Source organism: Alosa pseudoharengus, unplaced genomic scaffold (genome assembly GCF_046254945.1).
Source record: "Alosa pseudoharengus isolate Yale_2024_CS ecotype anadromous, Long Island Sound unplaced genomic scaffold, YU_APseudo_1.1 YU_APseudo_1.1_scf_12, whole genome shotgun sequence".
NCBI classification, from domain to species: domain Eukaryota; kingdom Metazoa; phylum Chordata; class Actinopteri; order Clupeiformes; family Clupeidae; genus Alosa; species Alosa pseudoharengus.
Window position 1 is genome coordinate 8,676,311 of NW_027468587.1, and position 141,907 is coordinate 8,818,217.

The following is a 141,907-nucleotide window of genomic DNA, read 5'->3' on the forward strand; positions in this document are numbered from 1 at the left end:
TTACTGAAATTTGTCCTGAATATGTCCTGCACGGCTTTGTAGCGCATCTCATAGTGGAGCCAGGCTCCACTGGCCAACCCCTAACGTAGAGAGGTGCTCTTGCTAGACGCTTCTGGAGCCATAGGGAAAGAACATTAACAATGAGATCTCCTTATCTTTACTATTTCTCACAGATATAACTGAGCTCAATTTAACATAAATATTCAGAGCCATTCCCAGATAGGAAAATTCAAAATGCAATATTTTCTTTTCTCATACAGACATAATTGAGCTAATTTTCTCATTTTTCTACCGTTTCTTAATTAATTCCTGAGATAGAGCCATCCCTCTCAGCAGAAGTTTAAAAAGATCTCAAAATACTATTTTTTCCTTCACAAGCTCTGTTGCTCCTTTCTAATAAAGGGGCTAGGAGAAACAGATCAGAATTGTCTTTCCATAAGAGCTGGTTTGTTTCTATGAAACAAAGAAAATACATTTGTAAAGATACAAAATTTTCCTCTGGGTGCTTCCTCCCCCAAAAGGTAATTTGACTTAATACTCTCATTGGAGATGACAGGCCAGTGTTATAATAGTTATCTTAAAACTAGGCCTACCACAAAAGCTGCTGCCTGAAGATGATTAGGCCTATTGTTTATTTTCCTCATATAGAAAATGTTATAATTTCTATAATTATATAGAAATAAATAATTATATAAAACTATAAATCCAGTTTTTTTCTTTCTCTTCAACTAGATTGTAATATTTCCTACTCCACACCACCAGAGAGCACACATTATTTTCCAGGATACACGTTGCTCTTGCGTCTTGGTGGCGGCAGAGACATTGTGGTTGGCTCTGCAGGGAAGGACTGCGCTTCTGACTAGACCGCGTATGTTTTACAGTTGCATGTTTTTATAGTACTAAGTGCGTGCACGGAAAAACAAATTATCATGAGCAGTAACCTCACGTGCATCCAGCAGCAAGCTCACCTCTCCCGTTGTCATTGTATGCGGCAATGAGTGCGTAACGCGCCTACAGGATAGAAGGTAGCTACCCACCCAGCTAACAGTTACAGCATAGTTGACACCAAAGCAGAGCACTGTATTGTTTTGTCTTCGTGCTGCGTACGTTTTTAAATGTTCAGTGTTGCCTGTCCATTTTTCTCATACCATCATACCTCAACGGCGTCCAGCAAATGTGTCTCGCCAGTTTAGCCTAGCAAACTAGAGCTAATAGCCTGATTTCAGTGTTAAATTATTGTCTTCGTTTTGCTTCAATGATTCTCCCAACTTGGCTATAATTCTCGCACTGGAGTTAGACAGCCAAAAGTCAGTAACATTTAGGGATTTACATTGCAGTTCACGTTCAGCTGAAATTGCCCCCCCCCCCCATGTACAGTGGCCAGGCCTAGGTCTTGGTCTTGTACAGGGATGATTTTCGGGGGTGGGCTACTGTAGCCTACACCTGTGATAATCAGAAAACAGAATGTGCCACATGGTCATTGTTTAGGCTACTATTGAATTGTTTATGTTAGCCTACTGGTTGAATAACAGTTGGTCTAATCACTTGATGAATTATGTTAAGAAAATAATAACTTGTCTGTAAGGCTATTCTTTCACACAAGTTTATGTCACAGACCACTTGGAGGTGCAAACATCGAGTTTTGGTTAGTTAGGGGTGCAAAATTAGGGGTACAACATTTTCAAAGTTGGAAACTTTCCATGGGAATTAACGGGAATAACTGTTATGTTTTAATATGGCAAGTTAGTCTATAACAGGGAACTGAAATATAATCGATAAAAACCCATCTTGCAGCATAATATTAGTTAAAGCAACCTGATTTAATGCAAATTCAGTTGAATTTCTACCCTGCACATCATACGTCAATCACATGCACACAGCAATCATAGGCTAGGCCTACTAGACATAAAGGAAACCTATGGTGCGTTCATGCGTATGGAAAAAACATTTTCCCCCAGTGAAAACGTCATTTATAGGGCAGCCGTGGCCTACTGGTTAGCGCTTCGGACTTGTAACCGGCAGAGGCGGACAGAGTACACAGCTTCATTACTTATAATACCCCTGGCTGAATTTTACTCAAGTACAAGTAAAAGTACAACAGTCAGATGTCTACTTAAGTATAAGTACTGAAGTACTTGTTTTTAAAAGTACTTGAGTATCAAGAGTACAAGAGTGCATTTTCTAAATATTGCATTACTACTGCTACAGTGCTTACATTTATGTACAGAAACGTCCTACATGGAGTTATGAAAAATGTTAATGTTAATACCTTGGACTGGAGAATATAAAAGTAAAATCAAGTCATTTCCATCTTTTTACCATGTTGCCAGGGGAGTATTTCAAATACAAATTAGTATTTTGTAATTGAAACACTTGAAGCGAAAACTATCATTAACTTTTTAAGCAAATTGAAATAGTCTGGCGAGGTGGGGCCACGGGTTGGCACATTCCCGGCATCCAGTAACCTGCTGCGTCTTCATCCATTGTTTCGTCCATGGTTTCGTCTCTTATCTAAATCTGACCATGGAGTTGACTTTGGCGGAAAGCTGAAGGTGATTGCTGATAGGCTGTCCCAATCAGTGGTGCCTGCACAATCCAATCACGTTTGAGAGGGAAACAACAAATTGAGGGTTTCCGAGATTTTTATTTTTTCCTTTTTTATTAGAAGAAGTAACGGGTACTCACGGTTATGGATAGAAATTAGTGGCGTAAAGAGTACAATATTTGCCTCTGAAATGTACTTGAGTAAAGTCATGAGTACTTCCCAAAAATGATACTCGAGTAAAGTACAGATCCCTCAAAATTGTACTCAAGTACTGTACTCAAGTAAATGTACTCCGTTACTGTCCGGCTCTGGTAACCGGAGGGTTGCCTGTTCGATCCCCGACCAGTAGGCACGGCTGAAGTGCCCTTGAGCAAGGCACCTAACCCCTCACTGCTCCCCGAGCGCCGCTGTTGTTGCAGGCAGCTCACTGCGCCAGGATTAGTGTGTGCTTCACCTCACCGTGTGTTCACTGTGTGCTGAGTGTGTTTCACGGATTGGGATAAATGCAGAGATCAAATTTCCCTCACGGGATCAAAAGAGTATATATACTTATACTTACTTACTTATACTTGTGAACGTCATCTCATGTGGGAATAACTGGTGGGAAACTGGGGGAAGTTTGCCCAGTTGTGGGCTTGTCATCACTTTTGTCCTCATTCAAATGGGTGTACGTCATTTTGCTTTAAGCTCTAATGGGAAGGCTAATAACTATATGGTCATATTGCTGGTCTGATTTAGCTTGACAACTTTATAAATAATCATAATCTGAGTTTTGATATGTTGTGTCATTATTTTTATAATTATTTTATTTGTTTTACCATTTTCTGGGATTCTGACTACAAAGCGATAGTCAGTCAATGTTCCAACCAATTGGATTTTGTTGTTGAGTGGTGTTGTGTACCTTGGGCAGTTTAGTGGTTTCGGAGTTGCTATCTTAGCACGCTAGTAAACCATAGGCAGAGAATGGGATTCCCACTAGCATGCTAGCTAGCGTCATATGATAGGCCTAAGCTAATCGAAAATACTAACGAACGAATCATATTGCTTATTATGAAACAAAATGTTTATATTTATGTTTGTAAATGAAGCAGTTTGTGTGAATTCCACAAAATTACCAGCTAATTCCCATAAATTTACATTAATTCTCATAATTTCCTTTAATTCAATGGTTTTCAACTTATATTTCCAAAATTCCCATAACTTCCCATGAAAAGTTTCCGGAAATTGTCCGCCCCTTTGCAACCCTAGTTTTGGTTGATTTGACCATCAGTTAACTTCGAAACAGGCACTTGATAGACAATAGCAATATATCATAGGGGTGATTAATGTCAAAAAATCTAGACTGGAGTAACATTTTGCACCTCCAACATGTGTTCTAAAGACGTCAAATTGCCCGTTAAAGTTACCAGAATGATAGTCAAGGAGCCAGAAGGTAACACACATGGATGGCTATGAATTTGGTGCTTTCATTATACAAATAAACATGATAAAATACTTTTATAACCCTTAAGCCAGCTCCTTTGTATGTGATTGCAATGCAGCATTTATTTGCATCTCCAACAGCATGGCATACTTGGTTACTGCCTGGTTACCACCCAAAAGCCCACAAATGCACGTATGTTTGTATGAAAGAATGCTATAGGCCACTTTCGTTACAGTCATTTTGTACCATTACCTGTGAATCCTATTAGCTTGGGTATCACATAATTTTGTAGGGCCAAAATAGGTATGAATTTATATGGGAGTTCTTGTCCACACATTGGGTATTTGTATGTTTTTTTTGTTTTACAGGTGTTCAGCAAAATCAATCTAATCAAAATACAATGACCTCAACTCAAACACGAACCTTCATTAACATTAAATTCTGAGCCCACACATGATATGGTTATGGGATTTGGCAGACACTTTTGTCCAAAGTGACATACAAATATAAAACAATATAATACTTAAATGTAATTAAATAAAAAAATAAAAAAATAAATATAATACTTAAATGTAAACAATATAATACTTAACTGGGAACAATTTAAAAATGTTGGTCAGACTACATTAAGGAGAATAGCAATAATAAACAACAATGTCAATTCAATCAATAGCCTAATGAAAATAAACAATGAAAATGAAGGAAAATAACAACAATAAACAATAATGTCCATTCTATCAAATATAATAACAATAACAATCGCATGGTAAGACAACATTAAAGGGAATATCAATAATATACAACAATGTCAAATTAATCAACAGCCTAATAAAAATAAACAATACTATAATATGATACATCATTGTCAAATAATGAAGCATATTGTTTTACTTGAAACAACAACAAAAAGTAAGGGATAATGTATAGAACACCGGTCATTATTGGGAAAATAAGTCCCGACAGGGCGAACCGGACCCGACACGCCAGCGGAGGGGTCTTGCTTCGCCCTGAAGGGACTTATTTTCCCGAAAATGACCAGCGTTCTATGCATTATCCCACTTATTATACGGCTACTTGCCAAAACGAAAAAATACTCCACAATATGTCTCTTTACATTTATTTGTTACCATTTTGTGTAGCTTTTGCTGAGAAACAAGTTCATACAAACATAGTTCGCAAACCAAACTGTGAACTTGAATCAAACATTCTTTAGAACACAGCTAATTAACCCGTCTGATTTCCCTTTTGAACAAAGTTCCATTGCACAAAGTGACCGGACTACTACTAGTGATATGAAAGACTTAAATCAGAAGCACAAAACCTGTTGCCATTGACAGCGGTAATTATATGTTTGCAGCGGTAATTACGTAAGGGATAATGTGTAGAACGCCGGTCATTATCGGAAAATAAGTCCCGACAGGGCGAACAGGACTCCGACACGCCAGTGAAGCCACTTTTGAATTAAGTTCCATTGCACAAAGTGACCGGACTACTTGCGAAGTGATATGAAAGAATTGACCCAAGGGTGTTTTTCTGCATTAAAACACATCAAATAAGCCATGGAGACATATTTTTCGTTGATCAACCACTACAGAGCTCCCGGTATATACTATAGCCCCAAGTAGCAAACAGTGGATTAGCTAAGGGCCATGAGCGAAACTCTTCCCAAATAGCATTTTTTTAACCAGTAATATAATATTGTTCTAAACAGCATCAAACCTCGTCAGCTTGCTCATATTTTTGAAATAAACTTTGCAGGGATGTGATGTAGGCCTACTGTTTAATACATGGGATCACAAGAGTGCCTCCCAATCAGACGTTTCAGCGATTTCGTTCAGAAATCTCAAAGGCATAATACTGTCGCGATCGAGGTCCCATACTCAAGTTTTTTTTGGTGAATGCAGTAATCTTATTTGCTAGGTGAGGTAGGTGCTTGTCTTTGCCTTGTAACTGGACATTTAACTCAAATGTATCGCTAAGATATATCAAATATATCACTAAGACAGGCCAGCTTTGTCAAGAAATGTTCATTAGTGAACGTGCTTGCAGATTCAAACATGCGCTCTTCCTCCAAGAAGAGGCGACTCGGAGCTCAAACACGCGCGACAGCACTTTACCTCGGTAAAGCCACCTTGCCTCGCTGTGAAACAGTACAGCCTTTTGGTCAGCTACCATCTCTTCGCAAAGTGCGGAGAATAGACGCGCTTTTAAGGGCCGGGTTTTGATTAAATTCACCACTCTCACAACAACGTTCAAAATCTCATGTAGGTCGGGACTAACTAAGCTGCCTTGACACGAGCGCTTCCCTGTGAATAACACAGTGCGTCCATTGCGCATTGGGTGCTACCTGGGCCCAGGCTACAGATAAAAAAATAAATAAAAAAACTCCTGTTTTTCACGTCAGTTCGCGCCCCACATGGCATGTCTCCCACAGTTTGAGAAACGCTGAGTTATAGATAAACGGCCCACCGTTTTAGCCCTTGATTTCACTTTCACTTTTTTTCTGTATTCATTGTACATTCTCATCAGCTGTTAACATTTAGAAGATGAAGACCACCAGTATGTTCAATTAACCAAGGCGCTTTTCACCCTATTGAGCTTTTTAGTACCATGAGCGATTTATGTTTAGCTAGTAAATAAATAATGTCAGAATATGTTTTGGAAAAATCAGGAATTGCAAAATGTCATGTTATTCTTTTAAAACATTCCCATGCTTGGTCATAGTTTTGATACCACAATGTAACAACGTGAAGCAAAATGCCGCTGGTCATTCTTATACTTCCCGGGCTGTTTTAGCAAGCAAGCTAACCGTACACTCTCTAGATGTATGCAATTAACCTGTGGTCATTATGCATGATTGCGCTATGACACTCTAATTCATAGCCTAATAAAACATTCACTAGCTACATGTACATAACGCAATAAAGAGTAAACAGGGTTCCAATTACATGGGAGCCAGTGGGAGCTGAGCTCCCATAGAGAGAAGCTGAGCTCCCATGAAAGCAGTGAAATCATATGTGGGGATTTCTAAAAATGACCAGCACCATTGATTTAATCACAAGTTAGGCTATTTTTCCTTCAATACACTGAATATTTACGTTAAAGATAGATCATTAGCCTAGAAGAAACATGTTTTCCAGAAGAACTATGCATTAGAACACTGCAAGATGCATAGCCTAGCTAACTTGCACGTCACCACCATGGTACAGTTTGGGCAGAGAAACACCACTGTCATTCTATGTATCGATACTAATGAAATTCTAAGTATCGATGCCTTAGATGTACCGCAGAGCGGTTCAAAATATGACCGCCGCCCAGTCCAGCACATTTTTTCCACAAAAATAAATCACGCTGAAAGGCCTATATGATTCTAACTGTCTCACTAAATTGCATTATCCACACTCAAATCTTACTGGTATCTGCTAGACAACAAGTACCAAAACATGATTAGTTCATAGATTTCACATGTAAAATTCATTTTATACAACCCCACCTCCATCTTGCCTGTTCATAATTCTGAGAAATTCTTGAATTGTGTGCATGTGTGCATGTACATGTTTATGTTATGCGTGTGTGTGTGTGTGTGTGTGTGTGTGTGTGTGTGTGTGTGTGTGTGTGTGTGTGTGTGTGTGTGTGTGTGTGTGTGTGTGTGTGTGTGTGTGTGTGTGTGTGTGTGTGTGCGTGCTTGTGTGTATGCCTGCGTATGTGCCTGTGCATGCAAGCGTACATATGTCTACTGTGTGAGTATGTGTCATACGTATGATTACTGTGAATGTATGTGTGTGTGTGTGTGTATCTGTTTGTGCACATGTGTGCACATGAAATGGGTTAACATGACCCCTGGAGGCAAACATACGGAAACAAATGGTCATCCTAGGCCCTACAGTTCTCAAGATATTCACAGAGAACTGTGTCTGCCCTACCCTCCTTTCGGGGGGTCCAGTCCAGCGGGGGGGCTACAGATCAAAACGAAAAATTACGGTTCCATGCTATCCATGTGGGGGTACATGCCCACCAAGTTTTGTGTACCCCGGTTTTTCAGTGTCCCAGGAATCCTTGTTGGTGTACGTCACTAAATGTACACATAAATTATTTTATTGTAAGGCCCCCCATGAACGAAAGTACACAAAACTTGGCATGCATTCGGAGGGTGTCATAATGATCCTACACTTTTAATTTCGTGCAGTTTTGACCTTGTCAGCCAGAGATATTGTGATGAAAACACCTAATTTTTTGCTTTTTAATTTTTAACTAGGTGGCGCTATACATGAAATAAGTGGTAATGGGATGGGTTGACATGCCCCCTTAAGACCAACATACATAAAAAAGGTGGACCTCCTAGGCCCTACGGTTATTGAGATATTCACAGAAAACTGTCTCCGGCCACCTACAGGCCAGTTGGTGTATAGTAACATAAATTAATTTATTGTGTGGCCCCCCATGAACGGAATTCCACGAAACTTGGCGTGCATACAGAGGGTGTCATAATGATCCTACACTTCCAATTTTGTACAGTTTTGACTTTGTTAGGTCACAGATACCTTCAATTACAACACCTCATTTTTACTTTTTTGTGTTTAACTAGGTGGCGCTATACATGAAATGAGTGGTTATGGAATGGGTTGACATGGCCCCTTGAGATCAACATACAAAAAAAAAATGGTCCTCCTAAACCCTACGGTTTTCGAGATATTCACAGAAAACTGTGTCTGCCCTACCCTCCTTTCGGGGGGTCCAGTCCAGCCGGGGGGCTACAGATCAAAACGAAAAACGATGGTTCCATGCTATCCATGTGGGGTTACATGCCCACCAAGTTTCGTGTACCCCCAAGAAAAAAAGAAAAAAATCTGACTAAACCTATATGACCGCCGCTTCGCTGCGCAGCGGTCATAATTAGGTATTGTGCAACTGTGCAATACTAGTAAGTCGCTTTGGATAAAAGTCTCTGCTGAATTAATAAATGTAAGATGATTATGAAATACTTCACAAATGAAAAGACACATTAAGAACATTTTATTTTAGGGGATGGGGTATGCAAGTTGAACATTTTGTGTTTCATATCTGTGTATTTCCTATGTCCTAAATGTATTTTTTTTTCTGTTCTTGTTTTTAGGTGCCCCAAGTATTTTATGGATGTACACTGAACCTTGTTTTTAACATCTGAAAAATGTTTGGACTTGGAGAAACCAGATCTTCGGATGCTCCACCAGTAAAGACATATCAGTGTGTGGCTTGCTCAGTAACATTTCATGGTTTGGCATCCTTGCTAGTGCATCAAGCAAGTCATGCCAGCGAATATTCAAATCCACCACCACCCCCTTCATGCTCCAGCTGTGGAACTGTGTTTGGTAGCAGGGACCTCTTAAAACGGCATGTGTGTGCTTCCATCTTTCCGTCCACGGCCCCAGAATTCTACAAATGTGATTGTGGAGAGAAGTGTACAGATTTCAACACTTTTCAGGTGCATAAAAAATCCCACCAAGGAGGATCAGGCCAGAGTCACTCTGAGACACACCAGTCAGGTGTAAGTCCACAGGGCTTGAAAGAGGAATCCTCTGCAACGGCTGTGACCAGCTATCCTGTCCGACATTCCTTAGCCAGCACTGATATCAGCTTGACATCTAGCTCTTTAAACATGCCACCCAACAGCTGTGATTCTAATGGGAATTCTATAATGAACTTAAAAGAGGACTTGGCCACAGAAAACAGAATTCCCAAACAGAATTCCAATCTATTTGAACAACTAGAGCAAGCGTTAGACCCTGCGAAGCTTGATTTGCCATTGGCCAACATGGAGATGCCGAATAATATTTCCCCAGATGCTGAGGTTGATGAATTGAAGAATTCTGTCACCCACAGTGAGAACACTGAGGTTCTTCAGAATCAAAATCAAGATGTGAAACCAGCCCCCAATAAAGTAGTAATGAAAATATTGGCCAACGCATACATGAACATTAACAAGCCACCTGAGCTTAAACTGGGCTCGGACAAATTAGAGGGATCTTCCAGTGATGTGAGAACACCAGACGGGTCAGATATGACGTCATCCCCCAAGAGACAGTTAAGACCCTCCGTAAGAAGGCCTTTCCACACTTTTCCGCGCATGGTGTATAGTAAGCATTCACCCAAGAAACCAACTGTATCTGTGGCTAGGAGGTATTGTCCTGTGGTTCTTCTTGAGACTCGGCAAAGGTTTGTTGCCAGTGATAAAGACATTGAAGGAAATTACCAGTGTGGTCAATGCAAACGCATTTTCAGTGACGTAGACAAGCTCGTACTGCATCATGCCTTGCACAGAAAAGAAAGGCTGAAATCCTGTCGCCGTTGCAAGCAGCTCTTCATAAGTTCATCTGGTGCTGATAACCACACCTGCTCCAGAGCACCTGTCAAGGACCTCTTCAGCAAGGGGAAGGAATCACCAAGCTTTCCTAAACTGTTCCTTAAAGCTGCTCAACCATCTCGGTTTCACTGTCCTCTGTGCAATCGCAGTTATACACGCTTCTATTCTCTCAAAAAGCATAACTGTCGGTTTATTTCCTCCTTGACAGACTCTGCTCAAGATCCTTTTGGTGCTGTGGAGAATGATTGCCCAGACATGGAAGTTAATGGAAGTGATGTGGACCCACTCAAGTACATGAGTGTTGGTGTTGGCACAGGTGGTCAGCCTCAAGTAAAGAAAGAGATGTTAAATGCAGAGTCTGTCGATGTGGACAAACATCAAACAGAACCAAATAATGAAAATTGTTTTGAGGTTTTGCAAGATCCTTTTGAGGATGGAAATGATTCTGATTCTCCTAAAGAGTCATTCAGTCCACATTCTGCTGAGTCTACAACATCCGAGCCAAAAGAGATAGTCTTAGTAGATGACATTGTGCCTACTGACACAGTTGAGCATGTTGGAACAGAACATCCAGATGATGATGATGATGACGGTATATGCATTGAAGACCAGGGAGAGGAGAGGGAAGCAATCTCTCCAGTGGAGGAGGCTGAAATTGATGTGTTAATTGAGGCAGATGAAGATGATCACAAAAATAATGTGTTACATCAGATGTTGGTTGAAGGCAGTGCAGTTTCAAAAGCACAAAATAAGGACATTCCAAGTGCTCTTTCTAATGCTCATGTGAAGCGTTTCACTTGTGGACGCTGTCACAAGTCATTTACTCGCAACTACGGTCTGACTAAACATTTAAAGATTTGTGCTGTTGGGAGAATAAGGCATAAGACACAAGTCTTTGAATCTAAGAAAGTCTTTGATTGCAGCCAGTGTGGCAAGACATTTAGTCATATGGACAGTTTGAAAACTCACAAGAGAAGTTGTCCGACTGGAATAAGAATGCAGAATGAACCATCAGGGTCGTATAATACAGCCAGCCAAGAGAATGTTTTTGTCCTGCCACCACTACCTGAGAATCCATCCAAAAGGCAAGAGCCTACCGTTGAAAACAGTGACAGAAACTGGGGAATCATGTCACTGCCATCTGTCCTTCCAAGGAGAGTGACTTGTGAGTGTGGATCGGCCTTCACGTGTCCCAGACGTCTTTTTGAGCACTTGCAAATGCATGCCCAGGAGTCTTACATTTGCCCTCACTGTGGAGAAAACCTGCAGTCATGGATGAAGTATGAGGCTCATCTGAGGTCACATGTGCAATACCGACAGCAATCAGCTCCTGAGGAGCAGTCACAGCCGTACAATGCTGCGTCTTTCCGGCAACAGCAGTCTTTAGTCCCAAGTCCACAGCAGCCGTCCACTGCACAGCTAAGCAGCCAGCAGCCATCGACCCCAGCACCTTCTAGCTGCCCTAAATGTTTCAAGACTTTTAAGACACGGCGTTCTTTACTGAGGCACCTGAGGTTGAGTTGCTATGGTGAAGCATCTGCACCCAAGGGGTATGCATGCTCTCGCTGTGGGATGTCCTTCCTTTCGACTTACACACTAGACCTGCACATGCAGAGTAACACATGTACACCTTCCGTCAAACCAATGCGCTGTCCTGTGTGTATACGTTGGTTCACCTCTGTGGAGGGGCTTAAAAGGCATCTTATCACTCATAGCCAAGACAAAGTGTTCAGTTGTCGCTTGTGCCCACAAGGTTTCCAAAAGCCAGAAGATTTGGAAGTTCACAAAAAGATGGCACATGGTGTTGTACAAGAACAGCAGGAGTTGCAAAGTGTTGAATCCAGGGAGGAAATAACCATAACCAGTAACAATAAACTCTTTAAATTCTTCCGCTGCAATATGTGTCCTCGAATGTACCACAGCATGAGGTCTCTGAAAGACCACCGGAAGAAAGTCCATAGCTTACTTGGAGGAGGCAATGTAGCACAAACTAGTGAGACTTTGGGAGTACAAAACAGCCAGATGAATTTCTTCCGCTGTCAGCTTTGCCAGAGAACCTACCATACACTAAAGTCACTGAAAAATCACAGAAGGAGAGTCCACCACATACTTGCAGGAAGTCATGTTCCACAAAGAGCTGATCCTTTAGGAGCTGTGCAAAGCAGCTCATCTAACATCTTTCGATGTCAGATTTGCCATCGTGCCTATCCTACTCAAAAGGCATGGAGAAATCACAGAAGAAGAGTTCATCGCATTCTTGGGGGAGGACCAGAGATGCAAACAGGTGAATCTTTCAGGCTAATGCACAGCCAGGCACCTGCTTTCACCTGTCAAGCCTGCCGAAGAACCTACCCAACTCTGCAATCTCTGAGAGACCACAGAAGGAAGGTTCATCACATGCCGGGAGGGATGCTTGACTCTCAGATAAGTAATGCTGTGGATGCTGCGCACAACAGCCAGCCCATGGTCTTCAGTTGCCATATCTGTGATCGAAGCTACAGCAAGCTGCAGTCATTAAAAGACCACAGACGGAAGGTCCATCGCATACCTGGGGGTCAGATTGATGTCATAAAGGTAGAATAGATCATGTGAGCGTTTGAACTTCTATCCAATCGGCAGTGTGATGACAGCCTGTCCATTGTGTCTGTTTTCACCGCAACTTGCTTGTTTGTCAAATTCTTCTATAAAACTTTGCCAGGTGCACACACTGATCTGACACTTAATAACAAGTCCTATTAATAAGGCCTCAGAAGACCTCAAAACTACTCTGAAATACTAAAGTGTTTCATCCCTGATTATGCTAGAAGTACAAACATCCAGTTCAGTGCAAAGAATACCTACTTTTGATATGTTCTGAGGACTTTTCATTGTTCATGACACAACCCAAAGCACCTGAACAATAACTTTTCACTAATAACCTTTTAAAAATGATTTTACTGAAGGACTGTTCATTAGAATGAGAGTTGTGGAAAGGTTGATGACCTAGAGCAGTAATTCTTAGGGTTCTGTAATCTGTATATTATGTGATTTAAATATTTTTTGGAGAAAAAAAATCTAGAAAGTAGTTCCTTATGTACATTAATGTTCAACTGCAAGCATCTGCTGTTAATGTTTTGCCAGCATTGGTGATTTAACATAATCTACCATTTTGTGTGCCAAGTTTGTTAGTGTAAAATCTTCTGTATCGGTCACATTTAACCAGATATTGTATGTAAATGCAATGTAAACTTTTTGTATTTGTATCATTAATAATTCTGTGGAATTACACCATTTATTAGAAGATTTGTATCTAATCTTGTTCATGTTCAAGACAACACAAAAAAGAGAACAAGCAAAGACTATAAAACACATACTCTTCTCAGATCTAGGTTCCCCTTGCCATATATTGGAAATACATTTTGAATGCAATAGTAATTTCATTTACATTTTTAATCAATGTATTACAGTACACTGTTGTTATGCATTTGAAAAGTGGACTTCACATTGGGGCCAATACAGCATACACAAAATATGTTTCACTAGTCTTTAAATTATGTAATCATCAAAAATCAACCTATGCCTTGTAAGAAAAAATAGAAAATGTTTTCTTTTTGAATTGATACAGCAACGTGGTTTATTCCAGTGTAAAATGGTAGAAAGGTTCACAAAAGTTCACAAAGGTTCAACCTATGCCTGCCCCTCGGTATATTCTCTGGAGTTCTCTCTCCTTCGTCCTGTCTGGGTGAACTACCTCATCCTGTCTGCTTGAGCTACTAAAAGTTACCAACTCAAGTCATTATATGCTAGTCTCAATGCAAATTAATCTGGCTTCTACCCAGATAGCCTTTTGTCCTATGTATATAATTGAGTTAACCTCACACCTTTGGCTAGGATGGTTTTCAATGGCTTACCCCCAAAACCCATTCTGTGATCGTTGGTGTTTCACACCTCACCTGGCGCCATACCGTCTGGCCTGCCATCAGAACATCAGAATTTAGTCTTGGTTGGAGAAAATATATCACACATACAATTCGGCAGGATTAATTTCTTACAGTATGAAATCAGTTTGAGGTCTAAAGTGTGTAGTGTCATTTTAGGTCTCACTTTCGGGTCATATCCGAACTTGTGAATTCCGACATGAATATTATTTTTCTGTCAACCAAAATTAAATATTGTGTGGTAGTTAAAAATAATCTTATAACTTTAAAAAACTTGGGTCTAAATAACAAACAGTGGCATTTAAATAACACTGATGAAGGCTTAATCTAAGAATGACTGTCAATATCTACTGCGTCTGTCTACCTTCAGAGATGGGCAGTATTTGTGATACATGTATTTAAAATAGGTATTTCAAATACAAAATAGTATTTTCTAATTTGTATTTTATTATTGGGTTGAAGAAAATGGCTGCGTATTTTGTATCAAAGTGCTTTATACAGTAGGTGTATATTTTTGTAGTTTAAAAATACTGCCAAATATTTTTGGTAAAACCAATACTTTTGGTGATGTGATGACCTCATAAACATACAAAATTAATGTAGCCTCTCTGAGTTGTGCTGACTTAATTTGCGACATGTGATCAGAATATTGAGATTTAGGAAAAAAATTCCAGGGCGAGATGAGTAACATGTAGGTCAGTGTTTCTAAACTGGTCTGGCCCTCAGTTTCCCATGGTCATTAAGCTGAGACCCATGTTTTAGCGTTCAAGCCAACTGATACAGTGAGCCATGTAGTAAGCAGTGTTGGGGCGTAACAGAATACATGTACCAGCGTTATGTATTCAGGATACAAATTATGAGTAACTGTATTGCATTACAGTTACCATTTAAATAGTTGGTATTTAGAATACAGTTACATTGTTAAAATCAATGGATTACATGACGATACTTCTCTGTTTCACAAATGTATTCATTTTCTAAATAAATTAAGGCAACTCCCTGCATTTCTCAAAACCCCAATATGAAAATGAAAAAATGAAGAGAAGAAGAAAAGCAGCAGCCGGAGCTGGCACACAGGGGCAGGAATGCGTTTCTATCTTGGAAATTCAAACAGCATAGAATTTCCAGCATGGAGAAGGGAGAACAAAATGTGCTGTGCCACCTCTGCTTGCCAGCAACCAACCTCCTTTCAGCATCCAAAGACTCCACCTCCAACCCAGTGGCTATAGCCACAGTGTGCCTGGAACACACAATCTTCGGCCGGCCTGGCACACTTCAAATATTTCCCACCTAATATACTTTCACGCTTACCATTACTTTGTCTGTTCTTCATCATTCATCATCATTCTAACCTGCCAAACCAACCATAATAGCTTATCCTAGTAGCAAGCTATGATAAAATTGTTTCCATGTTTAAATCCAAGCCCCGCCGTCTTGCAGAGTAAGTGCTGGTAACTCCTGTTCCTCACTGATCATGGTTCTTGATATCAAAGCCAAAGGATATTTTCCCAAGCATTAAAAGCTTACTTCGGCCAATTGGTATACAGTCTTTTCTAATCAATAAACAAAGCCTAGTTCACGTGTTGATTTGTAGACCTAATAAAACCCACCTCTAAAATAGGCACTGCATTCTGAGGTTTTCATTCTAACTTAAAGTAGCTTATGGCTTATTTTTTCTGATTAGATAGATAGATACTTTATTCATCCCCAAGGAGCATATAGTACAGACATCACACACAACATGCACTACAGCAGAAAAAGTAATATAAGTATATAAATATAAAAAAACTCCGCACAATAGAGACAGTAGATAAAAAAAATACTAAATAAACTAAATCAAATATCCACATAGTGTGCTTAAGGATGATCAAGCCTGAGGCGCTTGCAGTGACAGGGCAGGGACTGAGCCTGTAATTCTGTATGCATGGTAAGGTGCTCAAGTATAAGTATGTATAAGTATATATACTCTTTTGATCCCGTGAGGGAAATTTGGTCTCTGCATTTATCCCAATCCGTGAATTAGTGAAACACACTCAGCACACAGTGAGGTGAAGCACACACTAATCCCGGCTCAGTGAGCTGCCTGTAACAACAGCGGCGCTCGGGGAGCAGTGAGGAGTTAGGTGCCTTGCCCAAGGGCACTTCAGGCGTGCCTACTGGTCGGGGTTCTAACCGGCCGAAAGTCCGAAGCGCTAACCAGTAGGCCACGGCTGCTCTATAAGAGTGTTATGGTGATGGTGCAAATAAGTAAGTCTAACAGTGCAACAGTGCAAGAATAAAGTCTAGAGACCAGCATAAAATAAATATGGACATATAAGAGAATAATGTAGACAAAGTAATATAAAAAACTATATCAGTGCAAGAATAGGTTGAAGTAATACGGTTACAGCCATTGGTCAAGTATTAAGTACGGCCACAATCCAGGCTGTGGGAGGGAGTGAGGGGTTATGCATATGTGCTAATATAGCATGTAAACAGTGTAGCAGTAAAACAGTAGGCCAGTGGACAGTCAGTACACAAACATGGAGAAGGTGGAGAAGCAGAGAAGTGTATCTCTCCTCTTCCCTTTAGTGAAGCATTGAACAGTTCAGTGGCACTGGGCACAAATGACTTCCTCAGTCTGTCAGTTGTGCATGACAGTGAGCAAAGTCTCCAGCTGATTAAGCTCTTCTGCTTTGTAATAGTGCTGTGGAGTGGATGACATTCATTGTCCAAGATGTTGATCAGTTTGTTCAGAGTCCTTTTATCTGATATTGAAGTGATGCACTACAGTTCGGCTCCCACGACAGAGCCAGCTTTCCTTACTAGCCTGTAGTCGCCCAGCATCCTTCTTCTTTGTGCTTCATCCCCAGCATACCACAGCATAGAAGAGGACGCTGGCAACAACAGACTGGTAAAACATCCTGAGGAGCTTACTGCAGACGTTGAAGGACCACAGCCTCCTCAGGAAGTACAGCCTGCTCTGCCCTTTCTTGTAGAGTGCTTAGTGTTGGCTGAGTCTAGTTTATTGTCCAGGTGTAAACCCAGATACTTGTAGGTGTTTATCACCTACAGGAGATCTACATTTAAGTTTTAAAATGAATTATGGTGCAGCCTCTGAAAGTGAATTATTCTTGCGAGTTGCATATTTTAACATGCGGGTTTTGGTTGTCATTAGGCCTACGCGATCACATTCATTTTGAGAGCACTGATAGGCTATACAGTATAGTGTTTACATTTCCAGGTAATTTGCGTCCCACCTGTCATATCTCTGCGCCCCTCACTTTTACTGGGTTGAGGCCACCTAAAATCTCACAGGCACACCTTAATTATAATTTCTGGCTATACTCCTGCTCCAACCTGAAGAAGCATCTTAAAGTATTTTTTTTTTTTTAGCCAGGGGTAGTCGTCTGCTGTAGTTTTACTGGTCACCTTGCTATTTTATAGTTGTATTAGGTAGCTACCTGATTAGTTGACGTGCGACTTTACATTCTTTGAACAGAAGAACACACCAGAATAGGTCTGTTTAGTAAGCATGATTTGATGGCCACATTCTTACATTTATAAAATGCAATTCAATGTGGAAGTAATCCATGTATTCAGAATAGGTTACTCAGATTAAGTAATGTAACAGAATACAAATTACATTTTTGGGCATGTATTCTGTAATGGAATACGTTTTAAAGTATCCTTCCCAACACTGGTGGTCAGACGTGCAAAGTGCCTCTGCTTGTTTGGAACATGCTGATGTTAGGCAGAATTGCTAAGTACTTAACTCCTGTGTCACCTATCAAAGTAGCCCAGGCTACTCGGCAGGTTTTGTGGCCTGGGAAACAGACCTCTGAAATTCGCCTATACAAAAAGGAACCAAAAGCTTCCATCTTTGCCCATACAAGGAGATTCAGGTGTTAATTGAAGCTAACTACAGGGTTCCTACGCAGTATGGAAAACCTGGAAAATGGAATTTGATTTTAGTAATTTTCAGGTCTGGATAAGTATGGAAAAAAGAAACAAGGGTATGGAGAAATATTTGTGTTTCCAGACTATTGCATTTGCAGTACTAATCACTTCACTCGGGTCATAATGAACCATTCCTACTGTTGTGTAGCTTAACTGTCAGTCCCCATCATCAAGATACAACTATGATACAACTAAGATACACCTAAAAATGACCCAGCTAAAAGGACTTATATTAAGTGTCATTTTTTAATTCACTTCAGTTGTCCATACCTTTGTTTTCACCGAGTTATCCCAAACCAGAAGAGGCCGCAATGTCGAGAATATGGTCAGAAAAATCTACCGAGAAGTTTGGAAATTTGAGTATGGAAAAAGTATGGAATTTTGAAATGGAAAATGTGTAGGAACCCTGTAACTACCTATTACAAGTTGCATTGCAAGTTATAGCTCTGGGCTAGCAAAAATCTATGTTTGGCGTCTTAACGTTCCAAAGATCACAGTACCCACACGAAGGTAGAGGACAAAAGTGTGTACATGTACAGCAAAACGTCTCCTTTTCAGATTTTTTCGTCCTCGCGGAAGTTTAACAGATGCAATATTCAAAATCAAAATGTAATTTCCCCATAGGAAAAATCTTAAGATACCGGATCTTCTTATATGAGCAAAGATGGTAGCTTTTTTGTAGGCGAACTTCAGAGGTCTATGTTCCTGAGTATTGTTGTCAAAGTCCTTTTTGGCAAGTCCCTCCACTCGGCGGCCATATTGCAACGCTTTTTGGGCACTTATCGGACACCTATTTCACAGAAATGCGGGTGTGCAAGGCTTCACGACACCAACCTTGCTCCAGCAGCGAGATCACAACACATGACTGGCACAATGTCTTCACAACACACCACATGATTGGCTCAACGTATTCAGAACACACCACATGATTGGCTCAATGTATTCACATCTCAACGTTTTGCCGCGGAAGGGGTGGGATACGTGTAGACAACTGCCATATTGGAGTTACAAACTAACCCCATGCATTTCTATGGAGGATTTTTTGAGTGCTGTGTCTCATTAGAAAGTCTCTGTTGTTGTTCTGTCACATTCCTTTTGATTATTGGCCAACTTATCATCCAATCGGAACACGTGGTTTCCCTGCGACATTACTCCAAAAATGCCCCTTGGTGTCAATATAACATCATTTAGCGCTTAGGTACAATATCAAGCATTCTGGGTATGCACTGACAATGTCAGAGACTTCATTCACCAAATTAGGCCTTTATGTGTACCCATGAGTTTGAAGTTTAGCCTAGAAATCTAGACGCACCCTAGCGGCGGCAAATTAATTTGCTCAGCCTGTACGTCTAGTATCAAACCATAGGGATTTCTATTGGCTGACGCCGTGGACGTCATCCAATCACAGCACTCTATTTTGTTAGAGAGTCTTAAGGCGGGCTTAACAGGATAACGACAGTCCTGCGACGGTGAACAACAAGGAAGGTGGCTATGGCGAACGAAGAGCGGTTGTTTGAATCGGCGTTGGCGTCAACTTTGGAGGAGTTGGACTTTTTTTTTTTTTTTTTTAAAGTTGAGCAACACAGTGCACTTAAGTCATTCCTTTCAAAGAAGGATGTATTTGCCGTTTTGCCGACCGGATACGGATATGGTCGTAGCGCTGGCCTATTGCATGCCTAGGCAGTTTGAAAGACAATTCTCTGCCCGCCCCTTGGATTAAGCGAGGTGAATGGTTCGATTCCAGACTATACATTTCAATGATATAGGATGGCCCGCCAGGCTATTTGAAGTTGTTAAGTTAAGGTAATAGAACTGCATTGGGTTTGTAATGCATTGTTCATTATTGTTTGTATTTAGTTTTCATTTTTTGGAAAACTACTTTTTATTTTTATTTCAGTTAACTAAATTATTTGTTCACTGCCAGTTTTAGTTTTAGTTAACTATAATAACCCTGGTTTGTACCACTTGACAAGTTCAGTTGTGACTGACATTAAGAAAACTTGTTTTTGTACTTCATTATTCAATCATAATTATAATTATGTATATAGTATATATTAATTTTGTACCAATATTTAAACTCTCCACATATAATGGGCTTGCAATTTAAGGATTAAACAAGGGGAGGTTGTGTTTTTTAGTCATTTTCATAGGATTAAAATGGTATGTGGGGTACTAGGCACTTGAAAATCTATGTGAAACTAGCTCAGTGTATGGGCATTTAGTGTACAAAGGTTTTGCCATAAATAAATTGCCACTTTATACACATGACTAAACTGAGCTATCCCACGTTGGTTTTCATGTTCCTACCTCACATAGCATTTTAGTCCTATAAACATTACCAACAAATGTAATCACACTGTTTTATCCTTAATATCTTCATGTGCATTGTTGCAGAAACCTCAAATAGGCCCTATTGTCTCACCATTAGCCTAATAAACCTTTCTGCACTCTCCCCCCCCCCCCCCCCCCCATATCTAGGGCCTAATTGGCATGCAGTACAATTTTTAACGGTCCAATCCTACCGAGAACATGTGGGTCATTCCGTGTCAAATCACCCAGTGGCTGGCAGGTCACCCTCTCCCAAAAAATCTGAAAAAACTCACAGGTGTTTGTAGACCAAACCTATGCATAAATCTTAAATAGTATATCTGTATCACTAATGGTTCCAAAACTACAGCCCTTTGAAGTTTCAAGTCATTTTAAGCATCGTGGTGAACAATCCTTTTTGTTCAACTTCCCACATTATTGGCTCTTTTGGTATTTCACACACATTAGTGAAACTATGTGAATAGAAGTACATTTTCCTGTTGAATTTAACAATCCAATCAAATCAGGTGTATCTTGTGTAATTCTCCCTCTGCAAAGCTCTGAAAATGGCTATAAATTCATTATGTGAAAAAACATCACCACCTTTGAGGGCTTCTCATTCAAAAAGTATGTGACACAAATTCATCAGATTTTTTTCCCACTCATGTATGGATTATAAGGTCATGTCCATGCATTAACTTTGGTTGTTAACATTATCATATTGTCAGAGCATTTTTATTAAATTGGGCTTGATTTTCAAAAAGCCCGTTTTCATCTTCTCATTTCACCACGTGGACAGTTAACAGGATTTTTTTTAATTTTACCATATATCATTCTGTATGTGAGGATCATCTGCCCAAAATTTGGGCTTGTTGCTGAGTTTCTTCATTGAGATAAGATTTTTTACAAATATTGTCTATAAATCCACTGAATTTGTACTTTATCTGCAGTACCACTTTGCACCACATGTGGTGCTCTTTTAATACAATGGAAGTCAATGGAAGAGTAAGAGAGTCACTTGTTTGCTGCACATATCCAATCTAAACACACAGTTTATGGTTCATATGGTTCAAGTAAAAAGGGGTTTCTAAAATTCAGTGCATTGTCAGATGCATAAAAATCAATACTAACGATTTATCATCTTTTTACAAATGCCTCTTGGATCCACGAGTCCTCAAACCTGTTATGAATACTTGTGATGAAAACACACATGGTCATCTTCATCAAGTGAAATACCTTGATGAACTGAATTTTAGAAACCCATTGTTTCTTGAATATGTTCCTTTATGACATTCATTTTCCAACTTCTTTCCCAGATCACATGGAGACGAAGCACTGATCTCCATCTTGATCCTCTTTGTCTATGTATCACAGAGGACTGCATCCCATTCATATGACGATGGATATAGACTTTGCCTAACCAGTTGGCTAGTAATTATTAAAGTACTCACATAGGCACTGATAGGTTAAAGCTGGTGTAGAAAACTCATTACAAAGATGGTAATTATGCTAAATCCTCTTGCTGCATATATGATGACCAGTCAGTCTTATGTGTGTATAATTTACTTGATCAGTTTATTTTCTCTAGATAAGATTTATGTATGAGTAGTATGTTGTTCATGTTGCAATAATTATTTGGACCAATTCAACTATGAACCATAAACTGTGTTTAGATTGGATATGTGCAGCAAACAAGTGACTCTCTTACTCTTCCATTGACTTCCATTGTATTAAAAGAGCACCACATGTGGTGCAAAGTGGTACTGCAGATCCAGTACAGATTCAGTGGATTTATAGACAATATTTAAAAAAAATCTTATCTCAATGAAGAAACTCAGCAACAAGCCCAAATTTTGGGCAGATGATCCTCACATACAGAATGATATATGGTAAATTAAAAAAAAATCCTGTTAACTGTCCACGTGGTGAAATTAGAAGATGAAAACAGGCTTTTTGAAAATCAGGCCCAATTTTTAAAAAATGCTATGAAAATATGAAAATGATAACAACCAAAGTTAATGCATGGACAGGACCTTATAATACATATATGTGTAGGAAAAAAATCTGATGAATTTGTGTCACATACTTTCTGAATGAGAAGCCCTCAAAAGTGATGATGTCTTTTCACATTCTGAATTTATAGCCATTTTCAGAGCTTTGCAGAGGGGAAAGTACACAAGATATGTCTGATCCGATTGGATTTTTTAATTCAACAGGAAAATGTACTTCTATTCACATAGTTTCACTAATGTGTGTGAAATACCAAGAGAGCCAATAATGCTGGAAGTTGAACAAAAAGGATTGTTCACCACAATGCTTAAAATGACTTGAAGTTTCAAAGGGCTGTAGTTTTGCAACGATTAGTTATCCAGATATACTATTTAAGATCTATGCATGGATTTGGCCTACAAACACCTGTGATTTTTTTCAGATTTTTTCGGAGAGGGTAACCTGCCAAATTGTGCTGAAATTGGGTGATTTCACACGGAATGACCCATGTCTGTCTTCCACCCTGGGAATAATATCATAGGCCTATATTTAAGAACATGGCCTAAGATAAGGCATTTCTGTGTGTGTGTAAAAATTATACAAAATCAAGGGTGGAAACAATTATGAAAACATTGGAATTTAACATAAAAATGCACAGATCTTACTTTTGGGACCTATTAGTAGGGAATGAGCAAAATCTGAGACATGCATGCAGCAACCATCTTCCTGGATTTTGTCTGATTTCTCACGGAATGACCCACCTATAGCTATACTATAACAAAGTTTGAATATACAAAACAATGTCAGGAAACGTACAGGTGGTTGTATAACCAAGTGCACCGCTCTATATGCTCCATATGTGTTTCTTAGCGTGAACATTGAGTGTTTTGCCATTCAGAACGCGCGTGGCACTAGTGAGCTGGGTGTTGCATCTACACAGTTCCCTTTGGAGAAGAAATCTCCCTCTTCAAAATGGCGGGTGTTGTCTAGCGCGGCACGGATTTGTTTTACTGTCTATGGGCACGGATGTGTAGCGTAAGTTATTGTTGTTACATTAAGTATTGGGTAAATGTATGCTTAAGTAGGCCGACCTTATGCTTTGCATTTAAATACTTTTCTCTCTGCTCTGAAATAACTTGTATTATGGCTAGCTATCGCTTTAAGGGAGTGCTAGAAATAGCGACGAGCTGATGTGTAACTTAACTGTTTTGACTAGTTTTGTGACAAGCTGTGTTTTTAGATTAACTTTACAATAATTTGCATATTGACAAATGTAACGTTTGGAAGTACAGGTGTGGGCGGTGGTGGCTATAATATAATCGATGCATCGCTGTTCTCACGTGGAAGGTTATGCATCAATACAAGGAAATAGTCTGAAACTGCTAAACAATATACGTAGCCTAATTAAAATGCATATTAATTTAGACAACTTATTCAAACCCATTTCAATGACATATGCAGTGTAATGGTTAATGAACAGTTGATTTACAGTTAGCCTACAATTGATTTACAGAGAACACACCACACGAAGACCTGTCAAAGGCTACCAAAACACATTGTAAACAACTAGCGTGACTAACGTTACCCTTAATGAAAAGTTAATATGCTGATGATACACAAGGCAACATTTTGAGCAATATTGCCGGGCAGTGTTACTAGTTTTGTGGTTCTGGCACATTCCCATTGATATTGAGTCATATATTTTTTTTCTAGAGAGCTTTAATCATCAGTAGGCAAATGTTCATGATCCAATCAGAACACATGGAACTGGTTATGTGGTTGCCCTGCAACTTTGCTCAAGAAGTTGCCCCATGTACAATCACCTTTACAGATATACTTAGCCTTACATGTAGCAGAATCTTCAGATGATAGCCAGGCAGTAGCCTACATAAGTGGAAGTATAGCCTATAGCAATGTAAAAATAATCCATCAGATACAGGCGCTATTATGCATTAGGGTAATAATATTAAAAGTATTGCATTGTCTTCCATCCTACAAAGTTTGGGCAGGCTAGGACTACTATTATGGTATTAATGCCTAAACATGGCCACTAAGGTACGGAATTTCTGAGTGTAAAAATGATACAAAATCAAAATTTAACAGAAATATTTTACAGGACTTAGGTTTGGGACCTAAATATTAGGTAGACAAGCATTGAGCAACATCTCAGACGGTGCAGCAACCATTTTCCTGGATTCTGTCTTTTTTTGACCCTTAACTGACACTGGCTACACTCTGTTCAAGGATTCAGACATCAGCAGACCAGTGAATATTCACAATATCACTCCTATTTGATTGTTGGAGTATTGTGTGTAGATTGATGAGAAAAAAAATGAATTGAATCCATTTTAAGATGAGTCTGAAACATAACAAAAGTGAAGCGCTGTGAAATGCACTGTAGATTTGCGACAAACTATCAAGCTTGATGTCTTGTGTGTCTCGTTTTTCAGTAACATCAACATGGCTACACTGTGGCACCAATCATACCAGAAGCCACAGATGAGTTTTCCCACCACCTGGAGCATCTCTGAACAGACACAACCCACCATCGTATTTTGCATTGCTTGTGAGCAAAAATTTCCAGACAAAACGTCATTGGAGGACCATGCATGCCCAGTGGTCAGCTTCATTTGCACCTGTGGGAAGGGGTTCACTGATTACTTGGAGATGCTCTTCCATCGAAATAGCCACAGTGACACATCATCTTTCCAGTCAGATCACATCAGCATCATGAAGTACAGAACACAAGATGCACAGCTAGGGGAGATGAAGCTTCGGATGCTTGAAAGCATCGATCAGACGCTGCAGCATGCACAGAAGCCTGATTTGTTAATGCCCTTTACAGCACAGATGAAGCACGCACCACCTGTGATCCCTGCCTTAACTCTCCTTGCCCGTCCCACATTATCTGCACCACCTGTTATGGTCCGAATCCCCCCTCCTGTGTCTTCTTCATACACTTTCTATCCTTCTGTGATTCCTTATAAATCCTACTCTTCAAAAAACATGCCCTCCACAGCCCGTCCAGTGCCAACTGCAGCCCCAAGGGTTCCACAGTCATATGCCACAGTGAACCTTACTCGGCAGTTTCAACCAGTTGTGCGTCTTCAGACCAAGCAGTTGTTCCATGCCGGGGGTCCCTATATGTGTGCAACCTGCAGGGTCATTTTCTGGGCCAAGAAATTGCTGGTGGAACATATTGTTTCTCATTCATTAACACACATTCACGGTTGCTGGCGCTGTGGACTGCTGCTGCTTGGTAACACTCATCTCCCTTCCCGCCACTCATGTGGTGCATATTACGCAAGCAACAGAGACCGATTCACAACCGGCCGCTTTGTTTGTAATGTTGCTTCCAATGACCAAAGACAGTATTCTGTATCGCGGTGTTCACATTGTCCTGCAGCCTTTTTTCAACCGTGGCACTTGCAACGACATATAAAAAGAATGCACATGGGCAAAAATGTGTTTGGTTTCCCCAAGATTGAGACGGATAAAGGAAAAACTGAAACAAAAGCACAGGTAGCTTTGGCACCAGTGACCTATGGACAGGTGATCAAAATGTCACAACAACAGCCTGTAAAAAAAATTACTGAAATGCCAGGATGGAACGGAGCGGTGAACGGAGTGGTGAAGCGCACGGTGGGCCAGCCTGATAGGAAGATCCTACAACAAACGATGGCCAGTGTGCTGATGTCTGTGGAAACGGAGCCACAGGCCCCTTTGGAGAATATCGCACATGTAACGGGGAGAAATGTGGCCGAAAGAGGAGCACTGAAGGTGGCAGAGACTAGGGTAGAAGATTTAAAGCGACAAAGGACAAAGGTGGCAGAAATTGTGCCTGAAGAACAGACTCCGATGAGTTGCGTGATCTGTGGCAAGAATTTCAAAACTATGCGGTTGCTCGGGCAGCACTGGTGCAACAGAAAACTGACATTGTTGAGGCAGGATAAACTGCAGAGTATGCGTCTCAAGTGCACAGGTGGGTACAGAGGTTCGCTTAGTAGGTCATCCCCTTACCCTTTGGTGGGAAGAGACTCTGATGGGATGGTGACGCTCCGGCTACAGACTTCCCATGATGCAGAGACATGTGAACCAGTACTTAGGAATAGTAAAACAGGGCCTGTTGAATTGAGTTGTACTACTTTGTTCAAGTCTGTTGCTGTGCAAACTAAACCAGAATATGATGATGGGAGTTATGATGCAGCAATAAATTCTAGTACAGCTAGTTTCTGCCCCAACCAAAGTTTGACCATTGAGGAACAGATAGATCCAAAAGATTTGCTAAGTGTAATGAATGTCAAAGCATTTGATGGAGTTTCTGATCCATGATGAGGGAAAACACCTCAAAAATGTAACATGCAATATGAATAGTATAAAGTGGGAAAGGGCTGCAAAGTGGGTCATATCCATTGTAGAATATCAGCTATGACAAGATTGCTATGCTCTTTGCCAGACAGTCTGATAGATATACAACAGGATCATCTTTTGGTGAAACTATGTTTTAGAAAATAAAATTGCAATGCACTTAAGATTTTTTTTTATATGTGATGCGATTCTTTTTCAGTTTTTTTATTATAATTATTGTGAACATGAATTGACCCCTCAATTTTTGAATGAAATATTGCTTCAAATTGCAATATTCTGTCTCTAACTAAATAAAGTTATTGAGAGTTTAAGTTGTATGTGTTTCTATTGTCCTTTAGAGCGATGTAGGCACCTTTAGCTAGTTTCTAATAAATTACAAATGAAACTGAAATAAACTTTGGTTTTAAACATATATTTTTTGACCTTTGGTATGCAGGTCTATCTCTTCCATCTTTTACTTAAGTGAAATTATTATGATCTAGGAAGAAACACAAATTCCCTGCTACTTTGCTCTCCTGAGAAATCTACCACTTCACAGTCTATGCATTACATACCAATGACGTAGTAGCAGACATTTTCCGCTCTTGCGCGGATGTGTTTTAGCAAATAAAATGCTACAGAGTTAGCTGGCGGTGAACAGCACTGCTAGCTGGCTAATGGAAAGCATAGTCGAGCATCATGCAAATTTGTAGGTTGATTTGTAACAATAGAAAATATGCAAGCTAGAAAACGTTCGTAGTTGCTCTGTTGTAGCAGAGGTTGTAGTAGATAGTCACTCGTTATGGATGTGCACATCTAACCAGCTGGCTAATTTCATATATTTCTATCTGGCGATTGTTAACGTATGGTAAGAAATAATACTCAATTGAATATAATAAAAGTCACGATTACTGCATGCTTTTCCATAACGGGGCTTTTGTAACGACATTCAAGTGTTATTGCCAATGATAAAGGAGTAGGTTAGCCGTAATGTTAATGGGGTTAAAACAGGAATGCGTAGTTGGTAGCACTGGTGTGGCTAGAGAATTTTGTGCAGAACTTCTTTCATTGTCCCTCGAGATTGTAACTGTTTATGTAACTGGCGACAAGTAAGGTTGTTCGTTGCCTGTTTAGTTTATTGACGTGATTGTATGTCGTTTTCGGACAAAAGCGTCTGCTAAGAAATAAGCAGTAGGCTATGCTAGTTTTGCAACGTTAATGCAAACCTATTCCATCAAAGAGCGTGTTGTCACGTATGGCATGAAATAAACATCTTTCGTTAAAGCTGATTTAGCATCGACGTAAAAAATGGTTGTCTTCAGCTTCAGTGTTTACGTGTAGCCATGCATCATGTATCGAAGTGTCCATGTGTAATGTGTCCTAAAAACAAAAACAAGTGCTTCAAAACCCCCAACGTATATGTTTGAAATTAACACTGCCTCCTCACCTGTGACATTTGTTCGTATATGGTATGCAGACATCTGTCAGAACATGATTTGACATTACAGCATCAATAGTGGAGCTTGCAGTGATTGGCAGGTAGGAGATAATCATCTGGTTAAATTCCCAAGTGATATGGGACAACTTTTTGAGCAATATGTTACTGGGCAGCCTAACCAGTGCCATTTATTCTGATTGGATGATCATGACGATTTGCTCACTGAAGAATTAAGTTATCCAGAAAATATATAGTTGCCCAAAATCAATGGGAACATGTCAGAACCACAATGAGGAACATTGTCCAGCAACATTGCTCAAAAAAGTTGCCCCATGTATCATCAGCTTTAGAATAGTCAGCCTCTAATATTCTTTTTATGTGTGCAAGTAGAGGTGTACCGGAAATAAGTTGTAACATTAGCGAAGGCCAAGTTGTTAGTGATATATAATAATAGTAATTCCACCATCATGTCATTTAAGTAGTTTTATCCTCAGGTGCATGGATAATATGGCCACTATCTTTGTAACACATAGACCTGGGAATTCTTGCAGGACTATAGACTGCTTTCTTCAATTGCAGGTTAGGACAAACCAGCTTTAGGTTACCTGTTAAACATAAACCAGGGTTTGGTTACACATATCAATATAGCTTGTAGCTATATGGCTTTGCCAGTGATGGTAGCCTGGAAGAGCAAATGAGCCTTCAAATTTTGTCCAAAAAATGAATTGAATCCATTTCAAGATGAGTCTGAAATATAACAGTGTGGAAAACTTGAAAGGGTCTGAATACTTTCAGGTTGCACTGTAAATCAGAATAAGGGACACCATTTATTTTGTATTGGCAAAAGCCCTTGGGACATTTAGAGATTATTACTACAACATATTTGAGCTATACTCATTATGATGTTGTTTGTGTGGAAATACCTTAACACTTTTTCTTTGTTGTCTGTAGGCCTGGCTGCTGTCCTACTCCGGCTGTCACATGTGACGAAATCAGAAAGGAAGAAGGGCACAAACAGGTCAAGGATTTTACAATTCTGCCTGATACGGAATTTTACACTGAAATGGCTGAAATGACGGCACCATCCTAATACTGACAATGAAAAAGCAGTCGCAAACAAGGATATGACTTTGGCATGAAATGGACCAGTGGCTTATTTAGTCAGAGATGACTGTTTGATATCATCGCTATTGCCCCAGAAACAAAGGCAGGTGTTGTTGAAATACCCCTAGCTCCTGCCTTACAGCTGATATAAAAGAAACTTCAAGAAAAAAAAAACTTTATTCTCAAGACATTTTTGTGAAAACAGTTGGTTGTTTTTCCTTCCTGGATTGGCCTAAAGATTTAACCTGCCTTGAGGAAAATACAATTTTTGAGAGCAATATGTTTTGCTCCTAATACGATATGTACTCATGCTCACTTAAACACGGAAACCTTTGATGCTAAAGATCTGTGGTTGAGATCTGCTACAAAAGAGACTTGGTTTGTCATGCAAGTGCCTGCTGATGAAGGCTGGTAGTAAGCATTATGTAATATTAACTGAATGATGATGGCCTTGTAAGACTGTGATGGCTATAGATAGAAATCGATACCTGAAAGTGCATAAAGTCTGTTTATAGTTACTTACTTTCTAGTTCTAGTACACAAGTCAACTCTAGAAGCTACCTCCCAATATAGGAGTGTTTATGAAAAGAAAAGAAAAAAATAGCCTTAAGTGTATGATATAACCTATTGAGAAAAACATGACATCTGAGATTACACAGATAGATCCTGAAGTGATAAAAGGTGGTTCAAATATCAATGAAACTGATCAAGTAAATGCAAGTGATTCCAAGGACTGGCAGGAAAAGGGCCGACCTGAAGAATGTGTACTCAAAGTAACACGCAAAGTTGGCAGACCCGCTAAGAACAAGACTGCCTTAGACAAACAGTATTCTAATCAGGACAGCACAAAATCAACACAGACCCTCCCTCTTGATCCACTAAAATCTGAGAAACGTTCAAAAAATCATGGATTAAAAACTGACAGCACTGACTTGAGAAGGTATAGTCGAGCGTGTAAAGACAAGAAGGACGGCAATTCTCTGAATGAGCTGCGCAGGACGAAACGTCAACAAACCAACTCAACAAAGCCTCTGTCTCAGTCAAAGAAGGCTAAGTCGATTCCTTCACATCACAAATCAGCCTACAATCAACCTGTTCACACTCAGCAGGGCATGGGAAGGAAACGGCAAGCTTTAAGCATTAATGTGAAGGAAGGGAGTCCACAGGTTTCCTCAAACGTGCCTGACTCGCCTTCCCTGGATGTTAAGCCTCTGAAAATTGAACCCAATGAGTCACTAGGAAGAGGTAAGCTAAGTAAACTAAGAATATACAGTAATCAAGGACGTAAAGCAGTCAGGCCAATTAACCAGTCAAAATTACAGAGCAAGTTGATTACAAAGCCAGCTAGAATGGAAAAAAACAGAGCTCAACAAAAACTGAATTCACGCCTTAAAACTAGGGCAAGGGGGTCACTACGGACTGAAGTGAGTAAGAATGCTACCTCACCGGGCAATTCAAGGACCTGTAAACCTGGAAAGCCTACACATACCAACATTGCTCTGGATGTGAAGCCTGAGAGAGATGAAACAAATTCCATAGCCTGCACATCTGAGACCATCAAGGAGGAGGTTTCATTTAACACCCTATGTGAGATTAAATGTAAAAAGCCTCGAAAAATAGACAAACGGAGTAAAAGATTTCGAAGGATGAAGGCAGAGGCATTGCTTAACTCAGAGAAAGCCTCTAGTACTGTGGGAAACACAGAAGATGAGAAAAGTGGATCCTTAAGCCCCATGTTGGACGATCAAAATATTGACACGTCTGTGAGCAGTGTTAAAGAGGAAGGCCATCTGACGTCGGAACAAAAAACGACAAATGCATTTACAAAATTACCTTCCCAGCCCACTGGCTCTAAGCGCAAATATCGGAAGAAACGCACATGGTGGAAAGATAAAAGGAGAGGACAATTAAGACCTACAGGGAGACAAGACATGAAAAAACTTCCCAGTGTGGAGACCGTCCATAATATTGAGTCTGTTTCATTACACAGCCAATCTCATGTACATAGTGATAAAACACAGCTGGCTACCAGTTTTGAATATGCTCTCCAGGGCAGTGTTGAACCTCAGGCAGCATCTTGCCCTAAACAAGTGATAGACAGTGAAAATGATGAAAGGGATGCTCCTATAAAATCACATTTGGGAAACAAAAATGACAGAGTCAATGAAGGAAATTCAGATGTAGAGAAATCCGACCCATTGGGACAGAGTGATGGTGAGATGGAATTGGATGGGTCGGAGATAGAAGTTTCTAAAGCGTTGAGTCTGCCCAATCCAGACCTCTCTGCACCACCAGAAATAGACATGACGGATGTTTCATCTCTTGTGACTCCAGTAGTGGTAGACTTTGATGTGCTAGACGAAACAACTGAACAGAGTAATGTGAAGTCTGACGAATACCCTACCCATAACAGCTCCGTAATGACCAGGTCCAATTCTCTTCCTTACAATCAGTCTGGCGGACAACCCACCAGAGGTGGCCGTAGGCGCCGGGGAGGAGGCCCTATGAAATGTGAGTTTTGTGGCCGTGTTTTTATCCACATGTCTGCCTATGTCATCCACGTGCGGATTCATACTGGCGAGAAACCACACGCTTGCAACGTATGCGGCAAGGCGTTCGCTCAGAGGTCCAACCTTAATGCTCACATGAGGGTCCACCAAGGGGTGAGGAGGATCCAATGCTGCGGTGTCCAGTTCGCCAGTTTGACTTCATTCCGCCAGCACCGCAAAACCCATGGGGACGAGGTGAGCAGAGCAGATGAGCACTTGAGCGGTTCTGAAGACTCGCCAGGCAGCCGGGGTACAGGGAACCTCTGCCCTTGTCCCATTTGTGGCAAAAACTTCCGCTATCGCTCCATGCTGAAGACTCATATGCGAGTCCACAGTGGTGAGAAACCCTTTTCTTGCAAAGTTTGCGGCAAGTCTTTTTCTCAAGCCACCACAGTCCGTGTCCACGAGAGGATACATTGGTCAGTCAAGCCTTACGTCTGCCCTAAGTGTGGCCGAGGGTTTTCCCAACTAGGAACTCTCAAGGTCCATGCTTGCAAAGCCCAAGTTGATGCTCCCGTCGCCGCAACTGTAGCTTATCGTTGCCATCTGTGCCACAAATACTTTAACGATAAACATATGTATGAGCTTCATGTGCAGTCCCACACCGACACTCAGCGGTACAGCTGCAAATCTTGTGGCGAGAGATTCAGCCTTCGGTCTGAGCTTGTCACCCATCGTTACTATTGTTCTCAAATTAAGACTACAGACCTTAGACCCCCATCTCCTTACTCTCCCCCATCCAGCCCTTCTCCATCAAGCTACTCTCCCCCACCAAGCCCCTCTCCCCCACAAAGTCCCATGCGTCCGCAATCAGAGCGCCCTCTGAAATTACGCCAACTCACAAACATGCAAACAGCTTCTGTCGGACTGAAAGCAAAAATGCACACAACGCAAGAACAAGACACTAACCACAAAAAACAACTGCCTTTGCTGACATGCCCCGTTAAGCTAATGACCAACATGGTTGATGATGAGTACTTGAATGCGGAAAAGCCGTCGGTCATCACTCCAATCATATCCCAATTGAATAATCTGGACCAGAAGTCAGACCCAAGAAAGTATTTCTGCCCACGCTGTGGTCGAATGTTCAGGCACGTGATGAAACTGCGAGCCCACATGCTCACCCATTCTCAGAGTGAGGGATACACCTGTGGGTGTGGCAAGACGCTGCAAACCTGGAGACAGTTCTGGCAGCACCAGCGTGTACACAGGCAGAAAAAGGGCCGCTTTTTTTGTCCCAAGTGTTCTCAGGGCTTTCGGTTCGCAAGTTCATACCGAGACCACCTGCGAGAACATCCCGAGCTGAATGCGTTTGCATGCTCCCTCTGCCCGCTTGCCTTCTCCAATTCCGATGGCCTGAGGGCTCACCAGCGTGATTGGCACAAAAAGACATTACCCTACATTTGCGACATTTGTGGGAGGGGGTTTAGCAGCCAGAGGATGCTGGACCGACACACCGTTTCACACCAGAGAGTTAACCGGACGTGTTTGAAAGAAAAAGAGGCAGAGGAGGAGCCAGATGTGATGCCTTATCAGTGTGCAAAATGCGACCTTACCTTCAAGACCGTTGATCTGCTTTTCCAGCACCAGCTGTCCCACTCACTTTCTGAGGACATTCTGTCCGGGAGCTCAGGAGAGGCTGGAGGCCAAAATCAAAGGAACAGAGAGGAACAGCACAACACCACCGCCAGCCCTTGCCTAACCACTGACAGTAAGTCACAAACATTTCCCGCTACCACAAATTCTGCAAACCTGCCACAAGTCTCGCCTCCCCTGCATCCTGTGCCTTGGCAAAATAACCAGTCGCCAAGCGCCAGGACTAGTCAGGAATCAAGTTTATCACCCCAGAAACCTCCTCAGCTCTCTTCTCCCCATTCCAGCTCCAGTCCCCCGGCCACAGATGAGCAGCTCGCTAAGCAGACATTCTGTACGTATGGGAAAGCCTCCAGGAGTGCGCAGCATCTGTCGGACACCATCCCTGCCCGAGACCAGGTATTTGTGATGGATAAAGGCAGTGATTCCAGCTGTGCAGAGTGTGGCGCTGTTTTCACTGGAGTTTCAGAGCTGTTTGAGCACTACTTACTACATGCAAGAGGAGAGGTGTAGCGTTTTAGTAGCATTCTTATATAATGTACCTCATTGGGTCCATATTAATTTCATGTGTGTCTTTGGGTGGACAAATATGAAGTTTCAAGAGTCTCCAAGTAGGGATTCATGACATTTTATGTTTACAAATATCATGGGAATTGAAGTTAAGTCTGCTGTTTATACAATGGAAATCCTTTTAGTGGTGCAACCTACTGCTACATTTTGGCAGTTATGATACATGTCCCTATGATGTTGATCTGAGTTTGCATCAGAAGTTACTAAATAAAGTTACCTTTTTCGCTTTGAGTAAATTGAATCAGTATTTCTCAAACCCTTATGAGTTCCACGTCCTTCCTGCTGTATAAGAAATAGAGTTTTATGATTTTAGTAATCCTCTTAAAAGCATGATTTTTTTGTCTGCACTCTTTAACAACCTTTAACATCATACACATGATATTTCTTAGCGTTAAAAACACACTGGAAAAATGCATATATATTTGTAGAAATTCAAAATTTGACTTTGAAGGCGTTGTTCATGGTGACAATTGGTAAAACATTGTCATTTGTGTCAACAAAAGCCACCTTTTACCTGTAACATTTCTCCAATGACCACAAGGTGGCAGTGAGCGTGCAGCGCCAAAAGTTTTTTTTTTTTTTTTTTTTACTTCGCATTAAACGGAGTTCATTTGAGAGAGGTAAACCCAACATGGTGAAGAGAAGATGTCCTGGCTAAACTTTTCGGAGGGAAGCAGTCAAGGAAAAGCAGACCATGTCAAATGAAAACTTGGAGATTTGACATGATTAGCAGGCTACACATAGCTCTGTAAAGAAGTGATTTGAATACCGAATGTAGCCTAAATATGATTTTAAACTACAATCTCAGCAACCAATAATCTAAATATTGCACTGGCAGTTTATTAACAATATTGCACTGGCAGTTTAACAACATTACAATTAAGGCCACACATTTGAGCTCGTTGTGTTTATCTGCAATAAACGAATGAGTAATAGGCTGAATCTATCAAATGCTAAAACTAGTTGGAAACTAATCCCATGAATTATAGTAGCCTATAGACTCACTTTTCAAACATTTAGGCTACCTGCGATTATTGCCTGTTGGACAAGCATATTGCTTAGAAGTTCTCAAGAACACACCACATAATTAAGAGTAAATGTCTTCTGCAGCATAATAAAAACGCGTCCGCTCATGCTTATATCTGCGGGTTGGCTACATCAAATCATTACGGCTGCACAGAGAAAAGGGGCGGGTATTAGGCTACTGTGTTAAATAAAATATGAGTAGAACACGCTGAATACAGTGGTGGGTAGCCTGCCTAAAAACAACTGACATTAATATAAGGGGCGATGCCTCGTTTTATTACCTTGGTTGCATTCGATCTTTGATAATCCATGCTCTTCTCATAGCCTGTTTATTGTCTTAATCGACAGTAACCTTTTCCCTTCTTTTTTAATCACATCGAAAATATCGTTAGCTTGGAACAGGTCTAAATTTCAGTGTTGGAAAAACTAGTCTACAAACCGGTTGATAGCTTATCCACGATATAGCCTACTTTTGTCCTCCTTACCCGGTGTTTTGTCAACTGTAACGCATATTCATATGTGATGTATGTGTAGACTGTGTCTAGCTATGTCGCATTTGATTAGACCTACGGTATGTGAAATGCATGGTTAGGCTGCTACACATTCTCCACGATGAGCATTTTATCTTCCGACCCGATAGGATGGACAGATTTTGCGCGGAAGCAGGGGATTCGGAGTTGGACCGTCTGAGGGTAAATGTTAAGGATGAAGAGGAGGCAAGTATAGCCAAAGATCCTCATTGGTCATCTTTGACGATCATCAAGCAAGAGAATTATGAGGACGTGGGCAGAGGCTCTCATGATGCAGGACCAGGTAGCCTACAATTTGATTTGAAACCTTACAGAATTGATAATGAGCTTCCATTGATTCATAAATGATTTCCGACTATCATGTCTAATTTGTTCTTATGACATTGAGAGATTTTTATGTCAGTTAAATTATACTTGATAACAAGACAGCTGGTATTGCAGATAGTTTTGAGAATGGTTCTAACCATTATTACCATAATTAATCCTATTTTCCCATTACTTGTGCAGATGCTCATATCATTAAAGATAGCCCAGACTGTCCTAGTGGAGTTAGGAGGAAGTGCAAGAGAAAGAGGACACAAGAGCAGGAGGAAGGAGCCAGCGGGCCCAGCACTGTAGTGGACACGGAGGACCCATTCGGAGAATGGAAATGCCCCCTGTGCCTGCACACCTTCAGCTCCTCCTGGCAGCTAACGGGCCACTGCTGCACGGGCATTGACGACAAGGCGGGCAACAGGGAGAAGGGGATGGAATTCTGTTGCCCCGTGTGTGGCGACCGCTTCCTGCACCGCACGGCGTTCATCGTGCACGGGCGGAACCACGTGGGCCAAACCAACTACGCGTGCGGAGAGTGCGGCCACACGCTGAGAACCCTGCAGGAGCTGGCGACTCACCGCCAGCAGCACTCCCGAGCGGTGGTTCGTCGTCGTCGTCGCTGCTGCCAGGAGTTTTGGCGCGGCCGCTGCAAGTGCGCCCTAAAGGCAGCTCATCAAGAGGGTCCAAAGCATGAAAGCCTCAACTCTGAGCGTAAGGGGAAGGACCCCAAACGACTAGGCAGAACTGATGTTACTCTTCCTCCCTCTGCACCTCTTGCAGGTACGTACAGTAAGCATACGCGTAGCCTCTTTCTTCTGTGTTCAATTGCATGCATGGCCTCTGTCTTAGCCTCACACCCTATATCATCCATTGAAAACACTTTTCTCCTGGGATGGGTCAAGCCTGGTTCCTTCTGACCCTGTCCAAGTTTCCTTGAGCTGGACACTGAACCCTAAATGTCTACTGATGTTGGCGCATTGGAGCCTTCGCCATTGGTGTGTGAACTTGAGTGCTCAGAGGAGCAGAAAAGTGCTTTATAATAAATGCAGTCCATTTACCATTCTGGTTTAGGGTATGTATCAGGGTGACCTTCTGACCTCTTGCACCGAATTGATGATGATCTGTCTCCATTTTTTCCAATTGGTTTCGCCCGTTGCAGTACTCAGTTGCAGTAAGGACAGATATAAGAAAACTTTCTTACCCACAGCAATAGCACTGTACAACGACTCTCCTTTGAGTAGAGAGAGACAACTTATTTTTTAATCTTTTGTATCTAATATGGAGGCAATTGTCTTGATTTATGTCTTAGGCAGTTACACCTTGACAGCTACCACATGCTATGTCTTGTGGGTGAAAGTAATTTTTTGTTTATGTATGTGGACTGTATGTGTGCTTGCTGTATGTTCTTAAGGCTGCTGAAACATTACATTTCCCTGTGGGATAATTAAAGTATATCTATCTATCTATCTATCTATCTATCTGCTGCTGTTTAAATTAAAGTATATCTATCTATCTATTTGCCACACAGTTCAGGGTCTCGAGTCCCCCCAGTGCCCGCTGTGCTTTGTGACCTACCGCGACATGAAGACGGCAGAGACACACATGCGCTTGAAGCACCCGGGCCACTACGAGCAGCAAATCAGCGGCGACACTATTTTCGCCTGCAACATCTGCAACGAGACCTTCCCTTCCTCACACCTGCTGTCGGCACACCAGCGTACTCACACTGAATGGGTACAGCAGACCAAAGCAGGTTCTCGGGCTGCCTCGAAGAAGCCGCACAGCATCGCACACCTCACGGCTCATCGCCGTAAAGTAGAAGGTTTGTGCATGCAAGACATATTAGGCTAGTCATTATCATTGATGTGGTCATATTTAAATGTATAATTCTAATTAATTTGCTATATAATTTAGAATGTTGTTATGCAGAATGTTATACACCCCCATTTACAAAATAGGATGCTGTGTAAAATTAAAATAAAAACTGAATAATATGCAAGTCACGTAAACCCATATTTAGTTGCAAAGAGAGCATAGGCAATATATCAAATGTTGAAACTGACAAATTGTACTATTTTATGAAAAGTATATTTATGTAGGACTATAATGTTTTACAGAATGTCTTAAAAATGGCAGCATGAGATGCGTCTCCTGTCACATTATTTTCACCGACCCTCGATCATGGGAGCGTCACATGAAGTCTAATCGACATGAGCATAACCTATCCACTCAGACTGCCACATGGACTCCTGCAGCCCGTTCGACAGAAGCACCGGGTTCAGCTGTCTGACCTAGGGAGAGATACATCCTGGAAAGCTCTCTCACCAAACTCTGTGATTAAGCACACACACCAACTGATAAAGCTAACAACATAGACAGACAATTATTTGTTAATAAACTATTATTCTACAGTTTCCCATTACAGTTTTGAAAGAGCATTGACACTACTGACATTTTTTTAAATACAACACATTGTACTACATTACACACAAGTAGCCTACATTAAAGAAATGTGTTCAATTATATGTATACAGAATACATTGATTTATTCCTATTACTCAAAGTACATTCAATTTACAAATGGGTGCACTTTTGCTCAGCAATTATTGTATTCTTTAATAGATTCACAGAATAAATGGTATGCTGTAGTCAGGTCTTGTTTTTATTCATATTACATGGCCATGGTTTCAGCGATCCAGGAGTTATAGTTGCAAACCCTGGTGTAGACTCCAGGCTTGTCCTTCAGAGCACAACCATAACCCCAGGATACCACCCCCTGCAGCTTGCCATCACACACCACAGGGCCACCAGAATCACCCTGAGAGGGCCAGAAAAGACAATAAAAAGAGTTCAAAGAAGAAGTCTCTGCCTGAACAAGAGGTATTCGGGCCAATCGAATTGTTTGAGCGTGCTTAGTAAGAGGATGGACAGATGGGCAACAGTGCCTAGTCATTCACGTCACTTGAGTGTGCTTGAGTTGATTTTGTTTACAATGAAAAAGCTGTCGTTAGATTAGCGAGATGTTTAGATTTCACTATGGCAAAAAACTGTGATTAACGCATTGTTCTAGAAGATGGATGGTTTTGCCTGTTCTCTCAATAGGATTTACATACTGTATTTCACTGCTTTATTGGCAAGGTCTAGATCAGTGGTTTTCACATTTTTTTCTGTCATTCCTCACTTTGGAGGTTGGGAATTTTCAAGCCCCACCTGACCCTATCAACCTGGCAAAATGGCAGGCCTAACGTTAAAATATTTTTTTTCACGTTTTGGTTTCCTGTTACATTTCCCATCTCGGTATGCTGGATCAGATGTTATTTTAATTCATATGTCGGTCTGTTTATGACTTCTTTGTTTGTGTGTGGCTATTTGTTTTGAATCTATGATCTTCCTTGTCACAAAAAAAATCATTTCCACTTGTTCATCGCGCCCCACCTGTCATGTCTTTATTCCCCACCAGTGGGGCCCGCCCCACACTTTGAGAACCAATGGTCTAGACAGATAAATAGATAGATACTTTATTGATCCCCAAGGGGAACCAATTACGCACAGAGGCATTTTTCCCTGTATTATTATTATTTCCCTGTTGAACTTCAAACACGGTCCCATAATCAAATCAAAATGGCCCGACACAAGACTCAAATTCTGAAAAATTAGAATGGCTATGCCAGACAACAAAATGTACTGAATAAAGAAGAGTATAAAAGGGGACAAAAAACACCAATAGCAGTGTGTTTAAGGCTTGCATGACATGGCTTTCTCGCCTGCAACCACTTCATGCCTTCTAAAGAATTGACAGTTCAGGTAACATTACCAGGCAGGAATCCTTGCCACCCTCCATGTAGCCTGCACAGAACATGTTGTCCGTGATCTGACCACCAGGGTATGTGTCCGCACACGTGCTATCACTGATGATGGGGATTTCCAGGCATCTGAGATTGATTGGATAGTAATCTACAGACCATCAACACAAAAGAGAAACACCCGCGTTAGTTCCCCTTTCAGGGTTTGGAAGGAACAATATTACTATTGGAATATATAGCTAATTCTGAATGTGCGTCATTTTTTTTCTTGAATTTCCCCTTGGGGATCAATAAAGTATCTATCTATCTATCTTTTAATTAAGCTCTTGATTGCAAAAGATGTTGTTGTTGGGGCAGCCATGGCCTACTTTGGGGCAGCCGTGGCCTACTGGTTAGCGCTTCGGACTTGGAACCGGAGGGTTGCTGGTTCGAACCCCGATCAGTAGGCACGGCTGAAGTGCGCTTGAGCAAGGCACCTAACCCCTCACTGCTCCCCGAGCGCCGCTGTTGTTGTAGGCAGCTCACTGCGCCGGGATTAGTGTGTGCTTCACCTCACTGTGTGCTGAGTGTGTTTCACTATTTCACGGATTGGGATAAATGTAGAGACCAAATTTCCCTCACGGGATCAAAAGAGTATATATACTTATACTTATGTTCCTTACTGCCACTTCCACTGGTGTTGCCCCACCCAGAGACCAGGCAGCGGGTTCCAGCGCTCCAGGCACAGCTGGAGGGCAGGGACACTGTGCTGACATACTGGTTGAGGGTGGCGGGCTTGCTCAGCTTGATCAGGATGTCGTCGTTGTCCTGGCTCTGGCTGCTGTAGTTGGAGTGGAGGACGGCCTTGGCACTGATGAACTGCTCAGTGCCTTCGGTGGACTTGATGTTGTGCTCACCCAGACGCACCTGCATGCGACTAGCGGAGGGGTAAGGCAGGGAACAGAGATGCTCAGGAGATGGAACCCGGGTGATAGAACCTTCCCTTCCTCACGCCTGCTGTCGGCACACCAGCGTACTCACACTGAATGGGCACAGCAGACCAAAGCAGGTCCTCGGGCTGCCTCAAACGACCGCGCGCCGCATAGAAAGGCACACCTCACGGCTGATCGCCATAAAGTAGAAGGTTTGTGCATGCAAGACATATTAGGATAGTCATTATTATTGATGTAGTCACATGTATAATTCTAATTAATTTGCCATATAATTTAGAAATTTAGAATTGTATTTGTAAAATAGGATGCTGTGTATTAAAATAAAAACTGGTAAGGCAGGGAATAGAGATGCTCAGGAGATCGAACCCGGAAGAATATTTTTGGTTCTCTGGGCCTAATGTTTGTGTCTATTATGTCTTACAATACACCTCACAACAGACAATTCTGGCAACATTATACCATATCTCACTAAAAAGTGTGTTGTGTACACATAATCAAACTTATTCACACACTGTTATAGCAAGAAGTAGGAATTATTATTATGCAGTTTGAGTCTAGCAGTTTTAGTTATAGAAACAGCTGCTTGATTTGAGTGTGTGCACGTACGTTGTAGGGAGAGTGGCACAGTCTCAAAAAACGTATTCCGTGTATTTCTGTTCCTATCTAAACATAATAAGTTGTGTACACATTAAAGACATGTATGTTGCTATGTTCCAGAAAATGCAGTAACATAGTGGGTCTGATGTTACTTACAACTAGTCTTGCTGATCCTAGCAGTTACCACCTGTCTTGAACTGACACTCAACTGTTTAAAAACAGCACTCACTGATGCACTTATCTTACTGTACTATACCTTTTTTAAATTGTCTTAAACTTGTTGAGAGAATTGCTTTAAAACGTAAACTGTTTATCATGTTGTTAGTCGCTTTGGTTAAAAATGCGTCAGCCAAATGTAATGTAATGTAATGTAATGTAATGTAATGTTCTTACGACTGGTAGCAGTGAGCAGCAGACACAACCCATTCGCTGGAGATCAGGGAGCCCCCACAGAAATGGTATCCAGCATTCAAAGACACCTGGTAGGGCACGCTATGTCTTTTGCACTCCTTCCCTCCAACAATTTTATGGTCCTCAGTCTTTGCAGGGGCAGCAGCTAATACAAAGATAAATGTTACAGTTGGTAATTACTTCATGCCCACTTTCCATAACATGATACAAAACTTAAACTTGATCAAACTTAATAACATCCTGATAAATGTAGGTAAAGCACGAATGACATTTGAAGGGGAGATATATGATTATTTGACATAAATCTAAAAGATAGCATTAAAGGAGATTTTGACAAAAAGGCAAGCATGTATTGCAGGCTGTGTGCAGAAAGGTATGCACTATGTATAACTAGGTTCCACGGTTTAAGACTGGCATGCAACTGAAAAACACACCAGGAAAACAATGGCCCTCATCGCAAAGATCTCATATATTTGTCCGCAGCCTTTACAATCTATTACACTCAAGGACATCAGTTCCTACATGACAGAACATGGCGCTGTATTTTAACAAGTAGGAATCAATGTTCTCGTTGCATGTTATTGATTAGCAGCAGTTTCTTGATCAGAGAAGTGGTCTGTCATGTGCATTCCCAGGGAAGATTTACAGCTGCAACCACCTGGCAATGCAAAAAGGCTTTGCTAAGCAGAACTGACTCACCACTAACAGGTGCACAATACTGTGAATCCCCATGGCATGTTAAAAAACTGGTGTTTTACTTAAGTTCATATTTTGACATGTTTCGCATGGTTTAAATGAAGCCAAATGTATTTAAATATTATTATTATTATATATTCTTATTAACTGTACATTTTTGTAAACATACCCTGGTATTGTATTGTTTTGCTGTATCACACACACACACACACACACACACACACACACACAGGATATGCACAAGTACATTCATACTCATAATAATATTACACATGTTGTTATACAAACACACTCATGCATGCATATTCTTTCTCACTTTCTATTTTAGAGGGTTTGTTTGTAGTGGTGTGTGGAGAAATATAGCCCAACACATTCTCATAATTGTTTACAGAAATTATTTATCAGAATAAAAAACATCATTGAAGTCTTGTTTACCAAACAACTTTATTTAGACCCATGTGTAGTTGGGAATCCACCACATCACAACAACCTGCCTGTGTTAACAGTATGGAGAATTATTTTTTCATAATGGTTTATGAAAAGTTGTACTTATATGCCTCCTGTTTGGTAAAATACCTCAAGCCTTGTATAAGTTGAACTTGAACTTGGAGGAATATGTTTAATTAATTAGTTTTGGCCATTTTTAAGTGAATTAGTTGTGACAGCTGGCAATGTAAAGGCCATTATATTTTCCCACTTAAACCATTGGAAATTGTAACTACACATCATTTGTATTCCTTAAGGATGTAAACCTTTGTTTTAAAGATAACATAGCGGGTAGTAAAGACCCCATAGCTTTATCTTGTACCTGATTTGTATACGCTGGGTAAAGCAGGGACTTCCTGTGATAGGCCTACCCATTGCTTCCTGAATGAGTTGCCCAGGGCTTTCCATTCCAGTGATCTAAAGACATATCTGTTCAACATGCACTTAGTAATTAAAGTGTTTCTTATGAGTTATGGTTTGCACATTATAGTATTTGTTTATTTTCTTTAGGCTATTGATTGAATTGACATTATTGTTTGTTATTGCTATTCTTCTTAATGTAATCTTACCAACATTTTAAAACCATTCACTGTTAATTTTAACTATTGTATAAGCATAACCAAATCCCATAACCGTAACCATAAATCAGAATAAAGTAATGTCATCACAGATTGAAAGGAATAAGCCAGATTAAGAATTGTCCCTTATCGGCAAAACAGTTAGTACAGCACCATGTGAAGTGACCCATACGTTACCCATACGTTATTATTTGACAGACACGTGTGTGCATGCTATGGATGGCCTTGAATATTAGATAGCAGAGCGTATATGCAGAGTATATAAGGGAGGTTCTGCCCATTCTGTTGCACAGATCACACCATGAAGGCTCTTATTCTCCTGGCTCTGTTCGCTGTGGCTTGTAAGTTTTAGACATTTTTTCATTGACAAGAAAATTGTTTTCTCAAAACCTTCAGCAACTGGTCTCTTTACTCAAACATTTACAGACTGTTGAAGAAGATGCCCCTGTCCCAATTTTTAAAGACATGTTGGGGGCATCAAATTCAAAATGAAGATTTTCCAAAAAACATATGATATGTTGTTTTAGCAATATTCTTAATTAAAAATAGGGCTTACATGATTTGCAAATCAATGTTATTATTTTACATTTTACACAGCAGCCCAACTTTTTCGGAAATGCGGTTGTTCACAAAATTAAATCTCATCATTACATCAATATATCACTAATAATCACACTCTCATAATTTTGGTGCAGATGCCGCCCCTCTGGAGGAGGACGACAAGATCGTGGGAGGGTATGAGTGCAAGAAGAACGCTCTGCCCTACCAGGTCTCTCTGAACTCTGGATACCACTTCTGCGGAGGCTCCCTGATCAGCAGCACATGGGTTGTGTCTGCTGCCCATTGCTACAAGTCGTGAGTATCTGTTTTGAATTTTAATTTCAATATCAGCTATTTCACAATATTTGGTCTGGGCAATTATGATTTATTTGCAGATTCTTGTAAGGTTGCAATTTGCTTTCAAAGCAAACATTCAAACTCTATTTTTCTCTCTTGCTTTTAGCCGCGTTCAGGTGCGTCTTGGTGAGCACAACATTGCTAGCAATGAGGGCACTGAGCAGTTCATCAACTCCGCCAAGGTCATCCGCCACCCCAGCTACAACAGCCGCAACCTGGACAATGACATCATGCTGATCAAGCTGAGCACGCCCGCCACCCTCAACAGCTACGTGAAGACCGTGGCCCTGCCCTCCAGCTGTGCCGGCTCTGGAACCCGCTGCCTGGTCTCTGGATGGGGCAACACCAGCGGAAGTGGCAGTAAGTAGACTCTAGTAAAGACAATGCCAGAGCTATGCCTGCCAACTTGATAAGGAGCATTACTATTATTCCTTGTTGTAAACCCACAGGCAACTACCCTGACCGCCTGAGGTGCCTGGATCTCCCCATCCTCAGCGACAGCTCTTGCAGAAGCGCCTACCCTGGTCAGATCACCTCCAACATGTTCTGCGCTGGATTCATGGAGGGAGGCAAGGACTCTTGCCAGGTAATGTGCAGTCATTTGTTACATTTTCATCGCAGGCACTCTGATCAGCAACATGCGGTATTCCGTATGTGATGTGCTATGCCATTTTCTCATCACACTGTGTCACATCCTTGTCCAGGGTGACTCTGGTGGCCCCGTGGTGTGCAACGGAGTGCTGCAGGGTGTTGTGTCCTGGGGCTACGGCTGCGCCATGAGGAACAAGCCCGGTGTCTACGCCAAGGTGTGCAACTACAAATCCTGGATCAGCAGCACCATGTCCTCCAACTAAATTTCATGTTGAGGATACGACTAACATGCAGTAGAGCTCATACCAACAGCTCTTCAGCCAAATTTCAATAAAAAAAACACCTATGTTGAAATGATATCACTATTTTGTCATCATTTTTTTTCATCAAAGCAAAAAATCTATCACCCCTTGTCTCAATGCAATATAAATTTCAATGCAATGTACATTTTTATGGAATGTCTTGTATTAGCTGTCTCAAAACAGTAGTTTTTAAGTAACAGCTCATATATGGAAAACCACTTCTGACTCTTCTCCAAACTATAATTTACCTTTTTTAAGTCTATGATTCTAATCCAAAAAATGTTTTTGTCAAATTAAGCAAATTGCTCTATATCCTATAGCTGGAGATGAAATTTGATTGGGATATTGAACTAAATATCAACAACTTTTCACCTGAGAGCTTTGAATATCAACAACCTTTTGTGGACACCTATCTATATCATTACCATGAAATAGCAATTAAGGAAATTGCTATGGCATTATTGCAAAAGGCATTCCATACGTTACCATTTAAAAGTTTGGAGTTACTTAGAAATCGACATGCCACTACATTATAGACAGAATACCAGCTGACTGCTTCTTCCCTGATTCCTGCATAGTTTGGAGCTTTGCTTTGGGTCACTGTCCTCTTTTCGGAGGAAATTGGCTTCAATCAAACACCATTCACATGGATAGCCTTCCTTCTTCAAGATTCCTTTCATGTACAAATTCTCCACTTCACTACCACCAAACCATGGCCAGTTCAAACACTCCTCCAGCATTTTGTCTACATCTCACAAATGTTCTTATTCATGACCGGAGCACCTTTGATTTGTCTGTCCATAAAACTTATATTATACTTACTGTAAATATTTATAAATTTTTTCTTCCTATGTCGCCTGTTTGTGTTCTTCTGCCCATCTTGATCTTTCCTTTTCATTGGCCAGTCTGAAATTTGGCCTTTTCTTCACAATTCTGTCCCAAAAACATTCTGAAGTCTTGCTGTTGTAAATTGTCACGGCTTGAGACCATCCCCCTGTACACCATGCACGTGCTTTTGTTTTGGATCCGAAGGACTTGATCAGGCAGGTTTCACGGTTCTCCGGCTTGCGTCAGACCAAGTTGCAAGGCTGGTTGTCTGCCTGTGAAGTGCTGTTAGCTAAGCTCTATGGCTATGCTAGGTCTTCCCCTATTACATGCTCCTTTACCATCAAAATGGCTTTGAAGCTGTTAGGCTGGTAAAAAACATACATAGGGCTGCTTTAAAAACTATTTTAGTCATTAACAACATTTTCATCTACATTTACATCTCCACTGTATTTCTGATGGTTTGCTGTTATTATTAATGCTCTCAAAATTTGATTTCCCTTCAAAAACAGGTAGGCCTAATTTTCCAAGTGACCCCAGACTTTTAAACAGCACTGTACATATAAGTATAAGTATATACTCTTTTGATCCCGTGAGGGAAATTTGGTCTCTGCATTTATCCCAATCCGTGAATTAGTGAAACACACTCAGCACACAGTGAGGTGAAGCACACACTAACCCGGCGCAGTGAGCTGCCTGAGGGGTTAGAAGCCTTGCTCAAGGGCACTTGAGCACTCGAACCGGCAACCCTCCGGTTACAAGTCCGAAGCGCTAACCAGTAGGCCACGGCTAACCCCCAACATATAGACATATTTACATTTTACATTACAAGGAACACATGACTATGTGCCATGACATTTTGTGCTATGGCATCAGAAGGCCCTTCACCAAAAGGAACTTATGGAATATAGAAAATAGAAAATCAGTGGTTTTCAAAGTGGGGGCCGGGACCCCTGGGGGGCTCCAGCAAGTTGGAAGGAAAAATAAAAGCAAAAAAAAATAAATGAATAAAAAATGTAGAAATATACCTATTATTACGATATTACACTCTAAAAAATGTTGGGTTAAAAATAACCCAAATATAACCCAGCCGCTGGTTAACAATTGGACCAACACCACATTGAGTTATCCTAACCCAATGGTCTGGGAACATTATTATACCCAGCAGATTGGGTATGATTCTAACCCAAAACGCTGGGTTATATTAACACAATGTTAGTTAAATTGGCACAATAGACTGGGTAAAGCTAACCAATGTGCTGGGTTATAACTATATAAATGTTGAGTAAAATTCACACAGTATATTGGGTATAGATTCAACCCAAACCACTGGGTTATATCAACAGAACTGCTAGTTAAAATAACCAGTTGTCGGGTTTTCTAAATCCAGTATTTGGGTTGCATTGAGAGAAAATGGGCAACAAATAGCCATGCAATGAAATAAAACAGTTCGACATAATTATTTATTTGACAGTTTACTTTATTTTTGAATGGATAGCCTACTCTAAAAGCAGCATCAGCATGTGATAAGTTACTTCCATGAAGACAGCTATAGATTCCACGGTCCATTTGGGGGTCAGCCCTGTCAATCAAAGAAAGAAAAAGAGTAAATTAATCACTGCTATTGACAGAACTTTATATCAAGACTTTCACGAACCATGATCAGTGAATGATGTTGACAAACATTAAAAATCCGGAGACAAAATATTAGCGGAATACACTCGGAAACCATGACCACCTCATGGAGTTGTTTAACAGCAGACTGACAAACATACGTTCAGTAATATTAACGTTAGTGGCAGTGATAGTTCTACCGTTAGCTAGGTAAGGGATAATGGACGACACGGTGGTCTGTTCACAGAAGTTAATGCACGGTCGAGGTTGTAAAACGGCCCCGACGCGAAGCGGAGGGCCGTTTAAACCTCGTAGTGCATTAACTTCTGTGAACAGACCACCGTGGAGGGCGTATCCCAAGATTCTGATGAACTTTAGCTTTGAAACATCGCTATTTTACTTAGCCTGCTGTCATCCATCTAGCTAAAAGCCACCTCCGTCATATGCTACAATGTTGCAATGTTCTGAAAGTCTGCATTTTACAGCTCGGATGCAACGTGACAGTTCATTTAAACTTCACAACGAGTTTGGCGAATTAATATACAAGTGTGATACGGCCAAAAAATGGATCTACTTCATAGGTGTGCAGATAACATACGGTTAATGGTCGTTCTAAATTACGTAGGACAATGGGAAATTCAACCAAGCAGTGGAATAACTCATGTTAACACATTCAGTTAGTTAAATTCAAGTTGTCTGTAATGTTAATGTTACCACCAAAAACCACCCAGTAAGTTACATGGCTATAATATGAAGCTACCCTGAATGAATTATTATGTTGTTTGAAGTGGGCCTTTGAAGTAGGCCTATTAGGTCAGAACTGGTCGAGGCCCCCTTTTGCAAGATTTATTAAACCCATTTAGGCCTAGGCTACAATATAGCCTATAGCTTAGGCTACTATACGGCAAATGTAAAAATAAATTAAAGGAGAATTCCGGCAATTTTTCACATCTCCGTTTGGGGGACTTTTCATGGAAAGTTTGGGAACCCCTGGCCTATAATTAGTCTTCTCTGAAATGCATTTGTTGAATTAACAAAAGACCAACGTTGACTTAGGTAGGCCTACAAAGTAATTTTGTCTATCTTAAAGGAACCGTATGTAAGAAATGTATTTCAATTAATCATAAAATGGCCCTAATATGTCACTAGACATTAAGAAATCTTATTCCACTGCTTGGTTGAATTTCCCATTGTCCTACGTAATTTAGAACGACCATTAACCGTATGTTATCTGCACACCTATGAAGTAGATCCATTTTTTGGCCGTATCACACTTGTATATTAATTCGCCAAACTCGTTGTGAAGTTTAAATGAACTGTCACGTTGCATCCGAGCTGTAAAATGCAGACTTTCAGAACATTGCAACATTGTAGCATATGACGGAGGTGGCTTTTAGCTAGATGGATGACAGCAGGCTAAGTAAAATAGCGATGTTTCAAAGCTAAAGTTCATCAGAATCTTGGGATACGCCCGCTTGACAACGGGAGAGATAGAACTAACGACTGGCCTTTGGCCGTAGCAACCATCCATTTAGAACTAGTAACGGCAGTTTGTCCTGTGAGTTGAGAAATTAGTTGATATGTGTCGGAAGAAATTAGTTCTACAAACAAGACAGTTTTAGCGATTAAAACGTTTAAATTGTAACAGGAAATGAACACAACGCAAGTGGCAACAGTGGAATAAGCGGGATAATGGACTCCACGGTGGTCTGTTCACAGAAGTTAATGCACTATGAGGTTTAAACGGCCCTCCGCTTCGCGTCGGGGCCGTTTTACAACCTCGACCGTGCATTAACTTCTGTAAACAGACCACCATGTCGTCCATTATCCCTTACATGTTAATTTCAAATACTTATATCACTGACAACAGTAGTCCGGCCAGGATATTGTCATTTAAAAAGTGAAGTTGCAGCCCTCAACTGATAGCCTGGCGGGCCATCCTATGTCATTGAAATGTATAGTCTGGAATTGAATCATTCACCTGCTTAATCCAAGGGGCGGGCAGAGAATTGTCAAACTGCCTAGGCATGCAATAGGCCAGCGCTACGACCATATCCGTATCCGGTCGGCAAAACGGCAAATACATCCTTCTTCGAAAGGAATGACTTAAGTGCATTGTGCTGCTCTACTTTCAAAGAAAAGCACAAGTCCAACTCCTCCAAAGTTGACGCCAACGCCGATTCAAACAACCGCTCTTCGTTCGCCATAGCCACCTTCCTTGTTGTTCACCGTCGCAGGACGTTATCCTGTTAAGCCCGCCTTAAGACTCTCTAACAAAATAGAGCGCTGTGATTGGATGAAGTCCACGGCGTCAGCCAATAGAAATTCCTATGGTTTGATACTAGACGTACAGGCTGAGCAAATTAATTTGCCGCCGCTAGGGTGCGTCTAGATTTCTAGGCTACTCAACTGATGTTGATGTTGTGTTTTGTCATGTCATTCTGTGTTTTGGCCTGATGCGCCACCCTCCACCTATCTACTAATCACGAAGTCAGTAGTGTTTCGGCATCCAGGTTGGCAATCTCGAGTCAGGGAGGAGGGGGAGGGGATACACCTCTCTACAGTAATTTGAAAGTGATTGCAGTACCAGTTTTGGCCACAATCTTACATATGGTTCCTTTAACAGGCGGATACATTGGCCAGGCTAGGCTACTTTGTGCCACACTCACACTCACTTTATTTGTCAAGTCAAGTCAGTTTTATTTTTAAAGCGCATTTAACATGCACAGAGTGCAACCCAAAGCGCTCCACAAACAAGACACAACAAAAAGACAAAAGATGCCGGATGGAGGGTGCCCATGACATGACAAAGGCTACATTTAAAAAATAATAAACACAAAAGTAGCCTACAGCTCTTTAAAGGGGAACTTGGCAACTATTTCAACGTAATAAACCCGTTTAGAAATCATTTGGATGGTTAAATGACCTGTTCCGGTGAAAATGGTGACTTTTCCCGCTGCCCCTAGCGTCCCCAGGCGGAAAACCAACCTTGCAACATTGAGACTACCGTCCCGAAAAGATAAGTGAGAAACAAGAAACTAGTTTTAAATCGTGTTTCTTACCTTGTAACATCCACATTGTCTGCCAAACTTATGCTAACCGTTTTGCTAGCTTGTAAACAAAATCCATGTGCTTTATCTTTACCTTTTTCCACAGTTTAAAATAGCATAATGCACAATTTCTCCAGCAGAGGGGGAAATCCTGCCAAGTTGCCCTTTAATTTTCGTTTTCCAAACGTCATCTGCGATATGACTTCCGTTCTGTGTTTTGCATTTGAGTAGCCTACATGATATGGGTGGGAAATGTATGGTAGGCTAGAGCAAAAAACATAACCTACAAACGTCTTACTGCCAGTGGAACCGAGGTGAAGTTAGTTTGATATTTGATATTCGGATATTCGACAGATTTTCAAAAAAAAAATGTATGCGGCCAGTTTCACCCCGTGTTTGCAGACAATGTACAAACAGATGACCTGTCTACTTGCTCCCAGCCGACCTTAGGGACAGTCTAAAAAGTACCTTCTGAATTACCTTCATAGTCTTTTTTGTCAATAGCTTTGACATCATGTGACCTAGTGACTCCAAACCAATGCAGAATATTTATCCTATATGGGACTCATCAGACACACCCCTTTTTTGATAGTCTGTATGCACACTGTATTTTATATGAATATTTAGTAAAAAAATACATTATATCCTATATGAATGGTCCTCTTTTTTCAATACCTCCCAAGTCATGTGAACTAGTGACTCCAAACCAATGCAGAATAGTTATCCTATATGGGACTCATCGGGCACACCTCTTTTTATGGTCACTGTATGCACACTGTATTTTACATTAATATTTTAAAGGAAATACTTTATTTCATATAAGAAACAGTCTCCTTTTTTTCAATACCTCCCAGGTCATGTGACCTAGTGACTCCAAACCAATGCAGAATTGTTATCCTATATGGGACTCATCGGGCACACCTCTTTTTATGATCACTGTATGCACACTGTATTTTATATGAATATTTTGTAAAAAAAATACATTATTTACCATAAGAAACGGTCTCCTTTTTTTCAATACCTCCCAAGCCATGCGACCTAGTGACTCCAAACCAATGCAGAATAGTTATCCTATATGGGACTCATCGGGCACACCTCTTTTTATAGTCACTGTATGCACACTGTATTTTATATTAATATTTTAAAGAAAATACATTATTTCATATAAGAAACAGTCTCCTTTTTTTCAATACCTCCCAGGTCATGTGACCTAGTGACTCCAAACCAATGCAGAATAGTTATCCTATATGGGACTCATCGGGCACACCTCTTTTTATGGTCACTGTATGCACACTGTATTTTATATGAATATTTTAAAGAAAATACATTATTTCCCATAAGGAATGGTCTCCTTTTTTTCAATACCTCCTAAGCCATGTGACCTAGTGTCTCCAAACCAATGCAGAATAGTTATCCTATATGGGACTCATCAGACACACCTCTTTTTATGGTCACTGTATGCACACTGTATTTTATATGAATATTTTGTAAAAAAAATACGTTATTTCCTATATGAATGGTCCTCTTTTTTCAATACCTCCCAAGTCATGTGACCTAGTGACTCCAAACCAATGCAGAATAGTTATCCTATATGGGACTCATCGGGCACACCTCTTTTTATGGTCACTGTATGTACACTGTATTTTTTATGAATATTTTAAAGAAAATACATTATTTCATATAAGAAACAATCTTCTTTTTTTCAATACCTCCCAGGTCATGTGACCTAGTGACTCCAAACCAATGCAGAATTGTTATCCTATATGGGACTACTCATCGGGCACACCTCTTTTTATAGTCACTGTATGCACACTGTATTTTATATTAATATTTTAAAGAAAATACATTATTTCATATAAGAAACAGTCTCCTTTTTTTCAATACCTCCCAGGTCATGTGACCTAGTGACTCCAAACCAATGCAGAATAGTTATCCTATATGGGACTCATCGGGCACACCTCTTTTTATGGTCACTGTATGCACACTGTATTTTATATGAATATTTTAAAGAAAATACATTATTTCCCATAAGGAATGGTCTCCTTTTTTTCAATACCTCCTAAGCCATGTGACCTAGTGTCTCCAAACCAATGCAGAATAGTTATCCTATATGGGACTCATCAGACACACCTCTTTTTATGGTCACTGTATGCACACTGTATTTTATATGAATATTTTGTAAAAAAATACGTTATTTCCTATATGAATGGTCCTCTTTTTTCAATACCTCCCAAGTCATGTGACCTAGTGACTCCAAACCAATGCAGAATAGTTATCCTATATGGGACTCATCGGGCACACCTCTTTTTATGGTCACTGTATGCACACTGTATTTTATATGAATATTTTAAAGAAAATACATTATTTCCCATGAGGAATGGTCTCCTTTTTTTCAATACCTCCCAAGCCATGTGACCTAGTGACTCCAAACCAATGCAGAATAGTTACCCTATATGGGACTCATCAGACACACCTCTTCCTATAACCATTGAAAGCACACTATTTTATATTAATATTTTAAAGAAAATACATCGTTTCCTATAAGGAATGGTCTCCTTTTTCAATACCCCCCCCCCCCCCCAAGGGAAGTGACGTAGGGACACCAAACCAATGCAGAATATCCTTTATGGGACTAATCAGACACACCTCAAATTAATATAATTTTTGCACGTACTATTTTATAGTACCCATTTGTTTCCTATGGAAACTGTGTTTTCTCAATACCTTCCATATAATAGTAGATGCCAAATCATTTTTCATATTGAGGTGTGTCTGATAAGTACCCCATAGCAGAACAGTTCTGTATTGATCTGTGTTGTCTAGGACCCCTTATATGGCAGCTATTGAGCAAAAAGCTGTTTTCCATAGGAAATAAATATGATAGTTCATGCAAAATATTATTTCACATTGACATGTGTCTGATTATTATCACATAGCAGAACAGTTCTATGTTGATCTGTGATGTCTAGCGAGAAAAAAGCTTGCGAGGTATATATATGAAAAAAGAGGACCATTCATATAGGAAATAATGTATTTTTTTTTACAAAATATTCATATAAAATACAGTGTGCATACAGTGACCATAAAAAGAGGTGTGCCTGATGAGTCCCATATAGGATAACTATTCTGCATTGGTTTGGATTCACTAGGTCGCATGGCTTGGGAGGTATTGAAAAAAAGGAGACCGTTTCTTATGGTAAATAATGTATTATCTTTAAAATATTCATATAAAATACAGTGTGCATACAGTGATCATAAAAAGAGGTGTGCCCGATGAGTCCCATATAGGATAACAATTCTGCATTGGTTTGGAGTCACTAGGTCACATGACCTGGGAGGTATTGAAAAAAAGGAGACTGTTTCTTATATGAAATAATGTATTATCTTTAAAATATTCATATAAAATACAGTGTGCATACAGTGATCATAAAAAGAGGTGTGCCTGATGAGTCCCATATAGGATAACAATTCTGCATTGGTTTGGAGTCACTAGGTCACATGACTTGGGAGGTATTGAAAAAAAGGAGACTGTTTCTAATATGAAATAATGTATTTTCTTTAAAATATTCATATAAAATACAGTGTGCATACAGTGACTATAAAAAGAGGTGTGCCCGATGAGTCCTATATAGGATAATTATTCTGCATTGGTTTGGAGTCACTAGGTCACATGACCTGGGAGGTATTGAAAAAAAAGAGACTGTTTCTTATATGAAATAATGTATTTTCTTTAAAATATTCATAAAAAATACAGTGTGCATACAGTGACCATAAAAAGAGGTGTGCCCGATGAGTCCCATATAGGATAACTATTCTGCATTGGTTTGGAGTCACTAGGTCGCATGGCTTGGGAGGTATTGAATAAAAGGAGACCGTTTCTTATGATAAATAATGTATTATATTTAAAATATTCATATAAAATACAGTGTGCATACAGTGACCATAAAAAGAGATGTGTCTGATGAGTCCCATATAGGATAACTATTTTGAATTGGTTTGGAGTCACTAGGTCACATGACCTGGGAGGTATTGAAAAATAGAAGACTGTTTCTTATATGAAATAATGTATTTTCTTTAAAATATTCATAAAAAATACAGTGTGCATACAGTGACCATAAAAAGAGGTGTGCCCGATGAGTCCCATATAGGATAACTATTCTGCATTGGTTTGGAGTCCCTAGGTCACATGGCTTGGGAGGTATTGAAAAAAAGGAGTCTGTTTCTTATATGAAATAATGTATTTTATTAAAAGAATTCATATAAAATACAGTGTGCATACAGTTGCTATAAAAAGAGGTGTGTCTGATGAGTCCCATATAGGATAACTATTCTGCATTGGTTTGGAGTCACTAGGTCGCATGGCTTGGGAGGTATTGAAAAAAAGGAGACCGTTTCTTATGGTAAATAATGTATTTTCTTTAAAATATTCATATAAAATACAGTGTGCATACAGTGACAATAAAAAGAGGTGTGCCCGATGAGTCCCATATAGGATAACTATTCTGCATTGGTTTGGAGTCACTAGGTCACATGACTTGGGAGGTATTGAAAAAAGAGAACCATTCATATAGGAAATAATGTATTTTTTTTACAAAATATTCATATAAAATACAGTGTGCATACAGTGACCATAAAAAGAGGTGTGCCCGATGAGTCCCATATAGGATAACTATTCTGCATTGGTTTGGAGTCACTAGGTCACATGACTTGGGAGGTATTGAAAAAAGAGGACCATTCATATAGGAAATAATGTATTTTTTTTACAAAATATTCACATAAAATACAGTGTGCATACAATGACCATAAAAAGAGGTGTGTCTGATGAGTCCCATATAGGATAACTATTCTGCATTGGTTTGGAGTCACTAGGTCACATGGCTTGGGAGGTATTGAAAAAAAGGAGACTGTTTCTTATATGAAATAATGTATTTTCTTTAAAATATTAATGTAAAATACAGTGTGCATACAGTGACCATAAAAAGAGGTGTGCCTGATGAGTCCCATATAGGATAACTATTCTGCATTGGTTTGGAGTCACTAGGTCGCAAGGCTTGGGAGGTATTGAAAAAAGGGAGGCCGTTTCTTATGGTAAATAATGTATTTTCTTTAAAATATTCATATAAAATACAGTGTGCATACAGTGACTATAAAAAGAGGTGTGCCCAATGAGTCCCATATAGGATAACTATTCTGCATTGGTTTGGAGTCACTAGGTCACATGAATTGGGAGGTATTGAAAAAAGAGGACCATTCATATAGGAAATAATGTATTTTTTTCACAAAATATTCATATAAAATACAGTGTGCATACAGTGACCATAAAAAGAGGTGTGCCCGATGAGTCCCATATAGGATAACTATTCTGCATTGGTTTGGAGTCACTAGGTCACATGACTTGGGAGGTATTGAAAAAAGAGGACCATTCATATAGGAAATAATGTATTTTTTTTACAAAATATTCATATAAAATACAGTGTGCATACAGTGACCATAAAAAGAGGTGTGCCTGATGAGTCCCATATAGGATAACTATTCTGCATTGGTTTGGATTCACTAGGTCGCATGGCTTGGGAGGTATTGAAAAAAAGGAGACCGTTTCTTATGGTAAATAATGTATTATCTTTAAAATATTCATATAAAATACAGTGTGCATACAGTGATCATAAAAAGAGGTGTGCCCGATGAGTCCCATATAGGATAACAATTCTGCATTGGTTTGGAGTCACTAGGTCACATGACCTGGGAGGTATTGAAAATAAGGAGACTGTTTCTTATATGAAATAATGTATTATCTTTAAAATATTCATATAAAATACAGTGTGCATACAGTGATCATAAAAAGAGGTGTGCCTGATGAGTCCCATATAGGATAACAATTCTGCATTGGTTTGGAGTCACTAGGTCACATGACTTGGGAGGTATTGAAAAAAAGGAGACTGTTTCTTATATGAAATAATGTATTTTCTTTAAAATATTCATATAAAATACAGTGTGTATACAGTGACTATAAAAAGAGGTGTGCCCGATGAGTCCTATATAGGATAATTATTCTGCATTGGTTTGGAGTCACTAGGTCACATGACCTGGGAGGTATTGAAAAAAAGGAGACTGTTTCTTATATGAAATAATGTATTTTCTTTAAAATATTCATAAAAAATACAGTGTGCATACAGTGACCATAAAAAGAGGTGTGCCCGATGAGTCCCATATAGGATAACTATTCTGCATTGGTTTGGAGTCACTAGGTCGCATGGCTTGGGAGGTATTGAATAAAAGGAGACCGTTTCTTATGATAAATAATGTATTATATTTAAAATATTCATATAAAATACAGTGTGCATACAGTGACTATAAAAAGAGATGTGTCTGATGAGTCCCATATAGGATAACTATTTTGAATTGGTTTGGAGTTACTAGGTCACATGACCTGGGAGGTATTGAAAAATAGAAGACTGTTTCTTATATGAAATAATGTATTTTCTTTAAAATATTCATAAAAAATACAGTGTGCATACAGTGACCATAAAAAGAGGTGTGCCCGATGAGTCCCATATAGGATAACTATTCTGCATTGGTTTAGAGTCACTAGGTCGCATGGCTTGGGAGGTATTGAAAAAAAGGAGACCGTTTCTTATGATAAATAATGTATTATCTTTAAAATATTCATATAAAATACAGTGTGCATACAGTGACTATAAAAAGAAGTGTGTCTGATGAGTCCCATATAGGATAACTATTTTGAATTGGTTTGGAGTCACTAGGTCACATGATGTCAAAGCTATTGACAAAAAAGACTATGAAGGTAATTCAGAAGTTACTTTTTAGACGGTCCCTATGGTCGGCTGGGAGCAAGTAGACACGTCATCTGTTTGTACATTGTCTGCAAACACGGGGTGAAACCGGCAGCATAATTTTTTTTTTTTTGAATATCTGTCGAATATCCGAATATCAAATATCAAACTAACTTCACCTCGGTGCCAGAGGACTTGGGTCCTATCGTGGTGTAGAGGTAAGTCCATTTCGACAGCCTTGTCAATGTCAATGTCAATGTCAAATTTATTTATAAAGCGCATTTACAGACGGCTTAGCCGCACCAAAGTGCTTCACAATACAGTGCAATAAATTAAACAGGAAGGCACAAAAAAAACAAAACAAAAAGGGCTATAGTTAAAATAAATTAAGAAAAGAAAAAGAACATTTAAAACTAAACACTGGGGCATAAAGGGAGACACTAGCCAAAGGCAAGTGAAAAGAGGTGGGTCTTTAAAAGGGACTTAAAAACATTTAGAGGCTGAGCTGAACGGATGTGGAGGGGGAGGCAGTTCCAGAGTCTAGGGGCTGCCTCTGAAAAGGCTCTGTCCCCCCTAGTTTTCAGCCTCGCCCTGGGTTCTTCCAGCCGCAGTTGGTCTGCTGACCGTAGTGCTCTGGAAGGGGAATGGTGGTGTAGAAGATCAGACAGGTGGGGGCCAGACCATGGAGAGATTTGTATACAGTTAAGAGGAGTTTGAAATTGATGCGGTAGCGGATGGGGAGCCAGTGGAGTGAAGCCAGAACTGGGGTGATATGTTCACGTTTTTTAGTTTAGTTGTCGGTGACTCGGTCAGTATGGCTTGACGAGCACTTATGGCAGGGAGAGCACTGCAAATTCTATGGTTCTGAGTTTAACCCAGATAGCAAAATCAGATTGGCAGATAGGGGACGGCTGGTTGTATGCGCCGGTGCCACTTTACTTTAGCTTAACTTGTCATGAATATTAAGAAAAGTTAATAAAATTATATATGGAGTATAACTGAGCAAATGAAAAAGATTTTAAATTAATAGTGGCAAAATATTGGGCAATTTGTCTGCAATCCGCCAGCGGACCGCCAGAGAATCGATGAGCAAAATGCCAGCGGACCGCCAGCTATGGCCTCAATGGAGCGACAGTCGGTCCGCCAGCCAGCCTCTTGCTATCTGGGAAGTTACATCTACAAAATTATATCACAAAATGTAGGACACCCCCTACATTTTCTGCCCAAAATTCTTGTGCTGCTCAAAGTGTTACAACTACGGGCAGATACTTTCTAATGAGGAGACGGCACTCATCCTCAATATAAATGCATGGGCTTAGTTCGTAAGGCCATTATGGCTACATTAGTATTACGCATAATAGTTTTTAGCAACAATAGCAATAATTACGACACAATAGCAATAATAACGACAACAATACAAATGGGCTAATAAATGTTCATTTAATGAAGTTTCAACATTGTACAGTTTTACTACATGTATGCATGTTCAACACACGCCTATCCATCATGTTCCAACAGAATACATGTTGCACCAATTCTGAGCACATGTTGGAGACGTGTAAGTAGGCTACATGTAGGTATGCAGGCTGCTTATAAAAAGGGCAATTATTCTTATACATGTCAGTAAGGCGGATGGTATGTTTGGTTGGTTGATCGGTTGGTCGATCACATGGACGGTCGGAAGGTTTTAGGAACGATTCCCGCGCCATACCCGTCCGATAAATAGTACACTAGATGGGTTTACATGGACACATTTAATCCGATTAGAATCAGATTCATGCCTCAATTGGAATAAAAATACTAATATAAACACCTTGATTGGAATACAACTGGCCAATCCCATTTGAATTTCATTCTGATTGAAAAGGGTGGTGCATTGATTAGCCAAGCTCAACCAGATTGCAGAATTTTTGTTCCAGCAAACACAAACAACCTTTTATTTCACAATAACAATTGGCTTTATAACAATTACACTACCACTGTGGTTATCTTAAAGTAGTGTTTCTCAAACTTTTTCAGACCAAGGACCACTTAACCAATAATAATAATTTTAAAAAAACACCACCTAGATAAAAAAAAAAAAAAAACAGTAGACTTCAACAGTATATTACACAATAGGCATACTCACTAAACCACCTTGCTTATTGTCTTTGCACCTCGCTTATTGTGTCAGAGGATATATATGATTTAAACTGGTGTAGCTTACATAGGCAGTGTAGCAGAACTGTTTGGATTTACAAAATAAAGAAAATTGAAAAGCTTTACAAAGTTCTGCTCAAAACGTTGCAGCGTTGCGTGCTTGGTGGTCTTTGGGAACAGGCTTTGATCAGTCTCCCTGGTTTCATTTTCTGTCTCAAATTCAGGGTCTTTCTCAATCAATAAAAGTCAACCAGAGATGGACTGTACAAGCAAGGGGAAGGATGCAGAGGGAAAGAATAAAGAGGTGAAAGAAAAGGAGGTGAAGGAGAGGAGTAGTCAAAAAAGAAAATGGAGTAGCCCGAGCAAAAGGGAGGAAAGAAAGGAGGAGGAGGAGGTCAAAAAGAAGAAGGAGAAGCGTCGGAAACCAATTGACAGTAAGTCTACACACAGTCTAGTGTATCAGTGTAGCACAAATGTAAACTCATTCACAGCAAGCCAGTTCTTAATTTGAGTACACACTCAATCTAAATATGTAGGCCTAGTACACTAGGTGGGTTTACATGGACACATTTAATCCGATTAGAATCAGATTCATGCCTCAATTGGAATAAAAATACTAATAAACACCTTGATTGGAATATAACTGGCCAATCCAATTTGAATTTCATTCTGATTGAAAAGGGTGGTGCATTGATTGAACAGCCATATAAAAGCTCAACCAGATTGCAGAATGTTTGTGCCAGCAAACACAAACAAACTTTTATTTCACAATAACAATTGGCTTTATAACAATTAAACTACCACTGTGGTTATCTTAAAGTAGTGTTTCTCAGACTTTTTCAGACAAAGGACCACTTAACCAATAACAATAATAAAAAAAACACCACCTAGATAAAAAAACAAAAAAACAGTAGACTTCAACAGTATATTACACAATAGGCATACTCACTGAACCACCTTGCTTATTGTCTTTGCACCTCCCCTATTGTGTCAGAGGATATATATGATTTAAACTGGTGTAGCTTACATAGGCAGTGTAGCAGAACTGTTTGGATTTACAAAATAAAGAAAATTGAAAAGCTTTACAAAGTTCTGCTCAAAACGTTGCAGCGTTGCGTGCTTGGTGGTCTTTGGGAACAGGTTTTGATCAGTCTCCCTGGTTTCATTTTCTGTCTCAAATTCAGGATCTTTCTCAATCAATAAAAGTCAACCAGAGATGGACTGTACAAGCAAGGGGAAGTATGCAGAGGGAAAGAATAAAGAGGTGAAAGAAAAGGAGGTGAAGGAGAGGAATAGTAGCACGTGCAAAAGGGAGGAAAGAAAGAAGAAGAAGGAGAAGCGTTGGAAACCAATTGAAGGTAAGTCTACACACAGTCTAGTGTGTCAGTCCAGCACAAATGTATACTCATTTACAGCAAGCCAGTTCTTAATTTGAGTACACACTCACTCTAAATCTGTAGGCCTAGTACACTAGGTGGGTTTACATGGACACATTTAATCCGATTAGAATCAGAGTCATGCCTCAATTGGAATAAAAATACTAATATAAACACCTTGATTGGAATATAACTGGCCAATCCAATTTGAATTTCATTCTGATTGAAAAGGGTGGTGCATTCCTTTTAGAATCTGATTGAACAGCCATGTAAAAGCTCAATCAGATTGCTGAACTTTTGTGCCTGCAAACTGCAAACTCGCCATTCCTCCAGAGTGAGCTTGACTGCCAGAAGTTCTCGGCCCCCCCCCATCGTAGTTCCCCTCTGCAGACGTTAACTTACTCGAGAAAAAGGCGCACGGGTGCAACTCATTGTCCTCCTTGGATCTGCCCCTGCTGGAGAGGAAAAGGGAAGATAATACCTGCTGCTAGGGAGTCCTCAATGTACTTGTTCATGGCCATATTATCAGGGGGTGCCAGAGACTATAGACGACCTCGTGGAGGAGAGGCAGAATTATTCACCCAATTAATGTGCGGATTGTGTTTGACTAACCAAGGGTGACCGAGAGCTATGGGAATCTGTGGTGAATCAATAACATAAAATCAGATCAGATCATAAGACCTGAGTGATTGGAGCAAAATTTAGAGAATGAGAGCAATCGAGCATCTAGGCTGGAATAGGTTGAGCATCATTGTGGTGAACAGTAGAAACAGGAGCCATTTTGAAGCTGAAACTGAGTAATGGATGTTAAGAGAGGCCATGCTTGGCACAGTCTATGGCTCAGCCCAAATGCTCTGCAGGGATTGTGCAGGAGTCGCTGCACAGACAAGAGTCAAGCAGGATCTGTGCCTGCACCCCAAAAGGATGAGAGAGTTAAACTTAGTATTGCAAACTTTTAAAGTGAGCAGAGAGGCTAAAACAAGGAGGGTTTCTGTCAGTGGAAGGATTCAACTTCTTCAGAAACCCTCTAGTAACATTGAAAGGGTCTATAAACACTTGGATTAGATTATTGTGCTATGTAAACAGTTGGTCTGACTTTTTTAATGAGAATAATTTCAATCCAACTGAGAAAAAAGTGTGTACTGTATGTGAACAGGGGTATTGTATTGTATCTGCATTTCATTTGACTTCCAAATTAGATTTCATGAGTTCACGTTCAAAATTTGCAAACAAGGCAAGGAAGTGACAAAGCTTGTTTGGCAAGATCTTTTGCCAGGTTCATGCAGTGATTTGCAAAGTCTACTGCACAGACAGAAGTCAAGCAGAATCCCTGCGTACACCCCTATGCTATTCCTATCCTAAACTGATGGGAGGTGTGAGTTTATAGTAGAAAATGTCAGTATCTAAAGAGGATATAGTCCAGCTATTCTGTGCATACTAGATAAACAGCAAAGAAGTAACAATAGGCTGCAACATAACTCATTGAAAGTTTGCACAGATTAATAGAATTTGGATGCCAAATTTTCTGAGTTGAAGAGGAGAAAGATGGACCAGAGAGGTGAGGAAAGGCCTAAAGAAGCCGTCCTCTTTATGTTGGTTGCTATACAGGTTGCTTGGAAGGAATTGAAGTGGTTCACCTTGCGGCCTACCTGTCGCTTTAAGAAATACATGAGGGTAGTTAGCCTTCAGTTTCACAGTTTTAGGCTAGTGAAAAATAGTTGCATATAGTGCATAACAAGGATATGTGGATACAATTCCTTGTGCTTTTTGTGTCATTAGATAAAATACATGTTCAAAAAACTAACAAGTTGAAATCTTTCTGGGATCATAAAAGAGATGAGTGTCTTGCAATGTTCATTTATGATATTAGTGAGCATTGATGCACATACAAATGACAGACATGACCTGAGCTAGTGGAATAGTTAGCAAGGAGCTCTCTCCAGATGTAAAAGTTTGCCAAGGTTGCGTAGCCAATTTCTGATATTAAACCCAGCAGTATGCCTAAATGACTTAAATCCCATAGCCTAGGTAGATAGCAACACAAACTTAAGAGATGTAAGTGAGCAAATCAACTTGATATTAGACTATTATTATGTGCTGTGCAGCCACAGCATCACTTAAACTTGCAGCCATGTCTTGCTGTTTATTGCACGACAGCTTATACCGTATGTGTGAGAAGAAAAGACGCGCAGGCTAGGGAAGCCACTAGAAGCATGCCTTGCGCACACGGATGTTAATTCAAAAGAACACGGCCATTCTTAAAAGTATCGATACTAATAAAATTAGGTATTGTGAAATTTTTCATTTCAGGGTATAGCGATTCTTTTTTAGTATCGGTGCACCGTGCAAAACTATTACGTATAACCTGCCGGTAGCCTAAAAATAATAATAAAAGAAAAAAACATTTTGAATACAGTCTACTGCATTTGTTCATCATTCAGCCCTGACCAATCCACCCGCTCAGGCGCACTTCATTACAGGGGTAAACCCTCAGACTATAGACTCGAAGTAGCCTGACGTAGCCATGCTCAAAATTCTATTCAGAATTTGAGTCTGGAATCAGAGCATTGGGACGTGATTATGGGGTGTGTTTCAACCGATACAGGGGGGGAAATGCCTCTGCACGCAATTGGATAGACCTAACCAATCAGAGCAACAAAATAGCCTACCATGAATCCTTTAATGAGAAGTTGATCGATCTTTTAAAAATAAAATAATTTATTCACCGCAGGCATTTCTTCAGAACAGCGCAAAACAGCATAGCCTAGTTTATGAGTGAATCTGGTAACTTGAGTGAAAACGTTGCACAGGAATGGATTAAACTATGACCATGAAATAAGTCCTGTCATGACACCAAAGGATTCTTTAATGGCCTAGTTGTTACAGATTGTTTGTCAATAGTGCTTCTCAGGTTGCTTTTGAGGCATAACTGTGGTCCCTAGCTCACCATCAGTTGAAAATGTTTGATATAGGACAGGGATCACCAAATGGCGGACCGCGGTCCGAGTCCGGACCGTGACGTGATCCTATCCGGACCCAGACCATAACAGCCTAATTTAGATTTTAACGTAAGATTTCAAAGCTGCGCTAAATGTTTCGTTGGTTAGGATAACAGCATTTACTTCAGGAGCTTCAGGAACCATCATTTCGCTTGCTGCTACTCAGCCAGTGAAATCTGTGAATGCTGATAAAGTCGAGTCAGTGAGTAAAGTAGCCTACTATGGGGAAGAGTGATAGCCTGAAACGAGCGAGGAGAGGAGACAGAACGAGAAACAATCAGATGGATATCTAAGTTAACGATAAGTAGGCCTAAGTTATTTTCAAATCATCGGTTGCTGAAAGAGGAGAAAGCTAGACAGCGAGAACAGAGCTTTATATAACGATACGGGGGCAATACCACGCAAAACTGTCACGTCCGTAACGCCAACTAAATATGGATGTGACAGTTTTGCGCATAATTGCCCTGGAACTCTACTCTTGAAGCCCCTCTAGACAAAGCATATATTTTGAGCAAGCATAGGTAGGCTAGGCCCATTCAACAGTGAACTGAGACCACAGAATATTTTACGATTTAAGAAGGCAATATGATTGATCCACCACAAATCTATTTAAGCCTACATGCATTCACTGCCCAACAACGTGATGTTGCTGGGTTTCCAGGATTTCGGGTCAACATAAAAAAAACGAAAAAAAATAAATTAAACTTGCTGATTAATGGGTTCAAGGAACCAGCCTTGTTTTAAGTTCACGTTAAGATCTTAAAAATAGCCAAGGCTACTCAGTTTTTCTCCCCAATCACTCTTATCTTGCCTTATTTATCCTCATTTCGAATGTTGCCTTTTAGGCTACTTATTTTATTTCACATTAAACATTAGGCCTAGGCCTACAATCTTCTATTTCTTGAATTTCCCCTTGGGGATCAATAAAGTATCTATCTATCTATCTATCTATCTATCTATCTATCTATCTATCTATTTACAACTAGGCTCCATCCATCCATCCTAATATATATACAGTGGCGATTCTAGACATTTTTAACAGGGGGGCACTAGTGAGGCACTGATTAATTCAAGGGTGGCATGAGGCAAAACATCCAGATAAACAGAAACAGGCTCAAGATGTGAAATTACTCATAAATTGAAGGACAAAAAAACACAAATACTCTCACATAAAATGTCTTTGTATTTGAATAAAATGTAATACAAACATATTAAAGTTAATTATCTAAGTTGTCTGTCACTGGGCTATGCTGTTCTAAAACAAATTCCATCATGGGGACATTAAAATATAATCAATTTGATTATATTACTGTAAATGAAGATATACAAAATATACTCATCCAAGATATTTCCCCCACTCTATGGCCATCTATTTTTGTAGCTGTTTATATAAATAATTTGACCTGCTTTTTTGTCTATTTGTTTATTTTCTCAAGAAACTTGAGGTTGGTATGAAGGAGTGTATTGTGTATGTGAGCAATTTCATCTTCCTGAATCTCAATATTATGATCACAACAAGTCTGGGCAAATTATTAATAAAATCTTCACGTGGGGTAACTTGTTGCAGGGCAACCATAACCGGTTCCATGTCTTCCGATTAGTGATTAATCATCAGAAACTTGAGGTTGGTATGAAGGAGTGTATTGTGTACTGTATGTGAGCAAACATTGTGCACGTGATGGCAACCACATAACCGGTTTCCATGTGTTTGAATTGGATGACTAAAGTTTTCAAGAAACTTATCTGCCTAAATCTCAATATTCTGATCACAACAGCTCTGGGCAAATTACAAGTCAGCACCAGTGCTGCATTCATTGTTTTGCACTTTTATAATCACATCACCAAAAGTAGGTTATTGGTTTTACCAAAAGAATTTGGCACTATTTTTAAACTACAAACCTATAAAGTATTTTGATACAAAATATGATGCCATTTTTTCCAACTAAATAAAATAAAAATGACAACATACTATTTTGTATTTTACATACATGTATCAGACATACTGCCTATCCCTGGCTGTTGGCTGCAGCAACTCAAGCTAGGTAGTACTGATTGTTTTGTGTTTGTTATGTGTTTATGTTAGTTTTGATCCAATTTGACAGCTTTGCTATGTTGCCCACCCAAAATTTCTACCAGCCCACCCAAATATAGTAGCCTAGCCTAGGTTAGAACCAGCCCTGCCCTGCATGAAGACATATTTTACGATAATAATGAAGAAAATGTTAGCAAAACTTTAGGTTTTTGGTAACGGAATCTCGCCAACCCTCATTCATCTATTTGCGCAACAGCCCACATTCTGCCTTCAATCCAGCGAGACAAGTAAAATAAATGTTTTTTTTTTTTTTAAAGCTGTCATCGTCATAGGCACAATATTTAGGCTACCTCTGTTAAGCCTACACAAAGTTGCGTATTAAGGAGTATTTCCTGATCGGGGAAACCTTTCGTTCCGCAGTTCAATTGTGCCGCAGGCCAATAAAGGCAAGCGTGTTTGCCACTTACATTTCTGACGTCTGACACTTCACACTGCTGCAAGCATCAAGAAAGGCCCCGCCTTACACCATGTTAATGGCCAATCGTAGACTAGGATTTGGGGTGGCACCTGGGGTGGCCAATCGAATCTCAAGGGTGGCCTGTGCCACCCGGAGCCACCCCTCTGGCTCCGCCCCTGTATATATATTATACATACATACATACATACATATACATAGCCTAAACATTATGATACTCCGGACTTTTGCTTGAGGAAATTTTCCGTAACTGGACCTCGCTGAAGATTAATTGAATACCCCTGATATAGGATATAATGTGCCTAAACTGGATGGAAGTTTGTTAGCATAAATACATCTGTTTCAGCTCTCCGAGCTGCTCTGTGTGTCCTTCTGGTCTTTCCGTTCTCTCAGCCCATGCTGTGTTTCCCAGGTTCTCCTCTGACCAAGAAAGACAGAGAGTACATCTGGAACCAGCCCCAGCTGCCCGTCACCTGTGGGGACAAAGAGGGGGTTCTACACAAAGACAAACTAGCCAAAGGTGAGGGATCCTCTCTGGAGTGCCCCGAAAGTTTTGTTACTCTGTAACTCCAACTACTGGAGCACACTTGCATTTTTCAATCACCATCTATCACCAGGCTTGTAATAATATATGATGCCATAAATCAACTTTTCTCTCCTGATAGATACCAGTATGTTAAAGCAACATAGGCAGGGAAGAATTGCCTATGGGAAATAACCATTGTGGTATAAATGATCACTATGGTCTGTAAACATCACGAGACAAAGAGTTTTAAATAGTAAAACATGAATCGTAACATCTCCATTTATCACCCATTTCGTCCGAAAATTCTAAAACAATGATGTTTGTTAATACTTCAAAATAACATTTGATAAATGAACCTTACATTTTTCAGTAGCCATAGGTGTGTAGATTTGAACAAAATCTGGTTTGGTTCATACCGGGGCTTTTACTGCCTGAAATATCCTATTTTGTTTACCGCGCTCGGAGGTTAGTGCTGTCCTGGTGGGTCATCTACTTCCACTCTTTCAATAGTGCAGCAGATTAGTGAAACCATTGTTCACTTTGTGATACAATCATCAAACTTGGCACAAATATTCTTTGGGACCCACTTTATCCAAAAAGCACATTAGCCACGCAAAAAATCCAATATGGCCACCATTTTCCAAGATGGCCACCATTGAAAGCCATTATACTTGGTTTTTATATATTTTTTTTTTTGGGGGGCTTTTTATGCCTTTAATTATAGGACAGTGGAGAGTGACAGGAAGTGAATGGGAGAGAGAGCAGGGGTGGGATCCGGAAAGGACAACGGGGCGGGAATCATTTACCTTAAATATAGGTAAAAGGGTCTAGACTTTCCAATTCTACGATAAAATGTCAAAGAATGTGTTAAATTGTGAAGATAGATGCAATTAATGGGAAAAATAGCACATTTTAGTACTAATTTGAGCATAATAAATTGTTTTTTGTTAATAAAACATATGTTGGTTCAGTTACTTCAGCAGGGGCATGTGCATGTTCTTTTTTCAGTTTAATATATATAATTTCAATATAATAGTGCAGATTGACAAGAAATTAGCAGGAAAGAGACAGGGCTTGATCGGGAAATGATCACTAGTTTAAACTGAACTTCAGAGGGGGCAGGGGGACTAAGTAAATGCATAAATGCATGTGTTTGTTTAAATATATATATGTATATATATGTGTGTGTGTGTGTGTGTACCATGTATTACCTCAATAGAACAACAAAGACTAACAGGAAATGTGTGGGAAAGAGACAGGGCCCCAGTAACATCTAGTGACACCTCTGCTCTGTAGCTAGCCATATCAGAATGTTTGCATTACAAATTAATGTAATCATTGCATTTGCAGGCACACAAAGGAGTACACTCAAGACTAATGCTGTAGCATTTACATCTTCCCAGACATTCAGTCTTGACACATTTAGTCAATTGTTGACAGCTCTCAGCAATTGGTGGGAGTGTCATCCACACTACTTGCCAAATGTCACCTTCTTTCCTCCAACCCAGGACATATTCATTTGATATATACTTGCCTGGCCCCAGATACAGACAGCTTGACAGCTCCTCTAAGCCTGCATCCCATAGAGTCCCAAAAACACTGAGTGCAATAGCAAGAATATCCGTGTCACAGGATTAAAACAAACAAACTAAGAAACAAACAAACAAGCTGGAGTTGACACACAAGTGAAGAGTGGAAGGAGAGTGCGGATGGTCTCTTCAGGAAGCAGGAGGAAGGCCTTAATCAACACATATTTCTTCTGTTGCGCATGTAGCTTAGCTGTGTGTGTGGAACGTTGGTAAACCTCACTCCCCGACGCCTCAAGAGTGCTGCTGGCATGCAAGCTAGTAGCCTGGGCTTTTAGCTCGATTGTCAGCACGCTCGACTCCCAATCCAAGGTGCTGCTGTTCGCGGGTGCGAGTCCGGGCGTGTGCAGGGCTGAATCGCACAGGTTCAACACAATGCAGGTTACACGCTTAATTTTTGACTAAAATTAATTTCATCAAGCCAGTACCTGTGTGGAGTAACACGCTCTGGAAATTCACAATTTAAAAAAAAAACATAGTCCAGTATTTCTTTCGAAATTGAAATGAAGTTGTATGGACTGGACTATGTTTTTTTGAAATTGTGAATTTCCAGAGCGTGTTACTCCACACTCAGCAATCGACTCCTACGGACTTTCCCCTGAAGATGGCAGCAAAGATGGCAACATTTCCGGAAAGGTACTGGCTTGATGAAATTCATTCTGGACTCTCTATCCGACCACATAAAGACCTCGGGATACTTCGGTTTGGCTTTAGGGACCCTGTACTCACTACCACGTAAGTGTAATGTTGTTTGGAACTGTAGAAGAGGTATAAAAATAGCGTTTTGTAGCGGCGAAATAACATGCCCGTGTCACTTCCAGGCTAACGAGTTTTGACTAAAAACGGTAACATCGAACTTTCTCAAAACACATCCGAATGACATGATTTGGATGTCAACTCAACGTATGTACTCCCAATCATCCGTAAATTGATCTAAAGTCAATTTTACTCCGGATAATTCCTTTAAGTATGATCCCAACAAGAAGTATGGCTTTGATCGATATTCGAGAGAGAGAATAAATGATATTCGAGTGAGAAAGAGGATCAACGATATTCGAGGGTGAGCTTCGATAAACTATTTTCGAGTGCAGTCCAACTATTTCTGGCCGCCATCTTGGAAACTAGCCTTGAAATAGATTTCTTTCTTTGCACCATTTATTTTGCCATGTTAACAAAACATACAAATTGATGTCTAGATCATGTAAATACGCCCAGCCATTAAAGTTCTACAGCAGAAAACGTTTCTTACATTTGATGTGGCGGCCATCTTGAAAAATGGCCGCCATGTTGGATTTTCAGGTGGCTAATGTGCTTTCCTCAAAAAGTAGGTTCTAGTGATTATTCATGCCAATTTTGGTGCTTGTATCACAAAGTGAACGATTGTCCTGGAATATGGACTTAACCTGCCGCACTTACAACGGCACATGAACGGTTAGACTGAGAATTCTCGTCGCTACCTCAAAATTCCACTGGAGCTCCAAGCGGATTTGTACACGCAGCCTTACAAGACTGTTTATAGTTCTTTGAGTCATGGTAAAATGTAATTTTTGGTACATAGCTAATTTAGATATGTCACAGGTTCAGTAGTCGTGGTTATGTGAACTTAGTTTCCAACAATTAATTTATACTTACATTTTGGCTGTAATGAAGCACTCCCCTGCACCCACACACAGACTCAGAGAAATAGGTACGAAAATACAAGTCTTTATTTTACAGTTCATTAATATTCATAGATGATATAATTAAAAAGTCCAATGTCAATTCTTTGGCCCTCCACTCTCCTAATCCACTGTCGACCGTGAAGAGTCCAGTCCTTTCCTTTCTACCGGAGGCCTAAACTGGAACACATGACACACACACACACACACTTCTGTCATACAGCACTTGGGGAAGTTTAACCCTACACACGAACACCGAGTGGCACTACAGGAATTTGAGAGGCTCACAACCCTTTAATACAATAGATCCCCATACCCAAATAAATATATATTAAGGAGCCCCCGCTAGTTGTACTCCACCCGCTACCCACGTAAGCGCCAATGCTCTGCTCACTACTTTACTGGTTTCAAACCTACATTACTGGCAGAGATTTTTATATCAGTCTAGGAGATCATGTATCTGAAAAACATGACTTGCCTTTTGGTGTGGCCCAGGGGAGCTGCCTTGGTCCTCTGCTATTTTCCCTATATATGCTTCCATTGGGAAATGTCATAAATCAGCATAATGTAAACTTCCATAGCTACGCAGATGATACCCAATTGTATATTTCTGTGGAGCCAACTAACCCAGATGGCCTTTGCTCCCTCACTGCATGCCTAACCTCCATTAATCAGTGGATGAGCAAAAATTTTCTGAAACTAAATGATGACAAAACAGAGGTACTTTTGGTGGGACCAAAACTAAAGCGAGATATTGTTCTTAGTAATCTGGGGAACTTGGCACACCAGGTCAAACCAAAAGTAACAAGCCTCGGTGTCATCTTAGATGCAGAGTTAAGTTTTAAGCCCCATATCAGTAAAGTTACTCAAACAGCCTATTTCCACTTGAGAAACATTGCCAAAGTGCGGCCCTTTTTAACTCAACAAGATGCAGAAAAACTAATTCACGCCTTTATCACTAGCAGGTTAGACTACTGCAATGCACTTTTCACTGGTCTTCCCAAAAAACATCTAAAGAAATTGGCACTCATACAGAACTCTGCGGCTAGACTTTTAACTAAGACTAAGAAGAGAGAACACATCACCCCTGTGTTGGCTGAACTGCACTGGCTCCCTATTTCCTATAGAATTGATTTTAAGGTTATGTTAATTACTTACAAAGCTCTGAATGGCACAGCACCTTCATATATCTCTGAGCTTTTAATATCTTATCAACCACAAAGGAAACTTAGATCATCCAATTCTAATCTTTTAATCGTACCCAAAGTGCTCCACAAACAAAGTGGAGAAGCTGCTTTTATCCATTATGCCCCCAAACTATGGAACACCCTGCCTCTGTACATCAAGCAGGCGAGTTCAGTAAATATTTTTAAAAAAGATCTGAAAACATACCTGTACAGGAAAGCTTTTAGTTAACTCGTCTTATCCTGTAGACTACTTTTTCAGATTATTCTACATCTGCTGCTATTGGAGGGCGCAGCCAGCCAGAAGCAGATGGGCTCCCCCTATTAAGTCAGGTTCTGCTCAAGGTTTCTTCCTGGAATATGGGAGTTTTTCCTTGCCACAGTTGCCATATGGCGTGCTTGTGGGGGGTAAGAGGGTTAAGGCTGCCAGTCTTATGACATGTCATTTTCTATATTTTTGATATGTTGCTGAGTGGATCATAAACGGCCCCAGCAATGAAGAAATGTGATTGATAATGACTGACTGACTATTATTTTGTTACATGCTTCAAATGTAAAGCACTTTGAGCTGCATTCTGTGTATGAAAGGTGCTATACAAATAAAGCTTATTATTTACACTACCCTCCAATCACGCACAAGCAAACCCGCACTCAAACTACGAATAACTCTAAACGGAAGGAAAAGGCCACTTAGCTCAACATGGGGGGAAAGCTCTACACTTCTCTCCCCCCAAGGCAGTTGCGTAAGGGAGGTGTAATTCCACACTGATCACTGGTCCGGCAGCCTGCAGTCTGTGGCCTGTCGTCATTGAGCGTTATTCCGATGTTCTCCCCAGCGTCGTCGTGGCCAGTGGGGTTCCAGATCACGCAGTCTGCTCCCCTTCTCCGGGCTCAACCAGATGCCGTTCTGCGTTTAACCTGCTTGTTTAGCTGGCGACATAGGCCGTCCGCCGGTCCTTTAGTGATCCACCACTCCAACGCTGCAACACACAAAGACAAACCAGAGACGAGGCACGAACTCCCCACAGGCATCTTCACACTGGCTTATCAACATACCTCTCGCCCCCTTCCTACCAATCAAGTGTAATCCCATAACTCAGTGCAATTAGTAATCAGTTATCAGTTGATAAGCTACAGCTGGTTTGTTTACATGAGCGCCGGCTAGTCCGTCACTCAACTACTTCCCCACCTATGGTTCCTAGTCTCCACCATATGACAGATACACTTATGGTGTGGGTGCTTGCGTTTCTTTAGGAATCCACTGACTTGGTTGAAATGAATAGTAAGTGACACATACACATAAGAGGACGGAAACACAGGGCTGGTGGTAATAGGGGGCGATCCGATATTTATATAACCTCAATGACAATCAAGTAATACCCTGACATTATTCTTATATAATAACCTTTTAGAACTTTTTAAATAACAAGTTTAACTATTACTAATAACATAATGAAGCCATCCTACCAGAATGTGCATCCCAATGTCTCTTTTTGTCGCATTGTGTCTCATGCTGCAGCAAGGGCCGTTTGAAAAAACCAAAGTTGGCCTTGCAGCTGCAAGATATCCGAATCGCGTAAGGGGTGAGCTCTACTCAGAACAACCAGTAGGAGAGTGCAAGAGAGCGAACAATATTTAACCCATGCACGATGTATGACCTGTGATCACTTTGTACACCCCTGAACTTTCTGTAAACTTAAGGTGAAAAGTTCGTACCCTTGGCAGCAACATTGCTGACTTGCAAAGATAAGACCGAACAACGATCCTTTCATAGCACCACCTGTGGGTTTGGGGTAGCATTTTGGAGGGGTAAGTATGGGTGTTCAACTATTGTTCGGGAGTGCCCTCTTGAGATACGCTCATGGTTTATTGCTGTAGGTATTGCTGCTAGCAATACATACCTGTACAGGAAAGCTTCTCATACCACTGCTATGCAGACGACACACAGCTCTATCTGTCCTTTCCACCTGATGACCCCTTGGTTTCAGCACGGATCTCGGATTGCCTCTCAGACATAGCTACATGGATGAAGGCACACCACCTCCAGCTGAACCTCTCAAAGACTGAACTGCTGGTCCTCCCAGCTAAACCTACCATACACCACGACATCAACATCAAATTTGACTCTCTGTCTGTTTCACCTACCAGGACTGCAAGAAATCTAGGAGTTGTTCTCGACAACCAACTAAACTTCTCAGATCATGTTGCCTCAGTCGCCCGGTCATGCCGTTTCGCACTCTACAATATACGGAAAATCAGGACTTACTTAACTCAAGATGCCACCCAACTTCTGGTTCAGGCAATAGTCATCTCACGACTCGACTACTGCAACGCCCTCCTGACAGGTCTCCCAGCCTGCGCAGTGAAACCACTTCAGATGATCCAGAACGCGGCAGCGCGCCTGGTCTACAACCAACCCAAGAGGGCACATGTTACCCCGCTACTCATCCAGCTACATTGGCTACCTATGGCGGCCCGCATCAAATTCAAGGCTCTAACGCTTGCCTACAAAGTAGTCTCCGGTTCTGCTCCCACCTACTTGAATGCCTTCATACAGACATACGCTACCTCCAGACCGCTGCGCTCCTCAGACGAACGACGTCTAGCTCTACCTCCGGTACGCTCAGGCCAATCCAAACTTTTCTCATCTGTTGTTCCTCGCTGGTGGAACACACTGCCAGTTCCTACAAGGGCAGGGACATCCCTCTCCATTTTCAAAAAACTCCTGAAGACCCAGCTCTTTAGAGAACATCTCCTCTCATAGCAACACTTACAACAAGTCTTGCTGATCCTAGCACTCACCAGCCGTCTTAAACTGACACGTAACTGTTAAAAACAGCACTCACTGATGCACTTATTCTTACTGTACTCTAATGTTTTTTTTAAATTGTCCTAATATTGTTGAGAATTGCTCTAAACTTAAACTGTTTACCATGTTGTTAGTCGCTTTGGCTAAAAATGCGTCAGCCAAATGTAATGTAATGTAATGTAATGTAATGTAAAAGCATCAACAAAACCATTTTTGCATTGAATTCTGCCTGCTTGAAAGCTCCTTTTTGCTTTAGCATAAGTATTATTGGTGAATTTTTCTTGAGCTCAATTTTCTACTTATCAACTGGCCAAATTGATGACCTACCACGACACAATCAGGACTTATTATCCTCATATTGAAATCATATGCAGTATACTAATCAATGAAGGTTGTTTGCGTTAGAGCCATAATGTAAATATTTGGAATATTATTCATTTTATTTATTTATATGAGTTTTTGAAATGTCTGACTTGTGTGTTCTGGATCATCTGAAAGGGTTTCACTTTGGAGTATTGCATATTGTTAAGTTGCCTCCGAATTGTCTTCAATGTTCATCCTTTTATATTACTAAAGAGCTGAAACTTTTAAGGAAATCTTGCGTCAATGACTTCAGTCTCCCATGAACAAAACAAAAAACAATTAACAAACTGCCTCTACAGTTAGTATTCTATACTGACTAACAAAAAATATCCCTATTCTTGGTGTCTGTTTCTGTGGCAGGAGAGAAGTGTATTGTTTACCAGTCTTTGTGGTACACACCTCCTGAGTTTGAGAAGCTGGGAGGCAAGGAGAGACACAAGAAATGGAAGACCAGCATCCGCTGTTGCAAAGCAACCTTGCAGAATTTGATTCAGGTGACAGGAAACTGGTGTGCAGTGTTTCCCCTATTGTGTATTCAGCAGTAGCGCAGCACCGCTCCTAGAATTTGAGCGCCGCCGCAAAAAAAAATCACATGATCAGTAGCCTAAGAAAAAAATTTAAAAAATAAAAACCCACGCAAGTGAACTGAAGGAACAGCTGCTGTTATGTTTAAGTTTATTAGCAGACACAATTGTATACAAAAACAACATAGCCTACATTTTATATCAACCAAGGACCAAATGAAACACGCCAGCGAGGTAGCTCGCCTTTACCATCAGTATGCCAAGACAAATTCCATGCAGTTTCATTATTTTTTTCTATAAATACAGTCAATGCTCTCAACCCTGTGTTGCTAACATACCTAGGCTGTGAAATTCAGGTCTAGCCTACTGTTAGATGTAATTAATGGAATTTGTATAATAGAATACGCAACCATTTATATCTGTAGATAGTTCCTTGTCATTCCTGTAGAGCTCACCAAAATCATAGAAATTATCATTACAAGACACTTATCTCCTATAATCCAAGATAGATTTTCTTCGAGTTGTTAAGCTTTTGAGCATTTATTTTAACAAATGACATGGAAAACATAATTAATTTTATCCACATATCCTTATGTAGAATGCACAACAACGCTACTAAGTTTAACCTTAAAGTGACAGGCACTCAGTCAACTTGCACAGCACCAATACAGTGTAATTACATGAAAGATAAGTCTATATGGTTTCCATTCTATATAGTAACAGTTTAGCTCACAGGTGAGATGTGGCCTATGATTAAGCTTTAATTGTCAATTAATTGTAAATAATACTTTTTGGTAACACTTTACTTGACCGTATCGACATAAGAGTGACATGACACTGTCATGACACATGAACCCTAACCCTAATCCTAAAAACCGAATGTCACTTAATAACAGATGTGTTATGTCATAAACGTTTATGACTTGTTTATGACATGTTCATGACAGTGTCATGTCACTCTTATGTCGATACTGTCAAGTACAGTGTAACATACTTTTCTGTGTTGTGCCATTTCATTTTTGTTTCATTTCAATTTCTAATAATAATGTAAATAATAATTACTTACAATGTAAATGAAAAAGGTGAAAGAAAAACATGAATAATCCTGTCTATAATGTGACCAGTTCAAGTACTGCAATAATCATGCTTTGTAAACAGTAAAAGTCAAAGTCAAAGTCAAAGTCAAAGTCAAAGTCAAAGTCAAAGTCAGCTTTATTGTCAATTTCTTCACATGTTCCAGACATACAAAGAGATCGAAATTACGTTTCTCACTATCCCACGGTGGAGACAAGACATATTTTACCAATTTTAAGTCCACAGACAAACATAACATTCAAGTAAACAAAAAAGTAAGTAAATAAGTAAATAAGAGGGCACATATAATGAAAAAATAAGAGCAGCAAAATTTGGTTGAAATTGTGCATAGACAGTCAATAAAATAAAATACTAGTGCAAAGTCAGGCCAATAAGAGGCTGAGGTAGTTCTGTTTGACCTAAGTAAGAAATAAAGTGGCATAGTGGTGCAAGTTATGTAAGAGCAGCAGAAGTGTTGTGTTTCCAGGACAACAACAACAAGTTGCAAAGTGTACAAGTGTGCAAGTGGAGTGGTGCAGGCGGCCATTGTGGGTCCAATGTCCAGGATGTTATGTAGCTGAGGGTGGAGGGGGGAGAGGAGGGAGAGAGTTCAGCATCCTAACAGCTTGGTGTATGAAGCTGTTGGTGAGTCTGGTAGTGCGGGAGCGCAGGCTTCTGTACCTCTTCCCAGAGGGCAGTAGATCGATCAAACAGATTGTGAGCGGGGTGACTTGCATCACTCACAATTTTGGTCGCCTTGCGGGTGAGGTGGGTGGTGTAAATGTCCTTCAGGGAGGGGAGTGAAGCACCAATAATCCTTCCAGCTGTGTTCACTATGCGCTGCAGGGCTTTCCTGTTGTATTCAGTGCAGCTTCCGCCCCACACAGCGATACAGCTGGAGAGGATGCTCTCAATGGTGCCTCGGTAGAATGTGGTCATGATGGCTGGTGGAGCACTTGCTCGCCTGAGTTTCCGCAGGAAGTACAGGCGGCGCTGAGCTCTCTTCACCAGTGATGCTGTGTTGGTGGTCCAGGAGAGTCCAGTAGATGCCTTGAATATGTTGATGGTTACAGTATGTCATATTTGTAACTCTCAATCTGTCAATTTCTTTCGACAAAATCTGCCAGAAGTGATAATTTAAGGAGTAATTTTTAAAAATGTTCTTTCGAATGTCCTACAATTAACAGCACCGCTGCTGGAAACATTTCTAGGGGAACCACTGTGTGTGTGTGTGTGTCTGTGTCTGCGTCTATGTTTGAGTGTCTTTGTTGTTTGGACAAAGAGGATGTATTTTTTTATTGTTGTTATGGGGACAGGTGAGAGGGATTGATTTTTTGTGTGTTCAGTTCTATTTTACTTATTTGAATTCTTGCAGGAAAATTACTTAATGGCTCCACCAGCTACAGCTGCATCCACAGCAACAGACAGAGGACAGGTAACTCATAAATATATTCTACTGTTACTGAGGCAACATCAGATATTGCCCTGGTAACAAGCTCAGGGGTAGATGTACTAACGGTTTTGCACCCACTTGAGCCGTATTTTCTTCCCAATGTGCGCGTAAAAACATGGCGTGGTACAAAGCTAGTGAGCGGAGCTGAGCGGTGCGAATATCCTGCTCCTCGCTCAGGTGGCTGTTCACTCAGCCGCTCCTCCGCTCAAATTCGCTTCAGGCCGCTCCGCTCAATTTCACACATCTGCACATCAGCGCACATCTGTTTTGCGTTGAAATATTTACGCCTTTTAAAAGCAGGTGTAATCAAATTGCAGTTAAATGCGCCAGTGGGGGAAGCATTTAAAGATAACAGAATCGGTATTCAGAGCACCAGTTTTGCTTCTTTGTACAATGTCAGAAGCAACCTTTACTTTTGTTGTCCTTTCTTATTGTATGTCTAACTTTCACTTTCACGTCATCAAACTTTCCTACCTGCTAGATTAAAGAGATCTATTAAAGCCCACGTGCACAGCTAGTTTGAGTATTTTCTGAAGTAGACTGCTCTGCATTATCTCGCTGCTTGTTGACATGTTATTATGTATTGTATTATATCATGACCACTTAACCTTTGATTCCTTTGAATGTCATCTGTTGACTTTGTTCAACTGTGTTTGTGATTGAATCATGCCATTCAGTTGTGGTCAGTGCAAATTGCGGCAGGGGATGGAGAAAATGATTACTCGGTGAGCTACAGGTATAATAAATAGTATGTAAAATGAAGAAGCACAGCATGCTCCTTGTGTGGTTTGGCCATGGCGTTGATAACTCTGCGTTCGCAAATGTACATAAATCTGGCCCTCAGTGTGTTACCCTTATATGTGTACGTTTATATTCTGGTATTGTGATATTGCTGCAGTTATACAGCATGTGTAAATGTGTGATTAAGTGTGAGATGGTAAGTTTACTTATTATGTGCTCTGATTTTTACTCAGGATAAAAAAAGGCTGCATGCACGCAGGAGCACAGACCCTGCACATACAAAGAAGAAGGTAGCACACACACACACACACACATGCACCTGCACAAACACACACACACACACACACACACACACACACACACACACACACACACAGTTGGGCTCAACTCCTCTACTTCTTGAGCCACTGCCAATTACAAATGTGCACACTAAAGCCTAGTTTATGATTCGGTGTCAACTTGACGCAGTGGTTATGGCGTTGCCTCTACACTGTTGTGAAGCTTTTTCAGTTCTCTGTCTCCTGTGTCTAGCTCACCATAGAAACGCTAGTTAGAGTGGCAAACCCCATAGACTGTCCTGGTTAAATGTAAATGTTACTTATTAGGCCTTCTCTTGTTTAGATTTTGTAAAAGTAATCAATAGACCCAGTATTCCAAAAACCTAGTTATTGTAACCAGGAAATAGGTCTGAGGTTATTTGTGAGCTGTTAGCAAGCGAACAAAGCAAGCGAAGCGAAGCAATCTAGCCCAAAAAGACAAAACATTTGCAACAGAAATGTCTCATAGTTTTTATTGGTCCTAATACCCTCCTGAAGCATATACTAAAAGTCTACCACCATAGATGGAGTGGAATTTTTTTTTTTTATATTAAAGGCCAGAATTGTCACTGAAAGTAAAAAGAATAGGGGACATTTTTAACTCACTCACTCACTCACTCACATGCCAGTTGTGGTACTGTTTTTTTTTAAGTATGGTGACATCTAATTTTTGAGGCATTTCAGGTATTTTCAGCTGCTGGACTCCATGTCTACTTCAGTTGGACTTGACTTGACTACTGTACTGTGTGTTCTGTGCTCTGCTAAGCAGGACAGAGGCGAGGGATACCAGAGAGAAGAGAGAGAAGAGGAGGAAATAGAGAAAATGACAGAGGCTGGAGGGGCTGTGGATGATTTCAGTAGCCATGACTATAAGGATGTAGACACATCCATGTTTGAAGGAGTTGCTTTGCCCGTCCAGTGTGGGCCTATCACAGGAAGACTGCAGAAAATCCGCTTTGCATTAGGTGAGTGTGTGTGTGTGTGTTAGAGAGAGAAAGACTGTGAGATAAAGAGAGAAAGTATGTGTAATATATACATTGAGATAGATAACTTTCCCTTTTGCCATGACAGAAAATGGCATTGAGTGACCTCAGAATGACCCCTGGTGACCTTTGACTTTTACAGGAAGCAAAGGAAAATGCATCCGTAGAGAGGAGGGCTGGCTGACCCCTGCAGAGTTTGTCAGGCGGAACCCTGACCTTAAAGACGGAATGTGGAAGAGAGACATTACCTGTAGAGGCCAGTGTCTCAGCTACCTTTTACAGGTAAAGATAGAAACATCACCTGTAGATAGACATCTTAGCTACCTTTTAAAGGTAAAGAGAGAGACATCACCTGTAGAAACCGGCCTCTCAGACATCATTTACAGGTAGACAGAAGACGGAATGTGGAAGAGAGACATCACCTGTAGAGGGCTGCCTCTCAACTACCTTCTTCAGGTAATGAGAGAGACATCACCTGTAGAGTCATGTGTTTCAGCTACCTTTTAGAGGTAAAGAGAGAGACATCCCCTGTAGAGTCATGTGTCTCAGCTAGTTTTTACAGGTAAAGAGAGACATCAACTGTCTAGCTACCTTTTACAGGTAAAGAGAGAGACAGCACCTGTAGAGACCGGCCTCTCAGAAAAATCATGCTTACCCAAACAGCAAAGGGTATGTGGTCTCTGTATGGCATGGGACATACAGTAAGGACAGACGTGCATTGTCTTTTATACAGCAAATGAGACATCACTACCTTCAAAGGCATCACTACCTTGATGCATTTAAGTAAGTATTTCAAACTTCAAAACATTGAAACAGCCAGACAAACTCCCCATTAGTCTGGGAGAAGATATCATCTCCTGCCGATGGTGTGAGAGAGTCAGGGTGACCATCTGTTTGTATGTTACTGTTAAGCACATTTGTGAACATGACAAGATGTCTGTAATGGGGGCAGCCGTGGCCTACTGGTTAGGGCAGTGGTCACCAAACTTTTTCTTCCGAGGGCCAGCTCACTATGCCTGGCTCCAAGAGAGGGTCAGAGACTCGGAGTAGTTCTATATCAGTAACCATAAATAGCTTACACTGTAAACCCTAATTCGTTCAATAAACATAAAATTTTCGAGGTAACACGTTGCCCTAAATATTTTATGTTATGTATTGTTCAATAAACGAACAAATTTACGTCAAGTGTACGACATGTGCCAAATAGTAATGCATGATGAATTTTAGTACAATAAACTAGTTTTGCATGTTACAACAACATAAACTTGCGATGAAAGAATACCTTCAATGTATGTTTATGTAACTTATAAATATTTACTATTTTAACTTAAACTTTTAATTAAGTGAGCATAAAATGTCTTTTTAATTTAATTAAAAGTTCATTAGACATTTCTTATAGTTAAATGTGTTTTATGGGGCTTAAGCTATGAAAGTAAAAGAAACAGTCTTTATTCAGAACACTTGAGTGTTTATTCAATTGTTACTCAACTCAACAATTTCAAAATACACATGATCAAAATCACAGAGAATAGAAATACAAGCTCTATAGAAACTCTACATACACACACAGATGTAGAATACACCATCAATACAATTTCAAGAACACACTATATTTATAAGTGTCAGCTGATACCCAAAGTGGTAAAAGGCAAAATGGGCCAGACCCCACACACATCCACAAAGGAATTATATTACAGCTCAGAGCATACTATGATAAGTAATAGATAATCAAAATGCACCTTTATGCAAAAAATGAACATGGGCATTGACAAGGCAGTTAAAAAGTACCACTCTCAAACACTGGATACGTACACACACACACAAACACTGAGGTATTATTATAAACATTATCCACCACAATATCCAACCCTGCAAACACTCAGACACACTCACTCACATTCACTCAGACAAACTCACTCACATTCACACTTTACAGCTGATTTGTCAGCATTAAAACTTTCCTTTTTAGCATCCCCACAATACCAGCCTGCAAACAGCTAGGTACACAATACAATTGCTCTATCCCCGTCTCCCAAACTCACGCTCACTCTCAAACACTCTTGGAGTCCCCTCCAAGACGATTCCTACAGAAGATGGAGTCAGAGGATGCGGTGCAATATCTTCCTCAGTAAAGCAGAGTATTCCTGTTCCAATGTGTCTGTATACGCCCTCGTCATTAGTGACCTAAACATAACACACACACACACACATATATATTTAATTAGAAATACAGCACATTGTTCTTACTTTTAAAACCTAACCAAGTACAAATTACATCATAATTGGGCATTGTACATTGACATTACCAAATACATATTCAGACTGGAAATACAAAAAGATCCAGATTGAAAATTGTTACCAGCCACCCTCGTGGTCATGTTGGGCTTGTACGTACTAAGGAAAATCAGAGCACGCAATAACATATTTGAGTACTGACTTGAGATTATAAAGTGAAATGAAACCTGGATTACATAAGGAATGGCATGCTGATTTCACATTTTATATTATAATATAAATTGTAATTTCGTGTCCCATTAGGATGAACCACAAATGTCTTACAGCAAATTAACTCACTCTTCATGGCATTATTGGCCTTAGTTATATATCTAACAACTGAAGAATTATACTTCAGTGATACTACTTACAAAGCAAGTCTTGAAGAAATCAGCTGAGTTGTCATCAAAGAGTATTGGAAGCCCTCTCAGGACAAGGCATCTGATGTCAGCAGTGTCCGATGTCTGGATTGCAGTGAAAGCAGAGACATTAGAGACATTAACACAGTAACATAAGAGACAGTGACATTACAGACAGCTATCATTCAAGACATCCATACACCAAAATCAGTAGTATCACTTCATCTTACAAACCTTTTTTTGGCGCAACAGACCATCCAGAAGTTGTCCCTTTAGACCTCTCTTTGACCTGATGATTTCAACAAGTTTAGGGCAAAGACGATCCAGAGACTCATATAATTCCTGTTTCAGGTTTTTCCCTGCCACTCTGCTGAATTTCCTGGGAGACCTGAAACAGAGACAGAAATAAATCATGTTTATCAAGACACTGTGAACAATCATTTATGTAGTTCGCTTGACACTTCATATTACAGGGCTGTCCCATCTACTCTGTTTTTTGTTTATGGTCATGTACTCATAAAAGGAATTGGGGTGATGAAATGATGGGGGGGGGGTGTAGCCTACCTGTGTGTGAGGGGGGGCGGAGGGCATACCTGTGTGTATGTGAGGGTGGGTGTGTGTGGGTGGGTGACATCAAAGGCTACAGTAACATTATGTTAACTTCACATGGCTGCATTACAGACATTAACAGAGACAATCAAACCTTACCTGATTTTCAACAAAGAGTGCTGGCCAACGCTGTATCATCTGGCTCACAGGAGGCTTGTCCATCACAACCTCCTTTCTTCTAAAAGACAACGTGAAGGGCAGATTGCTGTGACCAACCTGGCAAATGAAACCGGGACATGTGAGTCCTAAGCGTGCCAACTTAAAGTGCACAAACACTTATTGTAAGGACAGCGAAACGGTTCGCTTCTAGTACAGCTACCATGCTTCACAGCTTCAGTCTTAATGCTTTAATTGTCCTCTCTTCTCGCAATTAAATGCGCGATACTTGTATTTCCAATTTATGTTCCTTTCTTTATTTTAATGTTGCTGCATAATTTACAGTAGCATGTGGGTCAGAAAGACGGAACGTTATGTAAGGGATAACGGCCACCAAGGTGTCCTTATGCGGGCAAGGGGCAAAGAACTCCCCGACGCGCAACGGAGTTGCCTCCACCCGAGTCCATTAATACCTTATAACTGGACACACCTAGAAGGCCGTTATCCCGCGTATCCCCCGGTTGCCACTGTAAAGCCATGCCTTTATAGCAAGCAAAGGAAACACACGGCTCCGTTTAAAAAGAAGCCCACTAATTCAGCTTGTTGTACAACTTTCGTTGATAGCATGGACAGTAAGCTTGTTTACAGTTGATTCCTTTGTTGCGAAGCCTGCCTCCAGGCTCAACTGTCGTCCTACTGGTTATAATTACCATTCATAAGCATTGATATGGAACAGCGATAGTAGGTTAAGTTAGCATGTTCACTCGTAGGCCTATGTAATAGCTAATGTAAAATGGCGAATGCTAACTTATTTACAGTTATTGGTTAAACTGCTAACGTTACTTAGCGGAGGCTATCTAATGGCAAACTTATGTTGGTAATCGGATAACAAGATAAGAAACAAAGAGTGGGAAATACCGTGGCATTTTACTCTCTTGCTCCAATTTTAAGCAGTCTGTGTCTTGCTGTCGTGAACCGTCCGTGACTTCTATCTCTGTCGTCTGCGGGAAATCCCCAGGTTTGGGAGTGGAAAAAAGTGCATTTTGGCGGAATCCAATCAAATCTTCTTTCCTGGGCCACCTGTTGCTCAGAATGTTGATACAACTGAAAGATCCTAGTTGATTCGGCGAGTAATATGTGGGATATTCTGAGATTTGTGTGCAATGTACAACTTTTTATAGGTTCAAACAAAATGTGGGATTACAGTGTAGGGCTGTGAACAACATCAGTCTACCTTAGTTGAATATTCTATTACATTTAAAGGGACACCAGGCAACGTTTTTGTGTTAATTACTCATCTTCGTAAGTCGGTATATGGTTAAATGACTCATTACAGGGCGAATGAAGACTCTCTCGCCCGCCCCTACTGCCTGTAGGAAGAATATCCCGCTTGCAAGTTCAGTGTATCGTACCCGGCGACCGAAGCAGTTTCAGTTTCCATCCTGCATCCACAGCACAGAGGGAGGCTAACGAAATGCTAGCGATTGTTGCAAATGTGTGTATAATGGCAGAGCCGGCAACGAAGCAGCGAAAACCCTTGACGGAAGATGCAAAGAAAAGGAAAAGAGCTTCAGACCGAGCGAGGGGGAGTTTCGTAGAGAAAAAGCATCAGGCTTGCCTGGTGTCCCTTTAATCATAGGCTATTGCAATTTAATACCATTGTTAGCTGTGTTTATATTGTCATCATGCCATATCAGTGTAAAATTAAATAATACTAATAAAAAAATGTTTGCATTTCCAAAAGTATTAGCAGGGAATCCCAAAAGTATATTTTATTAAAAATGTGTGAACTCTGAATTCTGTGTCTTTGCATACACAGTTCAAGTTGTGAATATCCTACAAATAATTTTAAGTTCTCAAACTATGAGAATTTTATGAAGTGCTGAAGTGGTCTGAAATGACCACCATTCTAACTTTCAGTCACCTGATGAGAACTTTGTGAACTCTTTGTATGAACATTTGAACGAGTGAATAAAACATTTAAATAATTATCCCAGAAATCCCAGAAATATGACTTGAATAGAAGTTAGTTATTAACAATTAATTGATAAACTTTTAAAATACTTTGAGCACTGATGCAGTTAGCTTAGGCCTCTTACATTGTTTGCAGGTAGGCCTACATTTCATTCCGTTTTCGATGGCAAACGCAAAACAGCGCCAAAACAACCACCGGTGGACAAAAAGAGTATTACATGTGTACTGTTAAGACTCGCCATAGAGAATGAATGGGGGAAATTGCGGAGGTTTTAGTTTGACGATGCGTACTCCCGTGCGGGCCGGATGCTATATACTACGGACATGTTTTGGGGGGCCACCCAAAATGAGGTGACGTTTGGGGACCACTCGGTTAGGGCTTCGGGCTTCGGATCCCTGACCCAGTAGGAAAAATGTGGACGGGGGAAGTGGTTGAGCACTGCTCTCCCATGCTCACATCCATGAAGTGCTCTTGAGCAAGGCACCTAACCCCTCACTGCTCCCCGAGCGCCGCTGTAGCAGGCAGCTCACTGCTCCGGGTTAGTGTGTGCTTCACCTCACTGTGTGTTTATTGTGTGCTGAGTGTGTTTCACTAATTCACGGATGGGATAAATGCAGACCAAATTTCCCTCACAGGATCAAAAGAGTATATATACTACTTAATGAAGAATGACCAAGAAACCAAGAGTTGTATATCTGTATGTTATGTGTTGTATATCTCTGTGTGTGTGTGTGTGTGTCTGGGTAGAGGAAGATCCTGTGGATGCATGCAGAGGGGTGTCAATGTCGTATGTGCAGCCAAGAAGAGTCAGACCTGGTAAGATCTCATTCACTCTAAACTTGTCATTTCTATCTGAGTCAAATGCATGTTGTTTCTTAAAGGAGAATTCCGGTGTGATATTGACCTAAAGTGTGTTGAAACATGATACCGAGTGTGAACGTATGTCTCATAGCCCATCTTGGCTTATCCCCTGCACTCCAAAATCTGGCGCTAACGTTAGTTAGCCGATGCTACCAACAGCTTTTTCAATGGTGGTGCTTCGGCATCAGGCTAGCCATGCAAATAAATCACTGTTTTACACCATTTACAAGGCTCAGTGTAAAGACTTCCGAGGGCCCTGACATTTAAAACGAGACATTGAGAACTTTGAAAAAGCACTGGTAGTTTACTTACAAGACGATTTATACAGACAGTATCTTCACGAAGTTTAGGTCTGCAGCCATCTTGAATTTAGTCACGATGGGCTATGAGACATACGTTCACACTCGGTATCATGTTTCAGCACACTTTAGGTCAATATCACACCGGAATTCTCCTTTAAAGCAACACCAAAGAACTTTTCCTCTGTCGCACGCACTATTTGTTTATCCAGCACCAGCTTTGCAAATAACAATGTCCACAGACAATGTAGAATATGTTGCATGATTTTATGAAAGTAGGATGTATTGCTACATCAGATGCAAGTCAAATTTGTAGTTTCTCATGTCTCATTCCATCGAACTACAGATCCGCTACCCGATCCGGCAAACTTACATAGTGCGGTTATAGCCGATAGAGGGCCGCGAAGCGAATGCAGAAAGTGCTGTTCACTCAATTACGAGTTGATGAACCACTGAAACGATTTTGGAAACATTATTTTAAGGTACAAAAAAGTCTTTGGTGTTGCTTTAATGTAGTCCCACTGACAAATGTCAAGGGGTCAAAGGTACTATTATACTAAGATATGGATATGGAGGCCATCTTTTTTGCTTAATGCGTAGCTTTTTAGCAGTTATTTGTTAAATCCTTCTTGAAATAACAGAATGGTCGTACTCCAAAAATCTTTTCTTTCTTGCTTTTAATCCATTTCGCAACAGGGGTTAACGAACAAACGTTTAGGCCTGGTGGCCTTCGTCAGTGTGTTTCATCCCTATGGCTACTTCCTAGTTAAATCCTTCTTGAGCCATGGAGGCTATAGCGGCAGTGGTTATGTCTGGTGTCTGTGGTGCTGAGTGGATAACTGGATAATAAAACTGAAGGGGGAACATGCACATTCCTGACTATTTAAGTTGGGTGTAGAATCAAAGCAGAGCTAATACAAAGCAAAGCCCGTCTACGGAGAGCCTTGCCACTCCGTATTAAAGGGAAACTTGGCAGGATTTCCCCCAGAAATTGTGCATTATGCTATTTCAAACTGTGGAAAAATTTAACGATAAAGCACATGGATTTGTTTACAAGCTAGCAAAACGGTTAGCATAAGTCTGGCAGACAATGTGGATGTTACAAGGTAAGAAACACGATTTAAAACTAGTTTCTTGTTTCTCACTTATCTTTTCGGGACGGTAGTCTCAATGTTGCAAGGTTGGTTTTCCGCCTGGGGACGCTAGGGGCAGCGAGAAAAGTCTCCATTTTCACCGGAACAGGTCATTTAACCATCCAAATGATTTCTAAACGGGTTTATGACGTTGAAATAGTTGCCAAGTACCCCTTTAAGTCCCATTGTACCGAATTTTTGATGCAGTTCCACCAGAGTTCCACTGGGGGCGATCGCCATGAGTGCAGAATGAATGGGAGTCAATGGAGCTAGACGGTTAAATTTGTCTCTTTCACCTGATTGTCGTTGACAAATCTCATATTTAATTGTAGTTTGTATAAATTCAATGGGTTATAGGTCAAAAGTACTTATGTCCTTTTGATTTCTTACAGGTTGGGTCGTTGTTGCACATAACACGCTAGCATTGTGCTATTGATTGACGTCATTGACACATTTTAAAGGCTTTTTAGAACAATTAAGTGACTTTAAAAAATATAATACTCAACCAAGTGTATTTTCTTTGCCTCCCCTTTCGAATACAATACTCAAATTACTTGACCTCCATGCATTCTGCACTCGTAGACGAGCGCCCTCATGTGGAACCACAGAAGGAACTGCAACCAGTTCAGAAACCGGAAGTTTTCCGAGAGTGGCAGTTCTCCCCTTGTTAGACATTCTCTGTACAAAGTAATAATGACTCCCACACCAAAACAACAACAAAGAGTGTTTAAATTGTAAACAGGAGCTGTTTTGGTGTGGAGTCATTTCTCTTGCTAAGTTGATTATAGTTAATAACTACCCGGGACATCAGTCCATCACAGGTTAAACTCCAGCTGGATTTGGTAGGCTTCCTATTCTATTGCAGGGTAAAGGGCTCAGTATACTTGATGCATTGGTCACTGCGCGCGGAAGTTGTGACATCACCTGAGCACCAGACCAGTTTATACCCGCTCGCGACAGTCTTCTCCTGAACAGAGGTTTCCCTGCTGTGGAAAGGCAATCATTATCAGTCAAAGAAGAATAAAATGTAAACAAGTTATTTGTATTTGATTAGCTGTGGAGACCAGTGTGGAAAATGTCCCTGTGCTGTAACTCTTGCTGGTAACTTCGGTAACTTTTCCAACTGACTATTCAAACTTCATGTCTCTAGGTTTAGCCTGGGTGAACCGGCTACTACAGTTTATGAAAATAGGTCAAATTCTACCACTCTCTCCTCTGATCCCCATTTCTGATTTTCTGATCCTCCTTACATTTTCAAAATAATTCATCTTTATTATTTTACTACTTTTATTCATGTTGTGTGAGTTAGGTTAATTAGCCTATGAAGTGTATTTAAGATGTGTGCTATATGGAATGCCGACATGTCAGGCTAGGCTAGGCTAATATTGTTCGATATGTCCTCTGCATATTTCTGAATGAACTCTAGCAAAAATGTGGTGCCTGATGCCTATAGAGGCACAGCTGCTAGCTGATCGTGGCTTCTAGCTCGTCCATCCTGCTTCCGATCCAACGTGTTGTGCATGAAAAAAAGAGTGGTGCACGACCTGTGTGTGTGTGTGTGTACATGTGCTAACAGGAATACCAGAGAAATGATGACGACTGCTTCATCTGTGGAGAGGTAGGAGAGCTGTTGTGTTGTGATGGGTGTCCCAGATCCTTCCACAGAGACTGTCACTTACCCACTTCAGCATCTCCACCAGGGTGAGGGGGTTGGGGGGGACAGGGAGACGCGAGTTACTATCACTTGCCCACTCCTACACCCCCATGATGGGATAAGAGAGTGATAGAAATAGATGAGATGATAAGATGAACAGAGAGAGAGAGAGAATGGGGAGACAAGAGACAGGTAGAAACTGATATCTAAGGAGCTATACTATGTACCGGTATACTACTAGCTGTCTAATACAGTTAAGAACAAAATTGTTCATATCCATTGATTTAATGTTGATTTTCTCTTTATCAATGTTTGGGTAACACTTTACATGACAGTTGAGTTCATAACACATTCATGGCAGCTGTCATAAACTGCACATAAAGCATTCATGACTGTTTCATGAGACATGACTCAACATTCATACCAAACCTTTCATGAATGTGGAAGACAGAACAACGAGAACTTGTCAAAATAAAAGTCCAAAGTCGCAAAGCAGCATTGCCGTTTTTGGTCCAAACCTTTTACCTGATCACGTCACATCTGAGTCAATGGGCTACTCCAGTGCCAAAAAGACAGAACATGGTCAAGCAAATAATTTTTGTTTCATAAAAATGTATTTGTTTTATGATGTAACCTTTGCAGATGATTTCTTATCTTTTGCTACTGGGAATGTACAACCATTCCAGGATACACAAATACGGGTCAGCTGAATGTAGGCTAGTTTACCTCCCAGTGTTAAACTCAGTGATTACAAATACTTCACAACTTGTATAGTAAAGTGACATTCGGTGTAGACTTCATAAGATATTCATTAAATATTTACAAAGGCTGGAGAGATTAAATTAATGGTATCCAGGTTGCACAAATACGATGTTGGGTTTTTATTTTGACAAGTTGTCGTCATTCTGTCTTCCACATTCATGAAAGGTTTGGTATGAATGTTGAGTCATGTCTCATGAAACAGTCATGAATGCTTTATGTGCAGTTTATGACAGCTGCTATGAATGTGTTATGGCCTCACCCATCAAGTAAAGTGTTACCATGTATCCAAAATGATTCATACCCAAATAATCAATGGGAACGTCTTTATTTGCCATCACAGCTCTCACAATGGTTCTTATACCTACCAAGCCTCTCCATGTCTACACAACGATTCTAGACCGCATCTTTTTTAGCAGCAATCCAGGTTTTTGGGCAGGAAAGATTATTTGCCATCCCTCTGGCCTTGTGCTCACTTTTTTGACGGATTGAGGTCTGGACTCTGGCTGGGCCACTCTAAAATGTTGTTATTGTTCTCTGTTAACCATTTCTTGTCCAATGCCGCCTATTGGGGCAGGTCTCTCGGCAGAATGCCTGATCTTTTCCTCCAAAAATCTTATTGTAGCCCCTTGTTTTAGTGTTATCATTTACTTTGAGAAGGTCACCAGGTCCCATTGTCTGAAAAACACCCAATCATTGGAAAATCAACATTAAATCAATATTTGTCACGGTTATAGGGTTACACTTTACTTGAAGATATCTACATAAGAGTGACATGACACTGTTATGAATGTGTCACACATTATAAACAAGTCATAAACAACTAATAAACAATATTAGTTATAGACTAAATAGAATTTAACAGAATAATAACCATAAACATATTGATATTGTTCTTATTATTACTATTATTATTATTATGCTTAATGAAGGCTTTTCAACTCGTGAGACAATTTAACTAATGTAGTGTACTGTAAGTTGCTTTGGACAGAAGCGTCTACCAAATACCATAACCATAACCATGTGTTTTGGTGTGTATGTGCCACACAGAGTTAAATGGCTGTGTACGTTCTGTGTTCACGCTCAGTGGATGAGGAATCCAATCAGACCAGATCACATGAACCAACGAGAGATCCTAGAGAGCAGAATCTCAGACTATAAACTGGTGAGCTCATCACTGGACAGCACTGCTGTCAATCACTCTGTGCTTTATCACACCTGCCCCTGTATTCTTATTTCTCATTTACATTGCAGTCTCATTGACTGTTTTTTACATTTTTACGTTTAGTCATTTCTCTGATGCTTTTATCCAAAGTGACTTACTTAAGGGAACAATCAAGGTACAGTGTGACAAGGACATGTTAGTGCAGCAATAAGTACTACTCACATAGAATAGAGTGACAATTCTAGAAGAGGGATGGTCAAGTGGTAAGTGCTAGATTAAGCATGCTCAGTTGTTGGCTTTGCCAGGAGAGGAAGCACTCTCTGAAGAGCTGGGTCTTCAGGAGTTTTTTTAAGATGGAGAGGGACGCCTCTGCTCTGGTAAGAACTGGTAGCGCGTTCCACCAACCACAGATGTGAAAAGTTTGGATTGCCTTGAGTGGGAGAAGGCGTCATTCATTGTATTCACACTTTGTAGGCAAGCATTAGTGACTTGAATTTAATGCGGGCAGCTACAGGTAGCCAGTGGATCTCCATGCGGGCTGGGACGCCCATTGGTAGAATGTTACAGTTGTCGAGTCATGAGATGACCATGGTCTGTATCAAGAGTTGGGTAACATATTGAGTCAGTTAAGCCTGATTTTTGTAATGTTGTGAAGTGTGAAGCTGCGAAACTTGCACAGAGGCAACTTGATTAGAGAGGGTTAGTTGGTTATCGATCATGACTCCTAAGTTTCTCGCTAACCTGGTACGGGAAAAAGACAGGGAGTCAATTTTGATGTTTATGTCATGTTGTATAGTTGGTTTAACTGGGAGGACCAGCAGTTCAGTCTTTGATAGGTTCAGCTGAAAGTGATCCATGAAGATACATCTGAGAGACATTCAGAGATCCGTGCAGAGACCGAGGGGTCGTCAGGTAGAAATGGCAGATAGAGCTGTGTGTCGTCTGCATAGCAGTGATATTAGAAGCCGTGGGAGTGGATAATCGGATCACCGAGCCCTGGGGCACCCCTTAGTTGAGATAGTGAGATGTGGAAAACTGTCCAAGCCAGGACACGTTGAACAAGCTCCCTGTGAGGTATGAACCGAGCCAGAGATGCTCATGTTTGAGAGTATGGAGAGAAGGATGCGGTGGTTAACTGTATCGAAGATAGCTGATAAGTAAGTAGGAAGAGGGCCGAGGACCGAGCTTTCACTTTGGCTTCTCTTAAGGGTTTTGTCACAGACAACGGAGCTGTTTGAAACCAGATTGATTTGGATTAAGAAGATTATTTTGCCCGTTCGATAGCTTTGGATAGGAAGGGGACAGGACGATAGTTCTCAACCTTAGTTGAGGGAGACAGAGAGAGACATGTAGAAGGAGGACACAGATTGAGAGCGAGTGGGTCAGAGAATTGTCTGCTGATTGCCGCCACTTTGTCCATGAAAAATGAGGCATAGGTATCAGCAGTAAGGCTGGTGGGAGAAGGAGTAGGCGGAGGGTTAAGTAGTGATTTGAAGGTAGAGTAAAGTTTCTCAGGTGTCAGTGTGTGTGTGTGTGTGTGTGTGTGTGTGTGTGTGTGTGCGTGTGTGTGTCTGTATGCTTGTTTATTTTACAGCAATGCCAATACCTCCTGCTGTTTTTACTCAATGCAGATGAGCAGAGAATATTCACCAAAGATCCCCGCCTTACTGTAAGTGAATTGATGAAGTATGTGTGTGCATGTGTGCATGCATGTTTTTTCAGGCATTCATGTTTTGTCTTTCCCCCCACCGCACTACCCTTTGATTGACAGGGATCAGACTACTCAGTGATACCGAGGCCCATGTGGTTAGAGAAAGTGTGGAGACTCTTGGAGAATTGCTACCATCTGGTGGAGGAGTTTGTCTCAGATGTGCGACTCATCTTCAGGAACTATGCCGTCTTCAACAGGGTTAGTATACAAGTTTAGGGTGGAACATGACATCATTTTTCTTATCTTCAGGAACTGTCATGTCTTAACATATTTCGTTTCCCCCAAACATGTTGGCAACTAATGAATTGGAGATGTAAATAAATATGTAATGAGAAAAGTATTGATGGAGGTATTGTTTGTATTGAAGAACAGTTATAATAATTTAGTGTGTGAATGCATCTGTACTATTTATATTGCTAGTCTATGATTGATTTGTGTCTTTGTGTATCTGTGTGTGTGTGTGTGTGTGTGTGTATGTGCGTGCGTGCGTGCTTGTGTGTGTGTGTGTGTTTCGCATAGAACGACGACCAGAAACAACTGGGAATGCGGCTCAGTGACCTGTTTGAGAAAGAGTTCTGCATCACCTTCAACATCTCAACAGACAAAAAAATCCGCTCTGCTTTAACCCTCTCTGACCGTTCACAATAGACTCCAGCAACTTCTACCTGAATCTACAATTTTGCCGCCACTTTGTCCGTGAAAAATGAGGCCAAAAATAATTCCGTGGAAATGCATGGATTCCAGTTGCTATTTTTGGAATCTGATCCCTTGGGCATAAAAAAATGTTTTCTTGGGTTCCGGTTTCCGACCGACCCTGTCAATTTATGTGTGACCCAAATTTATTTTATGAGCTTGGGGAAGAAATAACACTAAATAGTCTAGGCTACATTAAATAAATCCACAAATAAAAGGCGAACTATAATTACATTAATTACCCCTTGCGTTATGTATAGGGATGAGCGTATTCTCTCTGTTACAAAGTAGCCTATGCACAGCTGTTCACGAAGACGATTGTTTTCATCACTTACCAAGGCACTCGCAATTTTGTCCAAACACCGCAACTTTTTCGCAAATTTGACCAATCGTAGTTTCACCGTGAAATGTCACCTACCGCAACAGTCCCTCGCGCAGAATATTGAGCCAGATGGCACACTTACTTCTGCACCTTCTGCATATGACACCAAAGACTGCCCTAAGTGTTCGTTCCTCTGCAGTTTTGATGACAATAAATAGAAGGCTAACGTTAATGATCTGCTTACTTGCATCTCTCAACCTGGTGTTGCTAACCTACCTAGGCTAAGTTAATTAAGGCCTACTTGGTTTACTGACATTTGAGTAGGCTATGCAACCCATTGGCAAACGTTTACCTGGATATGTCCTTTTAGCTTATGTCATGTTTATGTCAAGCTTATGTTTGCTAGCTTGTGGGCTTAGTTTGAGTAGTGCTACCTAAATCATAGAAATTAATAAAATTGCAAGACATTTACCTCTTCTATGATCCAAGAATGATTTCATTCGAGTTGTTTTTTTAACATTTATTATGACCGCCGCCCAATGTATCTCCACACTTCATTGGTAGACTACCGAAGGCCCTGACATATAAAACGAGACATTGAGAACTTTTAAAAAGCACTTGTAGTTTACTTACAAGACGATTTATACAGACAGTATCTTCACGAAGTTTAGCGTTTGCAGCCATCTTGAATTTAGTCACGATAAGTCGAGTGACGAATAAGAATGAACAGGTATGATAAGGGATCAGATTCCAAAAATAATTCAGTGGAAATGCATGATTCCAGTTTCTTCCAGTAGCAGCAACTGGAATCCATGCATTTCCACGGAATTATTTTTGGAATCTGATCCCTTATCATACATTTTAATTAAAATTCCTTAAGGTACTGTCTCCATCTCTCGTTTTAAATGTCAAGGCCCTCGGAAGTCTACCAATGAAGTATGGAGCTACTTTGAGCCTCGTAAATGGTGTAAAACAGTGATTTATTTGCATGGCTAGGCCGATGCCCGAGGCATCGCAGCGAAACACTATTGGTAGCATTGGCTAACTAACGCCAGATTTCTGAGTGCAGGGGACAAGCCGAGGTGAGCTATGAGACATACGTTCACACTCGGTATCATGTTTCACACCGGAATTCTCCTTTAAGTAGTGATTTGAAAGTAGAGTAAAGTTTCTCATGTGTCAGTGACTGTTAATTTTGTCATTGTAAAAAGCTGGGTCCTGGTGGAGCCTGAAGTCTCCACAGAAAAGAGTGTCTCCACCTACAGGCTGAGCTCTTCTGCAGGGAGCTATGAGTGCTCAGAATCTGGTCTACGCTGGTTGTGTGGTGGTCCAGTCACCCTGCAGTACTACTTCACTGATTGGAAAGTCTTGGCTGGTGAGCTGCCCCAGATGCAGTACAGACCAGCTGGCCCTTCGATGGACATCAAGCTCATCTCAGGAGAGCTGGAGGAAATCCACATGCGACATTTCCTCTGCTTGGGAGATAGCCAGTCTTCTCTGACGGATGCTGTGAAAGTTCTGCATAAGCAGGACACTGGAGTGCAAATAATGAAGTGTGAGCTGAGTCGCTTTCATGTCAGGCTGGTGAACCCTTCGTTTTCTCTTCTTGGGCCCTTTTACACTTTGATGTCTCTCATTTTCCAAGGAAAGGTGGAAGAGAGAGAGAAACACGTGAAGATTCACGCAGATGTTCAGGTCTATCAGAGCAGCACAGTACCCCTCACTTTCCGGGTGTACCTTCTGCCAGAGGATGCTCAGCTCAAAAAGTTATTGAAGGACCAGGAAGAAGGATTCAACGGCCACAGTCTCCTCAAGCCCCGGCCTGTGAGACCTCTTCAAATTAATGACTTCTATGCTTTGCAGACCGACTGCAACTCCAAAATTAACCCAGAAGAGCTGGACCTCAGATACAGCTCCATCGCTCCCAATTTCTCAGAGGTGTCCATAAGGGAGGCTTCTGATTTCAGCCTGAAGCTTTTCAGCTGTGCAGACCAACATAGAGTCTGGCAAACAGAGGTCAAGAAAACAGAATGTTTTTTAGGCAATCCCAACCAGAGCAGTGACAACCCAGCTGCTGAATTTCTCAGAAAGCACCGGGCAAATCTTGTTCAGAAGGTGAGAAATGTGATGCCAATAGTAGATCAGGGGCCTCATTTATAAAGCGTTCTTACGCACAGATTTGATCTTAGACCGTGCGTACGCTCAAATCCATGCCAACGCTCAGATTTATAAAAACCGTCTTTGACGTGGAAAAGTGCTTATCTCCACGTCAGGTTCAAACTTGACGTACGACCATTTCCTTGTGGTAATGCCGGGGTACTGCAGGTAATCTGAGGTCTAAGTGCGATGCATTTTCAAAATTCCAAAACCAACGATCTCATGTGTTTCTTTGCCATATGCATGATCAATATCAGAAGATTTTTAAAGACGTTTTTGGACGCATGTTTAATGTTTCATGGTTTGGCATAAAACTGCTAATGAGAACTATAGCCCACTTAAGAAAGTGAAAAATCGTATAGCTTACTTATTTCATAATATCTAAAAAAAAACACACCAAGACCTACGATAGAATGATTGAAACATTCTTACAGGTGATTAGGTGTTCTCACCAATCTAATATTGATCATAAAATGTCCAATTGCCCTCGTTTAGGAGAGAAAAGTACATTTATAAAAAGCAGTGGCGGACCGTGCGTTCAGTGGTTAGGCCTTCAATGATGACTATTTTTTGACAAAAATAATAATAGGGGGGCGTTACGGCAGAGTTTTTTTTTTTTTACATTTCAGCGTTAAAATGTGTGCAAATTTCCAGCATTTCATGGTGGGGGAATAGTTTTCTCTCTCTTACGCGAGTCTGTAGCACTAGAATCTTCGTTACACAAACAATTAATGCTCCGATTGCTTATTGGTTAACAGATCACCCTCAGCAGCAAAGTAGGCTAGGCTATTTATTTACCACCCATATTCACAAGTACATTATAAACTGCTGCCTGCTGCTGCCAGTAAAGAAGTGCAATTTAGTCCATGTCATATTGAAAGTGAACACCAAGTGTGGGTTTGTGCAGACTACTTTGAAATATTTAGGCTATCGGTTGCATAAAGGACAATGTTTAAGCAATTGGACATTATTGAAAGAAAACGATCGCAAAGATGCAGAATGAATGAATGACCGGCGAACTAGGCTACTTTTTCAGCAAAAACATAGCCTATCCTAAAAGAAACGTTAAGCCTACATGACATATCATGCTTATAATTTAGTCCTCTGTTTTGTAGGCTAAATCAGCATATTACGCTGGGTCATATTGGAAACGCAGTCTGCTGTACCATAACGTACAGGATTATATAGGCCTATAGAGGTCTTTCCTTCATAAGCTAGGCCTACCCATTTTTTTTTCTACAAAGTAGGCCTAGCTTACTTACAAACATACGAAATGTTGATTATTCACATTACTGCAAGCAAAAGGAATGAAAGCGAACAGAGGACAATTGACATGGATGCATACGATCTCTGAAAGCTTTGCTGGAAAAAACATAATTAGGTAAGCTATTCGAACTGACGCATATAGGCTAGTTAACATCAGATGGCATAGGCTAGGCCTATACAATGTTTTCAATATATAATTTTACATAAGCTACAGATTTTAGGCAATTGATTTCATTAAAACATATGCTAATGATATTGATGAGGGGGTGTTTACAAGGCGGAGACCTAAAACCATCCGGCTGCGCACAAGTTGACGTTCATTTGTGATTTATAATGGGCACATCTGGAAGGGTGGCGTACGCACGTTTTTTTGTGCGTACGTTCGTTTTCTCTGAATCACACGTACGATCATTTCAGAAATGATCTAAGATCAGATGAAGGATGGTTTCTACGCAACCCTTTTATAAATCAGGCCCCAGATGCTCTCACAAAGCCACATCGGAGAAGAAGATTATGCAAACATCAAGGTGGCAGACACGAAGCAGGAGAAGATGAGACGACTGTTGGATTGTTGTGGGGCTATGGCACAGAGGGCACTGTTCAATATCCTTCAGAGGGAATGCCCTGAATTGCTGGAAGAGTTGGGCAAATGAGCATTTTGGATGTAGGGTAACCTAGATGGGAATGGTATTTTTAAATATTACATTTTTTGTCGGAATCAAATGTAGGCCTACCTGTAAACAATGTAGCTGCTGATTATATCACTATTACACATTTTTGTCCATTTTTGATGGCTAATGTATTTCGAAGGGTATTTAGTGACCATAGCAACCATTCACACATTTCGAATAAAATATACTTTTGGGAATGCTAATGTATTTTTTTTTATATTATTTCATTTGAGTTATTTCCATGTTGAACTACATTTTATATTGATATGGCATGATGACAATTTAAAATAAACACAGCTAACAATGGTATTAGATTGCAATAGCCTATGATTAAATGTCATGGATTAATCAACTAAGGTAGACTGCCGTTGTTCACAGCACTAAGCTATTTACGGTTACTGACATACTCCGAGTCTTTGGCCCTCTGTTAGAGCCAGACATGGTGAGTTTGCCCTCTGAAGAAAAAGTCTGGGGACCACTGATATAAAGGAGCTTTCATATCCTCTCACACTCGGTCATCAACTCTGAGCTGGTCCATAGGTTAGTAAGTTATCCGCACAGGAGACGTGGGTTTGAAACTCGCCTGAGCCATCACTCAAACACACACACTTCCACACAATCATTCATTAAAAGTGATCGGATAAGATATTTTCTTACTCGTATATTTAACTGATTTTCACAATGTTCTAAAATTCAATTACTTCAACTTAACATTAATCATGTGTGCCAGATACTTTTTTGAAAACAAAGAAGGCGATGGACTGCAATTCTGCAATCTCAGTGACCAAAGGTCTAAGGCTGAGACCTGCATTTGCCACTGTGGCTTACAGGTACAAATTCTTCAGAATTCACAAATTCTTCGATAAGCAACAAGTGTCCCCATGGTCTCCAGCTGCTTGGATCCCGATTGTTGCCGCTTGAGGCTATATTTTGTTTTGTTGTACTCAGTGCAACATGGCATCTTTATGACTGCCGCCACCCATTTGTGCATTGTTGTTGTATCCTGCATCATGTTGCCAATGCTTAATAGGCTTGTTGTTGATCAGCCACGTTGGAGAAATCCCCTACCTATAGCACATGGGATTTGACACATGTCCTGTGTATATCTGAAATGAAAATGTTAGCGGTATCTGGCCTGTTACCTGTTGCAACAAAAAATAGTGTAGGATGTCTCTTCTCAGCAGTTTCAGTAGGTCTCAGCTTTGATAGGGAGAGGACCAGGAAATTAATTAATTTGGGTAAATGACAATTTATTTTTGCATTAAGTGTAATCCACTGATACAGTGAGGTGTTGTACCTGTAAAATGTATGGTAAAATGTTACCATGTATGGTAAAAAACAATGACGACATGTTTTACTAAAAAAGGACAACAAAATAGTGATATCATTTCAACATAGGTGTTTTTTTATTGAAATTTGACTGAAGAGCTGTTGGTATGAGCTCTACTGCATGTTAGTCGTATCCTCAACATGAAATTTAGTTGGAGGACATGGTGCTGCTGATCCAGGATTTGTAGTTGCACACCTTGGCGTAGACACCGGGCTTGTTCCTCATGGCGCAGCCGTAGCCCCAGGACACAACACCCTGCAGCACTCCGTTGCACACCACGGGGCCACCAGAGTCACCCTGGACAAGGATGTGACACAGTGTGATGAGAAAATGGCAAAGCACATCACATACGGAATACCGCATGTTGCCGATCAGAGTGCCTGCGATGAAAATGTAACAAATGACTGCACATTACCTGGCAAGAGTCCTTGCCTCCCTCCATGAATCCAGCGCAGAACATGTTGGAGGTGATCTGACCAGGGTAGGCGCTTCTGCAAGAGCTGTCGCTGAGGATGGGGAGATCCAGGCACCTCAGGCGGTCAGGGTAGTTGCCTGTGGGTTTACAACAAGGAATTAATAGTGATGCTCCTTATCAAGTTGGCAGGCATAGCTCTGGCATTGTCTTTACTAGAGTCTACTTACTGCCACTTCCGCTGGTGTTGCCCCATCCAGAGACCAGGCAGCGGGTTCCAGAGCCGGCACAGCTGGAGGGCAGGGCCACGGTCTTCACGTAGCTGTTGAGGGTGGCGGGCGTGCTCAGCTTGATCAGCATGATGTCATTGTCCAGGTTGCGGCTGTTGTAGCTGGGGTGGCGGATGACCTTGGCGGAGTTGATGAACTGCTCAGTTCCCTCATTGCTAGCAATGTTGTGCTCACCAAGACGCACCTGAACGCGGCTAAAAGCAAGAGAGAAAAATAGAGTTTGAATGTTTGCTTTGAAAGCAAATTGCGACCTTACAAGAATCTGCAAATAAATCATAATTGCCCAGACCAAATATAGTGAAATAGCTGATATTGAAAATAAAAATTCAAAACAGATACTCACGACTTGTAGCAATGGGCAGCAGACACAACCCATGTGCTGCTGATCAGGGAGCCTCCGCAGAAGTGGTATCCAGAGTTCAGAGAGACCTGGTAGGGCAGAGCGTTCTTCTTGCACTCATACCCTCCCACGATCTTGTCGTCCTCCTCCAGAGGGGCGGCATCTGCACCAAAATTATGAGGGTATGCATTGTTGAACAAAGAGACACCATTTAGGACTAGACTCAAACATGCAAGTCAGTCCACTGAGAGAGAGAGAAGACAATTTAATGGTCTGAAAGTTTCCATATACTCACAAGCAACGGCAAAGAGAGCCAAGAGAATCAGAGCCTTCATGCCTGCAGTGTCTGTGAAATGACCAGTGTAGTGGACAAGGAGTGACCGGTTTATATAGGCCTGCTCTTCCTATGTCTCTGTCAAGTATTAACTAGTATGTGAAATGGCAGGTGTATGAATGTGCTTCTGTAGGTTAAAATTGTACCTTGTGTACATACGATACCACATCAGATATATGTCCCTCTGTGGAAATGTAGCCAGAGCACAGTCCAGAAGATAAACTCAGTAACAAACAAGAGAAAATAAGTATAAATATAACTTTTATTGGCTTTGAGTCCTGCAAAAAAGGCAATGTGCCAAAATAGCAAAATCCAAATATATGTAAAAGCAACAACAAATGACAGCACATACAAAAAGAAGCAAAAGACAATATTAAACAAATAACAAAATTGAATACATCCTGACATAGTCTATACTTAATCAAAAATTCCATATCTAAGAGAAGCAAAAGAACAACAAATTGTGGGTTGCGACAAAACCACATTGTTGCACTTTTCATCCATTTGTTTTTTGATGCCATATGGTGAAAAAGGGTTACCCTTTACATTTCACAGGCCACTACAATTCTGCATTAAGTGTTTATGGCTGTGCATTCACAGACTCAATTTTGAGTTTCTCAGTGGTCAAATCTGTGAGTGCACAAACACAGATGTTGAGACTGCTAATGGCCTCAACTGTTATTTGGACGAGTTAAACAATTATTTAATTATTTCCCTTGGACTGAAATGCCTGCGGTCCAAGCCATATGATGAATAGCCACGTCACTGGGATATACGTAGTTGTAGACTCTGGAAGTTCAGAGTTCACAGCTTCAAGTCCTTCAAGTTGTTTACGCATCGTCCACTGACAACAGGTGCCATCTGATTTAAGCTAGCAGCATTGCATCCACCAGCACTAGACACCATACACTGTGAAATAGTGAGTAAGCAAGATAGGATTTAGTAGGCAGGAAATTTGACTAAGTTAGTCATTAGATAACAGCTGTTGATTGATTCACTGAATCACTTGGGCACAAAAGTTACCCTATAAGCTAATAACTGCAGGAATGCAGGCCTTATCCAAACTAATAATGCTGGGCTACATGTTTCACGTGCACATTGTAGGCTACCTTTGCTACTATGATTCACATAGTTTTAGGCTATTTGATTTGCTACTTTGTTTCAGAGGTTGAACAAATGAGTAAAAATAACCAAATCCTTTCTGGTCTATTGAGCATTTTTTACTGATCTGATATAGCAGTCAATTAATCGACTAAAAATTGACCACTTTCATATTGCAAATTGATTGCATTGCAGCTTTATCCAGCTTTAGCCTAATCAGTTTAGGGATATACCCAAATATCAAGTGCATATTTTCTAACCTTTCATATTATAACATCTTTGTAACCAAGGCGTAGCTTACTTTATGCTTTTCGAAATAGACGTAGGCTAAGAAGTGATTTCACACGATTCACGATTTTTGAACTTCGTTCCCTGTACCTTTTATAATGACGTCTAAATCTCGCGACGTTAAACAGTCTGTGTTCAAGAAAGACTTTCAAACAGGCTAGGTTTTACTGCACAGTTTTGACGATGTGATAATGTTGTTCCTTGTTAATGCGTATATATGTCGTAAGGTGAGTAGAAGAACATTTCATCTTCTGTAGTCTCGTTTACTCAGTGTGTAAACAAAGCAATGACATTTCACCGCAACCGGGGTTTGGCAAATGTAATGAAATCGTGCTGGCTAACATAGCCTAATTTATGCAGAATGCGCATCCATTGCGGATGTGGTGCAGAATAAATGCGCAGTGCGCATTTACCTACAAGTTAGCCAGTCAGATTGTGATCTTATTTTTTCTATGAAGTGTAATCTTTGTCGTTGAAATAGTAATTTCTGATATGGCTTTTCTGTCTAGTTCTACCTATTAGCCTTTTATGTATGGAAGCCCCCCTTCACGTTAATTTAACAAACTAGGCCGGGCTTTGCAAGTCTGTGCAATGGCTTTGTGTTGGTTTCTGCCTAACGTTTTCGGTAAATGTATATATTTGTTTATTTATCAAGTAATACGTCCCTCTTACCAGTCGTGTATCTTTGTATAGGCAATGGACCTACTGTGTTAGGTAAGCTAGTTGACGCCTGTGACATTTTTGCCAAGAGCTGGACTACTTTATTTTTTTCCCAGCTGCCCTTTTTCATTAGCCTACGTAATAGTCATAGTTTTACCACCAGTGTACATTCAACTTCAACAAAACAATATTCAGGCCATTCAGGAAATATATTTATGAAACCTGATTGTTCTGTTTATTGAGTGGCAAGACAACTTCTGTCTAGCTGAGTGAATGGCGCTGCCTCTGCCAACTTGGTTAGTGTGTCTGCGAACCAGGCCTGATTAATGACTGAATACTATGAGGAGGGGGGGCTGCTATACGAGCACTCGCCTCCCAAGCACATCAAAGAGGAGTCACCAGAGGGACCCTGCGGAGGAGGCATCTCGGAGGATGGCTTCCCACGGGAGGATGATGACTCGGAGGGCAGCTGTGATCATAATGGCAGCCTGCCGGATGGGCTTCCTTTCAATGTTGTGGTGGTGCACCCTAATGTTGTGGCGCCAGGCCTGTCATCCGACGACCTTTTTTACACTGAACAGAGTAAGCCAGTTCCTTCATTATTGTCAGCCAGGTACTTTAATGTTTATGGCTAGAGAGCATTGACTTTGCTGGGAGTTTGATTTACTTTTGTTTTTTTCCTCTCTGTAGATAGAGGAGTGTCTTCTACACTGGCAGCAGGAAGTGGAGGCAAGCGGAAGAGTCGTTTTAGCGGAGCTGAGCTAGAAGTCCTGGTGTCCGAGGTGACTCGCTGTGAAGGCGAACTCTTTGGCCCTGCAGGGAGGCTCCGGCGCCGTGAGCGGGAGCGCATCTGGGCTGGAATACTCGAAAGGGTCAACGCCGTCTCCAGAGTCCCGCGGACCTTACGCGAGGTGAAGAAGCGATGGGATGACCTCAAGAGACGAAATGGTGGGAGGCTGGCAGACGCCAGGTATCGCAGCTGCTACGTGCCATCCAGCAGGGGAGCGTCGGTTCTGGGGAGGTCTGCTCAGGCAAGCCCCAGGCTTCAACAGGGCCATCCGAAACAGAGCTCCCGAGGAAAGGGCAGTAACATGAGTTTCTCTGACACAGACGCAGGTAACTATTCATTAGTTCTCTCTTTTTAAGACATGTCAATCTTGTTGTTTTGTCAGTATGTAATACTCCGTCCACTCAGCCGCAGTCGTGGCCTACTGGTTAGGGCTTCGGACTTGTAACCGGAGGGTTGCAGGTTCGAACCCCGACCAGTAGGAACGGCTGATGTGCCTCGGGGAGCAAGGCACCTAACCCCTCACTGCTCCCCGAGTGCCGCTGTAGCAGGCAGCTCACTGCGTCGGGATAAGTGTGTGCTTCAACTCATTGTGTGTTCACTGTGTGCTGAGTGTGTTTCACTAATTCACGGATTGGGATAAATGCAGAGACCAAATTTCCCTCACGGGATCAAAAGAGTATATATACTTATACTTACTTATACTTATACACTCTGTGAAGTTCACATGAAGATGCAAACTTGTTCTCTGCTCAGCAGGTGGTGGTGAAGGATCTGAGAGGGATGGTTGCGAGAAAGAGGATGAAGCAGGTGAGCATGACGAAGGGGAGGGAGAGTGTGGAGACGGTGCTGAGAGTAGCATGGAAGACAAGTTGGGTTTGGGACTGGGTTTGGGAATAGTGCCTCCGCCAACATCAGAACGTTGGCTACCTCCTTCCCCCCTCTACAGTGCTCCGTTCCTCAACGGGACTCCGCAGCCGAGCCCTCAACCCTCACTAGGGGCCCACCAGGGTCTCCTTGAGGCCCCCCCTCCACGCGTCTCTTGGCTGGAGGATGAGCTGCGGGGTCTAGGTGAAGCTGCAGTGCGGCTCGGGGACCGCGTGGAGCAGAGTCTGCGGGAGTTTGGGGAGGGTTTCCGATGTGACATGCGGACCCTGGTGGCCTCCCAGGAGGCTCTCTCGGTCAGCTTACAGCAAAACAATGTCCTATTGCAGAGGTTACTGGGGCTGCTCGAGAGCCAACAGCAGCAGCAGCAGCAGGCACAGCATCATCCTCAGCCTCATCCACATCAGCAGTCTCAGCAGCAACAGGTGCCACAGCAGCAGCAGCCACACCATAATCCGCCCTTACAACCAAATCAGGTTCTACAGCAGCAACAGGAACAGGAACGTCAACATCCTACAAACTCGAATGATCAGCTAACCCCGTCACTTCCTTCTGAGCCAACACCCCCTGACATTTTGGATGGTACAGCCCATCCTGATCGATTGGCAAGTGTGAATGGCACGACCCAGCGGTCCCGACGGGGGAGGACAGGTGATCAGCGCCGTAGAAGAAGACGCTAATGCTTGATATCCATGCTTTGATGAATGTTCGATTATTTATTTTACTTTCAGGTATTCATTGAGACGTCACCTTCACTCAGAGAAATGCCATCTGTCTCCTTGCTGTCTTATAAGTGACTATAAGATCACCTATGCTATACAATGTATCAATGATTTATACATTTTGGTTTGAAGTAATTATTACAAAAACTCAATTTTTGCAATTGCATTAATTAAGTGACTTGTCGGAGTTGAGTAAAAGTTATTGTTGAAACCTGATGGGTCGACAATCATTATTAGAATTACCTTAAGCACTTTTGAATGCTATTCACACATAGTCAAGACTCTTGAAAGTGGGAATTGTAATGACGGGAAACAGGAATTATATTGAGATTCAGAGATTTCCAATTGGTCATTCCACTTATGTAGGAAAAGCCAGAGGTTCTGTGAATCTCTCCTATAATTTGACATATATAAGGGTTGTAACCATTCCTCTAAATGAGTGTTACAGCAGAGTAATTTTAACAAGATGAACAGGGCTTACATTTGTTGCATTTTATTAGGACACATGAAATATTTTTCTCATGTTCAAAGAAAAAAATGTGTTCCTTAACAAGCATGTCAGAAACGTATTCCAGAAAGCACTTTTATCCTATTATTGATTCCACATTATTGTGGTTTTAAAAAAAACAAAAATACAGTATACAGTATGTCAGATACTGATATGCATTGTGATTCTGCATGCAGATTCTGGTTTGTTAGCAAACTAGTGCAAAGCCTTTGCGAGGAGGAAAACTTTTACCATTTTGCACAATTTGTATATGAGGGGTATATATTCTGGCAATATCTGTATATTATATTGTATCCTGTTGTCCTACTAACCAGAATGTAAAATAAAGGCAATGCTAATGGAAATGACCAGCAGCTAAAATTGTGTGACTAAGTGAACATTCTGTTAACATTGCATGTGCATACAAAATGTGTCAAATACACATCATTTGATTTTTTTATACCTGTTCTTGACTTTTGGTGATACAAAAACTCCTGACTCCCTCAAGTTTGGTTGAGTTAGAGTGAGCTTGTTTTGAGGTTGTTCTGTTTATCAACCCTACTGAATACAACATTTTGCAACATTTAACATATTGATCATCTAGGAGAATATATTATACATTTCATCCCCAAAACAGAAAAAGTTGGGACATTGTGTAAAATGCAAATAAAAACAGAATGTGATAATATACAAGTCTCGTAAACCCATATTTAGCAGCAAAAAGGAAATAGATAACATATCAAATTTGACTATTTTTATGGAAAATATGTTAATTTTGAATTTAATGCCAGCAACATGTTTTTAAAAAAAGCTGGAAGCATGTTTACCACTGTGCTGCTTCACCTCTTGATCTAACAAAATTCTGTAAATGCTTAGGAACTGAGGAAACCAGTTGATAGAGTTTTGAGAATTGAGTTGCTCAACAGTATGGGGTATTCTTAGTCATGTTTTTCATTCCATTATGCACCTAATTTCACAAATCTGAACTGGTTGGTTGTCTGTCCTTTTTGCAACTAAATATAAGTGTAAGAGATTTGCAGATTATTACATTCTGTTTTTATTCACTTTTTACACACCGTCCCAACTTTTTCTGTTTTGGGGTTGTATTATCAAACCTTTAAGTCCTTTAGACATTTTATTAGAGATTGTAATGAATTTGATTGCAAGAGAACAACTTTGCTTTGAAGGCTGCATACATAGGCTAATATGTCTTAGGTATAGGCTAGGCTTAACAATATAGGCCTATTTAAATAGTGATTATAAGATGTAGGCTTGTAATCAGGCTATTGTTTTGTTGAATGTATGTATTCATTCACCTTTTTAGTAAGTTTTTATTAACGTTTTTTATAAAGGAAGAAAGCATAATAATTTCTAGATTCAACTCTGGTTCAACCTCCGTGACGACTCTGACGTCATAATTTCGTTCCAGCCATTCTTTCTGATAAAGAGGCAGGCAGAGGGAACATGGCTGCCGAGCACACACAAAACCCCGACAGAGTGCCGAATGACCCGTTAATTAACTCTAGAGATGTAAAGAATGATGCCGAATCTGGCGTTTCTTTAAGAGAACATGATGTTAGTGCAAAGGATTTCGATAACAATGCCGAAGCGAAAGAAAATGTGCAAACAGATGTTGATTCAGGGTTAGTAAGTCATGCAGAATCCAGCACAAGTCTCGTTGATTTGGAGTCCACCGTTTCTACAACAGAGACGAACAAACCCTCCGTTGTTTCCTCAAGCCTTCAGCTCCAAATGGAATGGTCTGACACGGAGGAAGATTCAGGGCAACCCATACTAAGCGACTGTGGGGAAAATGGTAAAGCAACATTGTATCGTTACTGTTACTGTAATTCAGTCTCAGCTAGCTTGCTAATATGTTGTGTGGTTGCTATGCATGTGCAGCCTGTGTGTGCAGCACGTATTGACAATAATATATCTACTTCATTCTCTTGTTTATGGTTTTTGATTTGTGTACACATAGTTGTTTAATCTTCCGTCTGTTGTTTGTTGACATTTTTTATAATGTTGATATTGATAATGTATGCTATTTTTCTCATTATGAAAGTTATTGTATAGCCAATTAAGTATTACTAGAAACAGCATCATTACAAGAAGTTACTTAACAAGTGAGACTTAATAGTCAAATGTGCTTTCGATCTGTTAATGAAATATACTGATGTTGTTTACCATTAGCCCTTGAAGCTGATGGAGCAGATGATGTTACACCTGAGCCTAAGAAGGAGACTGTAGAACTTTCATCCGGAGCTGAAACAACATTGAAACGGAAAGTAGAACCACCTAAGCTGCAGGATGATCAGGCTGCATCAGAGGAAGTCAGCAAAGAATTGCATGCTGAGGAACCAGTGGCATTAGAGAAGAAAGGAGTAGGAGGAGGAGGAGGAGGAGGAGGAGGCGGTGAAGATGAGAAAAGAGGAGGTGAAGATGAGAAAGGTGAAGATGAGAAAGGAGGAGGTGAAGATGAGAAAGGAAAGACACGAGAGGAGGAGAAAGGAGGAGGAGAAGATGAGAAACAAAAAGAAGGAGAGGTAGAAGCAGCCGAGGAAGGCAAAGTAGAGGAGGAGGTTGTTGTTGTGAAGCAGAGAAAATCTCGTCTGGAATGCCGTGAGTGTGGGAAGTGTTTCACCCGTCGCGAGACATACAACCTCCACCGTCACTTCCACATGCACCAGGACGAACAAGCCTCCCTCACCTGCAAAGAGTGCGGCCTCACATTCCAGCACCGGAGCAGCCTCATCAAGCATCGAAATGAACACAAGGAGAAGGAGAAAGCTGAGTCCGTAGCACCCTCAGTACAAGCATCTGTATCGTTTTCAGACAGAAAAGCCCTTATCAAGGCGAAGGACACACAAAATGACCCACAGTGTGAATATTGTGGTAAGACATTTGATACGCTGGCCAAGCTCCGCACGCACAATTGTAAACTGGCCCCAGAGAAGCCGTACCGATGTCCGTTATGCCGCAAGGAGTTTCAGTACAGAGTTTCCATCACTGCCCACATGCAGACACACTCCCTGGAAAGCCCTTTCCGCTGTCTGGAGTGCAACAAGGGCTTTCATTCCGCCATGATGCTGAGGATTCATCAGCGGTCTCACGCTGCTCTCAAGCCCTTTGCATGTCCTGAGTGTGGGATGGTCTTCAGACATCGCTCTGTCATGGAGGACCACAGGCGGAAGCACACGGACGAGCGCCCGTACCACTGCAACATCTGTGGCAAGTTTTTCAAGTACGCCAGCCTCTTGCACCAACACCAGTACCTGCACACGGGCAAGAAGCCCTTCCGCTGCCGCGACTGCGGGAAAGTGTTTGCCTTTTCCCAGAACCTGCGTGCTCACCTCCGCCAGCACCAGAAGCATCCACACAGCTGCCCTCACTGTCTGGACACCTTCTCCGACGAGGCCAAGTTGCAGGAGCACATCGCCACCCACGAGCTGTCGCACGAGGCGTCTGTGGTGGACAAAGAGAATGCTAACTATGCAGTGGAGCAACCACGGCTGTACAACTGCCCTCTGTGCTCACAGGTCTATTACAGACCCGCGGACCTGAGGGTGCACATGCTGGTCCATGAGGCAGAGTATGAGGGCATGAGTAACGGGGTAAAGCAATCGGAGCCGACGTACGCCTGTTCTCATTGCCCACTGTCGTTTTCAGACGAAGCAAGCCTGCAGTCCCATGTCATTACTCATGAGGCTTCATTCATGAGGAGGGATGTGCGGGGCGGGGGCCTCGGCATGGGGAGGAGAGAGAGCATGCCAGGGAGTGGTATCTACGGTGACCAGATAGACAAGAAACCGCTAAAATGCCGAGACTGTGGCCGAGGTTTTCGCCACCGTTCTGTTCTGGAGTTGCACATGCGCATACACAGTAAGGACAAACCATACCGTTGCAATGAGTGTGGCAAGTCTTTTAGGTTCGGCAGCTATTTACAACAGCACCTCATCATCCACACAGGGAAGAAGCCATACAAATGCCCTGACTGTGGAAAAGACTTTGCATTCCTCCAGAACATGAGGACCCATCAAAGACTCCACCAACAGAAGCCATTCCGCTGCACGCAGTGCCGCAAAGGCTACAGTGATGAGGACCAGCTGCAGCGGCACATGCTGTCCCACACAGGAGACAAACCCCATAAGTGCCACCTCTGCAACAAAAGTTTTGGGCTGGCCTACCTGCTTCGAGATCACATGAACACTCACACAGGTGAGAGGCCACATCGCTGCCAGGAGTGCAACAAGTCGTTTCAGTGGCTGAGCAGCTTGTTGGTGCACCAGAAGATTCACACGCGCAAGCATCAAGAGGGTAAGAGGGGCAGGAGAGGGGACAGTTTTAGATCAGACTGGCAAAGATGGGACAGAGCCCCTGGAACAATGATGCTCACCCAGCCAAGCACGTATGCTGCCCCTGTGTCACAAGGCCAAGACTGGCAGGGAAGGATGCCACCGCAGCAGTCACAGAGCTTTGCACGTCAATCTGACCAGCAGGAGCTGCCAATGCAGCAGCCACAGCAGGAGCTGTGGCAGCCTGGCATCGCAGTCACACAGCAATCACGAGAACCACAAAGACAGCCAGAGCCGACAGTGAACACGGTCCATGCCCCACAGCAACAGCAGCAGCATCAGCAATGGCAAATAGAGCGACAAACCCAGCCAGCCCAGGTGCAGAATGTGACTTGGATTTCTGTGATGGCCCCACATGCGAACCAAATAGTGCAACAGCAAGCACAGCAAAAGTTACTGCAACAGCAACAACAAGCTCAGGCAGAAGCACTCTCACACTCCTTGCCACAGAGCCGTGCTGACACGTGTGTGACTTCACAAGCAGGAATTCTGTTTTCCAAACCCCACCCACACCTAGAAGATGGAACTCTTTCTTGGGGCACCAAAACATCCCCAGTTGTTTCACACATCCAAAGCCCAACAAAGGGCCCAACAGAGCATGAGAGGAGTCCTCTTTCCATCTTATGGGCTAGCACTGCTACCTCTGTGCAGCCACAGACCTCAACAGGCACTGTTCCTCTTGACACGGGGTCCAGTATCGCCCCCACTAAGCCAAATGAGCAAGAGCCACAGTTATCACACGGGCCTGAAGTTTCAACATCTACACCAACTACCCAGCCTGGGGTGTCCTCTCTATCATCGAAAGATGACACTAAATTATGGAGTTATAAAATACCCATTGGTATAGCCCAAACTATATCAGACCAACCTGGCAATGGTACAGATAAACTACGACAACAATCTCCAGGTTCAGCAAACCAGTCCATGGCGACAAATCAGACACAAATAGACGCTTCTCGCTTACCACCAGGGACAGAGAGTACCCTCTGGACATTCCAAGCTACCTCAATCATTCCTAAGACCCTAAGTTCTCATGACAGTAGTGCAGTAGAACAACTGCAGCAACAACAATTGCAACCACATCAACTAATGCACTTGCAACAACAAAAGCTACAATTGCAGCAGCAGCAGCAGCAACAATTGCAACTGCAGCAGCAGCTGCAGAAACAACAACAGCAATTACAACTGCAGCAACAGCAACAACAATTACAGTTGCAACAACAACTACAGCTGCAGCAACAGCAGCAGCAACAACAACAACAGTTACAGATGCAGCAGCAACAGCAACAACAACAACAACAACAGCAACTACAGTTACAGCAACAACAAATACAACTGCAGCAGCAAAAGCAACCTCCGTTAGCTTCAACCTGGGTGAATCCCACCACATCTTCACAAATGAGCCCTATAACCATTCAGTATGGAGCACCTCGTTTCCCACACGGGGACGCCCCTGCAGTGTGGGGGTTTCAGACGGCCCCAGGGGGGTCCCAGACATTGTTAACAGGACCAATACAGCAGGGGACAGTGCGAGGCCAGACCCAGTTGCCATTGATGACGGGACCGCAGATTATCATCAACCAGGCCCCACCGTTTCTCTCCCCTGCTCTACGACCACTACCTCCACTTGGCCTGCCAGCTCCACACCCCCTTCACTCCGTTGCAGTCAACCAGATATCGAGGCCGCCACCTCAGAACCTGTTTTTCAACCCACAGGGAATAATAGGCGATAGGCCTCCCCGGCCCTTTGCTCAGATAACTCCTCGGACTGAGCTGCCTAACCTGACAGGCCGTTTGCCTTTCCCCACAGACCGCCGCCAGTGTGTGATCTGTGGGTGTGCATTCGCTCAAGAACTCGAGCTACAGGTGCATTATATGCAGCATGCAAAAGGAGAAATCTGATGAGTACTACAGGAAAACAAGGCAAACGAGTTATTTTTAAGCTAATGTACCTCCTGCTTGAACACTGATTCATGTTCTTATTGTTAATTGTATTAAATTGAGCTGAAAGGATTGTGTAATCATGTAACTTGATATGTCATGTTGGAAACATTGGTTATTACTGATGATGTGCTCTGAAATGTTTTATGTCATTGATTTAGCATACATGAAAATGTAAGGACATATGTCAAGGTGATGCACAATTACATTAAAGAAATACAGATTTTATACCTTTTCTGTGTGTGCCAGGTGCTACATTTTATGATTTAGTTTGAATTGTTCAGGGTCTCATTTATCTGCCAAATAAATGTTTAAAGAGAGTACTACTAGGTTTTTTTTTATTTAAATTTGCATTACAGTTCAAATATCATCTTGTATTTGATTTACTAGCATCCAGACAGATAATTATTTGAATATTGTTTAGATATTTAGCCTAATTATGATTTCAGGATGACATCATTATTGTTAAATCTGGATTTTGCGGCTTTACATTAATGTAGGTCATAAGCAAAAACTATAACACTGCTAGTGTCATGGTGATTTAAGGGAACTCCATACCACCCTTTTTTTTTTTTTTTTTATGTTTTTTCATACATCCCCAAATACTGTGGTAGGCTACTATGATTTGTAGGCCTAGCTGAAGAACACATTAATTAATGATATCACTGTTCTTCCTTTGCTGCTTCCTTCCATACTGTGTCTACTTTATGAAAATGTGCTCAGACTTGGTAAGGGGTTTCTAAATAAGGAATGCAATTTCACAATGTTATGAAGTAGCCTCGGCTTTATTTGTGCAACATGGTCCCAATATCTGCGATAACCTGTTTTGGTTAAAAAATAACTATTTGTTATTTGATATATTGAGAGCTATTAACACATTATGCGACGTTTAACGGTGGCACAAGTGTTCTTCATAGCAAGACAACCGTGGCTATATCTGTTTTTATATGGGAAAGAGAAATGCTGTTTCTCTTTGAAGTGGGACCAGATTCTTTGTGTTCCTATCATTGTGCCATTTCACAATAATAAACACATAATAAAATTGTAGTCGCGCCATTTCAAGCCATTTTGAGACTAAGTTAGGGAAGTTGTTGGACGTAATTTCCTGGGGCCGCCGAAGTGTTTCCGCACTGTTGTGTGTTCATAGCATAGCATAGCATAGCCTAGCATAGCATAGCCGTCCTCTGCTCTCTGTTCTGCACCCACCCCTGTGGTTGTGTTGCAGGGAAGCGCGAGGGGCCCCTGGAGTGGAATAGAGTCATCATGGCTGCTGTTTATTCCGAAAAGGGTGGCACATTGCAAGGAAATGTTGTTGTACTTTCAAAAGAAAACGAAGAGGGTATCTGTAATGCTGGAGTACCTAGCGACCCCAACCAAATTAAAGCAGATGATCTAGGTGCATTCGTAGACTCAAAGCTTAGTGGCCCAGCTACATCTAAGAACCACGCCGAGATGGATGGGATGAACGCCATGCCATCCATTATAATAAAAGAAGAGCGGATTGAGGATGAAGAATATATGCAGATAAACTTAAGTGATGTCGGTGTAGAGTCGGAGGAGACCGCTGCTGATAATGGGAATGAGTCCACCCAAGAAGAAAATGTTGATGGTGAGTAAACATGTTCGCAAATGCATGTCCCGACTTTTAGCTAATTAGCTTTCGTGTAACGTTAAAGCTGGCTGGCTAGTGACAACTGATGTTTGTCGGCCCCATATGTAACGTTGGCTATATGTCTAACAGTTGCATTGAACCAAGATGATATTGTGAAACATTAGTAAAGCACGTGCAAGGGAAATAAGGTTATTGTTATTAGCAGGCGTGGTTGGAAATGGTTGTCTCCTATAATAACGAACCGCTTTTTTTTTAGTAAATGAACCATACCAAACTGTTAACGTGTGCTATCAACAAACTGTCTTCTCGACTTTAACTGTGACTAGTAGATAATTAACGTTAACCATGCATTCTTCTCAATAAGTCATTTGGTAGCATTAAGCTTTTATTGGGATGCATAACTACCAATAATGGCTAAAATGTGGTAAAAAATAGTCTTGTAGGAAAGAAACATTCATTGAGCTCGGTTAGCAAGCGTCCACGGCTAACATCTGTTTAGCTAGTCTGCTAGCTTGCTACTTAGATAGCTGAGAAACATCACTAACTTACAAAGTTTTGCTCTAAATGCAACATTTCTGAAGACCTAACAGGCCTTTTCAACTCTCGACTTGACTGGTTTTGAGTTGTCATTTGCTTCTGGTTTTAATCGCAACCGTGCTTGGGACTTGCAAGAGTTAGCTTATCTGTAACAACAGTCTACAGTCGGTTGGTTGTGAAGCCAGTAGCATAACAAAACAGTGCTTCCAGTAGCCTATCAGCCTCCATTTGCAGTGTGCACCACGGACTAGGGAGTAGACAGACTTGTAATAATAATACTGTAGTGACTTCAAGTTGCGTGTATTCAAAAAAACAAAATAATAATAATAATAGGTGGCATCAGTGTAAAGAAACGAAATGATACATTAGCAGATGATAAGGTTTTGCAGAGATGCATGCACCTGTTGTTCATTTAATAATTCCCTGCAAAAGGATACAATATCAGGCTACATTTTCAATTTAATTTATTTCTCTTCTTATTAAATTGTGATTTTAAGGTTTACATTTCTATATATGTTTTGTTTTAAGCATGAACTTTATGAATTACCCATGTGAATTTGTAGTTATGTCATTCATCATTTAATATAGCCCTTGCTGTATTTTTGGCCCTCCCAAATTTGGAAAGCTGACCAAACCCAGTCCTGTGTATTTTTAAGTCGGATAATTTCTGTCCATACATATTTTTTATCTTGCCACAATAGATAAATGCACTGGAAAGCTAATGCATACTGAAAAGTGATTGCTAACATGTGAGGGCTATTGTTGTTTTATTTCAAGGACATTGGTTCCATTATCAGTACTTTCTGTGTAGCACACTTTTTGTTGCCTCAGTAATGCAATGAATGTTAACAAATCACATGTGAAGGTGTTGTTTTCAGCTCAGAATGTTTTTGTTTTGATACAATAACTTCTCTGTCATGTGCAAACCAATTTGTGTGCAAATAATTTAATAAACATCTGTGTTTTTAAGACAGTGGCGTTTTCTTTATTATTATTTAAAACGAAAGGAGGGAAATATATTGATGAAACAAGGTAATCCATTTTTTAGCCTTATGCTGCTATACTTTTTTTTTATCCTTTTCTCTTTTCTCTAGCAACAGGAGTCGCCCTGACCTCCTATTTTCCCCTTTCTATTTCTAGGGGAGTGGCAACTCCGCTGTGTGGATTGTGGCGAGACCTTCGGGGACAAAGAGATCTACCTGGAGCACCGTCGCGCGCACACCCACGACGGTCCTATTGTGTGCCTGGACAGTGACTCTCAGTTCGACGACCTTCTTGTCTCTCAGGATGGCGGGCGGCGGACTCTGTGCTGTGCTCTTTGCGGGCGCAAATTTTCAAGTTCACGTGGCTTTTTCAGTCATCAACTGAAGCATCGTAATCAGTCACTGAGGCACGGTCACGAGAACAGTTATGGGCAACCTAGTGCAAAGCAGCGTTTTTATGAGTGTCAAGACTGTGGTAAGACATATTATACCATTGGCCAGTATCTCAACCATCAACGGTCCCACAAACAGGCCTCAAAGTCTGTGTTTCATCAGTTAGCAGACCTTAAAAAGAAGTCGTTCCAGTGCCCTACTTGTGGCCGTTCATACTCTCGTGCTTCAGCTCTCGATGCCCATCGCCGCTGCCATGAGGTGAAACTGATCAAACCTCGACCTGGTGCTGCAGGAAAGGCACCAGTGGCACACGAACCTGCAAATGAAAATGAAGGTTCCGACCAAGCCACTGAGACAGTAGATGAAAGCCAAAAGGCGACAGATGAAAGGCAAAAAACACCCACACCATATGCTTGTCAATGTGGCCGATCTTTTCGCACATTGTGTGGCTTAAGCACACATCAACGCTTTAGCTCTGTATGTAACCCCACTGTTGTCAAAGTAATCAAGCAGGAAAGTAAGCTGCCGTTCAAGTGCTCACAGTGTGAGAAGCAGTTTGTGAGCCCAGTGGCACTGGCATGCCATGAACGTTGGCACAGAAGGCGCGACATGATTCGCAGTAGTGGTGTCTCCCTCAAGTGTGAGGAGTGTGGCAAGTCTTTTACCTCACTCACCTTTTTCCACAAGCATCAAAGATTGGCTCACAGTGAGGAGGCACCTGCAAAGTCTTTCCTTCATCAAGTGTGTCAGCTGCAGAAAAAGGCGTTTGAATGTCAGGATTGTGGACGGCGGTTCTCCAGAGCCTCAGCTCTCCAGTCTCATCAGCTTTGCCATACAGATGTCTACAGCGACATTTTAGAAACTCCAGCTCAAACATCCAACGCGACCCCTCCATCACCTCAAAAGCTGTACTTGTCCAACAAAGAGCAAGCTGCAAACTTTGCTATTGGGGCAATGGCTTATTCACAAGATGTTAGTGCAGATGTTACCGCTGAACTCAACAGCAGTGAGACAGATTACATGGAAGAAGGAAATGAGACGGCAGACTTGAATGTAGAGGTTGTTAGTGTAACTGCATCAGACGGCTCATTGTTTGGAAGTGAGGACGAGCTAGAACAGGACCAGAATCCTGACCTGGAATTGGTGTGTGAATCTGATGCTGATGAAAGAGAGGAGTTGCCTCCTCTTACAACACAGAATGATGCACCTACATCAACACAGCATTATAACCCACCCACGTCACCACAGCAATACAAACCTGAGGCTAATGTGAAAATTGTGAAGGTGAACTTTGCTCCTGTTAGTGACCAAAATATAAAGGGGAAAGGCTTGTACAGAAGTGAACCTCAACAGATTGTGAATTTTGAGTGTCCAGAGTGTGGCAGACAGTTTGAAAGTGCCGGTGGCCTACGTTGTCATAGACTGTGGCACAGAGGAGGGATGGGTAAAAAAGCATGCGTTAAGAGGAAGATTTCTGCCACCAGTTCTGTAGTGAAACGCCACTTTGTCTGTGATATCTGTGGCCATAAAAGTTACTCAATGCCTGCACATAATGCCCACTTGGGGAAACACGAAGAGAGAACCCCTTACAAATCAATCTCGTACCAGCTTGCGGAGCTTAAAAAGAACAGCTTTAAATGTGATGAATGTGGAATGCGCTTTTCTCGACTCTCTGCCCTGCATTCCCATCAGCAGCATCATAACAGTGAAAAGAAACCGTTCGCATGCCAGAACTGTGACAAGAGCTACTCTAATGCCAGTGGTCTGTACAACCATAGAAAGACATGTTACCCTGGAAAAATTGTTAAGGCCAAGCCAGCACCTGAGGTGAAAAAAGAGGCTTTTAACCCAAAGAAAACTCTACTCGGCCCAAAGGTTCACCAGTGTAAGCGATGCGGGAAGAGCTTTTGGTCCTTTGGAGCCTTGTCTCATCACAAGCAGTACCATCCACAGTGTGCAACTGTGAAATCTGACCCCAATAACCCTGTTAATGGCCGTCCCCGCCGGGTTTCCTGCCCTATTTGTGGGCACAAGTTTCGGAAAAGGGGTAGTCTGGCTTGGCATATGCAGCGACATAAACAGAAGAAGACGGAGGTGCATACCTGCGGAGAATGTGGCAAGTCTTATCGCTTACTCACCTGTTTCCTGAAACACCAGCTTGTGCATGGGGACGCCCAATCTAATCCTCCACCAATCAAGTCCTTTGATTTTCAGGTAGAGCAAGTAAAAAAGAATTCATACAGCTGCACACATTGTGGGAAACTCTTCTCCCGTGCAATGGCTCTCCAGTTCCACATGAGAAGTCATGGGTACGAGGCTGGCTTTTCTTTATCAAAATCTGAAGCTAGAGAAGAGCTGCAGTGCCCAACCTGTCCCAATAAATTTCAAAATGAAGCCAAGTTACAAAAACATAAAAAGAAATGTGGACAAACAAAGGCGGATCAGGTGCCGACCACAGAAAGTGCAGAGAAATCAGAGTCTAATATGCCCAATAATTTACAGAATGCATCTAAATCTGAGACTGTTCCCCAGATTTCCTCAGAACCAAAAACGGTTGATCTGAAATATAAATGTGCTGTCTGCGGGAGAAGCTTTGCTGTTGTAGGAGCACTTAATTTTCATAAAAGAATCCATCTTAAGAGTCACACTCATCTGGTCAAATCAAAAATTTCCAGACTTAGTCGAGGGGCAAACTTGACCACAGAACAGAAATCTGGCAAATATCCATTTACTTGCACTGACTGTGGTAGACATTTTACAAATAATTCCGCTTTAGGGACTCACAGGCGATGGCACACTGATAAAAAATTTGCTGGATTTTTGTCGAAAGAGGAGGAAACTTCAGTTAAAAAATCTGTTGACAATGGGCCGTTTCTTTGTAATCTCTGTGGCAAGGGATTCTTCTATTTGTGTGTTCTACGACGGCATCAAAAACACCACCCCCCGCTCGAAGAAAAGCCATTGGAAAAGTCCCAAACAGCAGATCTGCTCCCTGAGTCAAATGCTATGCCCTCAGCAAGCTCTTTATCTTGTCCAGAATGTGACATGACCTTTTTTAGTGGCACACAGTTGGCAATGCATTTTGAGAATCACCATGCCAACTCAACAATGCCCATTTCTGAAAAATCATCCCTCCATGTCCCTTCCCTTAAAGACCCATCAGTTCAATCTCAAACGCCAACCAATGCAAACCCATCAAACACCCCCCCATCAAAAAAGAACAACTTGAAACTGAAAGTTCATCAGTGTCCCCACTGCCCAAAGAATTTCCCTAAAATCAGAGGACTGCGAGCACACAAATGGCAGGCGCACAGGAAACCAGTTGAGCCTGTTGCGCCCATCGTGCCATTGGTGCCCCTGAAGCCCTTCCCTTGCCCTGATTGTGAAAAACGGTACAGTTCTCAGGGAGCCCTTTACAATCACCGAAAGACGTGCAAATCAGTGAAGGTTGAGCCCCGCAAAGCAGTGAAGGCTGAACCTCGCAAAGCAGTAAAGATTGAACCCCGCAAAGCAGTAAAGATTGAACCCCGCAAAGCGGTAAAGGTTGAGCCTCGCAAAGCTGTAAAGGTTGAGCCCCCCAAACCCCTAGTCACAAAAGTGAAAGTGGAAGAAACTGCCGTTCCACGCAGACCTGTGGAGCTGGTTAGCAAGTGCTTCTTCAAGTGCCACAAGTGCGGAAAAGCTTTCCCTAGTGAGGAGCAGTTGAAGGCTCATAAGGACGTAGCAAAGACACGGCCTTTCTGCTGTGCCCTCTGTTGCCGGGGCTACTGGACAGAGGCCCAGCTGCAGCAGCACCTCTCCTGGCACGACGAGGTCCGTAAACGGCTGCCCACTGAACTACGATACAGGCTCAGTACCTCAGTCTCACCTGGGCTCAAGCCCAAACCTCAACCCCCACTTCCCAGCCCAGAGAAGAAGAACTCGCCGCCTCAAATTAAGCTGTCTGCAGCTAAACCTTTTGCACCTCCTCCCCCTCAAAAGGGTCACAAGTGTCAGCACTGTGGCAAGTCTTTCCTGTCTCCCATGGCCTTGCAGCAGCACCAGGCTCAGCATACTAAGTCTTTCCAAGACCAGCATAATAAGACCAACCAAGATCAGCCCACTTACCATTGCACCCTGTGCCCCCTTACCTTCACTGAGATCCGGGATCTCATTGATCACCACCAGGAATGCATGGGTGAAAAAGAACAGAAAGATTCTGGTTCTGAACCGCCCGCTAGACACAGTGACAGCTTGACATGCATCGAGTGTGGATTGTCTTTTGGTCAAGAGACTGAGTTGCATCAGCACTACATAGAACATGCACGTGGAGAATACTGATTTGAAGATATTAAAAGAATGTCTTTGGGTTAAAGAATGAATGTTTGTATGAAGACGCTATGATTTAGAGGATCTGATTTGATCTTCTGTCCAAAAACAAGTTCTTTATTGAGACATGTAGTCTTTGTGAGTAAAATGTGACTTCAGGTTTTTACAATGGGAAGTCAATGTTTATTTCTCAGGCTAAATTTTTGCGCTGGACAAAAAGTACTTTGAGATCTATATTTCCTGTGTAGTGATCAGTTCTTTTATTACATATAACACTTTGTCAAATAAGTTATTTTAGGTAATGGGGTGCTCTATACTTTTTCCATATGGTCATAACCACCAAGTGCAACCATCACTTAAAACTATTCTTTAGTGCTAGACTTGCAACTGTGCCCCTCGTCCTGACCTTGTTTTGCATTACCCATGTAAATTTGATATGTGTGTGTGTGTGGATATATGCTCTCTCTTTTCTACCCTTTTGTGATTAGGACTACTAACTTAATATACTTGACTCCCCATCAGGCTATTTTTATTCATTTTACATCCCTCTCCCCATATTATGAACACTACACCTGCTCTACTGTTAGTCCAAAACTAGCTGGCTTGTAATGTTTCTTGTGTTTGATATTAATGATGTTCTGTTATTGTTGATTTAAATGAAACAATGTTTTTTTGTTTGTGTTGATTTCAAATCAGTCAAAAATTATAGAATAATTGTAGCAGCTAAATGAATCTGTTTTGTTTAAGTTAGTGAGGTTTAGGGTTGTTTCTTGTCTTACCTCATACAGATTTTCTGTACACTGGTGCCACCTAGTGGGGTAGCTTCATAAATCTATACTCTTTGTAAAAGCTAGAATTCAAAGGGAGATCTTTTGATGATACCCAATGGAGAAGAATGGCATCTCCATTACTCTGGATTTGAGGAGAGATTTCTAACACTTTTGTTTATTCTTTATCTTGCTTTCCCATAGATCGAGTTACTTATCTAATTAGTGATAAGTTACTGATTTTTCAGCATTAACTACAAACTAAGCATCAAAATGAACTAAAACCAATACAGGTTTGTTTCATGAAACTGATGGCAAGTGAATAAAACAATTCAAGACAAAATATGCATGTTTGTCCCTGTTGTGGGTTCAGTAAGAAGAGAATCTTTGCACTGTGTGTTTCATTGGGACACCTTGTTTGAAATTCTCAGAGTTATCTGCTATGTTCCCCCACAAATATAATCTCATTTAAAATACTCATAAATGGGCTTTGACTGTACATTGTCAGGGATTGAAGGATTGTCCTATCTAGTGACTAGTTATATGGCATTTATTGCCCTTAATGTGCTTTGATGTTGATTAGTGAGACAGTGGTCATACAATTGTCATTTGTAAATAATTTCTAAAAACCACTTGAAATATATGCTTGTCATTAATTATTTCAGTCCTTGAAGCACAACTTGAGTACATATTTCTCTTGTTTATGGTACATATCTGTTGAACTATCCAGCATTAATACTTTGACTTAAAAGTCATCAAATATAAGGCCTTGGAGAAGTCTGATATACTTAAAAAGAAATTGGCTTTAGGTCTGCTCAGCTCATCCTTAAACAGTCTACACCTGCTTTTGAAGTTTTATTATCCCTGAAACCTGGGTAGATTTGCCACTCCAAACCAGAAGTACACATCATGTAATCTGAAGTTTAATGGGTTTAGAGACAAGTTTCATGCTTATGAATCTTACATGTACAAATGCATTGGTTAGAGTGATCTCTACTAGGTTACTACTTTGAACTATCCTGATTGTATGCAAAGCCTAAATAAAGCACTATTCAAAGATATTCATCATTTGTTTCTCAATGTTTTTTTGTAATAAGATGTGTTGTTACAGTTGGCTTTATTAAAGTGCATGTTGCAAATATGCGAAAAAGTATATTTAACCTGCTGGAGAAAGACATTTAGACATCATAAACATTCAGAGGGTGCATTTGTGTCGAAGTAAGCCTAAGTATCACTAACCTTGAGCCAGGCTAATTTTTACTTTACACATAACTCAGGGAATTAGGTTACTTAATAATTCTGCTCATCTGTCAATGTTTTGTGTGTAGTAAAACTGTTTGGTTAACTGGCCTATAATGTTTCTCCCCTCCCGTAGTGAAGCTGCGTAGCATGAGGTGCCAGGACTGTGGGCAGCAGTTCACACGCTGGGAAGCCTTCAAGATCCACCTGCGCAAACACGTAGAGGAGGAGGCCACAGCAAGGAAGCGTCCCCTGCAGCCTCAGAACCAAAACGGCGAGAAAAGGAGGAGAGATGAAGACAAAATTGACGTTAAAGATGAGGATGAGGAAGTTGATGTTGTTGGTTTTGAAGATAAGGGGGAAGAGGAGGAGGAGGAGGAGGATTTTTTTGATAGTACTTGCCAGATAAAACCCTCTGAGATTGTGAAGGTTCGCCCTCGCGTTGCCATGCTGTCGCAGGAGGAGAAGCCAGTCTACGGAAGCAGCAATCAAGTCTATACCTGTAAGATCTGTGAAAAAGTGTATTACTACCTGGAGTCGTTCAGAAACCACCAGAAGACACACACCGGGGTGCAGAGAGAGAACCACCCCTGCCTACTCTGTGGGAAGCTCTTCAAACGTGCAAATGCTTTATTTTTGCACATGAGAGTGCACAAAACCCCTGTGGTGAGAGTGCGCAAAACTCCTGTGGTGGCAAGTAAACCCCCAGAACACCATTGTGACCAGTGCAAGAAGTCTTTCCAGTCTACTCAGTCCTGGCTAGAGCACAAGGACATTCACAAGAACAAGCAATTTTGGTGCCTCTCTTGTTCCGAGGGCTTCAAGGACGCTGAATCCCTGGATATGCATCTGCTTCACCATGACATGAAACGTCACCGGTGTAAAATATGCTTCAAGTCCTTCAGAGTGGCCTCCGAGTTGCTCTACCATTGCAACACTCACACAGGATTCAAGCCGTACAAGTGCAAATTCTGCGATAAGGATTTTCCCCAGCTGGACACCCTGATGAAACACCATAAGACGCATCTAGGTGTGCACATGGAGGGTACCAATGAACAGCTGGACCAGGGGAAGAGCACTAACCATGAGAATAAAAAGGTTAGTATGATGGAAAAGCTTAAAAAGTTCATTGGGAACAAGGGTTCAAAGGAACAAGTCCAGACACCTGACAAGTTTTTGTGGCAGGCCCATCATGAGGCAGAAGCAATGCTAGGTTCTGGGTCAGGGGAGAGTGAAGAGGTTGTCCGTTACAATGGCAACAAGGAGGGTTCTGAATCGGATTCTTCAGTGAGCAATGATACAAGCGCTAAGTTCTTTGTAAATTCTAACTCATCAGAAGAAGAGGAGGAACAGGGAGAGTCGATGGAGATAACAGGAAATGCCGTGGTGCAGAGAGAAGGTGGCCATTGTGAGGAAGAAGAGGATAAGGATGATGTGGTATTCACAGGACAGGTATCTGCACCTCTGCAACAGGTAGAGGAATGGAGGTGCTTTGAATGTGGGACCTCTTTCTACCAAGAGGCAGAGCTTCACCTGCATTACATGAAACATGCCAGTGGTGAGCTGTGAGTTATGTAATACAGGGATTTTGGCTTGAGAGGTTGACTACTGTCCACCTTATCTAGTCGTTGTCATTTACCGTCACTGTCACTTTTGAAAATTCAGGAACACAGAGTCCTCATTTATTTTGCCTTACTCTTTTTCAAGTGAATGTAGTATACATGGCATAAAGCAACAGATCTATGCAGTAAGTTGTGACATCATTGCTTGGAGCTTTTTGTCCATAAAGTGCTTCAGAACAATATTGTCTGTATTGTAAATCCAATACAGGACGGGACTCATTATCACCATATGTTCCATGGTGTATACTAGTCTTCATCTCGTTCATAATCATATGCAGCTGTGCCCTGACTTGTTCTTTTAGTGTGCCTATCTGTAGTGCCTTATTACTAAATGGGATGACTGTAATTGATGTATCTAAAGATCTAAGATGTCTATATTTTTTCACAATTGCCTGTACAGTAAGACCTCAGTGAAAGGGCGGAATAGCATGTGTAGGTGACTCAAGACTTCAGCTGTTAAGATTCACCTGATATGAAGTGTGTTTCTACATATAGTTCCTTCTAGTTTAGGGCCTTTTATACCGTTGTCTCCAGCAGCGGCACTACTCTTAAAAGCCTTGATTAATATTTTCGTTATCTCTTTATTGTGACTTAGTCCTTTGCATTGACTAATTTTGATTTCTCTGATGTATGGATGTCTTTGTCTATGTCTGGTCACTGTTGATGCCTCTGATTGTTATGACCATGATATGTTGTAAGAGCAGTTTATTTTCTGTTTCCCCCCAGATTTATGTTAGTTGATTTGAGTAAAGTTGATTTATGCTCTCACCTTTTATAACACTAACTCCATGAAAAGAAATTCAATAAATGATTTGCATTTGATTAAATTGTTGTAACATTTTGTGGTCGCTCGGACTCGCTCCATGCACTTCTCTATGTGACTGCTGTTCGGAAAGCTAGTTAGAACCAGTGGCCACTGATAACATGGATTGATAAGAAGGGTTTGAACAGGTGGCTCGGTGTACTGAACTAATCTATGGTATTTTTCCATTGGTTGTTTTAATTGATAATATTTTTCTGGTTGATTAATTGGTACAGAATGGGAACCGTACATATGGTGAAAGCCATTGATTTCACAGCCCCCGAGTCACAGTTACCAGTTTGTGTAGCAATGAAGACTGTCTTGTTTGCTTTGCTTGTACTGGCAGTGGGTAAGTTCATTCAATCATGGGGTATAGTGATTTAAGCTTAATTTATATATATACTGCTCAAAAAAATTAAGGGAGCACTTCAATCATACACTGGATCGGTACTCTGACACTTTTTGACACTGTTCTGACAAGTATAAGTGTTCCCTTAATTTTGTTGAGCAGTATGTGTGTGTGTGTGTGTGTGTGTGTGTGTGTATATATATATCAGCATACTCAAGAAGTGGTAACAACTATTGGTATATATATCAGCATACTCAAGAAGTGGTAACAACTATTGGTATTTTTATGTATTTTTGTATTTTTTTATTTATCGTTTTAGGCTATATGAGTTATGATGATGTAATCTTAACATAATCTTTATTCACGCCATTGTAAGTCACTCTCGAGCAAAGTGTCTGCTAAAAACTTAAACATAAATTGCTATGCTGGAGCAGAATGCCGTGGTGATGGGGATAGGATCATTGGAGGGTATGAGTGTGCACCACACTCTCAGCCATGGCAGGTCTATCTGACTTACGATGATGGAAATCGTTGGTGTGGGGCCTCGATGATCAATGAGAGATGGGCTGTTTCTGCTGCACACTGCTATGTCTCGTGAGTATTCACTCCGTCTGTTGCTGTTGCTGTATGCACAGTTGAGTGCATAACCCATGACATTGATGAAGTTTTTTTTCCATCCATTTTTCATATATTAAAATGTCTAGGCTAACCTGCGATACCACTATGATAGTAACCCATATATTTGTGTACACATTGTATTTTATTTATTTTCCCTGTTTCCAAAAAGTCACTTCTGCAAGCATCAAATATTTGTCATTTCTCAAAGTTTACATGTATCATATCTTATCTTACCTATAGCCGATTTGTGAAACTACCCTGCAAATAAAAGGCTAATTCCTTCAGAGTGTATTCCAATGTAATCTACCTGGTGACATTTTTAGTGCTCCTCGCCTGGCCCTTCACCTGGGAGAGCACCACCTGTTCAAAGAGGAGGGCACAGAGCAGCGTATCTGGGCGGAGAAGGTCATCCCCCACCCTGCCTACGATGACAATGGCTACGACAACGACTTCATGCTGATCAAGCTGAGTGAGCCAGCCGTCTTCAACCAGTACGTCCAGCCCATTCCACTGGCCACCAGCTGTGCCCAGCCAAGCGCCAAGTGTCTCGTGTCGGGATGGGGCAATCAGATCAACACCGGGGGTGAGGAGAAGGAGGGCGATCACGTTTGGTGTGACTAGTATAAAATACTGCTTCCCTTTAGCCAAGTTTGGTTTGGATACTTGTAGAAAAATGAAAAATATAGGACCAGCCATACTGTTATGTATGCAACGTTAGGAGTGAGGTGCTGAATTTTATCCAGGGGAGCTGAATTTGAAAAATGACATGAACAACACAACTGAAGTAGTTTGTTTTATTCACTTGTATCATTTTTTATTGCTGATGTATTTGTTCTATATTCTTCAGTTAACTACGCGTCACTTCTGCAATGCCTGGACCTCCCGGTGCTCTCCCAGTCCCAGTGTGTGGATGCCTATGGCCACATGATCACTGATAACATGTTCTGTGCTGGTTTCCTGGAAGGAGGCAAAGACTCCTGTCAGGTGCACACATCTTTTCCTCCTCAAACAAATAAAATTAGAAAAAGTTTCAGCAACACACAAACATCAGGGCATTCTTTTTATAAGCCTATTTTAGTATTGTATGAGTATAATACCTTGAATATGCTCTCTTTCAGGGTGATTCTGGTGGCCCTCTGGTTTGTAACGGAGAGCTGTATGGAGTTGTGTCGTGGGGTTATGGCTGTGCTGAAGCTGGCGCTCCTGGGGTGTATGCTGCTGTGTGCCGCTATACTGACTGGGTTCAGGAAACCATTGCCAGCAACTGAAAAAAATAAATCAATCTACTTGCATATCTGACTCAAGGCCTGCCAAAAGCTTTTGGGTTTAAAAAAAAAAAAAAAAACATGTTTAATTAAATGTATCAAAGCAACATTGTGTGGTCATGTTACTTACTGCTGTTGCTAATTTAAGTTAAGTTAATTCATGTTGAAGTTGACCCACTGGGTCCATACATTTGTGGAAATGTTCAAATCCTACAGATATGAGAACTGTAAACTTGTGTATGCTTCAAAGTTTTGTTTTTTCAATATGCATTAGGTCATCACATACATCAAAACAACCCCTTTCAATTTATATTTTTCATTGTCTTACACAAAAATATGGCCATTATTCACCCCTTGCAGACACGTGACTTAAGTCACGTGACGGCTCCATGCTGGACGGCAAAAAGATGGGAGACAGACGGCAAATTACATTATGTCATAAAGATTATGATGAACTGAACACCATTACTATAACATCTTTGTAGTTAAATGTATTGCTGTTTGGTGTCTGATAGTCAAAGAAGATGCCAGTGGTGTTGTTAGATGAAATGGGTCATGATCGCAAATGTAAAGTTATTAAAACTGGTGGTAACAGCAAGGGGAGATAACGTTACGTTAGGCTACTGTAATTAACATTATGGTAAATGAACACCCATAAGTATTTCTGGACTAAAATATTGCAAAGCGATTTGGTTACTTTATTTGTCTTGCTTTTATCAGTTGTAACATAGTCAAAACGTTAAGAATGTCATATCAGAACATGAAATAATAACTAGCTAGCTGCCACACTTAGAAGCTAGCTATTCTAGCTAACGTTTATCGTAGCTCATAGTGCTAGGGCTAATGTAACTCGTCAGTTTGTACGTTGCCCAGCGAATAAAATTACTTCTTACATGTCTTAAGTTAAAGAATTGAAAGAAATAGGAAATTTTAAAAAAACTTGAACGGTATTATCTGTTTACATTCAGATCTAGCCAAAGACTTTGCCTAAGTGCTATCTGCCGTCCTGTTCAGTCTATGGTTGCTTTAGCAACCGCTGCTGTGCTTCATACAGAGGAGATAAGCATGCAATTGTGGTTGAAATACTCCCGAAACACAAAGAAAACAAACCAAAATATATCTATGCAAGAACATGGGATGTTGTTGTATTCCAAACAATAAGCCAACAGTCGTGGAAGGGCATTACTACGGTTAAATCTCACTATAATCTAGCTGTCCATTACAACCCATTGATTTGATTCGTGTTCTTGCCGTCCACTAGGCTATTTAGCTGTGGCGCGAACAAAACGTGACGTCACTTGCAAGGGGTGAATAGGGAGGGAAAGTGAAAACCAGCGCCCCAAGTGGTTGCGTTCCTATCGAAGAGCAGCTCCAATGTTAAGTCCCATAGACCTATTTAAAAAAAAATACTGTGAAGCCAAATCAGCGATCTTATCCACCAAAAATATTTTTCAGTGTCTATACAGTAATAATCTTCTAACTGTGAAAATGCCAGACCCTATTTTGCCTTATTTAAAAAAATCGAAATTGCTCATTTTGTTTCATAAACGAACTACAAAAAAGCCACGTGACTTTACCCTTCGACCTTACTCACGTAGCATTGGTTTGTTTAGTAGCCTGGTTAGCATTGCCACTTAACACTTACTGCCAGCTCTTCATGTGAGTAGAAGCACAACACCAGTTATCCAGACATAAAGGTTATCACCACGCGGTTTACATCACCTTCTGTTATTACAAAAATATGTAAACCAGTTAAGCAAATTGCCGTATTGATCAATTAGAGATTAAGCGCCCAAACCTGTGACGTCACATGCAACTGTAGTTTGTTATCACCATGTTACGACAAAAACTCAAAACAATTCAACTGATCCTAAAAATAAGGTATGACCACTTGAAGCAATAGAGGTGACCCCAGTGCCTAACATATGGAAGGCATTAAATTAAGATCCCAATGTGCACCGAGATATATTTTTTCTAAAAAAAAAACCCATCCCCTCCGCTAAACTCTAGGAACGCAACCACTAGATGGCGATGAGATTACTTTCCCTCCCTATACAGGTGCATTGGCCTTTGTCATCGGTTCTTGAGAGCATTATTGCGCACTCTGGTGGCAGATCAGCGTAATAGCACTACATTACCCAGGGTGCAGTGAGATGTAGATATCGTGACGTATAGGCTTTTGCATCTCAACACAAACGTTATGTCCTCCTGTGTTGTGGAGATGTCTAAGCGGAGGAAACTAACATAGGTATGTATATACGGCATGCATATCTCCTATATATTGCGTGACGAAAACAATCTGAATAATAAAACGGAGTGCGAAATTGTGTTTAATAATAGTTGGACCACCATTTCTTTATGGAAATTAACTAGAAAGACATCTGGTTAAACAATGGACTGCCTTTGGTAGCCGAAATTGACACTGTTCAAAGCATTAGAGCGCTAAACCGAATTGTTAAAGATGCTGTAAAAAATGCAGTGCAAAATGTTTTGGTGTAGCTTGGGTAGGATTAGGTGAAACCTTCAGCTAATGTCTAAATAGGCCCTGAATAATCGAGCGCAACGAATGCTAGACGTTTAAATGTAGTTTCACTGGTCAATGCAAATCAGTCTACGATAGCTATGTTCACAAAGTAGCCTAAGGAAACTAGGCTGTGTGTTTTGTTGACTGAAAGATTTTAAAGATGCTATGCTACCCATTGTTTATACAATTTGCGCATCGGACTTCACGCCCTAATTATGTTATTTGAAGATGGCTGTTCATCATGGCTGTTTATTATATACATGTTGGTAGGGTTATGGACAAGTCCATCAGCAGGCCTGGCTAGGTCATGTGTTTTCTCGTCACTAGTAAAAAATTAGTTCAAAAGGAAGGAGGGGTAGACTCACTGGTTCTCTTTAGCGGGGTGAGAAAAGCTCAAACTGTAGGCCTGAGCAAATAGGTCTTTATGATAGAATGATCTGTCCTTCATTTAAAGGTGGGTTTCAGTCCGTGCCAGTGGAACATGTTGCATTCATTCATGGTCTAATTAGCTTGCTGTTTATTGCTGCCTTAAGTAATCCCCATTGCATCTCCTCTCTAGCTTCCATCACACAACAAATTCAAAACATTCTGTGAAAGGAATAAAAGGCAAGGGGACATGGACGTCATAAATAGGGCAATGGGTGAACTGAGGTCAAGTCCTGAGGGTGGGACTGCGGAGAGTGACCCAGAGCCCAGGGTCCCGTCTGAGGAATGCCCCAAGTCCTCTCCTGCAGCCGGTGCGTCGGAGAATCACACCCATGTTGACACTTTTGGGAAGGGCACACAATTCAGCACCCCCAAAGATGCAGCGCCTCACCCGGGGGACCCAAAAGAAGCAACAAGTGCACCACACCTCCCAGACACATTCACGCTGAAGTGCAGTCCTTCCACCGAGCCAGTTTCCGCCAAGGGCACAACGCCTGAATCCACAAACCAAGGGCACGATGGCAGCTCTTCACCCACCAAAGAGAAGTTTCCAGGTCCCAAGGCTGCTGTTGGCATTAAGAAAGATGCAAAGGCTGCTGGCGTCACCACGGGTGCAAAGAGGAATATTCCTGCCAAAAGGAATCGAATGGACCCGCTGAAGTTGGACATGACAAAACCCACAGTTATGCCTCTCACTTGTACGTCTTTTAACTCAATACCTCTATTATGATGTTTGTAATTTACATGCATAGAATATTTTGTGCAGCTTGTGTTTTGCATGCGTCTGATGTATTTTTTATTTCCTTCTCACTTGCTGTCTGTCTGTCTGTCCGTGTCCCTCCCTAGCCTCCCAACTCTCTCTGCAGTGTCTTGAGTGCCACATCATTTTCAGCGACGACAAGAGCAAGCAGCGGCACCTGAAGATGAGCCACCCAGCGGAGTATGAGCAGTGCATGCTGGGAGATTCTCTGTTCGCCTGCTACGTCTGCGACCGGCATTTCGCCAACTCCACCGAACTCATGGCACACCAGCGAACTCACACAGAAAAGCGGCCTTTCAAATGCCTCCTCTGCGGAGAGGCGTTCAAGAGATCATCTGAACTCACCACGCACAAGAAGATCCACTGTAGCAGCCAGGGGTACAAATGCTCGGACTGTGGCAAAACCTGCAAGACCTTGACTCTGCTCAAATATCACAGCCGCACACACACTGGGGAGAAGCCCTATGTGTGTAAAGAGTGTGGCAAGAGGTTCAGCATGCCGAAAGCACTGCAGAGACATATAGAGACCCACACACAGGATGAAGGGGAAGAAAATGGTGATGGGACAATTGCTTCTGCAAAATTAAAGAAACAGAAGAGCAACGGTAAGTTGTCTTTTATCTGGCCTCTCTCATTTTAGATTTGTGTTATATGAGATCAATTATAGCAGCATTAAGAGCGCTATAGACAGTGACACTGCCAGGGACTATTACTATGTTACTACAATACTATATTGTTGCTGTTATTTACTTGTTATTGATGTGTTACATGTTGAACATAAGCAAATGCAGGAATTCAAGTCTTTTAATTCTCAACTAGTTGCTGATAAATTCTGAAATATACAGTCATTTGAATCATAATTTAATCCTGTTTACTATGTCTAGAGATTTGACTTGAATCTGTACACCTGTACCTGTACATCTCTATCCTGGATTAATTCAGCAGCAACCTCACATTACTGAAGCAAGATCATTTCATGTGAACATGATAAAAGTCTTATGTTGTGTCAGAAAGTTGGGAGAAATCTTTGAAGTTCAAATTTGGGAATTGCATTTTGCATGCTAAATTGTGCTACTTTTGTACGATTTTAACACATGGGCTGTTGCACTGGGTGCATTTTGTGTACTTTGTATATTTGTCTTTTTTTACAGGTCCATCAGAAAGGAAATACTCATGTCCACATTGCAAAGCCATGTTTAAGACGGAGAAGACACAACTTCACCATATTAAGTTCAAGCATTCACAGAACAAAAATATGCCTCCTAGCCGTGCTCTTGTCAAACAGCATCCACTCAATCAAGGCCCACCGCCACCTTTACTGACCCATGCAACAATAGGTCAAACACCAGTACTTCGGCTACACTCTGGTGGACAGACGCCACAATGCATTGAGCCGGAGCAAATTAAGAGACTAATAGAGTCACTTGGAAACGTTCAAAAGGTGAATCAGTTAGTCATATACGGATTGGAGCCAGTGTCATTTCAGTCACAGACTATGAATCTGCAGCCAGTTCCGGGTGTTGTTCAGCCGATCAGATTTGACATGACACAGATGCCTTCTGTGGAGTTAAAGCTGGTGACTGAAGATTCAGATCAAGCCAAACAACACATTGAATCCACAGGACCAGAAATGAATGGGGGACAAGGGAAGGCCGATGCTCATTCATCAGTAGAGAAAACAACTCAGTCAGATGAATTAATGCAAGACCACACAGGACCTGTTGAATCACAGACTTGTCCGTCTCAAACAGTGGCGTTTGAGCAAATATCTGAAGGTACAGAAAAAGCAGTGAAAACAGTTTGCTCAGTGGAAACGATAGTGAGTGGATCCATTCCATTCAACTATGTTGAAGAGATGACCTGTAGAACCAAAACAGTTGAGACTGAACTTGATGATGGACAAATACAGATGCTTGAATTGCATCAGTCATCCTCCCTGATTCCAACCACTGAGCTTGAAAATGAAAACAGACATATGGTGTCCCTCCAGGAAGAAGTAGTGAAAATGCAGTATATGACCCCAAGTGACACTCTATCACTTGTAGCCACAGAAGGTTTACAAGAGACTGAAGAACAAGTTGTTACTTTGACACCAGTAGAAACACAGATTGTTACTTTGACATCAACTGAAAGACCTGAACACTCAAAGAATTATGCTGGAAATGCTTGTGAACAGGATGTTGGACAGCCACACCTGGAATCTTCTGATGAACCTAAGGACTGTATGGAACAAACAGAGGTAAACACACATGAGTTTAGCTCAGAGATACACTTGAGTGAGGAGATATCAGTTCATACTCAGCCATCTATACACGACTCAGACATAGCTGAGACACACACTCAACCTTCTAGATATGAAATAGACACCGCTGAGGTCATTACAGTCAAGCAGAAACCTCGAAGTCGAGTGACCACAAAGTTGCCAGAACCAAAGAAGCTCAAGAAAGGGAGACCTGCAAAGAAAACAAGCAAGAAAGCTAAATCTAAGAGGCAAATTTCAGATAACCCTTTGAAACAGCAAACTGGCCATAATGATACAGTTGTCATCACACAGCAGAAAGTGTCAGCTCCACATCCTCCAGAGTTAATGACAACTGTAACCCAGCAATCAAGAACAAAAGGTCATGTTCTGATGCAGTTTGGTCTTAGAAACAAAAAAGAAAAACTCTCTAAAACAGTGGGGCCTTCTAAGAAATCCAAAAAGAGGGATGATATTAAAATACAAGAGAAAGGTGACTCCCAGCAGAAAAAGATAAAGGGAGATGGAGCAGGGAAAATAAACATTTCTGAAAATAAAACTCAAACAGAAATACTTATCAAACCACAGGATCAAGAGCAACAAGGGTTGCAGAAAGAAGAGTCAAAATCACAAGTCAAGTCAAGGAAAAGAAAATTTAAAATTCACAAAATTACCAACAATAGTCTGTTGGAGAAAGAGGGGATTTCAGCACCTCTGCCTAAAAGGAAGAAGCAGGAAAAAAATAAAAAGCCAAAGGGCATTAAGAGGACAAAGAAAGCAGTCGTAAAGAAGAGCTTAAAACTGAAACCGAAGGAGAAAGAGGAAACCCCTGTTGCTATATCTCCTAATCAAGTCAAGGCAGATGCCCTGCTTCTACTGAAGGGGCACAAACAACCACAGCTGAAAGTTCATAAACTTGATGCTCCAATAGCACAGCTAGAACTAGTGCCTTCATGTCCATCCTCAGTTGCTTCCAATGAGGAAACTAAGATGACTCCAACGAAACAAACACAAGATCATAAAAACAAATTAAATAAATCCAAGAATCCAAAAAGGCCAATCCAGGCATGTGTAGAGTCCCCATCTTCACCTAATGTCAAGAACTCATCCCTGCATAAAAAGGTAAAGGCAGGTCGGAAAAAAAAGACCACAAAAGCTGGTGGAAAGATAGCACCGACCACCAATTCCTCAATATGTGATTGTGGGGCGAACTTCTCTGATGTGTCCGCGTTACAGGAGCATATGGCAGCTGTCCACTCTGGTGAAACACATGGACACTGTGGCTATTCAAATGGCACACTGTCTGAGGGTCACGTCAAGACGTCTGTATCAAATGAAGAACAACCCAATAATTCTGTTTGCCCTAAAACGCTTGGTCTAGCAACAGACTGGGATGCTGAGACAGAGATGGTGGAACTAGGTCTGGGGGACAGAGAGGAAGAAAGAGTGTCTTTTCCAGCTCTGAGTCCGTCTCCATCTCTACCTCATGCACCTACATTAGTGGATGGTGAATGTGAAGAGGCACAAAAAGAAGATGCCAACAGTGTCACCACAGAGAAACAGTTGAAAATGTTTTCTTCTGGTTCTAAAAGAAGCAAGCCACTACAGAGCAGTGTCTGTCTAGAATCTACTCCAATGTGTCAGACCCCTTCACAGGAACTCTCAACAGAGCCAGAACAGTTGACCATCCCTAAGGTCCAAAAGAGGTCACCACGGCCAGGCAAACATCAGAAAGGAACAAGTGACAAAGGCCTTTTAGAGACTGGTGAGAAAATGTCAGAGATACAGGACGTGGCTGATAAGATGAAGAGCATTTGTGAGTCAGATGAGACTGTTGAGGAAGACATGAAAGATGACTTGCCTCTAGATGTTAATTTAGTCACTGTTCAAGATGAAGATCAGCTTGTCACCTCTCAGGACGTTGACTCATCAGAAAGCTCTCAAAAAGATGGTCAAATAACCGGTGAATTACCAATGATGCCAAGCCATCAGAATGTCCCAAACGTGAATGAACCCAACCTTGAATGTCCTTCAAATAAAAAGAATCTTGAACTTGTGGTGGACTTGAATTCAAACAAAACTACTGCAGTTAAAGACTCCTCCACTGACCCTCCAGAGATCAAACAAGAGGATGTAGAAATGGCAGTGCACACGGAGGAGAAGTCTGCGCGTAACAGGAGTAATACGACGAGAGGTAGAAAGAGGGGAGGCGGAAGAGGCAGGCGAGGAACTGGGAAAAAGAGGAACACAGGGAGAAGACCGGAATCCAACCAGGAGTCTCTGAACGACGATCCAGACGAATGCCAGATAGTCTACCAGCTCTATCCATTGGCCGCGGATTCTGATAAATCTGTGGAGGGGAATGGGCCTCAGGTTTGCATTAATCCTTCCAGATCTGACATGGCAGAATCACAAGAGGATTCCTCTGAGGAGCAGGTGGTGTTTGAACTGGAGTCGGTCACTACAAGTGTTGATATCGTAAAATCGGAAGGGGAACTCGACAGTCAAGACAGAACGGAGGGAAGTTCGCCAGGCATTCTCCTAGAAAAGTTTCTCACATCGCGAGGGAGTGGGAGCAGTGAATCCGCAGACATTTCTAACATGGTAAGTGATGCACTGCCATGATTACCTGATTCTGATATTCTCCAGTACCTGTTTGTTTTTAAGTGGGTGTACATACAATGGCAGAACGATTCTTATATATGTTTTCAACTATTGTGTGTGGTCATTTCTTATTTAAATCTTCTAAGGTGGTGTGTGACTCTACGAATGTACCAACCAATGGGGCCACCACAGACCATAGAACCACCACATTGCCTTCACTGGGGACATCAGGGGTGTTGAATGTTAAGGAAGAGGATCAGTCTCAACCTGTGATGCCATCCGTGCTTCCCCCTGAGGGAGCAGATGCCAGGGCTCCTCTCATAAATCGCTCACTCTCTAATGAGCCACAGCTGGGTGTGCAAATGTTTGTGGTGAAGGAAGAGGACCCACTCGTTTTGAATGAGCCTCAAAGTATTCAACAACCCACCAATGGTAATCCACCAAAGAGTCATCTCTGCACTACTAGCACAGGTAAGTGGGGGAATATATATTTCTTTCAATTAATATGTTGTTGTCGTTGACTTTTAGGTTTTATTATAGAACAGCTGCTTGAATGTTGAGAGAATGACGGGGCAGCTGTGGCCTACTGGTTAGCGCTTCGGACTTGTTACCGGAGGGTTGCCGGTTCGAACCCCGACCAGTAGGCATGGCTGAAGTGCCCTTGAGCAAGGCACCTAACCCCTCAATGCTTAATATGACCCCGTGCGCCGCTGTTGTTGCAGGCAGCTCACTGTGCCGGGATTAGTGTGTGCTTCACCTCACTGTGTGTTCACTGTGTGCTGAGTGTGTTTCACTAATTCACGGATTGGGATAAATCAGAGACCAAATTTCCCTCACGGGATCAAAAGAGTATATATACTTATACTTATACTTTTACTTATACTTAATTTCACTTGTAAAAGTAAAACTATAGATGTTAAAAGTGTCTTTCCTAAGATTTTGAAACGTGATGCTTATTTTGCATTATCAGTTGCAGTCTCAGACCCGCCAGTGGAGAGCAATATGGCAGATAAAGCAACTGGGACGGCCACTCCAACAGTACATCAACCCATTGCCAAGCAGTGCATTTTCTTTCCAGTAAAAGAGGAGGAGAGAGAATTACTGCTGGATCTTCCACAGAGAGCTGAAAGCAAGTCTATTCATATGGTGTTGAAATGATAGAAAACTAGCGCAAATAATAGCACATGCATATATTAGCTCAACATTTCAGTTGTCAGTTTGCTTACCATATCCCTAGAACCTAGCTCCTAAAGGTTTTACACATATTTAGATTAGTTGAGAATCAATACGATGTCAAGAAAATCTGTCATTTGTTGATGTCTGCACACTTGTTTCTGGATATGAGGCCACACGCAAACACAATAAACATTAAACCCAGAAATCTATTCCACAGATCAGAGCAACCCAGGAGTGGAAGAATATGATGACATCTGTGAGATATCAACCCAGCATGAAACACAATGTGTGGACAGTGCCTTTGAAAATGGTACAGCTGTATTAGAGATTAAAATTCATGAAATTCATGATTTTGTAATAATCTCTTACTAAATGCTTATTTTGTTCTGTTTCAGATGATGTGGGAGCGGACCAACACAACACTGCGGAACTATTAAAATTCCTTCAGCAGAGTTCTGATATAGAACACAGTGAATGCACTGATTCAGAACCAGAAGTAGAAACCCTTGCCATGTCCTGTTACCATGGTAGCAAAAGCACTGGCTTAGCAAATCCCCCTGATAGATCAACCCAGGAAGCTGATCATAGGAATGATAAGTATGTTGATAAAAGATTTCAAATTAGGAAAAGGGTAGATTGTGTAGATATTGCTGGTTAGAGAATGCAGAAGTTGTTGTTGCGGAATTGGCAGGGGTTTTACTCTATCCTGACTTTTGTCACAGCAGGCTCTCCCAGAATGGTACCAGTTCACAAAATGGTCAAAGGAAACCAATTGACTACTTCACTCAGTATTTTGACTGGAAGACGTGGCAGGATGTTGCCAACATCACTGCTAAAACATCTAAAATGTCAAGCCCAGTCACGGCAAAAGAGGTTTCTCAGTTTGTTGGGATCCATATCGCCATGGGAACGTTACAGGTTAGTAACTGATCTGTTTGGCATTCAGTGTAAATGTAAAGTCTATAGTATAGTTTTCTATTTTTTATCATTTTGTTTCTGAAGACATTGAAATGAACTGCATTTTAGACCATCCATTGTACAACCCCAAATCAGAAAAAGTTGGGATGTTGTGTAAAATGCAAATAAAAATATAATGTGATAATATACAAATATTGTAAACTCATATTTTGCTGCAAAAAGGACAGACAACATATCATATGTTGAAAATGAAAATGTTGACTATTTCATGGAAAATATATGTTCATTTTGAATTTGATGCCAGCATCATGTTTCAAAAAAAGTTGGGACGGGGACATGTTTACCACTGTGCTGCTTCACCTCTTAATTTAACAATATTCTGTAAATGTTTAGGAACTGAGGAGACCAGTTGCTAGAGTTTTAAAAATTAACTGTTGTCCCATTTCTACCCTATATAGGATTTCAGTTGCTTAACAGTATGGGGTATTCTTAATGTTTTTTATTCCATGATGCACCTAATTTGACAGATCTGGACTGCCGACAGGCCGTTTTGGCACTTGGACTCTTCCTCTATGGAGAAATACATTAATTCATTTTGGCATTGTTTTCCTGAAATATTTAAGGGCTTCCCTGAAAAATACATTGCCTGGATGGCAGTGTACGTTGCTCAAAGCAATGGCAAATGTTGACTGATCTCACCACAGGACCTTTTTCTACTTAACCTTAGTTCATTTCAAATGAAATAAATACAATTTCTGCTTTTGCATGGTAAAGTTTACACTAGCATTTCTGAATTGAGTATCAAACTGTGCTCATAGACAGTAGTTATCACAGGTTTACCTGAGCCCATACAATGATTTTCATTACAGAAACAGGTCTGGTTTTAATGCAGTGCCATCTGAGATCCATAAGACCACGGCCATCCAATATTGTTTTTCAGCTCTGTCCCTTGTTTGCAAAGATTTCTCTGGATTATCTGAATATTTTAATGATATTATGTACTGTAGATGATGAACTCCCCAAATACTTCGCAATTTCATATTAAGAAGCATTATAATTATATTGTTCCATCATTTGTCCACACATGTTTACACAGACCTATACATCTTTACTTTTAAGAGACTCTGCCTTTCTGGGATGCTCTTTTTCATACCCAATCATGTTGCCAGTTACCCTAATTAGTTGTAAAATATTCCTCCTTTTGTTTTCTTTATAATTACACAACTTTTCATGCTTTTTCTTGGCCCCATCCCAACTTTTTTTGAAACATGTTGCTGGTGTCAAATTCAAAATGTTTCAGAGAGTGGGTGCGCACATCCAAAGTAAACTTTTCTGCAGGTGCCAGACAATAGTGTCAGACAGTAGAAAAAGTGTGGTCTGCACACTGCAACTGCTCCAAAATATAAACTTTATTAATTTAAAAGCAACGTTTCGATCCCCTTGGATCTTCGTCTTCTTTTTAAGAGAACATCATTCAAATAGGACCCCCAGTGTTGATTGCATAAAAATGTTGACTGAGATTGTGCTAACCAAGAATTTCTTCATGTTTAGGAATGATTTTTTCTTGCAAATCAAAGGGACTGCTATGGGAAGTCCTATGGCACCTAACTATGCAAATCTGTTTGTGGGCCATTTCGAACACAATGTTGTTTTGAATCCTGTTGTCAACCCCTTCTTTTACAAGATTGCCCTTTGGCGCAGGTATATTGATGACATATTTTTGATTTGGCTGGGTACAGAAAACGAACTCTCCGATTTTCAAGACTTTTTAAATAGCAAGAATGAACATCTGAGATTCACTGGGGATTTTAACAATGCGGAAATCAGCTTCTTGGATCTTATGATATCCAAAGACGGCGATGTGTTAAAAACGGATCTCTATAAAAAGCCTACAGACAGGAATACTATTTTACATGGGAAAAGCTACCACCCCTCTAGTCTAAAGCGGAGTCTACCCATCAGCCAATTTAATAGAATACGACGCATTTGCAGTTCCGATCAAGACTATAATGTGCAGTGTGCCTCTATGTCTCAGCGCTTTAGGGAGCGAGAGTATACAGAAGCATGAATAAGCAATGCAGTAGAGAGGTTTAGTAACACAGACCAAGAGCATTGCCTAAATAGAAAGAGAAATAAAAAAGATGATAGGAGACTCTCCTGCATTACACAATACTCGCCACTAAGTAGAGAGTTTGAAGCGATAGTGAGAAGACACTGGCATATCCTTAGCTCAGACCCTACGCTAAAAGACGTTTCCTTTAGGCAACCCCCACGTTTTGTCTCTAAACGCTCACCTAATATACGCAACCTTGTTGTCAGAGCCGACCGACCACCAGATAACGCACCGCAATTCTTCCCTCCTATTCCTGATGGCAATTACAGGTGCGCGAATTGCGCGCAATGTAACTTCACTTATAAATGTAAAACCTTCAACCATCCACATACAGGAAAGGCACACAAAATAAAGGGAGTAATAACGTGCAATACAAAAAATGTAATATATATGATCAAATGTCCTTGTGGTCTAGCCTATATTGGAAAGACAACACGATGCCTCAAAACACGTATTGCTGAACATAGAAGCAGTATAAGGCTCAAAGATGAAAAGAATCCAGTGGCAGTCCATTTTAATACAGTAAAACACAATCTTGCAACCCTTAAGTATATCGGAATTGAACAGGTCACTATTCCTAGACGGGGCGGTGATGTCGACAACTTACTCCTAAGAAGAGAGGCTTTTTATATATACACCTTAAACACTATGTCACCAAAGGGGCTTAATATGTATTTTGATCTCAAGCCTTTTCTGTGATTTTCCTTTTTTGGATGATGACTATGTATGATGACTATGTATTGTTCCGTATTTTGTATGTATGCATATGTATGTGTATATTTGTATCTATATATTTGTCTTTGCCATTATGACTTTGCACATAGGCCTATGCTGATTGATATAATATTTGATTGATACAGCTTTTTTCTTTATTATTGACACATAGGCCGAGTTGCCTGTCATTCATGATGATTGGCACCCTTGGGTGCCCTGCCTAGGCGGGTGCTGAATGAATGGTCATGTGATATAGGCCACACTCTTCCTGTTACCCACATGCCTGACGAAGATCCAAGGGGATCGAAACGTTGCTTTTAAATCAAATTCAAAATGAACATACATTTTCCATGAAATAGTCATACATGTCATTTTCAACATTGGATATATTGTCTGCTTCCTTTTTGCAGCTAAATATGAGTTTACAAGATTTGCAAATTGTAATATTCTGTTTTTATTTGCATTTTACACAATGTCCCTACTTTTTCTGATTTGGGGTTGTACTTTGTGCATCATATTTCTTGTTCTTGTATGTTGTAAGTCACATTTCTTGTTCATTTCTTTTTCCTCATTGAAGTTTCCTAGCACAAAGCTGTATTGGGAGGACTATACCCGAGTGGCCCTTATTGCTGATGCCATGTCATCCTCCAGATTTTCAGAGCTTCTCTCAAAACTGAGGCTTGGAGAAGAGAGCGGTTCCACAAGGCCTCAAGGGAAAGACAAGGTTGTGTCCGCTAACAGCACTACACAGTCCAGAGACCATGATTTACAAGTGTCAGAAACTGCAGATGGACCATATAAAACTACACAAACATACAGTACACAGTGTCTATTAGAAACTGACCCACTTAATAGAGTGCGTGTGTTGATGGAAAAAGTTCAAAGAGCATGTCAGGGTCTAAAGCGAGAGGGGAACCATGGAGTCAGCCAGTACCCACTGTGGTTACTGCGAACCACAGCCAGTGCCGCCTACTCTCTACATCATACAGTAATGTTGAGTACTTGTGGTTTGGTGGTGGACTTCAACTTGAGCTTGGATGACTCTGACCGAGAAGAAACTGTTAAGCACATGGTCCTATCGGGTCAAAACAGTAGAGAAGGGATGGTGTTTCTCTGCAAGCCTGAACTCTCCACTCCTTCCATGCTGGAACAGCTCCTAGAGGCTGGTGTACAAAGTGCTGGCAAAGTTGGCGGGGCGAGGGGACAAGTAGGTGATGAGTTTGTCAGCTCAGATGGCAAACTGAAGCTGTTTCGTTGCCATCATGGTTTCATCCTTTCTGCTGCTGTAAAGGGACGATCCCGTTCGACATCCCTAGTCAGTGGCTTTGAGCGGGCACTTAAAGCAGCAAAGCTCAACCGAGATTTGCGCAACGCTTATCGTACGCCTTGCCTATCGTTGTCTCCCACAGCCTGGCCACTGTCTGTTCTTTGGCACCTTACTGATCTTGCACTGGTGAACTCTTGGCTGCAGTACAGGGGCGACCGCTGCAATGAACAAGAACAGTTGTCCCTCATGGCATTCCGACTAGAAGTCTCCAAAACACTGATTCTCTTAAGCAGCGCTGATGCCCAGGATGCAACTCCTCCCCAACCACCGGCTCCTGAGAGACCAGAACAGGGCTCAGTCCCAGGGCCAGCCTCTGTTTTTGAGACCCCACTTCCAGACACGGCCGTACGGTATGATGGCGTGGGCCACTGGCCAGAACAAGTTGCTGAAGGAGAGGGAGCCAGGTGTCGGTTTGGGGGATGTGATCGGACATCTCAGGTGCGGTGTCTGAAGTGTTGTGTGTTTCTGTGCATCTCGCGCAATCATAACTGCTTTCTCAAATTCCACAGCCAAGGGACTCTATGAGGTTTTGTGTTGATATAGCAACGTGTGAATGTTTGTGTGTTTGTTTTCCAGCACGTCCTATACTTTTGTTTTGGCATTTGCTGCCATTTAATGAAACATATTTTCCATTTAAAATTAAGGAAAAAAGGTTCTACTCTTGTATTTTTCATACAATGATTGATTGAAGGAAATCCACTCCTTTTGTTTCTGTAATTATTTTATTTATTTACCGCCAATGGTCTGTGAATTATTTATATTTTTATACATTTGTTGAGTGAAAACAGCCATAAGGTCTGAATGTGTTTTTGAATGTCCAAGAAAAATGTGTTTCCTGTTACTGCAGCTGTTACTGATAATTAATTCTGTGAAACAACTGACCCACTTTTAATGTATTTTAATTTAAAATAAATTCTGTGAAACAATTGAC

General features: G+C 41.2%; 11 protein-coding genes and 2 long non-coding RNA genes across 25 annotated transcripts in view; 9 read left to right on the plus strand and 4 right to left on the minus strand.

Moving 5' to 3' along the window:
* Positions 1-812: 812 nt before the first annotated feature.
* On the plus strand, positions 813-13,811 carry LOC143118873 (uncharacterized). Of its 3 annotated transcripts, none has more exons than XM_076280000.1 (2): positions 813-868; positions 9,082-13,811. In XM_076280000.1, exon 2 carries the CDS (start codon positions 9,136-9,138, stop codon positions 12,889-12,891), a length of 3,756 nt encoding a protein of 1,251 aa, XP_076136115.1. In that variant the 5' UTR covers positions 813-868; positions 9,082-9,135; the 3' UTR covers positions 12,892-13,811. The 3 variants fall into 3 exon arrangements, with proteins under 3 accessions (XP_076136115.1, XP_076136114.1, XP_076136116.1); XM_076279999.1 differs by having other exon boundaries at positions 815-1,025; XM_076280001.1 differs by lacking the exon at positions 813-868 and adding an exon at positions 8,848-8,889.
* Positions 13,812-23,420: 9,609 nt separating this feature from the next.
* Positions 23,421-27,134, plus strand: LOC143118875 (uncharacterized). The gene is made up of 2 exons (XM_076280002.1): positions 23,421-23,495; positions 24,911-27,134. The coding sequence occupies exon 2, from the start codon at positions 24,921-24,923 to the stop codon at positions 26,790-26,792; it is 1,872 nt and encodes a 623-aa protein (XP_076136117.1). The 5' UTR covers positions 23,421-23,495; positions 24,911-24,920; the 3' UTR covers positions 26,793-27,134.
* A 326-nt stretch (positions 27,135-27,460) lies between these two features.
* LOC143118876 (uncharacterized) lies at positions 27,461-39,357 on the plus strand. 4 transcript variants are annotated; one of them, XM_076280004.1, is made up of 8 exons: positions 27,461-27,675; positions 28,285-28,346; positions 29,197-33,609; positions 33,779-33,890; positions 35,728-35,900; positions 36,125-36,712; positions 37,461-37,754; positions 38,050-39,357. In XM_076280004.1, the coding sequence occupies exons 3-8, from the start codon at positions 29,988-29,990 to the stop codon at positions 38,220-38,222; spliced, it is 4,962 nt and encodes a 1,653-aa protein (XP_076136119.1). In that variant the 5' UTR covers positions 27,461-27,675; positions 28,285-28,346; positions 29,197-29,987; the 3' UTR covers positions 38,223-39,357. The 4 variants fall into 4 exon arrangements, with proteins under 4 accessions (XP_076136119.1, XP_076136118.1, XP_076136121.1 ...); XM_076280003.1 differs by having other exon boundaries at positions 27,461-28,346; XM_076280006.1 differs by lacking the exon at positions 28,285-28,346.
* Positions 38,604-42,130, minus strand: LOC143118602 (trypsin-3-like). Its single transcript, XM_076279627.1, has 5 exons — positions 42,091-42,130; positions 41,658-41,820; positions 40,398-40,651; positions 39,747-39,886; positions 38,604-38,750 (listed from the first exon to the last, which is right to left on the minus strand). Exons 1-5 carry the CDS (start codon positions 42,128-42,130, stop codon positions 38,604-38,606), a joined length of 744 nt encoding a protein of 247 aa, XP_076135742.1.
* A 2,130-nt stretch (positions 42,131-44,260) lies between these two features.
* Positions 44,261-45,216, plus strand: LOC143118880 (trypsin-3-like). The gene is made up of 3 exons (XM_076280015.1): positions 44,261-44,692; positions 44,782-44,918; positions 45,037-45,216. Exons 1-3 carry the CDS (start codon positions 44,356-44,358, stop codon positions 45,184-45,186), a joined length of 624 nt encoding a protein of 207 aa, XP_076136130.1. The 5' UTR covers positions 44,261-44,355; the 3' UTR covers positions 45,187-45,216.
* Positions 45,217-50,940: 5,724 nt separating this feature from the next.
* On the plus strand, positions 50,941-93,547 carry LOC143118877 (nuclear body protein SP140-like protein). 5 transcript variants are annotated; one of them, XM_076280008.1, is made up of 16 exons: positions 50,941-51,019; positions 57,697-57,723; positions 59,869-60,078; positions 60,829-61,002; positions 66,939-67,046; positions 75,013-75,146; positions 77,626-77,685; positions 78,678-78,734; positions 79,528-79,726; positions 79,887-80,026; positions 85,805-85,873; positions 88,927-89,051; positions 90,814-90,928; positions 92,523-92,597; positions 92,700-92,837; positions 93,159-93,547. In XM_076280008.1, the coding sequence occupies exons 3-16, from the start codon at positions 59,901-59,903 to the stop codon at positions 93,285-93,287; spliced, it is 1,701 nt and encodes a 566-aa protein (XP_076136123.1). In that variant the 5' UTR covers positions 50,941-51,019; positions 57,697-57,723; positions 59,869-59,900; the 3' UTR covers positions 93,288-93,547. The 5 variants fall into 5 exon arrangements, with proteins under 5 accessions (XP_076136123.1, XP_076136124.1, XP_076136125.1 ...); XM_076280009.1 differs by having other exon boundaries at positions 79,531-79,726; XM_076280010.1 differs by lacking the exon at positions 60,829-61,002.
* Positions 81,562-83,210, minus strand: LOC143118883 (uncharacterized). Its single transcript, XR_012986222.1, has 3 exons — positions 83,086-83,210; positions 82,390-82,765; positions 81,562-81,928 (listed from the first exon to the last, which is right to left on the minus strand). It is a non-coding gene; the product is annotated as an uncharacterized LOC143118883 (long non-coding RNA).
* Positions 93,548-98,533: 4,986 nt separating the features above from the next.
* On the minus strand, positions 98,534-99,918 carry LOC143118882 (trypsin-3). Its single transcript, XM_076280017.1, has 3 exons — positions 99,721-99,918; positions 99,494-99,630; positions 98,534-99,375 (listed from the first exon to the last, which is right to left on the minus strand). The coding sequence occupies exons 1-3, from the start codon at positions 99,848-99,850 to the stop codon at positions 99,226-99,228; spliced, it is 417 nt and encodes a 138-aa protein (XP_076136132.1). The 5' UTR covers positions 99,851-99,918; the 3' UTR covers positions 98,534-99,225.
* A 1,293-nt stretch (positions 99,919-101,211) lies between these two features.
* LOC143118878 (uncharacterized) lies at positions 101,212-105,752 on the plus strand. Of its 2 annotated transcripts, none has more exons than XM_076280013.1 (3): positions 101,212-103,085; positions 103,194-103,619; positions 104,047-105,752. In XM_076280013.1, exons 1-3 carry the CDS (start codon positions 102,830-102,832, stop codon positions 104,853-104,855), a joined length of 1,491 nt encoding a protein of 496 aa, XP_076136128.1. In that variant the 5' UTR covers positions 101,212-102,829; the 3' UTR covers positions 104,856-105,752. The 2 variants fall into 2 exon arrangements, with proteins under 2 accessions (XP_076136128.1, XP_076136129.1); XM_076280014.1 differs by having other exon boundaries at positions 104,050-105,752.
* Positions 105,753-106,844: 1,092 nt separating this feature from the next.
* Positions 106,845-123,968, plus strand: LOC143118603 (uncharacterized). Its single transcript, XM_076279628.1, has 4 exons — positions 106,845-107,200; positions 107,578-111,638; positions 112,848-113,289; positions 121,656-123,968. Exons 1-4 carry the CDS (start codon positions 106,849-106,851, stop codon positions 123,086-123,088), a joined length of 6,288 nt encoding a protein of 2,095 aa, XP_076135743.1. The 5' UTR covers positions 106,845-106,848; the 3' UTR covers positions 123,089-123,968.
* A 777-nt stretch (positions 123,969-124,745) lies between these two features.
* Positions 124,746-126,558, plus strand: LOC143118881 (cationic trypsin-3-like). Its single transcript, XM_076280016.1, has 4 exons — positions 124,746-124,886; positions 125,234-125,493; positions 125,758-125,894; positions 126,029-126,558. Exons 1-4 carry the CDS (start codon positions 124,840-124,842, stop codon positions 126,176-126,178), a joined length of 594 nt encoding a protein of 197 aa, XP_076136131.1. The 5' UTR covers positions 124,746-124,839; the 3' UTR covers positions 126,179-126,558.
* Positions 125,691-127,373, minus strand: LOC143118884 (uncharacterized). 2 transcript variants are annotated; one of them, XR_012986223.1, is made up of 4 exons: positions 127,286-127,373; positions 126,504-126,567; positions 126,008-126,174; positions 125,691-125,913 (listed from the first exon to the last, which is right to left on the minus strand). It is a non-coding gene; the product is annotated as an uncharacterized LOC143118884 (long non-coding RNA). The 2 variants fall into 2 exon arrangements; XR_012986224.1 differs by lacking the exon at positions 126,504-126,567.
* Positions 127,374-128,364: 991 nt separating this feature from the next.
* The window catches only part of znf576.1 (zinc finger protein 576, tandem duplicate 1), a 13,563-nt gene continuing 20 nt past the window's right edge, over positions 128,365-141,907 (plus strand). Inside the window, exons 1-10 of one of the 2 annotated variants that reach the window (XM_076280019.1) lie at positions 128,365-128,423; positions 129,259-129,823; positions 129,972-130,490; positions 131,037-134,728; positions 134,875-135,199; positions 135,699-135,857; positions 136,122-136,214; positions 136,300-136,501; positions 136,627-136,822; positions 140,227-141,907. The exon at positions 140,227-141,907 is cut by the window's right edge and continues 20 nt beyond it. In XM_076280019.1, coding sequence (XP_076136134.1) covers positions 129,316-129,823; positions 129,972-130,490; positions 131,037-134,728; positions 134,875-135,199; positions 135,699-135,857; positions 136,122-136,214; positions 136,300-136,501; positions 136,627-136,822; positions 140,227-141,501 — 6,969 coding nt within the window. In that variant the 5' untranslated portion in view covers positions 128,365-128,423; positions 129,259-129,315 and the 3' untranslated portion in view covers positions 141,502-141,907. The remainder of the gene's footprint in view (positions 128,424-129,258; positions 129,824-129,971; positions 130,491-131,036; positions 134,729-134,874; positions 135,200-135,698; positions 135,858-136,121; positions 136,215-136,299; positions 136,502-136,626; positions 136,823-140,226) is intronic. The other variant, XM_076280020.1, reaches the window with a different exon arrangement.

What these genes read in the sequence shown, in the direction of transcription:
- LOC143118881 (XM_076280016.1), top strand. Translation starts at nt 124,840, where the DNA reads ATGATCAATGAGAGATGGGCTGTTTCTGCTGCACACTGCTATGTCTC. An exon ending in GCTGCACACTGCTATGTCTC is followed by an intron (nt 124,887 to 125,233) that starts GTGAGTATTCAC and finishes TGACATTTTTAG; the next exon opens with TGCTCCTCGCCTGGCCCTTC. An exon ending in GAGGCAAAGACTCCTGTCAG is followed by an intron (nt 125,895 to 126,028) that starts GTGCACACATCT and finishes GCTCTCTTTCAG; the next exon opens with GGTGATTCTGGTGGCCCTCT.
- LOC143118880 (XM_076280015.1), top strand. Translation starts at nt 44,356, where the DNA reads ATGATTTATTTGCAGATTCTTGTAAGGTTGCAATTTGCTTTCAAAGCA. An exon ending in CAACACCAGCGGAAGTGGCA is followed by an intron (nt 44,693 to 44,781) that starts GTAAGTAGACTC and finishes GTAAACCCACAG; the next exon opens with GCAACTACCCTGACCGCCTG. An exon ending in GAGGCAAGGACTCTTGCCAG is followed by an intron (nt 44,919 to 45,036) that starts GTAATGTGCAGT and finishes ATCCTTGTCCAG; the next exon opens with GGTGACTCTGGTGGCCCCGT.
- LOC143118882 (XM_076280017.1), bottom strand. Translation starts at nt 99,850, where the DNA reads ATGCTGATCAAGCTGAGCACGCCCGCCACCCTCAACAGCTACGTGAAG. An exon ending in CAACACCAGCGGAAGTGGCA is followed by an intron (nt 99,631 to 99,720) that starts GTAAGTAGACTC and finishes GTAAACCCACAG; the next exon opens with GCAACTACCCTGACCGCCTG. An exon ending in GAGGCAAGGACTCTTGCCAG is followed by an intron (nt 99,376 to 99,493) that starts GTAATGTGCAGT and finishes ATCCTTGTCCAG; the next exon opens with GGTGACTCTGGTGGCCCCGT.
- LOC143118603 (XM_076279628.1), top strand. Translation starts at nt 106,849, where the DNA reads ATGGCTGCCGAGCACACACAAAACCCCGACAGAGTGCCGAATGACCCG. An exon ending in AAGCGACTGTGGGGAAAATG is followed by an intron (nt 107,201 to 107,577) that starts GTAAAGCAACAT and finishes GTTTACCATTAG; the next exon opens with CCCTTGAAGCTGATGGAGCA. An exon ending in AGCATGCAAAAGGAGAAATC is followed by an intron (nt 111,639 to 112,847) that starts TGATGAGTACTA and finishes AGCATAGCCTAG; the next exon opens with CATAGCATAGCCGTCCTCTG.
- LOC143118875 (XM_076280002.1), top strand. Translation starts at nt 24,921, where the DNA reads ATGGCTACACTGTGGCACCAATCATACCAGAAGCCACAGATGAGTTTT.
- LOC143118876 (XM_076280003.1), top strand. Translation starts at nt 29,988, where the DNA reads ATGACATCTGAGATTACACAGATAGATCCTGAAGTGATAAAAGGTGGT. An exon ending in CCATCCCTGCCCGAGACCAG is followed by an intron (nt 33,891 to 35,727) that starts GTATTTGTGATG and finishes CCGACCCGATAG; the next exon opens with GATGGACAGATTTTGCGCGG. An exon ending in TCATCGCCGTAAAGTAGAAG is followed by an intron (nt 37,755 to 38,049) that starts GTTTGTGCATGC and finishes AATGTTTTACAG; the next exon opens with AATGTCTTAAAAATGGCAGC.
- LOC143118877 (XM_076280008.1), top strand. Translation starts at nt 59,901, where the DNA reads ATGGACTGTACAAGCAAGGGGAAGGATGCAGAGGGAAAGAATAAAGAG. An exon ending in GTCTCAGCTACCTTTTACAG is followed by an intron (nt 80,027 to 85,804) that starts GTAAAGATAGAA and finishes GTGTCTGGGTAG; the next exon opens with AGGAAGATCCTGTGGATGCA. An exon ending in ACTATGCCGTCTTCAACAGG is followed by an intron (nt 92,838 to 93,158) that starts GTTAGTATACAA and finishes TGTTTCGCATAG; the next exon opens with AACGACGACCAGAAACAACT.
- LOC143118878 (XM_076280013.1), top strand. Translation starts at nt 102,830, where the DNA reads ATGACTGAATACTATGAGGAGGGGGGGCTGCTATACGAGCACTCGCCT. An exon ending in CCTTTTTTACACTGAACAGA is followed by an intron (nt 103,086 to 103,193) that starts GTAAGCCAGTTC and finishes TCCTCTCTGTAG; the next exon opens with ATAGAGGAGTGTCTTCTACA. An exon ending in TTTCTCTGACACAGACGCAG is followed by an intron (nt 103,620 to 104,046) that starts GTAACTATTCAT and finishes TTCTCTGCTCAG; the next exon opens with CAGGTGGTGGTGAAGGATCT.
- LOC143118602 (XM_076279627.1), bottom strand. Translation starts at nt 42,130, where the DNA reads ATGAGGGCCATTGTTTTCCTGGTGTGTTTTTCAGTTGCAT. An exon ending in CAACACCAGTGGAAGTGGCA is followed by an intron (nt 39,887 to 40,397) that starts GTAAGGAACATA and finishes GATGGTCTGTAG; the next exon opens with ATTACTATCCAATCAATCTC. An exon ending in GTGGCAAGGATTCCTGCCTG is followed by an intron (nt 38,751 to 39,746) that starts GTAATGTTACCT and finishes TGGCCCTCTCAG; the next exon opens with GGTGATTCTGGTGGCCCTGT.
- LOC143118873 (XM_076280000.1), top strand. Translation starts at nt 9,136, where the DNA reads ATGTTTGGACTTGGAGAAACCAGATCTTCGGATGCTCCACCAGTAAAG.